We start from the raw sequence: 144,179 nt of genomic DNA on the forward strand, positions 1-144,179 counted from the left end.
TTATGGAGCAATCTAGATTCTGGAGCAACTGAGAACTGACTCATCTGAGTACTGGAGATCTGGACCAACGGTGTCATGGAGAATTGAGATTGCATTGTGTTTAGATTGTGTTTACATGCTCACTTGAGAATTGAGATAGGGGGGGGGGGGTTATAGGAAATATCTTAAATGAGTCCTATGAAATTTAATCCCTAAATCTTAGGAAAATGAAGTAGGAAGCGATGTCAGTACTCTACCGAGAAATTCTCAGACTATAATAATTTGAGTCATGAATGACTCTAATAACACGCTTTGGTATTAAATTATACTTTAGATGTATTATCTTGATACCAAAACACTTAATCGGTGGTACCAATGAATGCAAAAATATTTGGTTGGTATGGATATGATTTCTTGTTGGTATTTAGATGATACCATCTAAACACAATGTAATACCAATGGTGTGTTGTTAAAGTCATTCATAACTTTAATTATTAGAGGCGGAGAATTTCTCGTACTCTACTACCTCAATATCATTTTAGTTTGACTATAGTGTTGAGTGTTGACAGAGTAATTGTTTTGTATTTAGTTTCTTAATGGGCTAAGTTTAGGCCATTGGCTTAGGTTGTATATATACCTTGTTTACACAGTTTTACAGACCAAGGATTCACATTATTGACAATAATAAACAGAGCTTTTGAAAGGAGTAATAAACAAAGCTTATAGAATACGAGTATATGAAAATATATTATCTCTTTGTATTTTTTTCAAGTACGTATAAGTTTAGGGGGAAATACAAGTTACTCATCATGAGTAACGTTTATCGTAACTCAAGAGACACGGTCGTAATTTCGAGCGCTTTAGTTGGGGGTATATTTGTCAAGTATGATTTTAAGTGAGATTGGGGGAGTTAACGCCAAGAATGGTCATTAACGTTTAGAGATGGTGAAAATTAAAGTTAGGGTTTGGTTTATCGAAATCAAATTCGCACAGAGGTGGGGAGTCGCCAGGAGTCGGGTTCGTTCACCATAATTCTCTCATAAAATCGTCGAATTCACACAGAAGAGTGGGCTAATCGTTGGAAGTGCAGAGGCAGTGGTTCGTAGAGCGTAGAGGGGACTCGCAAGAATTCATCGAAAGCAGACCATAATTCTGCCACAAATCGCGGTTTGCAAAGTCAAAATTGTGGTGTTGAAGGTAAGTAATTCGGTTAGAATTTACCTGTGATGGAGTGAATTGATTTAATAAAGTGTTCATTGGTTTCCATTGATGGTTGCTTCTTTGATTGTTTTGGATGGTTTACTGCTGATATTGCTAACACAAAAATGCATCCCTGTGTAAATTTCTAGCACATAGTGTTCATTTCCTGCCATTATTGAATGTTTTATTGAATTTGTGGATAATTGTGTAGCGATGATATTTAAAGTGTGAAAAAGTAGAAGGTTGAATGTTTTATTCAGTTTGTGGATAATATTGTATTGATGTAGTGATGATATGAGTGAGAAGTAGTGTAGTTGTGATGATACGAAGAATTTGATCACTTATGTGATTGTTATTCAGTGAATAAGTGTGAATGTGATTGTTAGTGTGAATGCTGTGATGTGTAATTATGTTAGTTACCGACATAGTGCATCAATACATGTGGTACAGGTTGTTGAATACCCTGTGATGAAGGATCGACATCCAGTGTTCCCTGAAATGTTTAAGGTATGTAAGTTATTCATTTTGAATCGTTTCTGATACAAGCATGCATTAACAGGATGATAGTATGACAATTGGTGGAGGTGTCAAAGGTAAACGTAAAGTTCTAATGGAACTAACTAAGCCTGGGAGGAGGGTAAGAACCTTGTTTGTTCCCTTGTTTAGTTATAATGAGTATGGTGATGGAATGCAACCTGAGTTTCATTATTTAAAAATAGGCACCCAATATCAATTGTCGGATTGAGAGTTTTGGAAGGATATGTCAAACATTTGATGAGCAACGACAGCGTTGGGTTAGGGAAATGGGGTTTGGGAGCTTGTTAAATCTTGTTAAGATGTAACTTCCTAGGCAGTTGGTGTACTGGCTAATGACGCGAATTGATCCGTTTTGTAAGGTACTAATTGCTCCTAACGGGATGCGTATGAAGTTGTCTCCTAATCAAGTTCATTAGGTTTTGGGGATTTCTAACGGTGGGAAGGAAATAACAACTTGGAAAACATTAAACAAAGAAATGAAGGACAAGTTGAGTGTAGACACCTGATTGTGTCTCCCCAAAACCAAACCCAGTGATGAGTACCTTTCACGTCTTTGATTATCGAGTTAGGTGAAGAGTTGAAGAGTCTCGTGAAGTTTCCTTTAGTCTTGACCATTTCTAACCTTTCTTTAAATGTTTTAAACCCAAAATAATTCATTTCGTGTCCTTAAAATCATTCTTTTCGTGTCCTTTTTATAAAAACGTCCAAACCAATTTATTTTGGTCCATAATCTAGGTCCAATAATTGCGTATTATAAGCCTAAATCCGAGTTATAACGAAGAAGTTATGGCCAAAATACTAAACTGGGTCCAAACCGTGCCTTATCTGCGGACCCAATGATCATGTGGAGGGTCCATTTATCTTAACTGTGTTTCTAAAACCATTAGGATTTATCATAAGCTTCTTGAATTATCTAGAAAGTTGTTTTGAGTCCTAAATCCATTAGGATTGATTATTAGCTTCTAGAATCCTCTAGAAGGTTCTAATTTATCCTTTTTTTGAAAAGATAAAGACTAAGAATTTTATATCGGATAAAACATGTGTTTTTAATAGATTTAATTTTGATAAAATAAGGATAAGTACGGATATTTGACTAACCCAATTTTATTGGAAGTCGGATTCCGTACGAATCTTATCTTCTGAAAAGCATCACGCAGCGATGGAAATATCGCACAACAATGCTAATATCGCGCAGGGATACAAGCATCGGCGCGATGAAACCATCGCTACGCGATGAAAGGCATTTTACCTCGAGTCGGATTCTGACTCTTTTTCTGATCTTTTCCCTCGTTTTTTCCTATAAATAGGGCTGTTTTCCTCCGCTTTCAATCATCAACAAGCTTGATCACCAAAAATCATCATCTAATCTCCCTTTCTATAAGCTTTAAGATTTTCTCTCTTTCTTAGCCTTAGCCTAAACACAGCACACCATACGTCCTTTGTGAGACTTGAATACTCCAAGCCCGTCTCGAAATTGCCTTCGACCTCGACGTGAAAGGTTGATAATTCTGAGGGTTTGGTCCCTAATCTATATTTCAATTCTTATTTGATTTATTTTATTTGTTTGATTTAATATTTTTTGAAGTTACTAACGTGTGTATTGTTTTGATATAAAGAGATACGAGGCATCAAAGTGAGTAGATCTACTATATTTATTTCTTGCTTTTGATATAGAAATGAATCTTAGAATATTATTTTAATTTCTAGTATCATGTTAGGATGCTTTTAATATTTCTAATATCATGCTTGCTGGTATCATGTTTAGGATAAAGCTTTGATCTTTATTGTTTAGTGACATGTTAGGATTGTTATTAATCCGTTTAGTATCATGCCTAGGATCTTGCTAATATTATCTTGGAGATATAGATTTATTATGATGATGATTTGTTGTATCAATAATAATTATATATTGCTTGATTATTCATTGTTATTGCTTGATCACGCCTTTTCTGCAGGTTTAAAGGACATTTGTACTTGAAATCACGCCTAATAAGATAATTAACAATTTGATTTTAGATTTAATATGATTTAATTCAAGTGATCGCCAATAATAGATTTATTTGTGCATTAATAATCAACCAACGTAGATTAAACATGTTTAGGATTAACTTATTGTATGTATGTTGATCAGAAAGCGCACATGAATATCATTAGAATTATAGAGGCCGATTTAGGGCGGGTTCAATCTCTTTTAGGTTGGATTCGTACAATCATCCCCGAATCCAGTCATGGTTCCGGACCACTATGGAGTTAGCGATCTCCGTGATAGTGAATGGGGTGTAACCTTCACACCCGTGAACGTTTTACAAGTTCCTAAAACTTGTTGGCGACTCTTTTATCTCTAGCTTCTTTCCCTTTGGACGCCACCATACTTAAATGCATGATCACAGTGGGGCTCAAAGTTGATGTTGGATTATTCCCTACAGTTTTTTGGCGACTTTACTGGGGAGGATTTCTAATTTTGAATCCTAAAATTTATTTTGGCAATTGACTTTAGAATGAGTGGATGAGACTTGAAAAATTCTAGATATTCATTGTGCGTAATTTTGATTAACATTGTGGCATAAGCATGAAAATGTCCGCATTGGAAAGTCCATCCAAAATGCGTCAAAAACATAGGAATTTTACACGTAGGAAAATTGGGAAATACCTTTCACAACTAGAATCGAAAAAATACTACAAAAATACACTGGATGCCCTTTCTTAATATACTTTGCCAATTTTAACACAGATACGATCCTTGGGCACTTGGTTTCACCATGCATCCAATATGTCACCAACTCATTATCAGCTGTACTCATTTTTACTTTCTGCGATCGACAAGTAATCTCTGTGCTGTACTTGCTCAACCAATCCATTCCCAAAATGACATCGAAGTCACTCAACCCAAACTTGATGAGATCTGACAAAAACACTTTTCCTTCGATTTCTAAAGGTATATCTTTAAAGGTCTTGTTACACTTTACTACCCCACCTGTAGGAATAACTATAGGCAAATCTACCTCATCTACGATTTTCAATCAGTTTGATAATTTTGAAACAATGACCTTTGAAATGAAAGAAAAAGTTGCACCATAATCAAACAAAAATTTAACAGGAATAGAGTTAATAGAAAAGGTACAAATGGTGACATCTTTCGTGGATTCAGCCTCATGCCTACTCATTATATTCAACTCTCCTGCAGCTCCACCTTTCCGTAGGTTGTTTCCATTATTATTGTTGGTTTTCGCCGCATTTTGTTGTGCCCCCTTGTTCCCAAAATAGTTGTTGCTTCCCTGAAAGTTGCTATGAGCCCCTCCTTGATTATTGCCCTGTTTGTTCGATTGGGATCCTTGGAGAAACCTGCATACTCCCCGTGTCCTAACTTGTTGCAAGCACGACAAGTAACCAAATTTCCATCACAATCCCTACCAGGGTGGTTATTCGTGCACCTTTTGCAAAAATAGCGCCTTCCATCCTTATTATTTCCCTGGTTAGAGTTCTTAGCTCCACCATTAAAGTTTCGTCCTCCGTGACGATTGTTACCTCTTTTCTCTTTTCTTTCCCTTCTATCTCAGCTAGCTCTTTCTTTTTCTTCAACTCCAACGCATAAAGGTGTGCAGCTCTCCCATACACTTCATCCAAGGTTTCAAATACTTGCCCACACAGCTTTAACTGCAAATCGGTAGTCAGACCATTCTCAAACTTCCCAGCCTTAGACTTTTCTGTAGAAACAGACTCCTTAGCAAATCGTGACAGCTCAATAAACTTGGTGTAGTATTCAGTGACCGGCATATTTCCCATTGCAAGGTTAGAAAATTTCTTAGATTTTTGTTTCTATAAGAAACTAGGGTAAAATTTGTCCCTAACCTTCCTGAAACATAGTCCAGTTGAATCCAGGTAGTGCCTTAATGGTAGCTTCATTTTGCTGCCACCAAAGATCAGCTTCACCCCTAAGGTAATAGGTAGCACAACCTACTTTTTAGTTCTCTGGACACCCTACTGCCTCGAATAGTTTCTCAAACTCCCTCAACCAATTTTCCAGTATAGTTGGATCAGGCTCTCCTTGATAGGTTGGTGGCGTACTCTACGACACCTTCTTAAACAGCTTTCCCTGAGCATCTACATTATTGGTTGAGTTCCTTGCCAACTGTTGGGATACAACTTCTAACAGCCTCACAACTTCACTTAGCTCTCCTCCATCATTGTTGTTACCATTCCCTCCTGCCATCTTTCTTCGCCTGAATTAAAACAAGGGGTCTTTATTAAATACGGTCTTGGCTAGCTCTCAAGTTAGACACTCATGTAACTAACTCACACCCTTGACATATACACATTAAATTTTAAGCTAACAAATTGGGATTTACATAAATTAAAATTCCCAAAATTTGCAGCTTTGTCAACCAAATATTGATTGCTAACCAACCACACATTTAATAAAGCATCACATTAATAAATAAAAATAATTCCCATGGATTCCCCAGAGTTTAGAAATAAATTATTGGAATATTTTTGAGTAAGTAATGGCTTATTGGAGTAGTGATACGAAATGAATGATTTGGGAACGAAATGAATGATTTGGGAACGAAATGAATGATTTGTCCATAATATGAATTAATTAACAAGAAATAAATGAAATTTTATTGCCGAGTAAGGAAAAGAATGGAATACTGAAATAAAATGAGTTTAAATAGCTTACGCAACTACATAAGTTTACTAACTCACTGTGGACATGCCACTTATTGCTTTACTGAAACTGAAATAATAAAAATACGGAAACGAATAAGAATCCTAAAGCAAGATGAAACTACAAAAATCTAGCCATTTCAAACCTTATCCTTCTTGTTGGTAGATTGTTTGTAGCTTCCAAGATCGAATTTACGTCATCTTCTCCCTCCATTGGTTCAGGTGACTCTGGTTTTTGCTCTACTTGGACAAACTCTTCATCTTCCTCATCATCAGATGAAATATCAATTATAATTGGAAGTGGAGGTGGATTTAGATTTGGAATTTCCATAATGGAACTATCAACAATATGGTTACTCTCATCCATCATCTTTCCTTCTTCCTGCCCTCCATCTGTCCTTGCTTGGTTACCCTGAGTGGGAGAAGAACTTCCTGACTGATGACTAGTGGAAGGGGAATTATTCCCTACCGGATTTTCATAGTAGTAATTGGGATATGGAATGTGTAAGTGCTGGCAATAATCTTTCTCAACTTTAACGAGGTAAGAAATCAAGTATCTATAGTTAGGGTACCACTGTCCATAGAAATTTTTGTATTAAGAGTAGTTTGGGATGTCCCCTGGTAAATAGATATCAGAAAATTTTTCTTTGACATCAAGATATGGGGGTTCATCTGGAAGACAGTGAATAATCATAGCGGAAACACGATCAGGAAGATCATAGTGCTTGTCTCCATAGACATCACTCATGTGGGAACAATAGAATTGGATTTTCTTGATATAGTCAAACGGATGTTCATAGTCTTTCTTAATTAGAGTACCAATTTGGGAAAGTTTTCTAGTAAGAATCGGCATCCTGTAAAGGAAAAGGTTTAGAAAAGAATTCCCTTCCCAAAGAAAATAAAAATAATACAGTTCTTGCATGAATTAGGTTCAATGTTCAATCAAACAATTTCACCTATTTCTAATCATATAATCACATGCTTTCAATTAATCAATCCACATGATCAAACATCACAACCTAAGATTTAATGCATACAAGAACATAATTATTTCTAACTTATATGCCCAAATTCTTTCCTACCCTAGCTCACCAACATGCTTTTAAAAAAAAAACTTTTAACACATAATACTTACCTCAATCCTTGTTTCCCTGCAAATGAACAAACTAAAAATATTTTTTGACTCTTCTTTTAAAATTAATTTTCGAAAATAAGCCCCGAAAAATGCCCAAAATATTCGGCCGACATAAAATTAAAAAAAAAATCGGATATCCTCATAAAAAAAAATTCGGATGTCCCAAATAAAAAAAAATAAAAAAAAATAATCGCACTTTCTCCAAAATAAAAAATTAAATTCGGACCTCTAAAATAAATAAATAACTTTTTCGGTCTCCAAAACTTAAAATAAGTGCAAATAACCCTCTTTTAAAATAACTTAATCAAATAAGCACTTGACCAAGTTTAAAAACAAAACACTTTAAAACACGTTTTTGGCTTTAGTGGTAATAAAAATCTCAACCAAAGCTCCCAGATATCACTTTGTAACACTCTAGAAATTCCTTTCCTTTAAAATACCCGTTTTGCCCTTTTTAAAAATACGAAGTAGGAAAATCTAAGACATTACCGCCACCGTGAAAACGACTAAGGCAAATATCAAAGACACACAGCGGAAGACTATCTTTAAAACCATTCAAAACAAGTCAACTCAAAAAGTCAAACCAAAAGAAAGTAAAGTCAAACGAAGTCAAACCTACAACTTGGAACCATTGTAGGCCCTTAAAACCAAACAATACTGAAAACCTTTACATTAGTCTCATGAGCACAATAAAATAAATAATATTCAAAGCAAATAAAACACATCATATTCCTATGAAAACTAAGCATGATTCGCTCTTCACTCATGCCTATCATGAAAATGCTTCATCACTTGAAAAAGCTTCTCTCTACTTGTCCCCACTACTCGCCATTAGAAATGGGTCGTCGTACGGCCAAGGTAAAGACAAGGCCAAACAAACATACAAACACACAATCAGCAATGCTTAGTACATAAGCGTAATAGAAACACACTAACATGCTTTCACCCTGTCAACACACAACTTACCTTGTTGCACCTGTTTACAAGCATACAAACATTCAACACTTAACTAGACAAATACCAATGTCCATTTAATTTGATTACGCATCGAACGGGTTTCCCCCTAACCTGCCTCAATAAAGGGGTATTAACACGGGAGCTAACTGTGCCTGTATAAAAGAAACCACTCGTAAGTGGCGGAATTCCTGAGCATAATGAAAAGGAATATACAGCGTCCTGTACTCCCAGTAGAAGTTATGGTCAAATATAAAGTCGCATAACAACCCTCGTATGTTCATACTCAAGGTATATAAGTTCCAAGAGTTTTGGTGCGTAACCTGTTTCACTTTACATGATTTACATATTATTAGACTTGGTGATGACTCTCAAACCATAACACAATCAAACATTATAATTTATTCAAGCAATCAAACATACCAATTTAATTCTCGAATAATTAGTGACCACATAAATTAAATGTAGAATCCTTTTTAAACTACCTCGGTGTTAAATAACACCTTAAGCGTATAAAGCACCACAACTCCTTACCCTTGGTGTTTAGAACACCTTAAGTGCACTTAGGCACCAAAATACAATTTAATCCTCGTGTACATAGACACTTAAATAGCTCCTACCTCATGCTTATAGCATCAATAAAGATCCTATGAACCATAATAAAATTTCTTTTTCATATTCCAAACCAAATTAAACATTCAGTTTAATTAAACATGCTCTCTATCGTGCCAATAATAAAAGTGTGGTTCATAAACAACATGCCAATATAATTAATTCCAATCACCAATTCATCATAAATAATTCATACATCACAAATCAATCACCAACATCAAACCAATCAATAAATTCCAACCAACACCTATCATGATACTACTTGGAATTAGCTAAACAAAGCCTAGCATGCTTCTACATATTCAAGTAATTACCAAGTACGCGAACGTACCTTTAATATGATATCAAAATCGCCACGACTTAATAAAATCATTCACTTGAGGGTCTCCTACAAACAAAAATTACAAAGAGGCATTAATACCTATTCCACACAAATTTCCAGCAATATATACACTCTTTAAATCACTCATAAACCCTCTAAAACAAGATGAAATTTAATTTAAATCCCTTACTTTTATTCTCAATTAATGGGTAATTAAAAATCCTTTCAAGAAACTTAATTATAGCTTATATATAAAAATTCCAGCTTTATTAAATCATTTAAAATTGCTGTAATTGTGTTTTAAAACACTTATTTCAATAATTAAATCACCCATAAACAATTTCCATCAATATACATAAACTTAGAAATCTAGGGTTTATAATTTGGGGATTTTTAATTCAAAACCAAATCTGAAAATTTATATACAAAATATTTATCATCAAACATCATAAAATCATCACAAAACCCAAAAACAATAATTAGATTAAGGGTAGATTTAATTAACAATCAAAAGAATAAATTTTTTTTTTGTTCGAAGGTGTGCGCATAGCACCACCGCGGCAAGGCTGCTGCCGCGCCTGCCGGTCGGTGCTGCTGCTGCCAGCGCACGCTGGTGGTGTGTGTGTGGGTGGTGATTGAAACAAAAATAAAAACAAAGGGGAAGGGGAAAAATTAAGGGGAAAAGAAAATAAGAGGAAAGAGAGAGTTTACCTTTGGGAAAAGTTTGATTTTTGCTCATATTATGGGTATTTATACTCTCTCTCAATCACCCTCCTACTTAAAATTCCTTTACTACCCTTAATGGTCCCTTTCCTATTCAAACTTGTATTTTGACTTTCTTTAAAAACTCGTTGACTTTAAAATTTCCTTTTATAAAATAATATGCCCCAATATTTCCAAATCATGAAATAAAATATTTTCAAGATTATTAAATAATTAAAAATAAACTTTTAATTAAAATAATTCTTTTTAAATTAATGAAACACCATAAATAATTCATATCGAATTATTTAAATACTTTAAAAAATACTTATTTATATTAAAATATGTATAAAAATACAGGGTATTACATCCATCGCCATGCGATGGCTATATCACGATTCGATATTGCTATCGCTGCGCGATGGCTTTTGTTTTCTCGCGCCAAGTTCTTCCGATATTGCGCCAGGAATCTACCTTCTTGTTTTGACCGATTCTAGTACTGTTTCGCCGATTCTAATTCATGATTGAGTTTTTCCTTCTTTTCTGAACCCCATATGTGTTCTATATATGACTTTAGCCCTTGTGAATTCACGCTCCATCTACCCAATCGAACACTCTGTGCAACGACGGGTACATCCGAGTTTATGAATTCACCAAACCATGGAAGCAAGTCTAACTTGCGGAGTCCCATCCATACGCGCCAACCCTTCCAAAAGTAAGGCTTCCGCGCGATGCATCGGACTCATAACCATGGATCCTCTTTGACTACCATAATCCTTGAACTTTAGAGAACTAGAGCCATGGTTAGGTTGCAAACTCATTGCATCATGTTGTGACTATTTGACTACTTATGCATTTTTTACTTGTGCATACTTTGCTTTTGATAAACTAACCTCTTGTGTTGACTGTTTTTATAAAATCTTAACAAATAACTAATGACTAAAGACGAACTTTGCTTAATTAATTAATTAATTAATTTGGATTAATAAAGTCTAAACATACTTGACTTAGTGAGACTATAGGTTTCCCTTTTGAAAGAATTACCGAAAAAAAATTAAATTAACGTTCCAGTTCTGGCACAGAGGTTTGATTTGTGACGCGAAACGTCAGCTTTCATCGCGACGCGATAGTTATATCGCTCTGCGATGGAGCCAACGCTACGCAATATTTCCATCCTCTCGCGATGGTTCGGTTTTTCTTCCCGAGTCTTCGCGTCGAGTCTTAAACTTTTTGATTAATTAATAATCGAAGTCATAACTTAGTCTTTGTTTGAGTCTAATCACATATCTAGTTACATGGTCATTACATGAGTCTTGAAAATATCACTTTCACTCACGAGTTAATGCACACACTTTGTACATACTTTTTTCACACCATGACCATGTCTTAGGTCCATGCATGAGTCGTCTTTTCCGTCATTTGAGTTGAGGGTCCATCCTATTTCCCAATTTTTTCCATATCTTTCCACATTCACACACTTCCCATATACACATATACCTTTCTACATATCTTCCTACATGATCTTCCCATACATATCATTCACCCCATACATTATGATCTTTCCCCATCTATACATGTTGAATTGACTCCAAGTCAAGTAATTGACAATGAGTGTCCATGGTTTCCCTTTCCACAGCGTTTGGTCAAGGAGAGAAGGGTGTTTAATCAAGGACAACACTTTCATTCAAGTACTACTCTTTGATAGACCGATTCGATAAAGAAGAAAGTTCAGAATAATGGCCAGTCAAGAAGAAGTTGACCAACTTAAGCTGACTGTCAATGGACTTGCCGAGATGCTTAGTATCATGTTAGGATGCTTTTAATATTTCTAATATCATGCTTGCTAGTATCATGTTAGGATAAAGCTTTGATCTTTATTGTTTAGTGACATGCTAAGATTTGATATTAATCCGTGTTTGGTATCATGTCTAGGATCTTGCTAATATTATTTTGGAGATATTGCTTTACTATGATGATGATTTGTTGTACCAATAATAATTATATATTGCTTGATTATTTATGATATTATTGTTATTGCTTGATCATGTCTTTTCTGCAGGTTTAACGGGAATTTGTACTTGAAATCAAGCCTAATAAGATAATCAACAATTTGATTTTAGGTTTAATATGATTTTAATTCAAGTGATTGCCATTAATAGATTTATTTGTGCATTAATAATCAACGAACGTATATTAAACAGGTTTAGGATTAACTTATTGTATGTATGTTGATCGAAAAGCGCACATGAATACCATAAGAATTAAGTAGAGGCCGATTTAAGGCGTGTTCAATCTCTTTTAGGTTGGATTCGTTCAATCTCTTTTAGGTTGGATTCGTACCATCCTCCCCGAATATCAAGTCATGGTTCCGGACCACTATGGAGTTAGCGATCTCCGTGATCGTGAATGGGGTGTAACTTTCACACCCGTGAACGGTTTACAAGTTCCTAAAACTTGTTGGCGACTCTTTTATCTCTAGCTTCTTTCCCTTTGGACGCCACCATGCTTAAATGCATGATCACAGTGGGGCTCAAAGTTGATATTGGAATATTCCCTACAGTTTTTTGGCGACTCCACTGGGGAGGATTTCTAATTTTGAATCCTAAAATTTATTTTGGCAATTGACTTTAGAATGAGTGGATGAGACTTGAAAAATTCTAGATATTCATTGTGCGTAATTTTGATTAACATTGTGGCATAAGCATGAAAAGGTCCGCATCGGAAAGACCATCTGAAATGCGTAAAAAACATAGGAATTTTACATGTAGGAAAATTGGGAAATACCTTTCATAACTAGAATCGGAAAAATACTACAAAAATTGGAAAATCTAAAAAACACAGAAAACTGCCTCGAAGCATAGGAACTGTCGCGAGACGACAGGATCCATCGCCATGAGATGGCTTTTGTTTTCTCGTGCCAAGTTCTTCCGACATCGCGTCAGGGTTCTGCCTTCTTGTTTTGACCGATTCTAGTACTATTTCGTCGATTCTACTTCCTGATTGAGTTTTTCCTTCTTTTCTCAACCCCATATGTGTTCCACATATGGCTTTAGCCCCTGGGAATTCACGCTCCATCTACCCAATCGAACGCTCCATGCAACGACGGGTACATCCGAGTTTGTGAATTCACCAAACCATGGAAGCAAGTCTAACTTGTGGGGTCCCATCCATACGCGCCAACCCTTCCAAAGGTAAGGCTTCCGCGCGATGCATTCAGACTCATAACCATGGACCCTTTCAAAGGTAATGCTTCCTAAGCTAACTCAAACTCCAAAGCAAAACGAAACTAATTCAAAGCAAAATTCAAAGCAAACCAAAGCATAACTCCAACCAAATTCAAACCATATACAATGGATTACAAAAAATAAAAGCAAACCAAACCAATAGCAAAAGCCAGAGCAATCCAAACCTAATTCACCCCAAATTCAAAGCAAACCTAAGCTAACTCAAAGTTAAAATAACTCAAGCTCACAGCAATTTCAAACTTCATTCGGAAAATTACCATAAATAGGAAAACAATACAAACAAATATTGCAGCTCCAAGTCCAAAAATCAGTTACAATTTACAAATGTACAATCTCATACTTCGATTAACTAATTGCCGATTAATTACGCACCTGAAATTATGCCGTAAATCGTCTTTCGTGCGCAAGCCGACGGTCGCAGCACATTCGCTGGCCCCCTAACCGCTCGCTCGAAACCACCCGCCGTCGTCGGGCTACTTTGTTTTCTCTATCTCCATCCCAAAAGTCTTTATGTATTTGTTTTCTCTCTCTTCATCCCAAATGCAAAATAAGGAATTAATAGCGTTAAGAAACGTTACTATACTCCTGAATAGCCAACTCACCACAGCTTAATTAAAAAACATATTTGCGCAGATACCAATGCCAATATATACAAATAATGCCATTTGAGTTGCATCTCAAGTTACTCAAAATGAGTAACTAGGGCTTACTCTAATTGAAAATTACATTAGTATATCTTCGTCAGCATGAGTCATGATAAATTGATAATTCCTTACATGCGGAGTATCAAATGAGATATTATTCATGAAAAAAAATTAAATTAACTTTACTTGAGATATGTACATAAAATAATACTCCGTATTTTACATAAAGTATGAAAGAAAAACGTCCTCTTACACGTCACATGATTATTATTCTAAATAAAAATTACTATTAACGTATGCTTTAAGCTTTAATTACAATTTGACTCGATCACTAAAAAAAAAAAATACCTATTATTCTTGAATTGGGTGTGTCAATTACGCGTATGTTATTGCCAAAGGTTACTAAAAGTTTCGTTGCAAGATAATAACGATAATAATAATTGACACTATCAATAAGCTTTACTTGCCTCAAAAATAAAAAAAAAATAAAAAAAAATCAATAAGCTATACTTTTATCAACATTTGTGAATTACAGACGTAAGTAAATTAATATAGTTTTGTGAGATTTTGTTAGATCCGTTTCAATGTGTATTTAATTAAAATTGCAAAAAAAATTTAGTTTTTTTTTTTTTTTTCACAATGGAATAGTTTAAGGTAGATTCATTTAAATAATTAATATATTGACAAATGTGATAAAAGAAACACATCAATTAATTTGGTATGGAGGAATTATTACATACAAAGCACACAAAGTATTACTGTATCTATACTATATATTAAAAGGCGTTCTTTTCAAAAGAACGGTGACACGTGACACTCTTCAAAGTATATGCATCCAAAGTATATGCATCATTGCATCATATAAGCTTGCCATTTCAGTTAACAAAATAAATTGTGCTTTGAGCTGAATTCGAACCCGCAACCTCTATCATATAAAGGTCATACATTTACTATTTCAACCAAACATTTTATTAATGTGTTAAATTTCACATAACATTGTATATTCCTTTTGTTTATTAAGTAAATTAGAGGTTACATATTTTAATAACTTTTACAAGATTAGAAAATACATACATGTGAGGTTTTAAAAAAAATAAAGCAACACCCGAGGCAACGCCTGGACCACACACTAGCTATACAAACAGTCGAACAAATTATCAAATCAAAGAAATACCAATTAGGAACCCGAAACATCGCCCGAACCACACACAATTTTTTTTATTTAAAACAAAAGTTTATTTTAAATTACAATAATTAAACTTTAATTTGAGCATTGTGCTTTATATAAATATTTAAAGTTTATTTTAATGCACATAAAAACAGGTGTAACGACTAACGAGAACACAATTTGACGTTTATGTCGACGGTGGACCAATTAATAATTTTGGACTATATTTATTTGATGGGCCCCATCAGATTTTATATTGCTAAATTGCTAATTAATAATTTTTTATTATTGATGACGATGTGCAAAGTAGTATATTTTACATATTTTCCTAGAAAAAAAAAGTACTGTATAATTTACATATTTAAATATCATGAAATTTTTTTATGAGAAACTCCAAATTTCTTCTTTATTTTGTCAAGATGATATTGCTATTTGTCAATATCTCTCAATAAAACAAACACTCAAGTGGCCAAGTATCATTCATAAACTATCCATGTTTGTCGATAGACATTTTTAGCTTGCTCATGTTTGTGGAAAAACTTGAATTTATTGTTGTTGAAGTTATCCTATCCAAGTTATTTTGAATTTTTAAGTTGTATCATGCAACCAAATATTTTGCTAGGTTATATACATTATGCATACTTGTTTGCAATAACTAGCATGATAAGATTACGAGAAATTTAGGAAGTTGTTATTTGTTATTGATAGACATTAAATATGCTTACATTATAATGTGTATATAACATAAACTGAATGTAATAATGCGAAGTAGGACATTAGCGATAATATTTTCTAAACTAATAACACAAACACGTGTTTTTGTAGAACGCTACTCAATTCTTAATTCATAAGGTTAAATCTAAATTTCGAACCTATGTTGTTACTTGTTAGTGAAAAGTTACATTTCCTAGAAGGTTTATTGAATTACTTAATTTAAAGGTAAATCTTAATTATAATAAGTACTCCATATATATTAAAGGTTAATGTTAATTATATGATAAGTATCTTAGAACGTATATTGATAGGTTTAATTTGCTCCCATAACTCTGTTTAAGTCATGCTTTCTCTCTTCGCTTAGTTTAGCCTATGAAATAGCTCTACCGTCTAGATTGAGTTTAAATTCCAGAATAGGTGATTTATAGGAATTGAATGACTTATATTAAACTAACACAAATACTTATGTGATGGTGATGTATATTTAAAAGGAAATATGCATGAATAATTCAAAATTTCTGTCATCTTCTTACATAATGAATTATATAAACTAATTTTGGTCTTTAATTATCCGTTTAAACTTTTACTTGAATTAGTTAAATAATATCGTACGGAGTATCAAAAGTTAACGTGACAAGAAGGTCACATGTTCAAATCTCATCAATATCTTGTTTCAAGTGGAATGTTACGCGTTGAGTAGGGGAGACCCAAGCTGCATACACTAGCCCAAAGAACTCTCATGTAAAGGTGCGTGATAGAGTATATAAATCAATCCTAGTCTTCAACAAAGCTTAAACTTTTGGTCGAATTAGTTCCCTAATCATACGAAGTACTTTATTAGTGGTGTTCCAAAAATATTGTGAACTATCCAGCCCAAAAAAATAAATAATGAAGAAATAGACCTAATCTGGCCCGATCTTATCGAACCCGACCTAAGTAATCGAATTGACACCTCTACTCACTAGTACGGAGTTTGTACTTTATGTACCCTCGTTGTTTACATACCAAAGTAAAAACACTAACCAGTATGGCATTATGTGCTTACATAGGTAAAAAATTTAAAAGAATATAGTTGTAAACTTGTAATGCGGAGAGCACATTTTGACGAAAACTGATTTTGACAGACTCTTAATTAATATTGGCATAACTTTATTTTTACGTGAACAAAATAAGCTCGGCCTTGAAAATGTTAGATTGTTAGGCCAGGTTTGGGTATAAAAGATGTATAGAATATTTTCCTTGAATTAATCTAACCAACTGTACAGCCATATTCCATATATACAAGAGCCTAACATAAATCTAGGCTACAAAATATATTTTCCTTGAATTAATCTAACCAACTGTACAGCCATATTCCATATATACAAGAGCCTAACATAAATCTAGGCTACAAAATAGGCAACGATTAATGCCCTTTGACTACACAAGATATACACAATATATTCTACAAATATATTTAACAGGGTAGAGTTTTTGGGTCCAAATCTTGGGCCCAACCCGACCTTTTTCCCCCTCCTTGTAGCTCAAAATCACTTTTTTTTTTTTTTTTTTTTTTAATTTTTTGGCTCGAAAGTCCGTTATTTTATTGACCCGAAATAGCAGGTTAGTGAGTTAGTCCACACTCCACATATTGTATGTCCCAAAGTTGGACCTAGGCCAGCCCAAAATGGACAAAACTGTTTGGGCAAAACCCGATTTGTGATCACCTCTACGTCTATATAAGAAGAGCATAAAAAACATGTGTCAAAATTATTTCTCATGTCGATGGACCAATTGATTATTTTGGATTATCTTTATTTTGATGTATGGCTCCATTGACCCACATTGGATTTTATACTGCCAGTTTAATTTCCACCAAAGGCCTAAATGTTGAAGCTTGAAGGCGAAATTTTTTGGACATGAAAAAATTTATGAAAAACTCCTAACATCTTCTTTATTTTGATACTCAAGAAACTTCTAATCGACAAGAAAAGGGCACTCACTTATTGAATTTAGAGACATTTAGAGCTTATATAATACGATACTGAAATAGTAAAATCATGCACCCAAATTCACATCCAATCAACTGATCCCTTTTATTTAAATGGCTTGGTATCAAAAACTAAAGAGCCAAGTCCATGAAATTACATAGTGAGTATTGACAACTGTACAAGTGGCGATATACATTATAGCTAAGACTATCTAATTATATGTAACTGCAACACAAAAGTATAGAACCTGAGAGTGAGGGATAACTCAAGTGATTAGAGTTTCCCTGTCGGTTCTAAGAGATCCTGATATCCATTCTCATCACCCGCCCTTGTAGCTCTATAGAACCTATATTGACTGTGAGCGTGAAACCAAGGTAATGCTGATTTGAAGAGACAAAAATATACCGTAAATGATTATGAGGCCAACACCTAAAATCTTATTAGGGCGCATATCATTTTGGGGCAAAACAATTAAAGCCCATATAAGACCTGCTGCCAGGAATCCCACTGTGATGAACAAGCCTCTATCTTGTTGAATTACATAAGGTTCTGGACCCTTGTACCATGTTGCAAGCACCAATGAAACTCCTAAACCAATTAGTGTATTAAACATAGGACCTGCATAGCTTCCTGACATTGCGATCTGCACACCATTTCTGTCATTCATTGCGAATGCAGTGTTTGACATTAGATCACCCGTTGAATTCCCCCAAGCCAATATGGTCAAGGCGAGTATTGATGGGTTGACACCAAATATAGCACCCAACGAAACAAGCAGAGCAACAAGCTCGTTTGCTATAATGTAAAACCATGTGATACTCATGACGAATCCACCCAAAACCCAAGGGAACAAGAAGCTACGAGGTGGGTGCTCAGGACTTGTGTATAGAAAGGCGAGTACACCGAAGATGAAACCAGCAGAAAAACCGATTATATAAGCAATTTTCCCACTCAAAGGAGCCTGCTCTTCCTGTGTATTCCACAGAACAGCCAGAAGAATGGGGGCTAAAAACGCGCTGGCAATAGCATACACCTTAGACCATCTTTCCTCCTCAACTATAGGAATTGTTAAACGTCTAGGAATACTTAAGGGTATCTCCAAAATTGAACATAATGTAGATGACGAACATGTTGATTCCACATTCGTCTCCCCATCATCATTCCAACCCCACAAAGGCCTAGAGCTTTCTTCTACAGAAGACTTTTTACAATCTGAATAGATTGCAAGATTAATATTCCATATCCAATGAGGCAATTTCGAGGGCATTTCAGACGGGTTATTATGGCTACCGGGACTAAGCAATGTAGCACACGACGACTGATCACTCTCCCCTTCGCCATTACACGACGAAAAGAATCTCCCCACAACAGGAAGCAATGGAGTCAATCCACCCAATTTCGAACCCCTACCCTTCTTTTTAATAATCTCAGTTACAGCAACATATAAGCCATAAACTACATATATTGACACATAAGCCAAAGCACCCCAAATACGAAGTTCACCAATAATCAAAATCAATGTAAGGCAAACTACACTAAAAAGAAAAAAAACACAAGTCTCTTATAAAACATGTCTTATCAATTTGCACCCTCTTATCTGCAACACAAAATGAAACAACCCCTGCAACAACACAAGAAATAAACATAGCACCACCCAACACACTATTAATTCTGACATCGTCACCGGAACCCTGGCCCATGAAGGCAGCAATGCTAGCAAAAACATCATTTGCCCCATTACCAAAAGGAAGTAAAGTAACACCAGCAACAGTAGGAGACATTTTAAGACGCTCTGAAAGTTTTTCTACTGAACAGCAAAAATAATTTGCAGCAGTATTTCCCAACATATAGAATAGTACAGCAAGCCAAGAAGCAAGAATTAAGTACCCAAAAATGGTGTAATTATTGCAATCACAGTAAATAAATTTGATGTAATTGAAATAACCATCTGAATTACATTCTGGGTGAGCATAAACATAATCGCAGCTGCTTTTATAACCCTTATGATTAAAAATCTTGGAACAAGTTTCGTAATCAGATAAAGTAATTTTACTAACATTTGATGAAACCCCATGAATTTCTGCAATAATTCCACCATCATAAACCCAACTTCCCAAATTCCATTTTTTAGCAATGTTGGAATTATACATAAAAATGAGAAACACAACGGTTGAAATTCCATTAAAAAGAGCTCGAAATCGAGTGTTGTTCATTCTCAAAATCAAAACCCAATTACAAAATTCTTAAAAACCCAAAACAAAAAAACCCCAGAAATAAAAAATACGAAGTACTTTGTAGTAGAAAAATTGACAAAATTTAAGTAAAGGGTGAGTGAAACACTGAAACATGATGATTGGAATAAGTACAGAAAAGTGAGCTTCTGGGTAGTTTCTTACCGTCAGTGATACTACTCAAATTTTTCTGGGTAATCTTCACTCTACATTTGCGAATTTCATTTACGTGCATGATAACAATAATGTAGGGTTATAAGAGTACGTGAAATGATTATGGCACAACCATTGTGAAAACACAATTTTCAATACTTTTCTCTCATAGAGGTGTGTCAAAATCAAATTAAGTTTGTGCGATGTGCGAGTTTTTTAAATTGATACTTCCTCCGTTCTTAGATGATTTATAGGTTTGGAAAAATATAGTCATGTGAGATGTTGTTATACTCGTCTCGATTTATATATTCATAATATCAAATTTTTATAATTTTTACACATTGGTATTTAAAGATATTAACGATTGAAATAGTGCATTGGCAAGCGTGAAAAGAAAAGTATTACAAGTATTAAGAAACAGAGGAAGTATTACGTTATTGCAATCTTAATAGAACGGTATTTTTTTTTTAAAAAAAAATTAATAAAAAAAATGCAGCAAAGTAATTTTAAAATAATTAAATATTGAGTAATGTGCTTTAAATCTGACCTAATAATTATGGTAATGATTAATGAAAGTGTCTAGGCTTCTAGCTAATACGACATGAAAGTATTGAACAATAGATTTAAGATAATAATTTCAGGTATAATAAGTCCATTTAAATTCAGATAAGCTCAGGGAAAAAAAATTCTAATAAAGGTTATTCAAGTATAAATTACTAATTTTTAATAAGGTCGAATTTAAATAAAATAAGATAGGTTTAAATAAGTGAAAATCGGGTGAATAAAACACACCCTAAGCACAAAATAGGATTATTCAATCACTAAACAATATAATTTAAGTCACTAATTATTACAGAGTATTAGTTACATTCATCAATAATTAAACAAATATTCCGTCATTACGTAAAACTTTACCCTAGGATTAAATGGTTAGAAACTAAACTTTGATTCTAATAGGACTTTTTGTCAGAAACTACTTTTTAAAAGTAATTTTTTGTGAGAAACTACCTAATAAAAAAAATGTTGTAAAAAACTACTTATTAAAATAAAAATGTTGTAAGAAACTACCTATTAAAACAAATAATGTTGTAAGAAACTATTATTCGTCGGATTTTCTTCTTTGACTAATTTCTCCGACGTTGACCACCCTCGGCCGGTCACGTGATTGGTGGCATTGTTGGTGGGGCTTGGAAAAAAAAAAGTTTTAAAAATTCACGTGATTGGCAAGTGGGCGGTCAGCGCTGGAAAAATTAGTCAACGGCGAAAATCTGGTGAAAGGGTAGTCTTTTACAACATTTTCATTTTAATAGCTAGGTAGTTTCTTAAAACATTTTTTTTATTAGATATTTGCGCACAAAAAATGGCTTTTAATAGGTAGTTTCTGACAAAAAGCCCATCATAATATTATGCTTTATATTATCACAAGGAAAGAAAAAAAAACTTTCATATTACATGGTAAATTAAGTCGTCATTAAATAGAATTGGAAAATTGGCTTAGAATAATCTCAACTATTAGCGGTGGGTGCAAAATAATACGACCTCAGTTATTTGCTTTCAACGGTACCACCTTTTGTAATATATGTGCAAAATGGTACGGCGGTTATCGGAGAAGGTATCTCGAGGAATATTTCGTCTATATTTATTATTATATTATTTTTTTTACTATTAATTATTATTATTTTTTCCTCAATACATCATTCCTACATTTTTATTTACAATAACACACTATTTTGACATGACACACAATTTAAGAGAGATATTAGGCTAGATAAGTGGACAAATTAATCAACATAAATTTTACCACCAATAAGAAGAAAGTGTTGTGTTTAAAAAATGAAGAAGGAAGTGTTAAGTTGCTACGATTAAAACTTGTAGCATAATTTGTCCGCTTACATAGTCTAATCATTTTTTCAAATAGCTTAGCATGTCAAAAGGTGTGTTGTTCGTATAAAAAAACAAAGGATAATATTATGTTAATTTTGGATTTTAATACATTTTTTGAAACTAAATATATCAATATAATATGCATTTAAATACCCTATATACTTTTGTTTGATAGTAAAAAAAAAAATTCTTTAGAGAAATTAATTTACTAGCCTAACAAAGGGGCGGAGCATTATTAATTTGGATAGGATGAAATTATTAACATAAAATGTATTTTGAAAACAAATACTTTAATATTAAAAAATAATAACAATTATTATATAATAATGAATACGAAAAGAATATTCCTTAAAATGTCTTCTTTGGTGGGTGACGTATTATTTTGCACATATAGTATAAAAGGTTGTACTGTTGATAGCAAATAGTTGAAGTTGTATTATTTTGCACACACCGTTAATAGTTGGTATTATTTTAAGCCAATTTTCCAACGAAATTTTCTAATTTGCTAAAGTCCGTTTTTAAAGATGGAACATTGGTTGTGCATGCATGGATGCAACATACTCCGTAATATTGTACTACCAAGCTTTGGAGCAATATCCTGGAAATTCCCTCTTTACTATTTACCGCTCGTCTTCTCCTGAGATCAGAGATGAGGGCGACATATTTTGTAACAATAAACGTCTATCTGATTAATTAGTTGGTTATGTAGCTAAATTCTAAGGAATAATGTCACCAAAAATGAGACACATATAATTTGAACTATACATAAGTAACAATAATACTACTAGTACGTTAGTTTTTCATCATTGTCCGTGAACTCTTGAAGCTTCGTCACTTGAATTTAAGGAAGATCATCACAAACATGTGTGATCCCATTCTTATCTTTACTATTATATATCATTGACATTAGGTATAATTCGTACAATATAATAAATGTGATTTAATTATGTCTCAACTATTTATAATAATTGACCGTTGATTAATAAACGACTATAATTACTCACTAACTTGTACAAAATGTGACTGTTAAAATTAAACTTGCATTGTCCTACAAAAATATAATGAAGTTCTTATTGTCATGCTCGTCTTGCATTCTTATCAAAGTGGATCGAGCTGAAGTTCGGAAAGAACGTGAAGTAACTGAAATTAGTTGTTGTGTTGCTATCTATTGATCTTCAATTACATTTTCTTTTGTAACTAACTTCAATTCTTTGGTTCCCTTAACTTAAAAAATGGTGTTCGACCCCTGTGGGCCAAACTTTGTAAAATCAAAATCGTCAAAATGTCCTTAGAATAAACCCTAAACAAGAATATTGTGTACAGTATGCATCTCAAGAAACCCTAATACGGTCCAATAATGCCTAACACGGCCATAAACTAACCCTAACACAAACTCTAATCAGTAAGCTAATTCTCCTCTTTAAATACTTCACTGCATATAGATCAGTTGGGTAATATATTTTCTCCACTCTTTCTACAAACTTTTCTCTCTAATCAAATGACTGACTTGACCATTGGAGGAGCTTTTTCAATTTTTTGAGGGGTTGGTGATTTCTTGTTAATTCAAGGAGATGAATGGTATTTGTTGGGATAGATAAAGGCAGTTTTGCAGAGTAAGTATAGCAAGAGTATAATTAAGGAAGGGGAGACAAATCAAGGAAGAAGGTTTTGTTTTGTTTTACTTGTATTATTTTAAAAACAAATCAATCATAAAGTGACACATCAATTTTTAATCTACAGTATAATAGATTTACTATAATATGGAGACTAATGTGAAAAGGATGAGTTAATAGTTAGGATAATCTTGAGTTAAAGTGTTGTTGGGATTATAATGATAAGGTGGTCATTCGTTGGGATAATTTATGTTAATTTTTTGTTATTATCTTGATATGCAAAGCTTTATTTAAAGAAAGATACACAAAGCCACAAAGGTTAGAGAGTCTTTAAATAAGATGATTTTGGGTCGTGTTGGTGCCATATTGATGTGCCTATTGTCAAGCCTACATGATTTGCGATTAGCTAGGCCCAAACATTGACTAGGCCCATAAGCTACGTGTCGTGCCAAAAACTTCAAAAGGTTAGCTCGTAAATGGGGCAAATTCTTAACTGGATCAGGGGCCAGCTAAGATGGTTGGGTCAACCATATATTAAATGCACGAATGAGCTTAAATAAATTTGTTTTTCTTCTCCTTAAAATTTTTGCAAACCTCATTCATCCTCAAACCTCTAAAATATATCAGCACGCAAATTTAAACGTTTATTAACACGCAAAACGAGGTATTTAAGTTTTTTTTCGCAATTTCGATTTGATCAATTAACCACCAAAACCATACGAAGTAACTAAATTATTTTTGGCATGAATCGAGAAAAAAAAAAAAAAAAAAAGTTAAAAGTGGCCACTAATGAAGCCCTAACGAAAAACAATAAATGTTAGAAAAATCAAAAGATTGTGCAATTAAATGATAGTAAAATAAAATAAAAATTACACAAGGTTGTTCAAATCAAGAGTGTGCTTTCTAAAGGTAGTAAAAGTCAATTTTTTTTTTTTTTTGTAATATAAAATGAACATATAAAATTGAATGTTCGTGTTCATTTTATGATTGTATAACCGTATGATAATCATGTTCATTTTTTATACTCCTTCCGATTTTTTTTTAATTGCAACTTTTGCCATTTTAGTCCGCTCAAAATTATGTGCAACTTTCTATTTTATTTCTATTTTGGGTAAATAAAATCCCTGAAAATTACTATTTTACCCTTACTTTCCCACTACTTTCCCAAGTGGTGGGCCAAACTTTCTCTCTCCACACACTTTAATCACCTTTAATTAACCCCACTACTACATGCCCCTTAACTTTTGCCTCGTGAACCGCAAATCACACCAAAGTTGCAATTAAAAAAAACCGGAGGGAGTATATTAAATGTTTATTTTTTACGTGTTTATTTTTATTACTCCTATTTTTTTTAAGTGTCCATAGTGACATGACACACATGCCCATGTAAAACTTTGACCTATTATATCTTTAATGCAAAATTGGCCTCAACACCTTGAACTATAATTTTGGTGCAGCTAACACCCTAAAGTTTGACTAGGCTAGAACACCACCAACTATTGATTGAGATGCAATCGTGCCATCAATTATCCTTTAATTACCAAAAATGTCTCAGTTTGAGTGCCCAAAAATACCCATTTATGACACGCGTTGCATCGAATGCAATAGTTGGTGGTGTTTTAACTACTTGTCAAAGTCCATGGTGTTGGATGTACTTAAGCTATAATTCAGAGTGTCAAGATCAATTTTATCTATCTTTAATTATCAATAATTATAAATTATAACAATTAAATATTAATAATCTACTCATTGAGGCGATTCTAACAAGTAGCCACAAAACTATATATTTTTTTTCTACAGAGTAAGGTCTAATGAATAGTGTTAAAACTCCCAATGGGGCACTTTAAAAAAAATGTTGGCAGTACTAAATATTTCTTTTTTTACGTGTTTATTTTTTTTATTACTAAATGTTTTTTTTTTTTTTTTTTTTTTTTTTTTTTTTGACTTGTTCATTTTTTTTCTTTTAAATGTTCATTTGTAGGGCATGACCCAGCTATTCATTAATGTTATGATAATCATGTTCATTTTAAAAAACTCAATGTTTTTTTTTTTTTTTTTTGAAGTGTTCATTTTTAAATTAAATGTTCATTTTTTTATTACTAATTGTTAGGACGTAGAGAACTAGATCCATAGACTGGGCAAATTCAGGGTCTAGCTAAGATGGCTAGGCCAGCCATTAAACGCATTGATGAGTATACAAAACGCAACTGTTACATCTTCTCCTTCCTTAACATTCTTCCAAAACTCATTTATCCTCAAACCTCTATGTCTCAACTTTGCGAACTCTAAAAAAAACGTGGTTTAATCCACATTAAGATATAATGACATGAAGTGGCTGAAATGATACTTATTTAGATGGGTCCCATAAAGATTTATACCTTTCAAACTAGCTCGTGCCTAGAATCTTTATCTCATTTGACACCACACATTTTAGATCAAGTTCATTCGATGAGTACAATGTATTGATTTCAATCTCTTATCATATTTTTCTCTTTATCAATGGATTCAAAAAACACTTTCACATTTCTAGCCTTTTTCTTCTTAGGAATTGTAGTAGCATTGGCTCTTCAAATCTACTTTTTTTCACCCATATCACCTCAAATACTTGATGTGCCTTCACCATCTTTAGTTAATTCCATCTTTCCTCCCAACAACCATTTACAGGTTAGTTTATAATTAACTTGATTCAATGAAGGATATATTTTTGCTTATCCAGTTTTGAGAATAGACAAAAATTAGCTATCTAGGATAATATATATAGTATGTAAAACATGAATTTTTATATTTTATTGAGATCTTGCTAAAAGTTTTGATAATACTCTATCCGTTTTTCTTTGTTCTTTTTACAGTCGTAGCTGTTGTTTATTTCAAGTTCCGAATAAAAAAAATGTACAAAGGGAGTGATAGTTAAGATAAAATTATCTAGTATGTATAAGCTAGGTCTTGTACTATGCACACTTCAATTCATTTGACTTCTACTAAACTAAGATTACTTATTAACTTTACCATATTAAATTAGATTTAATTTATAATTAACATTGATTCTAATGATTAAGTCACATTTTAATAAATTTTTTTTTGACAGGACATTTTAATAATTAAACTAAATGTACTAAATCAATGAGTGAAGTAGTGTTTTGTTATATGACTGTATGAGTTTATCTTTCCTATCGACTAAAACTAACGAAAAGAATTTCAAAAAAAAAAAAAAAAAAAAAAAAGAAAACCTAACGAAAATTTCTTTTTTATGGAGTATTGACCAAACTAAATTTTATTTCTTAATTGTATGGCCTTAGCTTGCTTAATAAAGATAAGTTTTGGAAGGTAATTTCTGATTTTAAAACATTGAACCAGCAATCACATCTACATTGTTGTTTTTTAATATGACATATAATCATAATTTGTACATCTCAGAAGCAAAATTATTTAATGCACCCGGGTGAATAATGCTCATGGTGCACCCGTAACAACCTATGTTCTTTGGTTTTGAACTATATATTCTTTTAATTTATACTTTTCCAATATGACTCATACATGTTTTTTTATTTTTAAATAAAACATAACATGTTTTTTGGGTTTGAATTACAAATTTATACTTTTCCAATATGACTCATACATGTTTTTTTTAATTTTAAATAAAAAATGAACATGTTCTTCGGGTTTAAATTACAAATTCTTTGGATTTCGTCGTGGAGATGAGACATATATATTCCTTTGCATTTCGGGTTCATATTATCATTCGTTTTAACTCTTATTGCTGAGGTATAGTCTTCTCAAACAACAAATGTAAATGTCTCATATTGATAAAAGATGAGAGATTTAAACACTTTATAATTATAAGGTTAATGGACTACTCCTCCTATCACTATATGGTTTTGGGATGGAACGTTCTTGGACTTGCGAAGTGAACTCTCTCTCTTTAACTCATCGTGACGAGTGCAGGCAAAATTGTATCTAACAAAGTATTAGAAGCATGCCCACGATTTAAGATCTTAGATGACTCGAGTAATGAGTATATTGGGCCAACTTATTGATGTGAGGGGAAGTGAAAATGTTGTGCTTTGGCCCCCATGAAACCATCAAATGTGACCAGATTAAAAAGGAAACTTACATGTGAGGGAAAGTGTTGAGATATAACCTTCTCAAAGAATACATGTAACTATGTAAGTGTCCAATATTAACAAAGATGAGAAAGTTAAACACTTTATAAAGCTAATGAGTTACTCATTCTATCGCCATATGATTTTGGGATGAAACATTTTTAGACTTGTGAAGTGGTCTCTCTTTTTGTGATGGCCTAATGGGTGCGGCCCATAACCTATATTTAACACTTATGTATTTTAAAAGTTCATGTTCATTTGCTTAAGTATTTATGTTCATTGGGTACGCGGTGAATATTGTGCACCCGAATGTTCAAAACAAAAATTGGAAGCTTGAAAATTATATTCAATACTTTTATTTGTTTACAAGAATGCATACTTGAACTTTTACTTTTTATAATCCTAAATATTTTATTCTTCTAGTAATATCTATATGGATAATGTATCACACCTATTTTTTGAATATTGATTATATCTCATATCACTAACAATCAACTATATATATATATATATATATGGACCAATAATCTAGGAAGTGACAAAGATAGGAGAAGGGCTGTTGAAGGATCCAGAAGATGTGTGCGTGGATAAGGATGGGACACTATACACAGCTGGTAGAGATGGTTGGATCAAAAGAATGCTAAAAAATAATGGTTCATTATTGCAAAATTGGAAGTGGGTTAATAGTACCACTTTACTCGGAGTGGCTACCATTGCTAAGGGTGGTATTGTTATTTGTGACACACAAGAGGTTAACTTTCTAAATATAGGGTCTTCTAGCTTAGTGTGAATTTAATTGTCAAAAGACTCAATATTAAATTAAATTAATTTACTTTATACAAGTACTAATTATGTGTTATTTGTAGGGTTTGCTTAGGGTTGATGACGATGGAGTAACAACTATAGTTTCACACTTCAACGGCTCCAAGTTACGGTATGTATGATAATGGAGTATACATATATTAGATTTGGTAAATGGAAATCGCATAAAAAATCACTTGTTTACAAATTAAAGTTGAATGGACTTTAATCTTATTTGAGGTGATTAATCCTAAATTCCTAATATGCGTATTGTTTACAGGTTATACACAAGAACTACCGTCCACTATCCCCGCTTACAAAAGAAATAAAGTAAATTGTTAGCTAAACATACGAAGTAAAACGACAAATAAATGTTGATGATGTATAATTATGTTTGTAAGTTTAAATCTAAATGATTGGCAAGACTTAAGTTAGATAATTAAGTTGGGATAGGAAAAGTAAAATCAAAACAAAACTTTCTCATAAATTGCATACAACAACAAAACAACTTCACAACAGCCATAATGTTGTAATATACAAGTAGATTTACACTTAATTAGGCCCTGTTCTTTTGAGCTTCTAGACAGAGTAGAGTAGAGCAGATTTTAGCAGAGCAGCGCAGGGCAGGGCAGGACAGATTATTATTATTATTATTATTATTATTATTATTATTATTATTATTATTATTATTATCATCATCGCATTATTATTATTATTATTATTATCGCATTATTATTATTATTTAATATCATCATCATCATCATCACTACTACTACTGCTGCTGCTGCTACAGCTACTGCTACTGCTGCTGCTGCTACTACTACTACTAGTAGTATTGCTATTATTTTTAGTATTATTATTATTATTATTATTATTATTATTATTATTATTATTATCGTTATTATTATTATTATTATTTGATTTTTTTTTAGATTTTTTTTACTCTTTTTATAACATTAAAAAAATGTGTTAAATAATATAAAATATTAATTATTATCATTAAATATAAGTTATTATTATCAATTAATATTATATATTAATTATTATTGTTTCGGTATGAAAACAATAGGACCTTCAGCAGACCCTTTTCGGTGGGAGAAGACTAGTCTCGGTCCTAGCTGCGGTTGGCCGGGGATTTCCTGCACAAAGAGCACACGTAAATTGGCCTCGGGGGGTTGTGCCGAGGAAGGCCCCTCCGATGCCGAAGTCAATAATGTGTTTAAGGTAGAGCAGTACCAAAGAGCTCTAAGAGCGTAAGGCTTTTAGTGTGTAAGAGTGAATGAAAGAGGAACTGAATCAGAATCTCTTGCTTTGGCTTACTTGGAGGCTTTTATACCTTGACTTGATGGATAAGTGGGCCGTAGGTTAGATGGGCTTGCCATTGACTGGGCTTGGCTGGCTTGGCACGAGTTGGAGAGTTGAACCTTGCTTTGGGCTTCAAATTGTATCATTTGTGGACCGGCCCAATTGAGGTGAAATTGGACCCAAACAACTTGCCCCCCTGACCCTATTCGGAAGAATGACGAGTCAGGTTTTGACTTGTAAAATTAGAGGGAAGCAAATGATGGTAATTTGAATTTGAGAAGTTGGGGGGTTATTGAGGCTAATAACCGTTATTTTTGGAGTAATGGGGAAGTTGAATGGATTAGCGGGTAGTTAATTAGACAGGAATATGAACAACTGATAATTGAAGTAGGATTAGTGGGGTTTTCAGTGGCGCTGACTCCCAAAAATCTTGTTTCTGGAAGATATTTAAGCCACTCTCACCATGCTCCTTTGTCACTCCAATTTCATTCGCGCGTTCACACCCTGATTTCTCTAATTTTCGCCCTTAACCCGAATTCTTTCCCAGCTTATGCCCAGCAATCCGAAGCTTTAAAGTAGAATCCGTTGCCTTGAACTTAAAGATCGGCAAATTCCGCACTTGATAAAGTTTATTTTCTTTGAAATTTCTTCGGTTTTCTTTGCTTTTTCGAATACCCCTATTTTTTTTCGATTTCTCGCACTTCCTTTGCTCAAAAATGGCCGGTGACTGAAGAAAAAGGCCAATGGAATCCGAACCAATTGTTGGGGAAGAGGAGGAGAAAATATCGCAGTTGATTCCAAGGCAGAATCGCCCTTTGGCAATGATGCCCTTTCTCAGCGGCCAGAACCCTAATGCCAGGGTTGGGCCTGCTGCCATCCCAAGGGAAGCTGTGCTAAGGGCTGTGCCCCTCACTAGAGTACCCCCGAGAGATTCTAAAGGAGTCAGTACCTTCGGCCGAAGAGCGACTTCGACATCTAGGTCGTTGACTCCCGAGGAAAATGAGTGGACTGATGTCCAGGAGAATGAGGGCATAATGACTGCTGCGCCTTATTCATGGTGGGTCGAGAATGACGGCAAGTATTGCTTTGCCGAATAACTTGAAGTGTTCTATGGCATAATGGAGGAGGACGGATATTGGTGCCGAATGCCCTCTGCCGAGGAAAGAATTCATTGTCCTCCACCCGGATATATTGGGGTTTACACTCGGCAGCTGCAATATGGGCTTCGGTTCCCTGCCCATGCCTTTGTTTTGAAGTTGTTGAATGGGTACAACATTTCTCTTGCTCAGTTGACTCCCGTGAGCATCCGAAGGATAATGACTTATCTCTGGGTTTGCTTGTTTTACGGGCTAGAGCCGAGCATGCATTGCTTTTGCTGCACACATAAGCTGATGCCGAACACCCAGTCCAATAAGTGGCATGGCCCTGGCTGGTGGAAAATTGAAGACGAAAAGAGGTTCCTTTCGACTTATCCGAATGATACTTCGAACAAGGATTGGAGAGGGCAGTGGATCTGGATTCGGGCGCCATCAGATGAAGATCATCCGAATTATTTCGACGGTCCCCGATACTTAAGGAAGCTAGATCCCAAAATGTCCAGCATCGCCCCTGATGAGTTCACCGATGCTGATCACATACAGATGGAGCTCTTTGGCCGAAGTCACATGCCCGGGGCCACTGGCCAAATGGCGAATATGCCAACCATCTGGCTGCCTTGCTGCCACTATATCTTCTAAGAGAAGATTCTTGCCGTTGTCGGCCTCAGCCGAAGATACCAAGGCGGTAAGATATTCGGTTGGGGCCGAGGCTTTGTTATTTTTTCATATTTTCTTGCTCTCTTATGCTTAATCTTTTCGGCCAAGCTGATTGTTGTCCCTTTGATTTTTCAGAGTTGTGCGAAGAAAACTCGGGCATTGATTACGAAGTGCTTGGGATCAGCCAGGAAAGGAATCCGATCACAAACACCCTGAAGATCAATGATTCAAAGGACCGAGCCCTTTTCCTTGCAACCGAGGAGGCTTTAAATAGTCAGCGCTCTCGAGTACCAGACGGAGAGGCCTTGGTTCGAGTTAGTCGACCTTTTTTTCCTTCACTCCGCCGAAGAAGACGTAGCTGCAACTATCGCCGCTGCAATCTCTCGAAGCGGAGCTGTTTCTTCTACGACCACACCTGGGCCGAGGGTAGAAGGAGTTGAAGAAAAGGAAGATTTTGAAGACGAGCGCCAGCTGAAGATTTCGGTAAGGCTTCAAGACTTGTCTAGATTTCTTCTCTTTTTCGCTTTTTCCTTTTACCTTTCTCCTTCTACTCAGCTTTCTCTTTCGAAATTTTTTCAAAATTTTGCTAAGTACTAAGCTTCGGCTTGGATTTTTTTTTTTTTTTGGTGCTTATACTACTCTTTGCCCCCCTATTCCTTCTGCTGCAGTCTGAGGAAGGAGAAGAGAATAGAGGAGAGCCAGCTGAAGCAAATCTCTCTTTAAACGAAGATAGGCCTTAGGAGGAAGAGGCAAGTTGTTCTGCCTGGGCAGTTCCAGGCTTCCCCTCCTCTAATAAAGAAGCCTTGGCTTGAGGAGGACAAGCCGGAGGAATGGAAAGAGATGAATCCTCCCCTTCCTGAGATCCGTGCTGAGGAGGAAACTTTTACAAAGACCCCTCCTTCTGCCCCTCGGCACGTAGCCGAACCTTTTTCTGATGAGGTTCGGAGGGAGGTTGATGCACTGCATGTCAATCTTGAGGACGAAGTACAAGTTCTGAGCGAGGATGGTCCGAAGGAAACCGTGGTAGAAGAGAAGGTTGAAGAGGCCAAAAATGTTGATGTACCTTCTACCTCGGTTGTTGAGTCCTTCAAGACTTTTCAATCCTCCAATATAGGGTTCGGCTCTGCCCCTTTGGTGCCTGTTCCTGAGCATGCTCGAAACTTTTTCGAATCTAAGCGAAGCTCGGCTACACTGAGTACTTCGGCAATCTTTCAAATATGCAGGAGCTAGAAAGGGCCAGAGTTTGGACTGCGGGAGCAGCATCTGGGGCATCTGAGCCACTTGCTAGAGTTTCAGACCCCTTTTTAGAGAACCAAAGGTTGCTGATGCAGGTAATCTTGCCATACTTAAGCTTTTTTGCTTAAGTTTCTTTAAGTTTCTTTTTCTCTTCCCATTTGCCTTGCTCTTTTTACTTAGGATTTTCTTCAAATTTTTGCGAAATTTTTCTAAGTACTAAGATTCGGCTCGGGAATTTTTTACTTCGCCTGATCCATTCTCCTTATCTTTTTAGGTCGTTCATAACCACTTTCTGGCCATGGAGATGAATGATGAATTGAAAGCAAAGGCTGATAAGGCTGAAGAGGCGGAGGGCCAGGCCAGAATCTCTGAGCTGAAGAGGTTGGATGCCGAAGAAGCTGCCTCGGCCCTTTAGGCTGAGATCGATTCTATGAGTACCAACTTCCGCACCTTCTGCTAGGATTTAGAGTAGACCATTTTTCCATGGTTGGACGAAGGTCATGCTTTAATTCAAGAATACGGAGCCGAAAATATTTTTGACTTCAAAGCCCGGATTGAGCAGAGGGTGCAGAGAGTGGTTGAGACTCGGCGTCTCAAGGTCGAGGACTTTATGGGTCAGACTGCTCAAGCTAAAGCCGAGGCCAAAGTGAAGCAATCTGAGCTGGAGGCCGAGAACCAGTGGCTAAGGGATGAGCTGAAAGGCAAGGATGCCCAAAGCCAGCTAAAGGCCCAGAGAGAAGGAGCTGCCAAAATCCGAGCTGAACTAGAAGCTGCTCAACAATTGCTAGAAGTTTGGGTTTACACCCAAGAGTAGTATGAAGAGGGCTTTGAGAATGGCTTTATAGTTGCTCAGCGATTGGCTTTTCATGCTGATCCCGAGATTAAGTGGGATTTAGATGAGGCTTTGTCTATGGATCCAAATGATGCTCACATGAATGAGGCCAGCCCAGCTGAAGTTGCTTTCTTGGCTCGTCAAGCCGAAGTAGAGGCTCAAGAAGAAGAAGAGGTTGCAAGGAAAGAACAAGCTATTGCTCAACTTGCCTCATCTTCTGTTGGTGCTGAGACCTCCAAGGCTCCGAGCGCTGATCCTGTCGATGATGAAGCATAGGAACTCGTGCAGTCGTCAACAGAATCTTGCGGATCAATTTGTGCTTAATTGATTATTGTCGCATCTGCTTTTGCCTCTGTTTTTGCTTTCAGCTTGCCTTGAATTTGTACAAAACCTTTATTTTTGCTTGCTTTGTACTTAGTTCGGTAGCTGTGCTTTCCGCTTGTGGGCGGCTGCCGATTTAAGGTTTCATTTTACTTGACTAGAAATCCTCGGTTTGAATGTATTTGAAGTTTTTCTCAGCTTTTCTCTTCTATTGCCCTGTTTTCTTTACTTAGCTGCTTCTTTTGAATTTCTTCAAACATTTTCTAAGTGTTGAACTTCGGCTTGGAAATATTTTCGGCTGAGATCTTCAAAATTTGCTGCGAGTGCACTAATTTGCTTTCATTCTGCTTGCCTTGCTCCTTCTACTCAGATTTTTCAACTTTTAAAATTTTTCTAAGTACTAAGCTTCGGCTCGGAACTGGCTAGCTGAGTGCCTCTTGCCCCCCTTAGAAATCTAAAAATGAGATCTTCAGGTTTTTGGGGTGTTTGATTTAGCTCTTCTTTTGATGCAGCCGAGACTTTTGCCTTGGTGCGAATTTTCGTGACAATTCAGATTTTGAAGTTTCTGCTCATTTTCGTTTTTCTTCTACTTTCGTTTTTGAAAGGTCTGATTTCTTGCTCAGAAGTCGTAGACTCCGAGAGCAATACTCTTGTGATCCTTATAATTCATCTGAGGGAATGCTTATCCTCAACATTAATGCCAGGGCATTGATTCGTCCGAAGTACAATGCTTCATTAGGAAATACTTCGAGATTTTATCAACACCCGGAACTGACTCGTCCGAAGTACAATGCTTCATTAGGCACTACTTCGGGGGTTTATCAGCTCCTATTTTTTAGGCTATGTTTTTATTGGAAATGACTCCTCTGAAGCACAAGTACCAGGGCATTGATTCGTTCGAAGTACAATGCTTCATTAGGCAATACTTCGGGATTTTATCAACACCCGGAACTGACTCGTCCAAAGTACAATGCTTCATTAGGCAATACTTCGAGGGTTAATCAGCTCCTATTTTTTAGGCAATGTTTCAGATTCGTCCTTGCTTTTTGCCCGGAGGAACTGATTCATCCAAAGTACAATGCTTCACTAAGCAGTACTCTAGGGGTTTATCATTTCTCCTTGTCTTGGAAGGCTCTCACGAATTGCCGAAATACGATGCCTTACTAGGTGGTACTTCAAGCAGCGCCGAAGAAAACCTTGAATTTCAAAAACGTAGAAGACGGAAAAATAGAAACTTGCTGAATTGAAAGAAGTAATGGCTCGCAGGCCTTTCATTGATTGAAAGAGATGCACTTACATGGGTTATTCTTCCCTGAAGGGCATACACATAATTTTTTCAATATGTCAGCATTCCAAAGAACCAGATCCCCAATTTTGAGAGGTCTTGCATTGATTCTTTGGTTATAGAATTTGCAGATTCTGCTCTTCTTGAGAACTGAATCCTTTGGAGTTGACAAAAATGGCTGGATTGCCTTACGGCTTGTCCTTTTTCCGAGGGAAGTTCAGCTCTTGCTGAGGATCTTTCTCGGCTCTTTTCTCCTCATGACGATCCGCGAGATATTTTTTTAAGTAACCTTTTCGGACCATATCCTCAATCTGATCTCTCAACTGGATACAATCCTCGGTGCAATGTCTAGAAGACTCGTGGAATTCACACCATCGGTCCTTGTTTCTTTGTTGATGCCACGATGAAAGTGGCTTCGGCTTCTTGAACATCCTCTCGTCCTTAATTATGCTATAAATTTTAGCACGTGGAAGGGCGAGTGGAGTGTAAGAATCGTATTTCTCAGTGAACGAGGAGCTTTCTTTCTTCGGCTCCAGGACTGAGGACGGTTCTGAGGCTTTCGCCTTCCCTTTCCTCTGGTCCCAGTCTTCGGACTAATGTCCTTTTGCCTTCCTAGCCCCGGTCTGGGACTGAGATTTGGTTTTGTTCCACTCTTCAGCTCGGATGTATTTATCCGAAGCTTCCAGAGCTTCCTCCAAGGTTTGCGGTGGGTGCATGACCATGAAGTCGAGGAACTTGCCAGCTTGTAAGCCATTCCGTAGTGCAAACACGGCTAGGCCCTGATCCAGACTTGTGATTCTCGATGACTCGTTGCTGAAGCGAGTCAAATAGTCTCGGAGGCTCTCGTCCTCTTTTTGCTAGCTGTAGACTCATAAGTTCCGCAGTTGTTTTCTCCCGGCAGTTCGTCATAGAAAACTTGCTTTTAAACTTGTTGGAAAGGTCTTTCTAACCCGTTATTGAACCTTCCTTCACCCCCTTGGTGATCCATGCTTGCGCAACACCTTTAAGAGTGGTCGGAAAGTATTTGCGCCAAGTCGCTTCGGACTTGGGGTTCAGATACATGTGCCCCTCGTAGGAGGCGATGTGGTCCTTTGGATCCGAGGTACCATCATAGGTGATGTGCGCTGGGATTTTCACCGTTGGCACATGCTCTTCCAATATCCAGCTTTGGAAAGGTGAACTTGTAGGAACCATAACGACCTTCCTTTTCTGTCTAGCCGAAGGGACCTCACTTCCCCCTCTTAGAGAGGTGAAAGTGGTTTTTGTCCCTAGACGTTCATGAGCGCTTCGACGAGCAGGTTCTTGCCACGCTGAGGTGGAATTGCTGCTTCCGTAACTCCTGGAGTCCCGAGTTTTGGAATCTCTTAAAAAATCGGGGATTCTTTTTCCTTTCCCGCTCGGTCCTCTAGGTGTCCTCCTCCCATTTTTCCCCAACCTCCTTAAAGGATGGGACTTAATCACTCTCCTCTCGGCCAGTTCTCCTTCTCAGGTTTCTTGGCGGAAGAGGTGAGTGACCATGAGGTGGTGGAAAGTTGCCTGCTTGGGCCTTCATGAAATCCATGAAGACCGCGACAGCTCTCTCCATTTACTCCGTAGAGGGCCCCGTTTGGGGGGTTGTTCTCAGTTGAGAATGAGAATGTAAGCTTTGTGGAGGAGGACTTTTCGCAGTTGATTGATTCGGCCGAGACGAGCTTGTCGACTGGCGAATGTGCTGCAATGGAGACTTCTCCGATGCTGCCCTTTCCAGGGAAGAGGGAGCTTTTGAAGAAGAAAAAGGTTCTGATGATGGTGGAGTGGGTGGATTCCCCCCTACCATTATGGGACCTTTCCTCGAAGAGGAAGGACCGGTTTTCTTAGTACTCTTGGTACTTTTTCCACTCTTAGTCATGTTTGTTTGCTAAGATTGGTTGGATTTTGGCTTAATTTTGTGTATCCTCTCCACAAACGGCGCCAAATTGTTTCGGTATGAAAACAATTGGACCTTCAGCAGGCCCTTTTCGGTGGAAGAAGACTGGTCTCAGTCCTATTTGCGGCTGGCCGAGGATTTCCTGCACAATGAGCACACGTAAACTAGCCTGGGGGGTTGTGCCGAGGAAGGCCCCTCCGATGCCGAAGTTGGCAATGTGTTTAAGGTAGAGCAGTACCAAAGAGCCCTTAGAGTGAAACGCTTTTAGTGTGTAAGAGTGAATGAGAGAGGAACTTAGTCAGAATCCCTTGCTTTGGCTTACTTGGAGGCTTTTATACCTTGAGTTGATGGATAAGTGGGCCGTAGGTCAGATGGGCTTGCCATTGACATGTTTTGGCTAACTTGGCACGAGTTGGAGAGTTGAACCTTGCTTTGGGCTTCAAATTGTATCATTTGTGGACCGGCCCAATTGAGGTGAATTGGACCCAAACAATTATTATTATTATTATAAAATATTAATTATTATTATTATAAAATATTAATTATTATTATTATTAAATATTAATTATTATTATCTATACAATTATTAGTTATTATTATTAAATATTAAAAATAATTATTATTATTTTTAAGCAAAGCAGGGCAGGGCAGAGTAGAGCAGGACAAAGCAAATTTCAGCAGAGTAGAGTAGATTTCAGCAGGGTAGGGCAGAACAGCTCAAAAGAACAGAGCCTTAGTCATTTATTTGAGTAGATTTATTAAGTTTATTTATTATGAAAAGGATGCACAACCAATACAAATAATATTGATGCGCAATTAAGCATAGCCCATGGGCCACAAGGGTGGGAAAAAAAAGACTCCAGTAAGGCCCATGGCCCATGCATATCTAAAAAGCTTCGAATTCGAGTCAAATAAATATCCAATTAAAACGTTTTTTTTAGGCTATTGCAAAACCGATTAGATATCAACCAATTATAACCTAAATGTTTTAATTTATTATTTTTTTTTTTTGACGGGAAATTATTATTATTATCATTATTATTATTATTATTATTATTATTATTATTTAAGAATCTATACCTCACCTCTCTATACTTAAAGAATTATGAAAAAAAGTGACAGTGTCATGGTTGACTCTTTAAGATAATACCAAAACAAGAGATGCACCAAATATTGTGTTTACTTGGTATAATTTCATTAAAACTAAACTTTAAGAATATTTATATGTTAAATAATTTCAATCATTGAACTTGTTCTTTAAGAAGATCCTGAATAATTGAATTTGTTCTTATGTAACCAATTAATTAGCATATGAATAACCAATTAATTAGCATATGAAAACAGGTTTGCAGATGATGTGATAGAAGGGGAAGATGGAAGCTTGTATTTTAGCATAGCAAGCACTAAATTTGGTCTCCACAATTGGTTCTTTGATTTATTAGAAGCCAAACCTAATGGCCAGCTTCTCAAGTTTAATCCTCAAACCAAAGAGACTTCATTATTGTTAGATAATCTTTATTTTGCAAATGGAGTAGCCCTCTCAAGTGACCAACGCTACCTTTTGGTGTGCGAAACGTGGAAGTGAGTATGATCTATCAATGTCTATCGATATTATATATTACTCTCTCTCTTCGGAATTAGTTGTTACTTGTCTTATTTTCCTAACCCTTACAGTTTGAGCAATTTCTTAATTCGTTACAATGTATTATCTCCTTCATTGGATTAAAGTAGTAATATACCAATATTACGAAACCATTACTATATCATAAAATTTGACTTTTTTTTTTCAGGCATCTTAAAACACTATTTTGCAGTGACATGAAATGTACTTCATATGTAATAGAAGTAGATTTATCATGTGAGTTTGGACTAATGATAATTGTGGTGACCTGTGATACTAAATTTTTCAGGTCAAGGTGCTTAAAACATTGGTTAAAAGGCGATCTTCAGGGGACTACTGAGATATTTATAGATAATCTTCCAGGAGCACCCGATAATATTAATCTTGCTCCTGATGGGTCGTTTTGGATTGCAGTGATAGAGGTACGTACTCGTATATGAATAATATGATGCTTCCAAACATGAACTTTCTTCTGTGAGTTAATATTAGGATTTTATTTTTTTTTTGGTCAGAAACTACTTAATAGGCTAATAAAACACAGATTTTGTGAGAAACTACCTAAAAAAATATTGTAAGAAATTATCTTATTAGAAGGTAAAATGTTTTAACATACTACCTCTAGCCAGATTTCCACCATTGACCTAATTTTTTGACGTTGACTCACCTCAAAACACCTTCGAAACCACCGCTTTCATCTCCAAAATCAACACAATCAGTTTGAAACTGCCTCTACCACACCGAAACCACCACCTCTTACCCCAAAACCAAGATTTTGTAGCCTAAAACTACCCTCACCAACTCAGAATATCCCTTAACCACCCCAAAAATAGCCTTATCACCTTGAAACCAACCTTCGCGGTGGTTTTGGGGTCGTTTTGAGATATAGGTCAACGCCGAAAAATTATATCAATTGTGAAAATCCGGTCATATGTAATTTTTTACACCATTTTATCTTTTATCAGGTAGTTTCTTACAACAATTTTTTTATTAGGTAGTTTCTCACAAAATCTATATTTTATTAGGTAGTTTCTTAACAAAAAAATCCTTAACATTAATAAAGCTAAGACAAGTTTAAAGCATGAGCTTAAATTGATGTTCTATGCCATGCACAAGTTCGATCTTAGTCATGTTAAAATGATAGGAAAATAATCAAGCAATGACATTGTACGTGTTGGTTTTTTGAAATGCGACATCTTTTAATAAATTAATTAGTATAGATATTTGATATCACAATATATACCAAAATATGTTAACTAGCAACTAATGCTTAATCATTGTTGGTACTCCGAACAGTTGTCGAACAAAGCAATGAAGTTTGTGCACACCTCCAAGATTGCGAAACATTTGCTAGCAACATTTCCGAGATTGATAAAGTTTGTCCAAGCCTCTCACAAGAAAGCAACTGTGATGAAGGTTTCAGAAGACGGTAAGATACTGAAGAGGTTCGACGATCCTGATGGCACGGTCGTGTCTTTTGTGACTTCGGCTGTGGAGTATGAGGACAACCTCTACCTAGGGAGCTTAAATTCCAATTTTGTTGCTAAATTATCATTAAACACCGATTCAGCTTGATAAAATTGTACGAAGTATGACTTATACAAGAGCTTAGGCATGCTTTTTAGCTCTTAAAGAAACAATAATGTATGCCAGTGAAGGATTCTTTATCAGATGAAGCACATCACTTGGGTGATCACATGAGGACATGAATGTCGATACTCACTTGGGTAGGGCGGCTGGCCTTTCACAACTCCCGAGTGATCTGATCAATGAAGTTCGTCTCTTTTAACTGCAGGGATACTAATGACTTAGAAGCTCCAAAGTTGCCTTGTGTATTTTGGTTAATTAGGTCTTTTTTGCCTATGTTTTTGTTTCTCTCGAAAACTAAAACAGATGTTAACTCTCTATAGCAAGATCAGCTTTAAGTATTAAGAATTGGTATGCCATCATCATAAATTGGTTTCCACTAATCTTAAGATAAGGTTTCATATTTTTTTTTATTGACAAAACTAAATTTTATTCGTTTGACATTGTTGTGGTTCTTATTTTTTTGGTTTTTTGTTTTTGGAAATTATATGATATACTTTCTTTGTTTTTTTTACTTGATCTGCTTTAACTTTTACACTGTTCACAATTCCTCTGTTAATTTGATAGCCTTTTGTGAATAATATGTAAGAAAAAACATATTCATGAGGGATTTTTTTAAATTCGTCTCAATAAGTACTATCATAATATATAACTTTTATTACTTTTACTTATGGAAAATTAAAGTTATTGATCATTTAAGTTTTGCAAGGCAAGTGTGATAAAAGAAACAAGTCAAGTAAAAAAGAATGGAGGAAGTATGTCATATAATAAATCAAAAATTAGTCAAACTTATTAAAATTATGATAATTTTGAAAACTGACAACAGAAAAGTGGAAACATCCTTTTCTTCTTTCTTGATTTTGGTTTTTTGTTTTCAATAAAACAAAAAACTGAAAACAAAAAACAATGCCAAACAAACCTAATAAATTTTTTGTTTTTTTTAAATTTTGAATTGTATGGTCTTGTCTTGCTTAATAAAGATAAGTTTTGGAAGGTATTATATAAAATATTAAAGTGAAATATAATCAAAATGCGGACTGGCTCGCTAACTATGGAGTTACCTTCGAGCAAAAAATGGTACTTTTTGAGGCAATTTCGAATGGCTATTCTCCTAGACCTGACAAATGGGTCATTCGGGTCGGGTCACTTTCGGGTCGGGTCATTTCGGGTCAGCTAACATTCGGGTCAGCTAACATTCGGATCGGGTCGGGTCGATTCGGGTCTCGGGTCAACTTCGGGTCAGGTATCGAGTCAAGTTCGGGTCGGGTCAATTTCAGGTCAAGTATGTTTGAGTCATATTCGGGCTAGGTTAAAATCTGGTCGGGTCATGTTCGGATTGTTTCATTTGTGAATCAAGCTCAAATGAATAATTTTATACGGAGTATATATTTTGTTATTATTATAATAAAAACTATAAATTCAGTTTATGAGCTTAGCTACGGTTGAAGATGAACAATTTGAGTTACTTTTGGTACAAGACATTTTTAGTTCAGTTATAAGGTAATTTTAGTTCGGGACATTTCAGGTATCGGGTTTGTTCGGGTCAATTTTGGGTATCGGGTTTGTTCGAGTCAAACACTTCAGGTCAATTTTAAGTCGGGTCAACTTCGGGTCGGGTCAGTTCGGGTGTTGGGTCAGGATCGGGTCAACTCCATTTTCGGGTCGAGTATGGGTCAGATCGGGTCAATTTCGGGTTTCGGGTCAATGTTTTTGGGTCAATTTCGGGTCATGGGTCGGGTCATTCGAGTCGGGTCATCAAATCTGGGTCAGGATTGCCAGGTCTAGCTATTCCTAGGATGAGTCGGAAGAGTAGCTAAGTTGGGTCTTGAGTCAGGGAGTAGTAGTTTGTTAGTTTATTTGCTTTATTTTTGCTTTTTGTTGCGTTTTCTTTTGCTTTCTGGTTTGTAGTCTTCTTATTTCTTCCTTTGGGGCTTGCCCCTTGGCTTCACCCAAAAAAAAAAAAAAGATTAAAGTGAAATATAATCAAAATGCGTACATCTCAGAAGCAAAATTATTTGGCGCACAATACTCATGGTGCATCCGGAGAACATAGCAACCTATTTTTTTTAAAAAAAAAAATAAAATATTTTGAATTTTATGAAATTAAAGAGAAAGAAGAAAAGTGGGAGAGAGAACAAATCGATATTCTTATTAATGAATAATGTGGGAGTATATATATATATATATATATATATATATATATATATATATATATATATATATATATATATATATATATATATACATGTGATACAATTAGGGTTTCCTTGTAGAATAATAGGTCTAGTATATCTAGAATATCCTAGAATAATTATAAGGGTGTAATGGACATCCACTAAATACATATATTATATAACGCTCCCCCTTGGATGACCATTATCGAATAGTGTGCCTCATTAAAACCTTACTGGGAAATACCCGATGGGATAAAAACCTAGTAAAGAAAAAGAGTACAACACTTTCATAATACGCCTTGACATACTGGCTCGTTAAAAACCTTACCAGGAAAACTCAATGTGGGACAAAACCATGGTTAACGGAAAAAGAGTGGAACGCATATTTTCTCCCCCTGATGAATGCATAACTTGAGATCTTCCAATGAAATGAATTCAATGCCTTAGGAACTTCACACTTGTAGCTGAATAACATTCCTTGATAGTTGATCCTACCTGATCAAACCCGAATCTTCACTGTAAAACATCTTCATTTATCCATACTTGTGAGAATAATACCTATGTTGCGTTTACCACTATCTTATATGACATTTTTTGTTTCAAGTTGCCTTACCATCAAAATTATGCCTACTTCTAGAGGTCGTAAAAGTAGCTATTGATAATCAAATATTGATAATAATTTATGGTAATCCGTGATATCTTGATATCATTATCTAAGCTTATATGAATTAGTAATAATATAACATAAGTATTATTATATACTTTACTCATGGTTCTTCTGGACCGTAAGAAGACGATTCTTACTATAATATATCTCATTACTATTCTTCTTTAGACATTTTGCATTTTATACGAGAGTTTTCCAATGAATATAAAAATCGATTAACTCTCACTTGGTTAAACTTCAGGTTGATATTTCAATAACTTAGTCACCAATACTCTCCATGAGTTTGATAACAATATCAACATTATCATTTTTCAGAATATAGAATTTGAAGGGCTAGATATTTGAATACGTTGTATATAAGTTTTGCGGGAACTTTTCATGCATGATTCATAACATGATATTGGATCATCATCGTATAAACTTTCATCACAATTATAAACCCATCGGAGTATAAATTTCTTCTTGTAAGCCTTCATCATAATTATAAACTCGTCATACCATAAACATTCACATATAACACAATTGTTGTATAGAACTAATGCATGCAATATGAGATGTAGAATTCATGATAAAACATTAAACAAAATATATATATGTAATGAGTAATGCATCAAACTACATCCTATATATACAATGAGTAATTCATAAATTTAAAACTCAAACATGCACATAAATAAACTCAAAAATGCGAACACTGTACAGTGTGGATTTCATAAATCCATTTTCTAATTGGACTACTAGTCCATGATAAATTTTTGATGTATTATCTTAGTTTCATGTCGACATAAAAATGGACATATATTTTCTAATCCCTTATGCACAAGTCCATTCTTTCTGCATATGCATATTATATATCGGTTCCATCATATACCGGTATCATCATATAATTCCTCAAGGTACAATTTTAATTTGCATGCTATTTTGACAATGATATTTGAATACATTTTTCATTGGTACCATCATAACTTTTCTTACATCATAGGCCATCTATTGTAATAATTCAGATATCTATACCACTTTTTGGGTATTTCATACACTATGGTATTTATATACTATTACAATATTAAAAGTGTTAACTGCACTATCTGGCCACATATATCATATCTTTATTTTGGAACCGATCATACAACCCACACTTCAGGTGTAGTGATTCAAGTATAATTGGCAAGATTTTATCTCAATGTATACACATAACATGACCAAAAAGTATCTTCAATGCTATGCAACATGAGTCATAACTGAATATAAATCAAATCATAAATGTGCAACATATCTTGATAATATATAGACAAAAGTTGGCATATAAATTTTCAAACTACCATTATAGGGATCATCAAATTCTTTTCAATTTTCCAATTTTTCCTGACTCTTCTTCCCCTAAGTTGGTAAAATATCTCATTTATAGGGGCGTCTAATTCTATACCAACTTTGTATATAAATTTGCATTAAAATTCATTTCATGCGAGGATTACAATCAAAATTTATCTCTCAGAAGATTTTTATTAAACAACATTTATCTCTTCTGGAGAAGAATTTCAATGAAGAATCATTTCTTCATTAACTTTACATTGCATGTGTATTTATTATTACAATTTCCATAATATGTTCTCTTCTGGAGATCAATGTCAATTGGGAGACATGTGCTGTGCAGTTGTACGTTTTTCTTTCTTCTTCTATTTCTTATATGCTGACATATAATAGCCCCAATCAAAAGAAATGGTATACAAGCGTAAATCACTTGCTTGTAATTCTACTAGGTGGTGATCTTCTAGATATTTGAAGACTTAAATAGTGTATTTGGTGAGCTTCTGGTCACCTAATACTTTGACAATAATATATAAGTTATTCTGGTGAACTTCTGGTCACCTATTGCTCTTTCGTATATATGAAAATCAAAACCTATTAACTCTTGAAATTTTCATCAACACAAATTATGATAGCTCAATCTCAATGTTATGTCTTGCCATTCAATTCATTTCATATATCTAACATTGAGAGAGTGTCAGCACATTATCAAATGAAACTTCAGGTTTCCATAACAGGTATTTATTGAACCTGGATGGCCTAATTTAATCATCACATCCAATCACATCTCTGAAATTGATCTCTAGTCAGTTTTCCAACACTAGTGATCACTTTATTAAACTTACTTTATGCATGGCCATGAGTATGATGTGATATTAGAACATCAACATGTATTTCTTTATACAATTGACAAGACAACCATCTAATATTTTATCCAATAATTACTCATACTCTGCTAGAGTTTTGACTATAATTTTGATACATGTTAATCTTGTTAGACATTTTATACTCTCCTGGAGTCTTTTATATAATCATGGAACATATAAATTTTACTAAAAGTGATTTCTTCAAGAAATGTAATGGAATTTATCACTTCCTCAAATTTGTCATTGTCAATAATGACTCCTTTCCTTTTCAAAGATACTTAATTATCTTTGGAACATATTGATCTATCATGCTTTAGGCATGCTATAGGTTCATCAGCAATTGATGTTGTCCTTCTGGACATCAATTTAATTGGAGCATTTACAACTAGTATATAATCAATGGCATTTATTTATATCCATCTTCAGGATGGTATCATTTCAAAATAGATAATTAACATGTGACCACTTCTATTAGATAAATCGTTGATATTTGAGTTAATGTATGTATCAAACTGACCATCAATATATTTTATTATTTTATGTGCAAGGATTACTTACAATCTCCCCCTAATCCTTGCATATGGGGTATGAAATCAATCCAACAACCTTTAAAATCTCAACACCTTTTAAGCTATAAATTCTATTGGCAATATCATGTATCAAGTAACGTGTTCCTTTTAGCAAAAACATGCTTAGATAAAATTATACTTATAGAACACTTAATCATGTTCCTCTTGCCCAATTACATTCATCTTAAAAAAAAAACGAAACCTCTTATATTTATGGGCATAATAAAACTTTGATCATGTAAAGTTTCTCACAATGTTATTTTGCATTTTATAAACTCATAAACATTATTTCTTGGTCCAATAGTTGATATGTAATCATGTTTGCTATTCTAATTGAGCTTTTCAATGAATTGTAATCACGAAAACATCATGCAAACATGCTTTCTTTCAATCACATGAACTCTCATTTACTTATGGAGTGAGTAAATCTAGTAATTTATGTATCTTCAATACTCACTTAGAGATTTGACATCATGCAAATATTAGCAATCTCATTTATAAGGGTAATTAGAAACAATATAATGCTACATATCATAAAAAAAACCAAATCATACTCATAAATATTAGTTCTTGATTATAAGGTAAATATTTTTTAAACCTATTATTCATAAGGTCAATTAACTCAAGTGTAAGTAATATCACTCATAAAGGTACTCATAAATTTTGATTCTTGATAATGACGTCAAATATATGTAAATAGATATTCTTGTGATCAATGAAATTATGTATCACCCAAATTCAAATAATCTCACTCATAAAGTACCGACATATTATGATCATTGTCAAAGACTTCATTGCATTCCCATAAAAATTTACTCCACAAAATTAAATTCATATTCATCAAAATCACTAATTTAATCAATGTTAGGCTCCTTGAGCAACTACCTTAGATAGATTTATCAACCAATATGTACTTTCCTTAGGAGTGAACTTAATTAATATATCAATATACCAAACGCACGCCATCTATAATATGGAGTATAAGATATAAAAATAGCATGACAAATAAAAATTATAAATGCGGCTTTAGGAAATAGCTTAGATAGATATATTCAAAATAAATCCTATCACGAGTAATTGAAATCTTCTTAGATTATCATTAGTGAACATATGACATACACATAACATAAAAAAAACATACGATAAGGCTAATTAATGATAACCCTAAAATCAGCAGGCGAAACATGAAATAGATAAATTATAGTGGCATAATTATCAGTTTACTTAATGAATGATTATTTGATTGAAATATCTACTAGTATAATATATAGCATTTCATAATTGTTATAAAGTCACTAGCATTTTTCAAGATCCACAGCCTCTTCAAAACAGATTAAAATCTTTGCTATCATTTATCACATATGAAATTATAACGTTTTTATAGTATGCAATATAGTCCAAAAATAGAACAACAATCAAGAAAAACCATTATCTAAAGAAAAACGTTCTCTCATGAAAATTGTTGAATTGGGCAAAAGATACAATTATAGGGAACTATATATGGCAGAAGACAATTGTTTTGGATATAGCTAGGAGACCCACCAACATAAAGGAATCATCAGGTGATTGTTAAGCAAAATCAAGAGTGGTCAGGGTTTGATCTATCATATTATTGTACCAGATAGTTTTATTTCTTGTACACTAGACCGTAATTTAATAGCATAATTGGTCTGTATTGCTGATTTATTTCCTCTAATTGGAGATTTGTCCAGTATCAATTCACTCCATTTAAACATTGGTATTATTGTTAAATCAACCATATATTTCCTTACCCTCCTAATATATAATAAAGCACATATATTTTAGTTAGTGTTTCTTCATATACTTTTAATAAGAGATTCATCCTCTGTCTAATACTTATGTTAATTAGTTTCAAAAACTAAATCAACTCATCCCACAATGCCAAGCAGAGCATCATAATAATAAACATATGTAAAATAAAAAATGTCAACATAATAAACATATTATGTAAATTTAGAGATTTCCGATGATAAATTGAGAAGGAAATTTCCTGATTGTGTGCATTCATTTAATAAGATGTAGTACGTTGTACGCCTACAATTGTCTTCCGTCTTCTTATTTATACATGATGTTGTATGGCCTTCGAGTCAACTCTCCCACATAATCTCATCGGATGTCAAAGTTGTAGCCCGAATTATGCTTGTGGGTTTATTAGCAAAATCTTGAAAATAATAAAACTTAATTCAACTGCTTTTTGCTATTACCCCGTTTATAGTCATCACGATATCAGATAATGCGTGTGATGTCTTTCCATCGATATATAATGGCACATCAACATTATTATCCCACTAATTTGGTTGCGGACTTCGAAATCAAATAAAACCTTAAATCAATGAGTATAATTATACGCAATATGCGATTATATTTATCAATTGGAAATAGATTCCCTTTAATTTAACTCACTTAAGGGTGGCCGACATTGCTCACTCATATTAATATTTGGCAGAGAATTGAAGAAGTTATTGGGAACGAAACTTGATCCAGATGGTTAGAGCATGGTGCTAATAACGTGTTATGAAATTAAAGAGAAAGAAGAAAAGTGGGGGAGAGAATAGATCGATATTCTTATTAATGAATGATGTGGGAGTGTATATATATATATCCTAGAATAATAGGTCTAGTATATCAAGAATATCCTAGAATAATCATAAGGGTGTAATGGACATCCACTAAATACATATATTATATAACATCAGGGGCGGAGCCATGTAGGAACAAGGGGGGACGGTTGTCCCCCCATTTTTCCAAAAAAAAAATTAATTTATGTTAGCTTAAATAAATGCTGTAAATAAGAATAAATACCTTACATGTATACCTTATACAACAAAGACAACATTTGGTCTGGTGGTTGATGGGCTTGAGTAAAGCTTGTATTTCTCTTTGATCTTAGGTTCGATTCTTTACCCGATCATTTTTTTTGTTTCTTTTTGCTATTTTTGGACTTTATTTTTATTTCATTTTATAGTTTATACAAAGTGCTCCTATTTAACTTCTTTTTCTTGTTTTTGGATTTTGCCATTTTTTTTACTGATTTTTAAATTTCATTATATAGTATGTAATTTATATATACAAAGTATTATAAGTCTTCAAACCTCTAATTACTCTCATTTAACTGTTTAATCAAGTATCGCCTTGTTGATAGTGATTACTAATGTGTTATTAAACTATTTGTAATGAACACATGTCTCCGTATTTTTTTATCTCTCTAATTATGTGTGCCTAAATTCTATTTTTTTTATAGCTTGTTTGGAACTAAGTTTCCAATTTTATTTTTAGTCAAAGAAAGTTTATTTATTTATTATTATTTTTTTTTTTTAAAATGTAACCCAAATCCCTTTACATCTACTATCAATTTGTGTAAATGCTTATCATTTGATAAATCATATTTATCGATTATTAAGGATTACATACCTTAAAATTGGGGTTTACCAGCATAAAAAAAAAATTTGGTTAATAAATTTCTTAATATGCAATTAATTTTTTAACAACTCCTCTTTCACCATATAAGAATAATTGTCATATCTCATAAGCGATTTCAAATATATATTAAACAATTTATGTGATCAATTTCTTTTTTCTTATAATTATTGTCGATTATTAAACATCTAAAAATTGTCCCCCCGGATTACAAATCCTGGCTCCGCCACTGTATAACATTGAATTATTTGTTCTCTATAATTTTTACTTTTCACACATTGCATGATCTTTTAATTTTTAAATAAAAAGTTGGGTTTGAACCACAGTAGTTCTTTGAATTTCGACGTGAAGATTAGACACATTCCTTTGCATTTAAACTACATATTCTTTAATTATTGCTTATGGGGTTTATATGTTCTTCGTTTTAACTCTAATTGTTGAGGTATAGTCTTCCCAGACTACACATGTAAATGTCTCACATTAATAAAATAAAGATGATGAGAGAGTTAAGCACTTTATAAGTTTAATAAGTTACTCTTCTTATCACCAAGGCTGTTTATTAGGGGGAGCACCTTGAGCGACGGCTCAGGGCCCCCTTATTCGTGGGCCCCATCATTCTATAAATACTTTCTTTTACAAAATTAAATGAAATTTTAAATACTAGATAAATATGAGAAGTATTTGGTTTTTCCTATATATTATCATTAGTTATACCAATACCATGCTAATAATCTTTTACTACGTCCGTTTAGTGATAAATGTAGTAGTTTACTTTTACGCTATTTATATGCGTAATTTGACAATAATTTTTACCAATATATATAAAAAACATATGTTTTCATGTAAAAAATTATGGATTAATCTTTATATATATTTCCATTATATTAGTCATTTATACTTTTTAATAATATATAATTACAAATATTAATAGTCAAATTTGTACATTGACATATGTGTTAGTGTTGCAATTATTATGAAATAGAAGGAGTGTAATATTTCCCTCTTCTCTCTCTAGTTTCAAATTTTGTGATGCCCGTCAAAATTTTAGTGAACTGCTATTCGTCGTTCGCAAATTACAGGGTGACGCTCGCATTTTTATGTGTATTGACTATTTTGCCCTTGAGTGTTTTATTTCCATATAAGGCTCCACCATGACTCACTTTAGCTTGTAAGAAGTTAAATATTATTCCCGACCCCCCACTTGTCTTTAAAAAATCCCGACCCACAAAAAAACCCGAGACCACCATTGTACGGTAATTCCGACCAATTTTTAAAATCCCGAGTGTGGAAGTTGGGGCCCACTATTGACGATGAGCGACGACAACTTTAGTACGCTGGAGCAGTCGTCGGAAGAATATGTAAGTCGTAGTTTTTAAATTTTTATTTTTTTTTCAGGACTTCCGCCCATTATTTCCGGATCCTAGGGGAAGATCCGCCTATAAAATCCGGAAGATCCTCCTAGGATCCGGAAATTCTAGGCGGATCCCAACATACGCCTGGAATTTCCGGATCCTAGGAGGATCTTCCGGATTTTGTAGGCGGATCTTCCTCTAGGATCCGGAAATAATGGGCGGAAGTCCCTAAATTCGGTTTTTTTTTTTTTTTATTCTTTCACAATTCATAATATTATTTTTGCTGATTTTTTTTTGTGAGTATTATTATATTGTGTTAGTTATTGTTATTATTAATTATGTTTATATTTCTAATGTTATTGTTATTATTATTATTATTGTTATTATTATTGTTATTATTATTATTATTGTTATTGTTATTGTTGTTGGTAGTATGATTATTATTATTATTATTATTATTATTATTATTATTATTATTGTTATTATTATTATTATTGTTATTGTTATTGTTGTTGGTAGTATGATTATTATTATTATTATTATTATCGATTTTTATATTTTTATTTTTAATATTATTATTTTTGTTACTATTATTATTGTTATTATTCTTATTATTCTTATTATTAATAATATTGTTACTGTTGTTGTTAGCATGATTATTGTTATTGTAATTATTATCACTATTGTTGTTACTGTTATTTATATTATTATTATTATTATTATTATTATTATTATTTTTATTATTGTTATTATAGTTTTTATTATTATTATTATTATTATTATTATTATTATTATTAAATTTATAATACTAATATTTGCCTCATTTGTTTGGTTTATTGTTAAAGGATTCGGAGGTTGATGACGACGGTGACGGTGTGAATTATAGTGCAAGTTTCGTGACAGACAAGGTTTTTCGAATGTTTGATGAAGCAGTTAGTTGGGCGGATGCTGTTGCAAAAAATCTGGGATTTATTTTGGTGAAATCGTCTTTCAACAGACAGAGGGATGGTCGGCCATATCGATATTTAAGATGTGATCGAGGACGCAGGAGTAAGCCGAGAGATCTTGAGAACGCAATAAGGAAGGACACGAAAACCAAAGCCAATGGTTGTCCTTTCTACATCAAGATATCTTACAATTTTGTCAACGACTGTTGGTTTATCACAGTGAAAAATGATGTAACTGGGACCCACAACCATCCAATGATTGCGTATCCAGAGGGCCATCGTAAAATAAGCGGGTTAAGCACGGAAGCGAAGCAGGTTGTGCGTAACATGACCAAGTCTAAGGTAGCACCGCGTAACATCATGGCGACTATTGCCGAGCAATTTCCTCAGGATCATCCAAACATCAGACACATCTACAACTGCCGAAATGACTTCAGAACCGAGATGTCAAATGGGAGAGGAGTTGTTCAGCAATTTCTACATTTGGCTAGACAGAGTCAGTATGTCTACTGGGTATTGTCTGATGATCAAGGCGTTTTACAGCACGCCTTCATGGCACATCCAGTCATGGTAGACATCCTACGGACGTACCCGTATGTGATCGGTATGGATTCCACATACAAGACCAACCGATACGGAATGCCGTTCTTTGAGATAGTTGGTGTGACACCGACAAATCAAAATTTCCTCGTCGGTTACGTCTTCATGTGCAACGAGTGCACGGCCAGCTATCTATGGGTTTTGCAGAGATTGAGAGACTTGATCGGGTTTGATAAGGAGCCGTCGGTTTTCTTGACTGATCGTGAGCTGGGGCTAGTTGCAGCATTGAGGGAAGTGTTTCCAAGGACCTTGCACTTACTTTGTCGATGGCATATTAACAAAGATGTTGAGGCTCGTGTCACTGATATGTTCAAAAGCAAAAAGGTCGGTGCGACATTCAAAAACGGGAGATGGAAACGTGTGATGGACGCTGCAACCGAGGAGGATTATGAGGCTGCTGTAGAGATGATGAAACTGAAATGGGCAAGTTATCCAAAGGTGATAGAGTATGTTGAGAGGACTTGGCTTTGTCATAAAACGAAGTTTGTGACATTTTGGACAAACCAAGTTCTTCATTTTGGCAACACAAGCACATGTAGAGTTGAGAGCCAGCATTCGGCCATCAAGATGTGGTTTGATTCTTCGACAGGTTCGTTTTTTGGTTGTAGTATTTGTTTCGGGGTTTTCTGATGTCCTGCGGGAGAGTTACAATTCCGAGACTGGAACCGGACGCCTGTACCTGCAAAATAACGGAGACTCCTGAGAGCTCCGCCTCCAACGGTCAAGTTAGTACCTGATTAAGGAGTAATTAATACAGAAATTAAAGTAATAAGGTCTCTCTAGGTGAGAGTATTTAATGAAGGTAATCTGCTTTGCTAGCGAGATCAGCCGGTTATTAGTGTGTTCCGTTAATTATTCGGTCCTTCGATTAATGAGAATTAATCGAGTATTTATAGCCTTGGGAAGCGTGCAACTCTCTAGGTTTAAGGTAAACCTAGGGCCGATCGGGCTTCTAGACTGAAATGGGCCTTGATGGCCGGTTGTCCCATTTGGCATGGGTGGACACGTGGCGTGTCTTAAGTGGTCCGTGGAGGACGCGTGGCGGAACCTGGTTGGTCCACTTGTCAAACGGCGCTTGGTGGATAAAAATCCCCTAATCATTTGCCCCTCACAGGTGGCACGCGACTGGTCACGTGTCGCCTGTGACAGGTGTCGCACGGTGACAGGCGACGGCCCGTTACAGGTGTCACCTTGCAGACGGCCGGGAGACTCTCCCGCCCAAATTTGAATTCGGAAGCGACCCTTCGCCTTCTCATTTTGCCTATAAAAGGAAGTGCTGACTTCGGTCATTTTCACATTTGAGAATTTTTGCGAGAACACTCGGACCCCTGAACTTGCTCTGACATTTTCGGACTTTTTCTGCCTACCGCCTGTTCTGACAAGCCGACTGACCCGAACTTCCAGGACTTCATCAACTGTCATCCGTTCAGGTAACTCAGTTCTCTTACTCTTAATTTTCTTTTTATTTTTTGAAATGGCACCATGGAAGCACACGACACGCCCTAAGTTAGTGATCAGCCGGTCACCGGGGACGGCTGAATCTAGGACTAGGAGTGCCGCCTGCCCTTTTCTGGACCCATCTTTGCCCTTTATACAAAGTCCGACTGAATCTGTGTCTATGCAGAACGTGATGGCCAGAACAAAAAAGACTGCTAGAATATCAAACTCAGACGGCTCCTCCCAAAGGGTACTCCTTAGCGAAACATCTGACCAGGCGCCAGATGTGGAACGAGGCGACTGTCAAGCTGACAGTTCTGAGAGAGGGACCAAGGTGTTCCCTTCTCATCTAACCGTGGACATGTCCAATTTACCTTCTGCTCCTTCTAAGGGAGAGGAGGCGGGCCCCTCTAGGAGAGGGGAGGAGTCGTCCTCTTCGGACTCGTCAGGGGACGAGTCCGATTCCAGCTCTTCTGACCATAGTTCTTCTGACTCAGAAGAAAAACATAACCGCCTACAAGAGGCGAGAAGTTCCCATGCAGTGGAGAAGGAGGATAATTGGGCAGAGCCGTCCGCCTCTTACAGAGAGGAAAACACCCCCTACTACTGCAGGGTGCCCCGGGGCCGGATCGCAACCATGCGAGACAACGTGGCGAGCTTTATTGCTAACCACAAAATGGGCCCGGAGTATTTACTGTTTGTGCCGGATCCAGAAGATACTGTCGTCTGGCCGGCTGGTACCAGCTATGGTGACGGCTGTTTTGGCTGCTATGTGGCGGCCATCAAAGCTGGTCTGCGCTTCCCATTACATCCGGCTGTTCAGCGGATTTTAGATGGGTATGATCTGGGGTTATGGCAGTTAGCCCCCAACTCTTGGGTAAACGTACTCGGCTATGTGGCCGGGTGCGAACTGAACGGGGTGGAGCCAAGTTTTGAGGCTTTCGCCCACATGAACTATCTCAGCCGGACCCCTAAGTCGGGAGGTACCGGCTGGTATCAACTAACAAGCCACAGGGGTTACCTCATGACGAGAGGTAAGGCAAACAAATGGAAGGATTGGCGGAACACCTTCCTTATTATCGAGAGTTCAGACACGGAGCTGAACAAACGATTTAACAAGTGGAACAGGGATCCGCCTCTTCTTGCAGGCGGCCGCAGCATGCCGCCTGTTCCCCCAAAGGCTAAAAGAGAGATCCTAGACAAAGGACTCTTCAAAGTAGAGACTAGGGTGAACTCTACTTCAGGGGTACGAGAGCAAGTACCCCTACACTGCGTCCCGAGCTTCAAGTGGCTCTATGATGAGTACTTCTTGGCCGCCTGTGGCCTCGGCAGTCGGTGCTCTAGAGGTAGCCGGCCTGACGAATACTCTGTTTTTTCACGCCTTGTTTACTTGGGATTTTTACTAACTTTGCTGTTTATTTCTTTCAGCCGACGCCATGAGTAAAATAACAGCATCTAAGACTGCGGCGGCCATGCTGCGGGTCTCGCTAATGAAGCAGTCGTATGCCGACTCCCCCAGCAAGGAGGCACCCTTGGTAAGCTTTGAAAACTCTTCTCCTTTTAGTTGTATTATGCATATACTAACTCTTTTTGTTTTCAGTCTGGCACTCCAAGGGCTTCTTCCTCGCAACAGCCGGACCCCAAGGCCCGGAGAACGACTGTTGCAAGCTCTCCTGGGTCTTCCAGGAAAACAGTGGCGGCTGAGAAGCAGCCGGCCACTTCTTCAAAAACCCAGGCGGGGCCGCCTAGATGTATGGACACTTGCTTGTAAAAACTCACTCTTGCTTCCTTCTTGATTAGGTCTAACTTGTTTTTCCTTTTGCTTAATGCAGCCGGCCCCCAGGGACTTGACTTGGTTGAGGTAGCCAAGTCAATGGTTAAAGTAGTTCCTCCCTCTGACAGGGAGGCGGTCAAGGGTGCCGGCACCCTTGACCTCGATGGAATTTCGGGGATCCTAGCTGAGGTATACCCTTTTGAAGTTCCAGGACGCCTGTTAACCCTTTTGATTGGAAACTGACGCCTGTTTTTCTTTGTACTTAGGCCCTGCTCCGAGTCAACAGCCTTCGCAAGCCGATTGATCGGAAAAACAAAGAGGTAAAGGCCGCAAAGGCTATGGCCGCCTCCAGCTGTGATAAAGCAATGTTTCAAATTGCCCAAAATGAAGTACTGACCATTGATCTTCTTTATTATCAGGCGCAGGCGACCGCCGCTGTTCGGGCTCAGCTAGAGGCGGCCCAAAAGAAGGTTGACGAGCTGGAGGGGACCGTCACCAAACTTAAAGCCGAGCTGAAGCCCCTTCGTCAGAAAATGCACTCTTACGAAGCCATGGAGAAATCTTTGGCTAACGTAAAAGAACGCCTGGTGAACCAGGAGAAGAGTCTTACCCAAGAGCTCTCGGACAAGGCCGAGCAAGAAAAACAAGAGCTCGTCCGGGAGATGGTGGAAGACTCCGCCCAAATCCAACGCATGACCTGGGAACGACTGTTCCCCAGTGCCGACTTTGCCTCATGGGAAAGAACGTACCGCCAGTGTTCGGAAATATATAATCAACAGATCCTGGCGGCTGCTGAAGAAGAGGCGATGGACGTTGCGTTGGAGGAGGAAGAGCCGGTTGTGGCGCTTGTGCCACTTGGGGGAAAGGCATCAAAAGATGATGCAGCGAAGGCCGAGTCCAGCAAGAAGAGTGCTGACCAGGCGGCTGCTGCTGATACTGAACTGCCCCCTTCTTAAGCTTTAAGTATATTTTTTCTTTTCACGGCCTGCGTGCCGTTTGCTTTGTAATTACCCGGCCAGGGGGCCGGGGTTTTGAATATTCCGCTGGTCTTTTATGGCCGGCTCATTTTAATCAAACTTTTTGTTTTTGTTCAAATTTGTCTAAGTATTTGAAATTTGCTCACTAGACAGACTGTTGTGTATGGCCGAACGTTAAGACAGGTACAAATAGTAAGTATGCCGCCTATGCCCCTGGACGACTGGTTGTCTGTTTCCAGGATAGATGATCAGTCGGCCATTTAATCAATCGGTATTCGAACTCTTTATTCAATTTGACCAAGTAAATAGAATTACCAAGTAGCCAAGGAATTTAAGTAGGAAAACAAGCGGCGGGTACCGGTTGTTTCCCTTTATTGCCAATGTTGGCCTCTAATTTGTTATTTGTTAACCTAGCAAGAGTATTGGTTGAGAGCCTTTGTTTATTAAAAACAAGTGGACGACTCGTACCTTTTAGGCTCAGTACTAAGTTTGAGTGACTATTAAGTTAACATAGGAGTTACTTAGTCTTCGTCACAATCTTGATTGAGTAGTAAAGGTATCAGGCGGCGTAGGCCGGCTAGACCCCTTGATTTACCAATGTTTGTTGGCTATTTACTCAATAGGTTATCCAGTAGGAATAGGGGTTCGAGTGCCCTTGTTTGTATAAAACAGGCGGACGACTCAAACTTTTTAGGTTCCATACCAAATTTGAAGGAGTGACTATGAGTTAACTTTGGAGTTACTCAGTCGCCGTCACTTTTGTTTGAGAAGTAGAGGTACCAGGCGGCGTAGGCCGGCTAGACCCCTTTATTCGCCAATGTTTGTTGGCTATTAACTCAATAGGTACCCCCTGCATTTATCCCAAGTAATACAGGCGGTCATCTGACTCAGATGTCAACTGCTACCACTGGTTTGGTTAGTGATAGAGTTATCCTTGTCTCAAAAACGGCTACGTGGTTGCCCTTTGGGACAGTCGTATAGGTGCCGTGTAATTAGTTTATAGAACAATGTTCCACCCAAAAGGGAGCTGCTCTCTGCGACGAATTTCATCCGAATGGATGCCGCCGGACGCCTGCTATAATGTTGGGACAGGTCGGATTAGTTTTTAAAAGTTAGATCAGTTGACTAGGCGCCTGGTCTGATCATTCGGCCGGTGGCCTAGGTAAGTTCTTGGTGAACGTAGGTGCTAAGTCAAAGAAGGGTAGCCGCCTGTTAGGCACAGGGTCGGCCAGGCCCTAATCTTTTTAGCTAAGTATTGTGAGTAAAATACTCAATGGAGAGTAGCCGACTGTAAAGGTACAGACGGCATGCCCCTCTGATGATAGAGTGAAAAAACTCAATGGAGAGTAGCCGACTGTAAAGGAACAGACGGCATGCCCCTCTGAAGATAGAGTGAAAAAACTCAATGGAGAGTAGCCGACTGTAAAGGTACAGACGGCATGCCCCTCTGAAGATAGAGTGAAAAAACTCAACGGAGAGTAGCCGACTGTAAAGGTACAGACGGCATGCCCCTCTGAAGATAGAGTGAAAAAACTCAATGGAGAGTAGCCGACTGTAAAGGTACAGACGGCATGCCCCTCGTAATACAAAATTGAATAGTAAGTGCCAACTTTATTACGTAGCTCTTTACTTTACATCATTCAAAAGAAATATTTCTTAAGGTTATCTACATTCCAAGTTCGAGGCAACGGTTGTCCGTCTGGTGTTTCCAGACGGTAGGTACCGTCCCTGACTTCCGCATAGATTCGGTAGGGTCCTTCCCAGTTGGGAGTTAGTTTGCCAGACTCGTTAGCCCTACCAACTGCTTCCATTTTTCTAAGTACAAAGTCCCCTACTTTGAGTGGACGCCTGTGCACTTTCTTGTTGTATGATCTAGTCATTCTCAGGCGGTAGATTTCATGGCGCAAAACAGCATTGCCCCTCTTTTCAGGAAGTGAATCTAATGCCAGGCGCATAGCTTCCCAGTTTGCCTCTTCGTCATATAGCATTACTCGAAGAGTCGGCTCGTAGTGTTCTATTGGAAGAACAGCTTCTGCACCATAAGTTAGGAGGAATGGAGTTTCTCCAGTCGCCCCTTTTTCAGTCGTCCTAATGGCCCAAAGAACATGTGGTAGTTCATCTGCCCATAGGCCGCCTGCTCGTTCAATTTTTTTCTTGAGACCGTCTGAGATGATTTTATTAAAGGCTTCTACCTGGCCGTTTGCTTGTGGACGGCCGACAGATGCAAAGTAATGTCCAATTCCTTGGTCTCCCAACCAGCTTTTGAGAACAGGCGTCTCAAATTGGGGACCATTATCAAAAACCATAGACATGGGAACCCCGAACCGAGTGATGACGTTTTTCCAAATGAATGAAATTACATCTTTCGTCTTGATTCCCTTTACAGCCTCCGCCTCTACCCATTTAGTGAAGTAGTCAACGGCAACAAGTATATACCTTCTGCCGCCTGTAGCAGGCGTATATGGACCCAGAATGTCCATGCCCCACTTAGCAAACGGTAGTGGGCTGTGAATGGTAGTGAGGTCAGTAGCCGGACGGTGAATTAATTTGCCAAACCTTTGGCACTTGTCACATTTTTTCACCATCTCCATTGCATCTGCTTCCAAAGTAGGCCAAAAGTAGCCCTTCCGCCTAGCCCTTTGAGCAAGCATCCTACCACCTATATGGGAAGCACAGAAACCAGAGTGAAGATCATCTAGTATCTCTCGTCCCTTTTCAGGAGTAACACACTTTAAGAAGGGTTGAAGGTGCCCCCTCTTGTGCAGTTCCCCCTGTATCATTTCAAAACAGGAGGCTCGTTTTTTCAGTGATGCCGCCTGTTGAGGATCATCCGGCAGTGTACCGTTTGTCAGATATGCCCTGATTGAATCCATCCAGGTTGAGCTTCTGTCTAGAATTCCAATAGGATTTTCCTCGATGCTTCTCTTCTCCATTACTTCCCAAAACACAGTTCGAGGAGTATCGGAGGAGGCGGATGATGCTAATTTCGAGAGTGCATCTGCCTGGTTGTTTTCTGATCTCGGTACTTGGATCAGATGGAAATCCTCAAGGGAGCCGACTGCTTGTCGGACCGCCTGTAAATATTTGATCATGGCCGGATGTGTTGCTTCGTATTCGCCATTGTACTGACTAACTATCAGTTGTGAATCAGAACAGGCGTCTATTTTCCTTGCCCCGGCCGCCTTACACATGCGGATCCCGGCTAGTAAAGCTTCATATTCTGCCTCATTGTTTGAAGCCTGGAAACTGAAGCGTAGAGCATACTCGAACCTGTCGCCCTCTGGAGATTGACATACGACGCCTGCTCCACAACCGTTTGAAGTAGAGCTTCCGTCCACATATACCTTCCAGACTTGGTCTGGAACTTGAGAGTCAGGAGGACGAGTCATCTCTACAATAAAGTCAGCAAAGGCTTGCCCCTTCACTGCTTTTCTAGGCTCGAAAGTAACTTCGAGACTCTGCATTTCTATGGCCCATTTGATCATTCGTCCGGAGGACTCCATGGTGGTAAGGGGCCGCTTGATCGGTTGGTCGGTATACACGACGACTGCATGTGCCAGAAAGTAGGGCTTCAATTTTTTAACAGCCATGAAGAGTGCAAGACCAAATTTCTCCACTAGGGGATACCTCAACTCGGCATTTTTCAGTACGTGACTGACAAAGTAGACCGGAAGTTGACAGCCGTCCCTTTCAGCAAGGAGCACCGCGCTTAACGCATGATCAGAGACGGCCAGGTACATGTAGAGATTTTCTTTGGGCAAAGGGCTGACCAGCCTTGGCAAGGAATGCAAGTGAACCTTTAATTTCTGGAAGGCGGCCTCAGCATCCGGCCCCCATTCAAACCTTGCCTTTTTCTTAATTGCCTGGAAAAAGTATAGGCATTTGTCGCCTGATCGGCTTAGAAATCTTCCCAAGGCCGCCAGACAACCTGTTAACTTCTGAACCTCTCGGACGGTACGAGGCGACTGCATGTCAATGACCGCCTGTACCTTCTCAGGGTTCGCCTCTATTCCTCTCTGGTTGATAAGGAATCCGAGAAATTTCCCAGACTCAACTCCAAATACACATTTCTTGGGATTGAGCATGACATGGTGCCGCCTGAGTGTGGCGAAAGTTTCTCGGAGGTCCGTCAGATGATCTTTCTGAAGTTTAGTCTTAACAATCATATCATCAATGTATGCCTCGACGTTTCTCCCAATCTGATCAAAGAACACTGTGTTTATCATTCGTTGGAATGTAGCCGGGGCATTCTTAAGACCAAACGGCATGACCGTATAGCAGTATAATCCCTGATCAGTGACGAAGGCCGTCTTCTCCTGATCTTTCTTCCACAAAGGAATTTGATGAAAACCAGAATAGGCGTCCATAAAACTCATCAAGGCATGGCCGGCTGTTGAGTCGACCAGGTTATCAATTTTTGGCAGAGGGTAACTGTCTTTGGGGCACGCCTTGTTCAAGTCTGTGTAGTCTACACACATTCGCCAGGTGCCATTCGGCTTTTTAACAAGTACCACATTTGCAACCCAATCTGGGAAGTAACATTGCCGAATGAACCCTGCATCAAGTAATTTTTTGACTTCGGCGGCGGCCGCCTGACCTCTTTCTTCACCATGGTTCCGCTTCTTTTGCCGTACCGGCTTCTTTTTCGGATCCACAGCGAGTTTGTGTACTGCCAGATCAGGACTAATGCCTGGCATTTCATGGACTTCAAATGCAAAGATGTCCTTGTATTCTTTCAACAGGTTGTGAAAGTCATCACCAAGGTTTCTCAGAGCAGTCGTCCCAACTTTGACTGTTCGGTCAGGGCGGGAGTCGTCTAATATCAGGTCCGTATGCTCACCAGCCGGCTGAGGGCGGAACTCATCCGGCCGGTCCTCTGCCAGTGATTGCTATTTTCTTGCCTTTCTGGCGGACTCTGTCTGGGACGCCTTTCTTTTTCTGTCGCCTGTTTCTTGAACAGGCGCACTTTCCTTGACATTGTCAAGGTCTGTTTTTTCTCCACTTGACCCAGTGGCCTTAGCAGTGGGTTTGACATCCGAGAGATAGCACTCTCGGGCCATCCTCTGATCTCCCCTTAGGGAGCCGACTGTTCCATTGTCCCTTTCAAACTTAAGCAGCATAAGTGACGGGATTATAACAGCCTTGGCACTATTCAGGGTTGGGCGACCCAGAATCATGTTGTAGGCAGAGAGTTCCTCTACAACTAGGAATCGGACTACCATGTGTCGTCCTTCCCCTTTTTCGCCCAGGCGGACGGGTAGATCAACTCGTCCCAGTGGGTGGACGACTCCTCCTCCAAACCCTATTAAAGGGTGGGAGGCCGGATGTATGCAGTCCGTCTGATATTTCAGTTTTGACAGACATTTGCTGCTGATGAGATCTGAAGAGCTCCCAGTATCTATGAGGATTCGACCAACTCTCTGGTTGGCCACTTTACATTCAATAACGAGAGGGTCGTCATGCGGCCCCCTTATTCCTCCTAGATCCTCTTCAGTGATGACAATCTCAGGAAATGTATATTTGGACGGTCGTTCTTGGTGAACGGAATTTACATCTAACCGCCTTATATTATCTTTGTTGCCCCTAATAGTGGGGCCGCCTCCTGAGAAGCCGCCTGCAATGGTGTAGACGACTGCATCATCTGTATCGGAACTGTCGGCCTGTTGATTCTTTTTGGCCGACTGCTTTTTTGAGGAAGTATTCCCCGTAGATTTCTTGACATAAGTGTCAAGATCACCTTGATCAGCCAAGCGGTCTAGGTACCGCATGAGACTAATGCAGTCGTTGGTGTGATGACCAATGTCATCATGATAAGCACAGATTTTGTCTTGGCTCCGGTTGCTCGCAGAACCCTTCATGGGGAGCGGTTTCTCAATTGAGAGCCGTCCCTTTATTTCTTTTAGGATAAACTGGTTATCCTTGTTAAACACATACTTTGGGGAGTATGGTTTGAATTCCTTTTTCTTCTTGGCCGGCTGTTTAGAGGAATCAGCCGCCCAGACCCCTTTTCTTTTTTCATCTTTGTTGGACGACTGTTTCTGTCGTCCTTCTCTATTGTCGAACCTCTTCCCGTCCGACTGTTTCATTGTACACAGATCAGTCGCCTGTATATAGGCTTCTGCTTCAATCAAGGCCTCTTGAAGAGTCGCCACCCTTTTTCGAACTAAATCAAATTTGAAGGTAGACCCGTCTTTGAGACCTCTAAAAAAGTCAGTATAAGCTACCTCATCCGGTAACCCTTGAATCTGTATTCTCATCAGGTTGAACCGCCTGATGTAGGAACGAAGCCCCTCCTTTTCACCCTGCTGAATTGTTCCCAAATCAAGGGTCGTTTTCTTCGCAGGGATGTTCATTGCAAAGTTGGAGGCAAATAAGTAAGCAAGCGTCCTGAAACTGTTTACACAACCAGTCGGCAGGTTGCCGAACCATTGCTGTGCAATTCCCTTGAGAGTTGCTGGGAAACACTTGCACCAAGTGGGATCATCCAACCCTTGAAGGTACATCAGGTTGGTGAATGCCATCAGATGGTCTTCCGGGTTAGTAGTGCCATCATAGGCGCCTACTAAAACATTTTTTACTTTGGCCGGCTGAGCGGCTTCAGTAATTTCCTTGGAGAAGGCCGACGGCTGTTCACCAAGTCTAAGCAGCCGTAGCTGCCAGTCCATAGGTTGGACGTTTTTTGCTGCAGGTCCACCAAATGGAGGTGGCTGCATAAAATATTGTTGTTGCGGCACAAATGGCAAATTTGGTACCGCCTGCGCACTATGAAAGCCAGACTGTCGGGAGGTGCCGCCTGACTGACTCTCATGGTACGACTGAGTTGGCCTCATCGAGGCATTTCGCAAACTGTCCTGAAAATTTGAAGTAGAAGCCGACTCTGATAATCGGTCACTCCTCTTCTGCTCTAGCAGGTGCCGAGCATCTGTGAACGTTTGCTTTGACCCGTCCGCCTGAATATGACGAACCGGTTTCCTATTTCCCGTAGGATAACGGAGTTTTGTGAAATCAAGAGCAGACGGCTCCCGCTTCTTAGATTTAGGATGGGGAGTCGCCTCTCGCCCTTGAACTGGCTTCCTCTTCAGTGAAGTGGAAGGTTTTTTGGCCGCCTGCTCTTTGACTGAAGCAGGCGGTTTTTTGTTGATCAACTCTTGGATCTCTCCCTTGAATCCCCTCATGAAGGTCATGAGTTCGTTCCTTGTGATGGGAGCAGACCCATCAGTCGGCTGTTGCCGAGCAAGCGGTGCGCCTGCTGGCTCGCTTCCTGTTTGAAGATACTCCCGTTCCCTTATTTCAGTATGACGGGTACGGCGGGCCCTTAGGGTCCCGTCTGGAGCTGTATGAGTTTCAACTTCAAATTCACTTTCGGTATCATGGTCCGACTGAACTTGAGGGTCGTCTAGGGGACGCCTCTCTTCTGGGGTCGGTACAGACTTGGATGCCATCTCTGAAGTACTCTCCCCACAGACGGCGCCAAATGTTTCGGGGTTTTCTGATGTCCTGCGGGAGAGTTACAATTCCGAGACTGGAACCGGACGCCTGTACCTGCAAAATAACGGAGACTCCTGAGAGCTCCGCCTCCAACGGTCAAGTTAGTACCTGATTAAGGAGTAATTAATACAGAAATTAAAGTAATAAGGTCTCTCTAGGTGAGAGTATTTAATGAAGGTAATCTGCTTTGCTAGCGAGATCAGCCGGTTATTAGTGTGTTCCGTTAATTATTCGGTCCTTCGATTAATGAGAATTAATCGAGTATTTATAGCCTTGGGAAGCGTGCAACTCTCTAGGTTTAAGGTAAACCTAGGGCCGATCGGGCTTCTAGACTGAAATGGGCCTTGATGGCCGGTTGTCCCATTTGGCATGGGTGGACACGTGGCGTGTCTTAAGTGGTCCGTGGAGGACGCGTGGCGGAACCTGGTTGGTCCACTTGTCAAACGGCGCTTGGTGGATAAAAATCCCCTAATCAGTATTTATGTTTGTTGTGAATAATAACGTTTTTTTGGTAATGTGCAGGTTCTTTGGATACCGTATGGGCCCGAGTTCATTGTCACATTGGTAATCAGATCATCCCTATTCGCAATGATTTGGAGGCATCTAGGTCGAAGATTGGTCAGAAGTACCGACAATTGCCATTGTCACGTATTAACGGCAAGGTGTCTCAGAATTGTTTGAAGATTCTCGACAAGGAGACGAAAAGGATGAGGGATCTGAGTTATCAGGTGTATGAGCGTTGCAGATGTGTATTGCGGGTGACCCATGGTTTGCCATGTGCTTGTCAGATACATGAGTCTTTAGCTCGAGAGACGGGCTTGTATAGTAGGCAAATTCACCAGTTCTGGAAGACTTTGGTTATCGACAATGGTAATGACGGAACAACGTTCGGTAATGACGGCGACCGAGGACGCCACACATTTTCGAAATCTAATGGACGAGGTACTTGATAGTGATAATGCTGTTCTACGAAATGTGACACACATCATTTCAAGATTTATTTCCCATTGCTACTTGGTTTAACGCAATGGTTATTATTCTCGGTGTAGGCACCGTACCAACGTGCTTGTACCCATCTTGAAATTTTAGGTTGTATCCGCCCCATCCTCACCCTGTCCCACCCGCTGCACTTCGTACCCGCCCCATCCCCACATCCATATATTTTTAAAAACAAAATTATATACTTTTATACTATTTTATAAAAAAAAAAATTATGTAAAATAAAATAGTAAATATAATACTTTGTAATACACTTATATTATAAACAGAAAAATGTGTAATATTAACAATAATTTTTCTCATTTTGCAATCTTTATTAATTATGAAAGATTGTGTATTTGGGAGATGGGGATCAGGCGGGTCTTAGGTGGGGATTAGGTGGGGGTGGATATCCAAGTGGGGGTTGGGGCAGGGATGGTTTTAGAATTGTACCCGCCGGGGCGAGAATGGAGATGAATTTTAAACCCGCTGCGGGGATGGGGATGAGTATGAAAATTTTAGATGGGGATGGGGATGGGAAGCCAACATCCGCTCCGCCCCGCCCCATTGACATCCCTACTCTCAGGACACTACTGTAATTGACACATTGACAAGCCGACATAAATTATTGTGTAATAGTAATAAATATAAACAATTGATATTATGAAAATAAACATCGTGACTTACCTAATAACATATTACATGATAGCATATATTAATTATATACTCTTTTCGTTTTTATTAAATACATCACTTGGATTTAATTATATACTCTTTTCGTTTTTATTAAATACATTACTTGGATTGTTGCATTTAACAAAAAAAAAAAAAAAGTATATCACAAACTCACAATGTATACTTTCATAATATACATATCAAATTTCTATAGTCTTATTTATATATTATTAGATATATTAATGATCAAAATTATGTGTCGGCATACAAGATTGGTAAAATCATAAAACTTGAAAAATAGGAGTAGTATTATATTATTGAAGTCAAGTAATAAACTACCTAATTAACTATGTCGCAGTCAAAATGTAACATTTAAAATAAAGAAAGGAGTATGGTATCGTCGTTATAAATGGGACAAGGGTTTTGTTTGATTTGTCTCAATAAATCTTAAAATAACTGTAAAACAATATTTTTGTAAATTTATAAATAAAGATTGTAATAGTCATCAATATGTGTTATGCAACTGTTTTATTGAAACAAAGGTGGTACTTATATTAACTAGGAACAAAGCGTTTTGTGTGCGGTTGGCACATCATGTGGCCGCTTCTAAAAGAATAAAGTAACCCCTACAATACTAAACGAGTAACCCTTATAATACTGACGAAGTAACCTCTATAACACTGACTGAGTAACCTTTATAACACTGACGAAGTAACCCCTGTAACACTAACCGAGTAACCCTTATAACAGTAACGAAGTAAACGCATGATAGTTGACCACACGGTGTGGACGACCACATATGAAAGTTTGTGAACTACAAATATGTAGTTAAATGTTGGTATATTGCTGTGACATTACACGTAAAATTAACTCATTACTCTAAACCAGGTGATAAGGTAACTACTATCGAGGGTCACTTCAGTCTCACAAAATCTCTAATCGAAGCCTTAAAACTCGAAGCGACAATGCCGGTAGCAAAAGCAAATGGCTACATGCTAAGTACGTTCGAGGTGGTAGCTGCGCATGTGTGGCGAATTGCATGCAAGGTACGCGGATTAGCCGATGACCAATCGGTGAAGCTGTACATACCAATTGATGCAAGGCCGAGATTAAAGGACGATCCAACCATGCCAAAATGGTATTTTGGGAACTTAGTGTTTTTTACGGCTTGTATTGCAAAAGCAGGAGATATCATATACAAGCCGCTATGGTATGTTGCGAGTAAGATTCACGAGGCATTAGGAAAAGCAAAAGACATCGAATACTTGAAATCAGCTGTTGATTACCTGGAATCGCAACCAGAACCTGTGGTAGTACTTCGTGGGCCAGAGAGTGTTACAAGTCCAAATCTTTTATTAAACTCTTGGGTTCATATTCCTTTTTCTAAAGCGGATTTTGGTTGGGGTCAGCCCAAATTTTTGGGAAATGGTGGGATCAAATATGAGGGTCTATGCTTCTTAGGTCCAAACCCAAATAGGGATGGTAGCTTTTTATTGAGCATTAATCTTTTTAAAGTTCACAAGCCTCACTTTGAGAAATGTTTGAATGAACTCAAAATTATTCCCAAAATATGAACATGATATATGGGGAGTATGGCCGGGTTATGATTGTGTTAGATTATTTTTAACGTTGTTGGGATGTTGTTAAATTGGGTGTGTGGAGGTGGATCGAATTGGGTGTAATCAATTATGGTCATCTCGAATTTGATTCATCTTAATTATTACGAGTATGATCGTGTGGATATTATTGATTTATTGGTACGTGTCACTTTGGATTAGTTGGGCCGGTTCAAGTTTTGACAACTCTAAAGGTTAAGTTTGGCATCTGAATTGAAGTCTTTCTTTTAAGTATACATGATGTTCATCTTTCTAAGTGTATTAAGCTTTTGTATCTTTAAACTTTTAGCTCTTAAAATGAAAAAGGAATTTTATTTAAGAATTTACATATTCTTGTTAACCAACTTAATCAGCCGATTCTATCAACCGGTTAAGTGTATGGACTTTAGATTTGAAATATGTTTGTGGTTACATCTTACATGTATCCTGTTATACACAGTATATTTTATAATATTTAAAATATTATCGAAAATGTCATGATTATTCAAATTCTACATGCATTGTGTATGGTAGATCAGGCTAATTTTCTAAATCCGAGTTACATTATATACTCCATTTATTCCATAAAATTCTTCATATTCACTATTTATGTATTCAAAACTACAAAATGTTGATATGACAATCTTTAGTAAATCAAATACAACATTAGAGAAATTTATACTCGGTAACTTATATGATCTCGTATTCTCGTTGAATTGATAATATGTGTAAAATATTAACTTTTCATCTATTTTTATTTTTTTATGTATTTACTACAGTAGTATATAAAAAATAAATTTGATTATATATATGTGTCCATTGAAAACCGGACAAAAGACAAATGAAAAAAATCATAGAATGAAGGGAGTATAATATGGCAGTTACAAGATAGATTATTGTTCTAATTTTGTTCTAAGTTAAGGTGCTTTATGCTAGTGGTTGAGGTGGTGGAATCCATAGTATGCAGTGTTCATGGTGGAGTTCGGTGGTCTAGTCAAGGAAGACGAGTTAAAGGGTATTCGAAATCGTAACCCTTTTAGTGAAACTATGGTTAAATGATCTATGTAGTTAATATAAATGTAACACTTTTAAAAAAAAAAATGGACCATGATGAAGGCAAGCGTAACACTAAAAAAAATGGATAGAATAATTTTGCTTTGTTACAAAATCATATTCCTTCTTCCGATAAGATTTTGAAGGCATTTAAACGGGATTAAATAACAATATCACATGAATATGTTCCGTGGGTTTAATAAGTTTAGTGAGTGAGTCCAAAATAAGAGGATATACACATGATTAATTTAATAATGCATCAAACATTTATAATACTAGATAGATCAAATTGTGTTAAGACTTTAAAAAGTACAGTAACCCAAGTTTTGATGTTGTACGAAGTATATATAGATAATAAGATAATACTGTAATAACATATTTACCAAACTAGATCTGAATCATCATTACTCCCTTAAGTTGTTCCTAAGCCACAATAAAATGAAGAGAGGAGATAAAATATGAGCTTGAAAGTGCAAGAATGCAGCTTGGTTTGCCCGGTAGGGGAGACCCCAAATCAAATTGTTAGGCTCTCACGCCTAGATATGCTGGTATGTATGCCTTTTTCACATACCTCATTTATATACATTATTTATCGAGCACAAGACAACATAAACAATAATTCCTCAAATTTTTTCAACATAGTTGTGTTGAAATAGGCTCTAAGTAGAGCCTTAGTTTCATTCTATCCGTTAGCGGGTAGGTTAAGGAAAAATGAGAGTAATGATGAAATTGAAGTAGATTGCAACGCGGAAGGGGCGCTATTCATAGAGGTCGAAACACCCTATGCCCTTAATGATTTCGTAGATGGAGATGGAGATAAAGACGGAGTCTTTAAGCCTAATGCTAAGTTTCGTAAAATGGTGAATACTACATGGGATTACACCAAGGGGCTCTCTTCAATACCCTTAATAATGGTGCAATTTACCCGCTTCAAATGCGGTAGTGTATGCATGGGTGTACCATCATATTGGTGATGGAATTGATTATGCGTATTTCATTTGCTCTTGGGCAAGGCTTTCCCGTGGACTTGACCTCGTCGTCTTTCCTGTTCATGAGAGGTCGTTGATCCACCAGCTTGCTCCTCACAACCCACCACAGGTCAAGTTTTGGCACTTGGAGTTTGAGCCACGCTTACCACCCTTACCACCAAACGGCTTTTCATAAGGTAAGTAGATGATAATAGTTATCTGTTTATCTTCTTGTAAAATTACACCATCTCACATTTTCCTATTCAATATGCGTGCTCATATATAATACGGAGTACGGAGTATTATAAAGCTATAGCCAAAGGTAGTATGATTGCTAGTTACTAAGTTATGTATTCCAAATTAATTCATGTGAAAGAACTAGCAACGAGTTCATATTTGGAGATATCTTTTTTTTTTATCAATACATATTATAACCTTTTGTCTATTCGATCATACTCCCTCTGGTTTTATTTAAGTGCTCCACTTTAACCTGCGCACTTGCCAATGCACAATTTTGATTAACGGTATTTTAAATTATCAATAAAGAAATTAATAAAAAGTTGATAGCTGGAAACTATGCTTTAAGAGCTGAGACATTCTAACAAGTACTCATTGATTATGTTTTATCTTATGTATAATGAACAAACGTTGATCAAAGCAATGCATGTGAATAGTATCAATGTCAAAATGAGGCACTTAAATAATAACAGAGGGAGTACTTTATATGAGACTTAAGTTTCTCCAATGCTTTATGCTTTGAAATATGGCTCACCTCCTATATAGTACAGTTAAATTTAAAGTTGAAATCAAATGTTATTTACGTCAGTTATCTGTTGTAGCTATTTCTACACTATAAAAAGTGTACATAAAATACTACACGTACTCATAATTTTGATGAAAAATAACCAACATTACTACATGTATCAGGTGATGCGGCATTGACTATGGAGGGTCTCTTCAGTCTTCTAAACCTCAAATTAATGCATTGAAACTAGAAGCAGCATCACACAAAGTAGTAGATCAAGGTTACACACTAAGTACATTCAAGGTGGTAGCAGGGCATGTGTGGCGAAGTACATGTATGGTGCGCGGATTAGCAAATGAGCAGTATGTAAAGCTCTACATACCGATTGATGCAAGAACGAGATTGAAGGATCCAACCCTACTAAAAGGGTATTACGGCAACTTAGTCTTCTTTGCAGCCTGTATTGCTGAAGTAGTTGACATTGTGAGCAAGCCGCTATGGTTTACTGCAAGTAAGATACATGAGACACTAGAAAGAATGCAGGATGTCGAATACTTGAAATCGGCCGTTGATTGCTTAGAATCGAATCCAATCCCATGGTTGTTCTTCGTGGGGCAGACAGTGTTACTTGTCCAAATCTTTTGATAAATTCTTAGGGTAGGATACCTTTCTATGAAGCAGATTTGGTTGGGGTTGTCCAACGTTTTTGGGAAATGGTGGTGTTCGATACGAGGGGCTAGCATTCTTGATTCCAATCACACATGGAGATGGTAGTTTTACATTGAGCATTAATCTTTACAAGATTCACATGCCTCTCTTCGAGAAATACTTGTATGACTACCAAAGTACACCTAACATATAAGGTTTTGTATACGTACAAGTACAAATACCTTGTTCTTTTAGGCTTATTTTTCATAATCAGTTCAATTCAACTCCATTTAATTTAACATAAACCAATTTTTATCAAGTTCAGTTCTATTCAGTCCGAAAGAACAAGACCTAACAACGGATAATGATAAACGATATCAGGAGAATTTTCTAACTTGGGAGCAAGCTGCCCCTTATTGTGTTCTTAATAATTTATTGATTAGGGAAGGTATTTAATTTTTTTTACCATTGAAAGGTTTTAGACTTTTAGTGCTTGTTTGGTTCAACGTAGGAAACAAATTGAAATCATATACCATGGGAAATGATTTCCCTTGCTAATTGTATAAAATTTTTAAAAAAACGTTTGGTTGAGATCATGGGAATTAATATTTCCTAGGAAATAACTTCCTATGCATTGTAGAAATTCACTCATCTAGGGAGGGCTAGGTGAGATATTTCCCATGCTATGTACGAATTTACATTTTCCTTGGAAATTTCTAACCAAACACAACGTATTTTAGCTATTGCCTAGGAATTTTTTATTCTTTGACTACTAATTCCTTAAAATAACATGGGTTTAACTTGGGTATTGCCCATTGACATTACTAGGAAAAACTGTAAGAAAAATAATACAGTACTAGAAATATAGGCGCTTTGGACAGTAAGGCAAATGATTTTCACACATGGAAAAATCCACCTCTAAGATAAAACTTCAAGTTTCATACAAAAGATTGCACAATAAGATTGTCGAAGAAAACCCAAGGGAACGACCTACTGCATGACCGAGACGGTAGCAATCTAGTGCAAAGCTACCAAGCATCTAAACCATATTCATCAACTTGCACAGAAGCTCTTTGCAATAATAACCCCCTTTAAGTTTGAAACATCAACAATTATCTGATGCTACAGTAAAAATAAAAGGCAAAGAGTTCTACCAAGGGCTACTGCAATTTCAGGTCAGGAGGTTGAGGACATCTTTCGCATCAGCAGTACTAGCACACTTGGCAAACTATGCCAGCCCGCCTAGTTAAACACATCCAAATCAATCACGCTCACTAATGGCCGTCAAGTGCTCATCGATCTCCTCGGTTGCAAGCGACCTGAAAACTGGATTCCCCACTTGAACAACTCCCACCTGGAAACAATTGGCAACTCATGCTGTTATGATTATAACCCTAGTAAAATCATAACTTTTTTAAATACACAGATTAGCATATTTCATTAGCTGATTTTGCATCAGAAGTTTCCAATGCAATAAGTTTCTGCAACGAAATTTCGAATTTTTGTTTCCCGAAGGACACCCATGAAGACAGTTTACAAGTCTATTAGTTAACCAAGTCCAATATTGTTTCCAAGATACGTATTCCATTAGAAACAAAAGTAAATCAGACATAACAAACTCAATAAATACAAAGCAACTTCATGAGATGTACCTCAATCTCAGTGGCCTTAAAATCCTCTTGCAGAACAGACTGAAGAGCAGAGATCGCAGTCTGCAAGCAAGAAAAACACAATTTTCAGTCACGTTAAGATCTATTGTTTTCGTCAAAAAAAAATAAAAAAAAAAGATCTATTATTAGCACAAGATGTATCCAACTATCCACTAATATCTATAAATAAAAAATTAGCAATGAGAAATGGCAGATCACAGATGTAAATGTCAATAGATGTTACATCAACAGCACCAAATGGTGACAAATACTTTTTGTAGGTAAATTTTCAGAAACATAAATTACCACTTTTACAAGTATCATAACAAATGTTTACAGCACAGATTAAAGCTTTTCACTAACTTCGCAATTTAACTCAGGAATTTCCCAGCGCATGGCATGAAGCAGTAAGAATGCAATGGCACAACACCCTCTTATAAATAAGAATTTACAAAACAAAGCAATAACATAAAAGCTAGCAGTCTAGCACGTATCAGAAATCAAAGAAATCTTAACACACCAGTATCACTCTCTGCGTCAAATAATATCCACTAACAAGATATTAACTAACAACCATTAGTTGAACTAAATATTCTCTTAGCCCCAATGCAAAGACATATTTTAGACAAAATCTGCAAGTAAAGTAGCAGATCCTCCAAATGAATAATTAATCAGTATAGCACTGCTGATTTCAAATTTGATAATCACATCCCCGCTTCCATATTTCCCTTCACACTAGAATGTAAGAAAGAGAAGACGCATATCGTTGCAGCAATTGAGGTTACAAAAGAAAAGCAGGCTAGATTGCATACCTGCACAGTTTCCTCATAGGAGAAAGCAGGATCATTTTTCATTTTTTTCTCCAGAAAATTAATGGCTTCTTGATCTTTAGCTCCAGCACTTGTGGCCTATAATAAACAAGCATATAATCAAAATTGTTTCCAAACTTCTGCCACAATTAAAACTGACATAAATAATACCTGGCTAATTTCTACAAAAAAAAAAGGGTGCAAGTTTAGACACAATTCACAAAATCATCCCCAACTTGGAATAAAAAGCCAAGCAACCTAGATTCACTACCCTTAAGTCTTTAATTGTATTCTAATACCCACCAATTACCACTAAATAACCACTAATTGTTTACAAACCCTATACCTTGATAAAATTCCTATATATCTATCAAATAAGCATGTTAATTAAACTAGTAACATTACTCTTTAATATAGGCTACAATCACCAACATCTTCAACTACCAAAACAAACACAATGACCACCCAAGTGAACACACAATCTGAAGAACAATTCAAAATACAACCCGATCTCAGTCTCTCTCTATCATATGGCAGATAGAAATGATGGTGTGCACCTATGACCACCAAAAGGGATAGCTATTGATCACTCAAACCTGTCACTACTTTCCTTTCGATGAGAACGATTAGTATTTACTCCTTCCGTTTCATATTAATCATAATAGTAGGCATTGCACAAAGTTTTAGGAAAATTAAAGGGTTTGGACCAAAGTGTGAATTTTATAACATAAAGTATAGGTTTTTTTTAGGGAAATATAAAGTATAATTAGCGCCATAGTGGGGGTATAATTAATTAATACTGAGAGAGTAATTTTTTAAAAAAAAATTGTGTAAGTGGGATTGGTGAAAGAGAAAAATAATAAAATAGTAGTGAATCATTATCGAATAAGGTAATGTTGCAATTTCAAAAGCAAATGAAAAAGAAATTGTCAGAATTAATTTGAAACAGAGGAAGTAGGCTTAAAGAGAAGTGAATTGTAAATCGAGAACAATTGTTTAAGAGTAATTCACAAAATGCTGATGAATTGAATGAAAGAAATTAAGAGAAAGGGGAGGATAGAAGAACTTAGATTGTTACTAAATGATGTTTATATTTCTCTCTTTTAAAAATCATGGGCTTTGTATCTATTCTAAATTAAGCCAAAACTGCAAAATCATACAAGTACCAGACTTCAATAAAGGGATTTAGGGCTGAAGAAGGGATGTAAACAACAGACTGGGTGATTGATGGTGAAAGGTGGCTTTGAGAATTCAAATGAGGACTCAAGGGTGGTTATGAGAATAATCCCCTCAATAAAAGGTAGTTATTGGTTTAGAATCCTGCGTCAAGTAGAAAGTAGACGTTTTAATGGATGAAAATCACAACAGGTTTAAAGGGGCCTTCAATTCAATGTAACATATAGATTCTAGCCTTTTTACAACCTTACCTAATAGTTTATTATAACTTAAACAAAGCAGCTCGAGTTAACACCAAGCAATGACCACACCATCTGAACTCTATTCTAAGTTATCATGACTCACCTAGTCACCTGTAGATATTATAAATCTCTAAATGATAGGAGCATATCGTGGATTAGTTTATCCAAAAAGAATACCTTGTGACCATAAAAGTGGCCAGCGGGATCACATTTAAATAGTTGAGGTCCATTCTCTTCATCAATTCCAATAACAATAGCCACTACATGTATAGGAAAAAAAAAAAAGGCATTTAGGAAAGGCCAAATGCAAAATCACAAAATAAATGTCAGAGGAAAAGATTTATTATGAGAAGCAGAAGCAGACTTGGCACACACCTACTCCAAGAGGTCTCATGTAGGCATGCTGGGTATATACTTGAGACTTATCTGCAATCCTATACACGAACAACAAATGAGTTATAACATCAAAATCACATGCCAAAAGTTGAATAGTCCAAAAAATTCTCTTGTGTCACCTGAAAATAACAATTAAACAAAACAGGAGGGGTGAGGGGATTTAACATCAACAGAAACCGTGCCCACCCCCCCACCCCCCCCCCCCCAACAAAAAAAAGAAAGGCCATACACTATAAATCACAGAAGAGCAGAAAATTGATATTATATACTTCGTACAATTAAGAAGCTATGACTGTCATTATTTACTATCCAAAGAGTAAACCTAGTAGGTACACATTAATTCATTACTTTAATTAGTTGCATAGCTCAGTAAGTCAAGGAAAGTAGAGCTCAGCTGGCCTTCTTTCATTAGGCCATTAGCTGAAGACTTTCTTGCTTTAGAAAATGTTAAATATTGCTTAAACGCAGGCACGCAAGCACAAGGGGGTAAATAAATTTTTTCCTATTTCTTTGAAAAATAGATAAATAATTTATTTTTATTTTAAAAAAAAAAAAAAAAAAAATCACATCTCTAGCAAAGTTAAAGATCAAAAAAAGGGAAAAAAAAAATCAACAATAAAAATCCTAAAAGATCAAATATGTAAAGTTTATCAAAAATCAAGCCCTCAGCTCTTATTGAACTAGTTCAAACTGGTCTTATGTATACACATTTCACTAAAGCCAGTCCCTTCCAGAGCAGCAGTAATACTGACAAGATGACAATGCCAGTAATAATAATAATAATAACAACAACAATAACAATAAAAATACTCCGTAATAATAATAGTAATGAGAAGAAGACGAAGACGACAATGAAGAAGGTGGTAATTGTGGTGGAGGTGGTGGTAGTTTATATTGCCAAATTGCCAAGAACCAAAGCTGCAGCTCATGAAAAGGAGGCTTATATGAAATCAATCAAAGCATATAAATTTTCCATCATTGGGCTATTTCAAAAAAATTTAACAAAGTCAGAAAGTCATTAACCAAAAGCAGCGAACCCCCCCCCCCCAAAAAAAAAAAAAAAAAAGAAAAAAAGAAAAAAGAAAAGAAAACCTCTTTCATTGAAAGATAGAAAGAGAGCATGATGTATATTGAAGATTGAAAACAAAGAATTTCAATAATAATAAAAATAATAATAATAAAGACTATTTAATCATTGTTGAGGATGTAGCAACAATATTTTGATTATGATACACAAATTTTTTTAAAAAAAGATGCTAATAGACAAGGAAAACATATGCAGTACACAACATTAGTCATTGGACATGAAGCAGAACAAATGCATCATGTAACCACAATTTTAATTATGTTCAATATGAGGTTGAATAATTTCTCATTTCAGTGACTCTGTGAACATGTGGCACAACTGGGGCACAAGTGAACAGCACCAGGGTCTAAAAAAAGATGTATACACTTTTTTTTACCAATATGTGGCACCTCTGCTAACAAAGTACAGTGCTATAATCTTGAAAATATAGTTTACCCAAGTAATCAATGAAACCAGAAACCTCCAACATTCGATTCAAGGCCTCTTTTATAAGTATGTTCACTTTTCAGAATTTGTAGACCACTTTTATATCAATTACAAGCCAGTTTGTATACACTTAACAGCAAACACAACACAAAGGCAGCCTATAAATTTAAACAAGAATTTCTCGCCTACTAAAAAATTGATCATCCATATTCAAATTCTAGCTTCTCTTATCAGTCAACAAGATAGGTTCATTATCTGTCGAAATTAGGAAATAATACCATCTAGCCAATGAGTCCACTGGCATTTCGTATCCATATTTATGACGAAACTCAGCTGCTTCATTCCTTGCTTGTTGAACCAAATTCCTAGAATCAGCTGATCAAAGAAGCCACCTCATTAATAGTATGAATGTTTTCAAACAATTGACTAATGAAATCTAAAATTGTCAAATCAATAATTCATCTCAACCAATTACATTGAGCAATCAACTTTAATTATAAATACTCCGCAGTACAAAATATATTATACACAATACACATGATCAACAATAGCTTCTCAATTCACTCATCGAAAACAAAGCTCATACATCAATGACCATGACTAACCCATCACAACAACATCATCCAAGAGCTCAAATTGAGCACAATTCCAAACTTTTAAGAGATTTTAATTAAAACCCATCACATTGAAACTATCTTCAATCCATTACCACTACGAGTTCAAGTTAACATGACTCAAGCCCTCAAATTCTACTTAAATATTGTCATCATGATTTCATCGACTTACTTTCATGATTAATACTAACTTACAACTTCCTTTGGAGAAAATTCTCATATTCATAATAACACACCTCAAAATCCCAACATTCTTCAATCATTCTTCTCCATTTTAATCATTGGAAGACCAAAATCATGAAAAAAATCAAATCACCCACCTGTCATTCCAGTGGCAAGCAACCCTATAAACTTGGTAATTTTGAAAAGGTGTGAAACACTAGTTTGATCCAAAAGTTTGTCCTGTAATCCAAACATCAACCAAAAACAATCAAAAAAACACCCCCAAATCATCAAAAATTAATGGGGAAAAAAAATTACTAACAGGAACTTTCTTCTGGGTGACGACACAAACTGAATCTTTCCCACGAACAGCAATCGATGTAATTCCACCAGATTTCACTGCCTTAAACGCATATTCTGATACCCAAAAAAAAAAATTAAAATCAGCGATAAACCCTAGAAAATCATTGAAATATATAAAAGTGAGATTGAAATGATAGATCTTGAGGATGAAATTGAGCGTACCAACTTGGAAGAGACGACCTTCAGGAGAGAAGATCGTAATGTGTCGATCGTAGCCTGCTCCGCTGCCTCTACTCATGTTTGTTTGTTGTTGTTCTGCTGAATCAAGTGTGAATTTAGGAGAGAGAGAAAAGGGAGAGAGTGAATTTGGGAAATGAGGAAAAGAATTTCGTTGGGGTTTAAACTTTAAAGTGGGGAAGTAGTAGCGCTTTTGGTGCCTTTTTGCGCAAGCCAGCCTCGTCTTTGCTTTATGCCGTTGCTAATTACCGATACTGCCCTCGTGATTTTAGCGTCTTCGGTGAGAATAGAGGTGGCAAATGAGTTGTTCGGATGAATGTTTTTAGTGAGTAATGACTATTGTGTAGTCATTTAAGTTGGATTTGATTGAGGTCGTGTTTAATTAGGTCCGATCAATATTTGGTTTTTGCATACTTTAGTCACCTTAATACATGTATTAAGGTTGGAATGAATTGGATAGACTTTGATTTAGGGCAATTTCTAACTTTAAGTCACCTTGTTCGAGTTGGGATAATTTTGTTAGGTCTAGGCAAAATTAGTGCTCATAGTAACTGTTTGAGTAATTCTGGATGTTAACTAGTACTTCGTATGTGTTAACTGCTTAGCTGGTTGTTAGAGGCTTGCATTCTACAACGTTAAGAGAAGAAAGGATAAAATGCTTTTTTTCCATTTTCCAATTGAAAAATCAATCCTAAAAATTAACAGAACGGAGGAGGATGCATATTTAGCCCTCAAAACCAAAATTACAATCAAGTGGGGGAAAAAAAAAAGTGTTTTACTTTCACAACAAATAGATTACTAAGTGTGATTATTCTTCAAATTTGACAAACATTAATGTTATGGGTTCAGACCGGCCTACATGCTGTAGCCACTGCTCTCTAGAAGGGCAGCTTGGAGATGAGATACATGCTAAATGTCAATAACCAGAGGTATTGAAGAAATTAAGTACAGGATGTAAGAAGGCAAATGAAGAGAAAAATGGTGTAAGACTACTGCGACCTCATCCTCTTGTCAGCAGTACCAGAAAAATCTGCTGAATTCCTTTTTGAGTTAGAATGTTGAGTGGCTTGACCATCTTTCGCTTTATTGCTTCTTAAAAAGTTGGAGAAGGAAGGAACAGGTGGTAGCACTATTTTTTGTGCTATGCTTTCTGATGATTCAGCAGTTGCAGATGGATCAATTCTACTTTTTTCATAGATAATTTCTTTCATAGGTTTAATGGAATTATTTGAGGAGGAAGTTGGCTCCAGAAGGGAAACCTCCTTTTTCTTCAAGTTGTTATTTGGGGTGTTGGACTGCAGCTTGTTAGTTAGATCATTTACAGTTGCAGTTGATAGCCACCTTGCTGTACTAGCCATCTGTGATAGATAAAACGTTTTCCCGCCTTTTTCACATTTCTTGTAGCATTCATTTTCAAGGATTGTGACGGCTGATTCAATGTCAACACTGTAAAGTGGTAATCAAGGAAAAGAGTTAGCCAAGATTCCACGAGAAAATAAACTTCATAGTATAAAGAAAAAGAAGGAACTGGCCTCATCAGTAAGATATAATACCCGAGTATTAAAAAAACCATACAGAAGTAGCTAATATTATCCCCTCCTGTTCAATCTTTCAAAGGTATGGAAATAAACAAGCTATAGGTAGCTTCTCTCGAGGGAGGAAAACAAATACAGTAATGTGGCCACTGCCCTTAAGTGAAAGAGCAGAGGATTTGGGGCAGAGATATTGGAAAACATTTGTATCAGATGAAAGACAAATCTTTTTTTGAAGGGACATGAAAGAACTATCTTAGTATAAAGGCTTCAGTTGCCTAGACTCACACAATATGCCACACGAGTATCACACATTCCTGACTCAATCCTTCAATTAAAAAGACAAAGAACCAAACAAAACCCTGCCGCCTCATAAGTATAATGTGAATAGCAGGAATGTTCACATGACAATTATTTTGAGACAGAAATAGGAAGTTAAAAATAATTATAGGAGAAAGAAACCGGCAAAAAAAGATTAAATGAAAGAGACTGAGAAAAAAGCATATGATTTGAATTTGAGGTTAAGCAACAAATTAAACCTGCCAAGTCGTTGATTTTCCTTCAAAGCATTTGCCAGCCGTTGCTTGCATGATTCTCTTAATGTGTCGGATATCAAATTTTTGTCTTTTCTACTAGTCTGCAATTAGCGTGATTAGATTACACAGGATATAAGAATGTACAATAAAGAAAAGGAAGGAAGACAGAAGGCCAACTAAATGCATATGACTACATGCATTGGCAAAGGCATAAGAATAGAATATATAAAAGAGAAACAGACCTCTTTCTGAGAGCCTTGGTTCTGATAATACTTTTCTTCTGCTCGCTGCAATATATCAAGTTTTTCACTTAACCGAGATCTTGATGAAAAGCCTGAGTAGCTCAGGCTTTTTAATGCTTCCCCTTCCTCTGAATTAAGAAAGTATTCAGTGATGGTAATGAGATGGTGATATAACGAAAAAAAAGCTATTGTACATTGTACCAAGCTCAATCAAAATTCAATCACAAATAACTGCCAGCTCATAAGGCTCAATAGTGAACTTCAACCAATAAGCCAGATAGGTTATTACCATCAGAATCTGATATTTCTTCTTCAGAATCACAAGATTTATCATCACTACGATTCCAAAATTCACTATACCATTCTCCATCAACATTGTTTGAGGAACTTCACAGAAAAATAGAAACATATTAATATTGGCCCAAAAAGAAGCAAATAAGAACACTGCAAAAAGAAGACAACACATAGTGAACATTTTGAAGCGTATCAGCAAAAGAAAGACAAATAAAAATATTCGAACATGACTGATTCCTACTGACACAGTTAGCACTTTGTCATAACTCATAAGCCTCACAAAACACCAGCAAAGAGATGAGAGCAAGATGTTTAAGAGTTTAAGGAATTGTTAATGGATAAAATAATGGTGATCTTCGAAGCAATTTACAAATAATTTCCAATATAAACTCAGTAACCCTCTGACTCCACAATAAATAGTCAATGACAATATCATGATAAATTAATCAAATGATACAAACCAGACTACCTGTTTATATCAACTCTAGCCAGCACGTTTTTCTGTCGAGCTGCTGAGGAACTTAACTGCTCCAGGTGCTTAGCCACTAAATTTGGCTGTTTGCAGGTATCACATGTTTTTCTGCAGAGAGATGCAGGGGCCTACAGTTTGAGTAGAAAAGAAGAACAAAAGGAAATAGAAGTTCAGTCTAAATGGAGCAAAAAAAACCTATGAAGTACTATATAGAATTTATCAATTTTTTTCTTTGTTGTGAAAAGGATGATCTACATAAAAAAATATTTAAAAATAATAAAAGCACACCACCTTTTCCCCAAAGCTCTGAAGAATTTTCTTCCTACGGCAATCAGCACCTTCACAGTACTCAACCATCTGTAATCACAACCAGGCAAAGTCAGTTCACTATTCCATTATTTCCCTCACCTCGTCTTGCCTTTGTGAAAAGACCACCTGTCTAAAATCATCGAGTGACTTCTTTGACGATGCATCTTCCAAACTTGAGGACTTTGATTTCTTGTTTTGAGGATTCTTCAGAATAAATTCCTGCAATATTGAAATTATTGCAGTTAAGATTTCGGCAATTATGTAGCCTTATTGTAACCTGAAAAAAAAATCAGGACATAAAAATCCAACCATTCTCTTGCGATCGTCAATGCTATAATATAAAACACTTCGACATGGCAACTGATCACGTCCAGCTCTACCAGACTCTTGATAAAATGCTTCCATTGACTTTGGGATATTGAAGTGACATACAATTCGAACATCCTTTCTATCTATTCCCTAAAGTTCAGCCAAAAGAGTCACAGATTACTTACTACTTTATTTCATTTAAACAATATAGTAAATTGTCAATAGTTGGGATTCCCCAGCTTAATATTTACAGAAACACGTACCATTCTGCGTGAAACATGTCATCTTCTATCACTTTATAGTCCCTTACAGAGCTCCATCCCAAATTGCAGCAAGTAATACAGTGAATGCATAAAAAACTATCTATAAGTTTCAGTGTTAATGTATTATAATATTAACAACTACGCTTTGCCAAAATGAGAAAAGAAAACACAGCACAACTTCTATTTGTTGTCATGCAAGGACATTTACATAAATTAATCAGAATAGTCCAATAATGCAAGAGTAAAATGATTTTGACTTAAGTCAGCACTTCTTAGTTATATGAAGTTCACCAACATAGATCTAATCAGTTTGCCAAAATACGTACGTTTAGAGATGATAAGAACAAAAGTGCCAAGATAGCTAGATTGTGCTAAATCCTCGCAGCAGTTCATACAATGCCTAATAAGCAGTTCATAAGGCCCAAAGATAAATATACATCTAAAGATAAAAAAATAAAAAATTATAAATATAGAAGTAGTCAGACACCATTTGAAATACTACTATAAAGAAGAAAGTGGCGTAGATTCTTTCTTTTTTTTATTGTCCAATTTTATTGTTCAAATTAACAAATGCATATTCAGCCAATCGTCTTTCTCTATTGCTGCTATAGTTACACTATATTGGGTTCAATCCCACTCGATATCAGATTTGATTTTTTTATAAGCACCAATCCAGAAATCACTGAAGTGCAATGCTATATTGGTATCATAAAAAAATCATACCCAAAGGCAACTGTGGCCACAACAACTTGTATCTTCGAAGAAATCCAATCATCTAAGACAGAGCTTCGTAATTTATTGTTCAAACCAGCATGGTAAGCTAAGGGAAAGGCAAAAGAAACATCACAATTTAAGTGAATAGAAAACATCATAAGAAGATATTGAAAAACATTACAAGAAAGACCATATTAGTTACCAGCGCATGATATGCCATTGCTCGACAAGTGAACAGCCAGAGCATCACAAGCTGATCTCTCAAGGCAGTAAATAATTCCACAGACATCTCCACAGGATTTCATTACCCCACATAAATCAGCATAGCTATCATCTAGAAGATCTTTATATCGAACTGCATCAATAAAAGCTTACTCAAGAATATGACCAAATCAATGACATACCAAATACAAGGGTAACAATAACCTAATCCCTCTATCTCTGTTTGTTTGCCCCATTGGGGTTTAACACGCTTTTTAATGAAAGTATAAGGTAGAGCGAAAAGGATAGTGGTTGTGTGCGGGCTCCAACATTAGAGAAAAAAGTAACCATATAGGAAATAAAGCCAACATTAGGACATCCCAAACAAGGAATATGGGACAAGCAAAAAGGGATGGAGGGAGTATCTCATAAAAAATGACATGCTGCAATCAGAATATCTGGATAAACTTAAAAGAAAGAAAATAAGGGAGAAACAAAGAATGTAGGGAGGGAAGAAAAAAATAAGAAACGGAAGAAATTTTCTGTCACAAGCATAGATACACTACCACGTAAACTTTGAACTTGTAAAGCATCTCATAAACACTTTTTATTTCAATAAGCATAGCCATCAACTCAAGAGAACATCAATATATTACTATCTTCTCAGATCGTTACATGAGTACTCACAACCTTTTCTCTGATATAAAATCCACCAGAAGGTTAACAAGCACTTAAATAGAATTATAATGGTGACTTGGTGTTTATATTCAAATTTTCAAAATGTACGGAAAACTTCCAACACTCAAAGAAGTTTTATATTGACAAACAAAGAAACATAATAATGAGCCTAAAGCAAGAAGTAGTACCACAACAAGTGACAAGTTTTGGAAAAAATATTGACAACCATCAGCAACAATCCAATAAGTATATGAATATATGATCATGTGCATCACTTCAGAGTTAAGACTGAATTCAACTACATGCTTTACAAATAACACACAAAAACTATGACTAATAAAAACTTTGAAAATATTTCATCTATGGACCAAGAGTCTATGGTCTCTCTTGGAATCCAAATACATAAAACCATAATACCCCTCACCCATATGCTTTTTAAATTTTCTAAAAAGGCCGATAGCACACATGGAACATATTCATATATTCTCCTCTCAAGGCAAGGTCTTGTCACAAAAGTTATTTCCCCTTTTCTATCTTCTTTTCACAATCTTATTCTCTTAATGAAATAATATTAATTCATATTACTTCCTTTTGCTGATAGACAGATGATAAAACCAGCAAATGAATGAGAAACTAAATAACAAAATTTTAAGGAATTCACCTTCATAATGTATATTAGGGCGATTGAAGGATGATTTTAGGACTAAAGGATTTTGCAAGCACAATGATTGAATGACATCAGTCTGAACCCTGCACTCGAGGGAAGAAAGAGAAACAATATAAATAAAGGATAAAATAAAGGTATTAGTAAGGAATAAATAGAAGTTCAACACAATTCTTAACACGAGGAAAATTCAATCCCATTAATTCTACAAGCAGTCTAATTTTGCAGCTATGTTTGATTTACAGGTACAAATGTCTTACTTTATCATTAATCAGTAATTATTCTAATCTGAATGCATCTATCCACCATGATTTCGTTACTAGAATGCTTCTCTGAAACCCATAATAACATGATCTGATGGCCATATATATAGTAATTGATGAATATCATAGATTACAATTTAGCAAACAGTTGTAGTACTCAAGTATCTATATACCTATACTAAAGGGAGTTTTTTAAGAGGGATTTTTTTTTTTTTTTTGGGCCGAATCATTAGTTGGCCTTTTATTATTTATTTATTTATTTATTTATGTATTATTATAATTGACTATTGAGTTACATTTCTCTAGAGACTTCTATATTTCAATTGCTATTGATTTTAAAAACCGAGCCATGTTTGGGAATTATTAGTGTGATAATAATTGATTGTCTACATTTTTATTAGGATAAAAAGATAAGCATAGAGAAGGCTATAGGTTAATCAAGCATTCATTTCAAGCAGAAAATCAGAATTATTCGGAATAGCAGCAGAAGGAATGAGAGGTGTGAGACAGTATGAAAACAAGGAGAGGAAAATTAGAAGACATTAAAATGCAGGACCAAAAAAAAAAAAAAAAGGTGGTTAACAGTATAGAGAGTTCAATGGGCTAAAATGGAGTATACCCCCTCCATCATAAGAAGCTGAAATTTCTTTAGTTTATTGTCAAAGACTCAAAAGTTCTTTTCCATAATTTGCATATTGAAATTATTTGACATTATGCATAAACAAGATATATGTAAGTGGTAAATGATAGGACTAAATAAAAGAGCACAATGGATGACGTTTTGTACAAAACTTTAAAGTGTGTTTGGATTGAAGGAAATGGAGGGAAAGGAAGGGAAGGGAAATGGAGGGGGGGAGTATCTTTCATTTGGATAACAAATGAGGAAGGACGGGAATTGGAGGGGAGAGAAATGGAGGGATTAAATTGTAAGAAATTTGAGAGATTTTGGAAGGAAAACTCATCATTTTTCCCTCCCCTCCCTCCTCTTCTTTCCCTTCCCCCTTCTTTATCCAAACATACTTTTAAAGTTTATCCAATTTTTGAGGGTGGAGGGGGTACAACTACTGCAGTGCTGGAAGCTCCTATAACATAAAATAGCCAATTTAGCAGCAAGGGTAACTTAAGATAGCAATTCCTTTAGGGAAACAAAACCATAGGAAGAATTAATAACATTTTAACGTCAAATTGCAGAGACTGAAAAAAATGGCATCATGTGTGAGCATTATTATATAGAAATACTATTAAGTTATTAATTGTAGCAAGTCTAGCCACCACTGGAGGACTTTGAAAGAAGTGACGAATAAGAGTAATATGTGCAGCTTACTTTGGTGCAGCCGTTGCTGTCAATGCCAAAATTGGGACATCTGGAAGGATGTCTCTCAAAGAAGACAGTTTCCGGTAGCTTGGCCTATGATATAAATTAACTGTTAATGAAAAAACAATTAAACCAACCCATTTGTAAAGTGCAGTAGCAGAAAATCCACATAAATGTAGTTGTAGCTGATTTAGCTTAAAAGTCTCAAAAACTGAGCTTGAGCCTAATGAAAGCAAAAGAACGCATAATGGGTGGAACATCAATTATTAATTAACATATTGAGAGTGAATGTGCATGTAACACACAGTATGTGCCATCAATTTACCTAACAATGCCAAGAACATGTCTGCTAGATGTAGTCAATACAAAACCATAGGAGTAATTTGTATTACATAATAGAACCTTATCTAAAATATATCACTGTTTATAGATAGGGCTGGCAAAACGGGTTAGGGTTGAGATTTTCGACCCAAAAACTTAAATGGGTCGACACAAACCCGACCTAAAAATTAAATGGGTTAGGTTAAGGTTGAAAATTCCAACCCGAAAATGACCCACTAAACCCGAAATCATTTTCGGGTCAAAATCAGGTCAGGTCAACCCGAACCCGACCTGCCTGATAACCCGAACATGTATTAGTTAGATTAAAAAATAAATAAAGAAACCTATTTATTTATGTAATAAAATTCGGCCCCACCCAATATAGGTTCTAATAATATCTAAAACCCTAAAATCCCAAATGGCTTTCCACACACATTCTCAGGCCGCTGGAGGCTCTTTCTCTCTTATGTTTCAATTTTCTCTCTCTTCAACTTTCAAGTTCTCAAGATTTCAAACCTTAAAATCCTTTGTGAGTCGCTCTCCATCTTCAAATTTCCTGATCTCCTTCACGTTTTAAACGTTTAACCAAGGTAATTTGCTGATTTCAAATTTTCTTTTATACGTTTTTGTTTTTTTTTTCTTTTTAAAATACGGTTTTGTTTTAGAATTTTGTTGTTGATGTTGTTAATATGCTTAAATTTCTGTTGTTAATTTTTATTGTTGTTGATTTGTTGATATAAATTATACATGTTCATATAATTTTTTATATAATTTCTTTTATACAGTTCTGTCAAATTATTCTTTGATAGTTATGTTTAATTTGTGATTTGAAGGTACTTTGTGGAAGAAGCCAGTTAGATCCGACGGTAATAGGTTGATGCATGTGCGAAATTTGGGTCAGATCTTAAGCTACTTCAAGTAGAAGCTCACAAATTCAGAAGTTTTGTACATGAGAAAAATTTATGTAAATTATTTGCATTATAAAATGTAAATTATTTATTTATTTTTTGCTTTGAATAAATCTATGTAAATTATACGTATGTAATTTGTGAGTTTATACAGCTGTGAATTTACCATATTAAATCGATTCTAATACGAATTAACAATGCCAAATCTGCCAAAAAAAATATAAAAAATAAATAAATAAAATCAGGTCAATTCAGGTTGACCCGAACCCAAAAAAATCAGGTTCAGGTTGAGCTTTCTGACCCAAAATATTAAACAGGTCAGGGGTTTTCAACCCGAAACCGAAATGACCCAAACACGAACCCGACCCGATGTGTTTGCCAGCCCTATTTATAGGAAGGATGGTTTGTTGGAGAATTACCTACGTAGGATGTGAGATGAGAGAAATAATAAAGAATGTTGGAGTGGGGACCATAAGGAGAGAGAAATAATTTAAAAGGTGGTAGTGGGGACCAAAACAGAGATAGATATAATTCAAAACAGTAGTTTGTTTCAAAAAGGGAAAGTGGGTCATATAAAAGAAAAAACACACTGAGGTTTTTTTTTTCTTCTAGTGCTGACTTGCTTAAATTAATTAATCTAGCAAAGTACTCTATCAAATTACTTGATGCTCACAATTATGAAGAAATTATATAGGGAAGCTATTGCTCCTGATAAAAAGCATGCAATAATGGGGATAGATTGTCATAAAAGCTATTTAACAATGGTTTTCTCCATCTAATGACTAAGCAGAATAATGCTTTTCCACCCCAAAAAAAAACAGAAGCATCTTTGATTTTAATCTCAAAGAAACAGACCTGTGAAGCTTTTGTCCTGATTTCATTTAATATATGTGAAAATTTAAGGATAAAATGCACCATAAGAGCAATGCAGATGACTCAGTGCAAGGAACTCATGGAAAAGATCCAGATAACAAACCCAAAAATAAAACTAGATAGCAGATAGTCACTTGCTTGAGGTGAACCCATATTATAGCACAAACCTGAAGTCATGACCCCACGATGATATACAATGCGCCTGAAACATTTGAACAGAAAACAAAAAAAGAAAACACACACAGTTAATACTTCAAGGTAACCAATTCTTGAATTCCAATCACTGGCACAGAGATAACAGCACACCTCATCTATGGCAATCAAATGCAACAGCCCCCTGCCATGATTTTGACAACTTAATGCTGAAACCTGATGTAGCTATCAACTCTGGAGTCACATACAGCAGCTTCAGGGAAGGTTTTCCAGAGTTCAGGTCCTCGTAAATCTAGAGGAAAGACAACAAGGTCAATGCAAATGAGAAGCTATAGGGAAAAGGAGAAAGATCAATATAGTCGATATAGATCTAAAGAACAGAATAAAAGAGACAAAACTGGTAAAATTGATCATAAATTGGCACAGCAAAGCCAAGGAAAACATAGTAAGGCAAAAACATAAGAAGAGTAGTTCAGTTTGGAATCCACAAAGTGCATAATGGTGATTGAATGATCCCACACGGCCACATGTGAGCTTCTGATTGTATCCTGACGGAAAAGGTTGCTTTGATCTAATCATCAAATTGACAGTATAATAATTATATCCAACAAGTGACACCATTTCAGAGCATATACAAGTCACTACCATCAGTCCATCACCATCTAAAATTTATTCTGTCTTCACTATACATTTGATTTGGTGATCCACATGAAGAAAGCCTCTGAAGTGGCAAGGCTTTTTGTAATCTGGGTAATCCATGGTATACAGCTGGCTTTCAACCCTGGTCAACTGGTGTGTTTTGCAGTCAAAACTTTTACCAATATCCATGTTTCCCCAAAAAAACCTTTGCACTCCTAAGTTACCATTTGGAAGGCCACCACCCCAAAAACTGTCAAACTGACACTATGCGGCAATAAGAGCCTTCACACATGGAAAACACTACTTTTGTAACCTATTCATCCAATATTACTTTTCCTAATGATTTTTTTGGGAACTTAATACATGTTTCATATTATGTGTAACATTCACTAAAAACGGTTGCTACACATTATGTGCAACAAATGACTTCTTTCCTATTTAAGTTGTCATTTCTATCAATCTCTCTTCTTCTCACTCTGAGTACGTGTCAAGGCCTTTGTGCACATAATATGAAACAGAGGTAGTATTAGTATATAAGGAAAATATATACTTCCTCCATTTTTTATTTATTGCACCACTTGCCTTTTAAGGAAATTTCACAAATATTGCACCATTTCCATTTTAGGAAACAAAATATCTTTGTTCACACTACAAATACCCAATATACCCTTACTTTTGCCACTTGATTTTTTAGTTTATGTTTACATTACATGGATAAATTTGTAATTTTACCCCTCTCTCTCTTCCTTATTCCCATTACCAAAAAAAAGTTTGCCAACCTCTATGGTGCAATAATAAAAGAACGGAGGAAGCATATAATATGAAATATTATAAAATTTGCTTCATTGTGTATTTTCAAGCATTATTTATATACGACTAAAAATTTTAATAATGTGAAAGTCAATACAACAACGACGACGACGACAACAAAGCCTTAGTCCCAAAATGATAATAATGTGAAAGTCAATGTGTGAAATATAATGTAGGACGAAGGGAATGCGTCATATTTATCAAAAAATGACATTTGAGATCAAAATCAATTTGTATCAATTAAATGCATCCTTAGAATTCTTGCAGTAATACATGAAAGAGACGAATACTCTTCATGTTAATCGACAAATAGCATGGTAGATAACCCTGTCATATATTAGATCCACCCTACGCCTTGCACTATAAGAGTTGGATAAGTTTAATATATGGTCATTTCTCTCTAATGTATCTCTAAAAAATTTACTAAGTTGTTCCGAGTCCGAAGACAAAATTGAAAAATTATTAATGAAATTCCTTTTCAAGCACGACTCAATGCTAAACGCTTAAGGCAAGGCATTCGCATTCCAAGCACATCATAAGATAAAACAATGCCTACGAACAACCAACCCACAAGGACCACAATGAAGATGTAAAATTTTAATGGTTGAAATTAAAGATAAACTGGATATAAAAGATAAATAATTCAAGTATTTATAATCAAACATAACATCTCACTAATGAAGAAGGTTACATCCAACAAGTTGTTTCAAATAACAATTTTTAAACAAAATCTTACTAGAATTTTCATAACGGAAAGGGGAGGTGAGCATAATAAATGGTCATGACATAACATATGATAAAAATTACAAGGGTACCATGTAAATTTCTAAAAATACAAATGGTCTACCAAATACAACTTTCACAAGTAGAAGGGAGCTGCATAGAAATCTACAAATATTTACTTCTTAAAACAACACTAGGAACTAAATGCATTGAGATCAGAAACTAGATCAACTGCAATGTCTAAAAGTAATATCTTGCCATAAGTTTTTTTTTTTTTTTTTAAATTCATATCAGTATTTAAATAAATCGCCAATGGATGCCTAGAATTACCTCTATCTATTTATACCAAATAATACATTAAGCTTAGTCCAACAGAATCTGTATGGGAGTGAACAGCACCATCACAGTTTAAGCAAATTAAGATTAGAACTTATATTAGAAACAACAAAGTCCCTTATGAGGTTGACCCTCAAGCATCCATAAAATTTGTGTCAGATATACAATCAAATGTCTAGTAAAAAAATAGAGACAATGCCAAAATTCAAGTGTGCCTACACTGATGAAATGTTTAGTTTCTGTTGTAATCAACCTTTCGCAAATGGCAACATGGAATGACAACTCAAAAACATACCCTCTCTCTGACAGCAGATGTCTGAGTTGAGGAGAGAAACTCAGCTCCAATGCCCTTCTCCTTCAAGGCCTTCACTTGGTTTTCCTAAACAAGATAATTTTCATGTGTATATTACACCAGAGCCTGGTAAATGGGAACAAAAACAATCAAAACAAAAGAGAAATAGATAATTCTATAATGAATACAATGCCCTTACCATCAAAGCTGACCACGAAAATGGAAGTGATCAATTTCAGTCATAGAATTGCAATTTAGCCATAAATCAAAGACGGTATACAAATCTCCTCAAGATAAAACAATTAGACAAGACAAATGACAATCACCTATTAAAGGGCAAACAACAAGGACAATGCCATTATTTGCAAGGGCAGGAATCTGATAACACATTGACTTCCCCCCTCCAGTGGGCATAAGACCAAAACAATCCCTTCCTGTATAAAAGGATCAAAAGTCGTAACCAGTACATCCAACTGATGCTTAGAGCATCATATATCATCAAATTGCATACAGTACTTCATTAGCATAACACAATTAGCAAAACTAAACTGGAAGATTAAAACCTGATAAAACAGCTTCGATGGCCTCTAGCTGCTTGCCTCGAAATTCAGAATGCCCAAAATGCCATCTCAATATTTTGACCAAAGCTTCCTTCCCACATTTATTCTTTGGTGTCCCACATATATTTTGCACAGGTAATGGTGATTTCTTCATTTTACTACTGGATTTCGAACCCTTCAATACAAAACATCATGGAAAATTATTTTTAAATAGGAAAACTTAATACTACTATAATTTTACCAGAAATAACCTACTCCGGGAGTTTACTTGGGTAGCCAGTTATTTGTTAGTATTCAGAGGTTCAAAGATTTCAAAGCATTGAGCGCTATTAGCTATTAACCAAAACTACCTACAAGACCCAGTAGGCCAGTAAGTGTAAAAAAAAAGTTACACATGTTGAACAGATCAGAAAAAGGTTTTCAAAAGAAGCATAGAAAACAATAAAGACCAAATTGAATTGAAAGGAATGAATCACCAGCAAAAACAAACTCCCCCAAACAGAAACTACAAACCAACTCATCCAATTCTACCACATATTTACTTATCAAACTTCTTATTCCCAAGCTTTTAAACTAGATTGATTGATACCAATTCCAAAAATTATTATGCACTATGGATGACAATTCGACTCTTGAAGACATACGAATGTCATAACTCCAGTAATCAACTCCCAACTTCAATTTAATTTACAAACCAAAAGAACATTAAGGGGCGTTTGGTTCCAAAAATGGAAAAGGAGTGGAAAGGAAACAAATTAGGGGGGGGGGGAAAGAATCATTTAGTTATTACCTTTTCATTTGTTTGGCTTAACCATGAAAAGGGTATTTGTTAAGAGGAGGATAAGGGCTCATTTGTTACCCAAGTTTTTGAAAGGTAACAAATGAGGGGTAACCATTACCCTTGGGTAATGGTAATTGTTACCAATGCCTTCAAACCAAACACACGGTAATGGTATCAGTTTAATCGAATCCGTTTCCAATCCAAAAAATACACTTACCAAACGCCCCCTAAGAGGGACAACATCTAAATAAAAATAGCATTTGTGTCACAAATTAGACATAATAACAACGAGAAATCGTAACAAGAAAGGCTGAAAGAGTGAAAGGGACGACGCCAAAATAAGTACATAACAACAGCATTTTTGCCACAGATTACGTAAATAAACATTAAAAGATAAATATACAACAGAATAAACAAGGCCATTACACCATACAATGGCATTGAAACTGCAAAAAGTTCCGAAATTTCGATACAAACTGCTAAAAGGCATGTAGAGTAAAAGTGACCTAGACGCATTTAGAGTATCAATAACCAAAATTCAAAATGCATTGAAATAATAAAGATAGATTTTAGATTATAATTAACAATTTTAGATTTAATTGAACGATAATTTGGGATATAAAATGAGTTCGTCGTCGTTACGAAAGGAGACAATTACAACAAATTTCGATCATGGAGGAGAGAGAAAAAGGGAAAGAGTTGCAAACCTAAAATTACAGAAGAGATTCCAACAATGTGAAAGAGAGAAACGACGGTACTAGCGAAATCAACAATGGCAGAGTTTTGCCGGGAAGAATACGTGAACTTGAACGGTTGAACCTCAACTTAAACTTCAACTTGAATGGTCCATACAATTATTTGGGCAACAACCCTCACCCCTTCACCAGTCACCAGCCTTGTTATTCACAGACGTCGGACGAGTATTTGGTTCAACTCATGCCCAAATCAGGATTTTTTACCAAATTAAGCCAACTTGGCAAATTATTTTGTAAAGTGGACTCGTGGCAAAAGTATTTCCCAAACTAAGCTTCTAAGGTAAAACGCTGTCTCAGACAGTGTTTTATGTTAGTTGACTTTTATACAAAAAGTTCGAATTTCCTAGTTAAGAAAAAAAAAACTCAAATACAGAAAACGCTGCCTCGGGCTGCGTTTATACAATTTAATGAAACGCTGCCTGAGGCTGCGTTTATTGTTCAAAGGAAAACGCTGCCTCAGGCAGCGTTTCTTGCGAGGAATATACTCAGTGTTCTGCATTCTTACTCTCATTCTCACTCTCACTCTCGTTCTCACTCTAACTCTCCTTCGCAACTCCTGCCACCGCCGCTGTCGGTACTACCTCCGCCGCTGTCACTTCCTCTGCCGTCGCGGAAGTGAGAAGGAGCTGCTGCCGCCATTGCCCCACTGTCACACTTATGATCTCTCGCTCACTCAATTCAGGTAAACCCTAAATTCATAGTATAATGTTGAAATTTGCTTTGAATTGTTGTATATTGTAGCAATTTGTCATGTAAATTGTATTAATGTGTTGGTAATTAGTAATGAAAATGTGGTAAAATGTTGATAATTATTGATGGTAATGTGGTAGATTGTTGATGAAAATGTAGATGAAATTGTTGATGGTAATGTGGTTTATTTTTGTGAAAATAATGATGAAATTGTTGATGTTAATGCGGTACTTATATGTGAAATTTTATGATGAAATTGGTTATAGTAATCATTTTGCATTGCAACCTAAACTAAGAGTTAATGAAATTGGTGATGAAATTTTTGATAGTGAGAATGGCCTTGTTTCATTGCTATGTATGTTATGTATGGTTCAATTAGGCTTTTTTTTACGTTGTTTTAGAGTTCGATTATCCTAAAATGTGATTTGGTTGTTATGTAGAATATGGCTACACAAAATGTAGTGTTGTTATGCCGGTGGGGAGGTGAAATTTTGTTCGATAGACCAAGTGTCGAGTACATTGGAGGAAATATGGAACCTATAACACTTGAACCTAACATGACAGTCATTGATTTGATGAATGAGGTTCATAGCAGTATTGGTTCAAACCCAATGAATGTTGAACTAAACATTAAAATGAGGTTTGAGACTGGTCATGGGGTTCAAGTGGTACCTGTCTCTACAAACAAACATTTGAAAGCTTTGAGGAGTATTGTCGCAATGAAGGGTGTTCCCAATGAGATATATGTAGAAACGGTGCCTATATGTACCCAACAAAGTACTCGGGCAAAACAACATGCTACATATGTCTCTGATTTCAACACCGCGTCCTTTCAAGTGCCCTCAAACCACATTCCATCGAATGAATATGGGATGGGAACTTTTAGTCGAATGCTGCATGACGATCAATTTCACATGCCGTTTAGTTCTCATATAGCATCACCTGTACATGCGGGTGGATGTGTGACAATGCTCGGCCAATCCGGTCCTTCGACATCAAACACCGTGGCTCTTTCACCGATGCAAGATGAGGTGCAACCATCACCGTCTCGAGAAGAGCCAACTCATTTTGATAATATTGTGAACAACGAATTGTCAGTCTACGATGTGTATGCGGATACAACTGATGAGGACGACAACGGGGAGGAGGATGATGGATTTGAGCTCATGGATGTTGAACCTGGCCAGATGGGAATTGATGAGCCCATGGTTAGAACTCCAAGACCTTGGTTTAGTCAAATAAACGAGAATTATGAAGTTGATGAGTATTGGGCCGATTCGGGTAGCCAGACATCATATGTTCCAGGGGAAGAATTTGAGAAGGGCATGTAATTTGAAAGTAAGAAAGTGCTTCAAGAAAATGGTGAAGATGTATTCTATACAGAGAAATCAATTCTACACCACAGTCACCTCAAATGAGAGTGTCCTTCATCTGCGTTGCAAGAAGAAATGTGGTTGGTCTTTATGGGGTACTAGGACAAGTAAGCACTCGTGTGGCTTCACCCTAGTCACTAAAGCTGGGCACGGGTCGGGCTCGCACGCGGGCCGCCCGGCATAGCACGGCATGGCCCGGGGTGGTGGCCCGGCACGACACGGTGGCCCGCCGGCGTGCCGTGGGCCGTGCCATGGACAAGGGCTGAACTTTTCAGCACGGCACGAGCCCGCCCCTTGGCCCGCCGTGCCAGCCCGCCGGCACGCTAATTATATATATATTTATAATATATAAATATATATATATTTATATATAAATATATAAATTATATATTAATATTTATATATATTTAATAAATATAATATAAGTTATAAGTTATAAATATAATAATTTTATAAATTATAACTTATAAGTTATAATTATAATTTTATAAATTATATACATTATAATATAAGTTATAATTTTATAACTTATTAACCATTAACAAAAAATAAATAAAATAAAAAATAAAATAAAAATTGGAAATTGCCAAGCCCGCCAGGCCAGCACGAAGGCCGGCACGGCACGAGCCCGCCAGGCATGAGGGTCATGCCATGCCGTGGGCTGGCCTGTGAAATTGGCCGGCACGGCACGACACGACAATCTGGGCATGCCGGCACGACCGGCACGGCACGTTGGTGACCGTGGCCCGTAAGGCACGGCCCGCGGCGGCCCGGCACAGCACGATGTCCAGCTTTACAAGTCACATACAAAGGGCCGCACCGGGAGAACTATGTTACTGAAGTACTATCTACTGATCACCCACACTTGGATTCGATTATAATATCTGAGTATGTGAAGTCCTTTGTGGAGAAAGATCCGACCCTAAAAGTTGAATTCATACAGGAACTCATCTCCAAGCAATTCCATTTTGATGTTCCGTATCGAAGAGCATGGTATGCCAAGGACAAAGCCATCACTCAAATTTTTGGGGATTGAGAGAGTTCTTACATCAGACTTCCTCAGTTCATGCAAGCACTGCAACAGTCAAACCCGGGAACCACAGTCTTACGGAAACACAAAGCTCTAGTTTCTTACTTGCGAGTTTCTTTAATTTTCTTGTTTCCAAAAATATTTGCGGCCTTGTGAGTTTCTTTAATTTTCTTGTCTCCAACAATATTTGAATTTTTATATCATATTAATAAGTGGTGGATGATTAATGCAGGCGGGGGATGTGAGTGCGATGGTTGATGCACTATCAGACGCCTAAGCAGGCATACCCACCAGAGCCCAGGTAGAGCGGGTGCGAGATATGGGCATGGATACCTTGCAGAGATTTGGCCATGGCCATCTCATCCAGCCGCGGGACGATCATGGACACCACCCGTTCCATTCACAATTCGAGTTTGGACAGAGTAGTGGTGGAGATGATACTACCGCCTCCACACAGGTAGAGGATTACATCTTCCATGATACCGCTCCCGGCCATACCCAAGATGACTCATCGTCTAGTCAGCTCGCCTCGAGACCCATTCACCCGCATTCAGCATTACACGAGGCATCCTCGTAGACGGAGGGAGGACACACAAGATGTAGATTAGTTACATCCAATACATGAGTCGGGATAGTAGTAGTTGATTTATTTGTGGTACTCTTATTTTCTACAATGTTTTATATAACACTTACATTATTAATACAAGAAATGTTTTTTATATTAATCTCTGTACAGTTTGATTTTTAATTTCCTTATTTGTCCGAATCGGACTTATGTCAGTAAAACTAGATCTTTTATGGCCGATATATATCAAACAACATAAATTTGGGCTCCATAATAAGAAACAGGGTTTAACTGATGGTCTGCTCTAGGGGTGTTCAGATCCGGGTACCCAAAACTTCGGGTAGTTGATAGGTCGGCCTGTGTCCCGTCCCGAATAATTCGGGTACGGGACACGGGTACCCGAATTAAACACCACCACGAAAAAAAACCCACTAACCCAGATCTACCACCAACTCAAACTCGCGCACTCCCTCACTTTTCACCACCCCCACCAGTCCACCACCCACTTGGCCACCATAACGACAAACTACAACAACAACAAACGCTCAAACCACCGCGTCACCCCGCAAAAATAAAAACCAACAAACCAACCCAACCAAACCCCACCCACACCAAGCCGAAACCACCACCACCAAAATTTAAACAAAAATACTGAAATTTACCAAAACAAGCACGAAAATTACCAAAAATCATATCATATAAATGGATTTATTAAAAATTCAAAAAAAAAAAAACAAAACAAGAAAGCATACCTTTTAAACCGAAAATGACCTTGAATTTCGCCTAGAAATTGGTTTAAAATGGTCAAATTCGACCATGAAAACTCTAGATCTAGAGTTTTCATGGTCGAATTTAACCATTAAAACCTTCGTTTTAGCCAAATTTTACAAATTTTGTGACGAAAACCTTTGATTTGACCATGAAATCGAAAGTAAGAGAAAAAAAAAAGAGGAGAAAGAGTGACTGAGTAAGGCTTGACTGCGTGAGAAAGAACAAAGGGGAAAAAAGGAGGAAAGAGAAAGAAGGGAGGAGAGGAGAAAAAGAGGAAAGAGAAAGAGAGTAACAGGGGAGCTGAAAAAGAAAGAAAAGAAGATGTGGGTGGGTTAGTAATAGTGGGTTATACGTAACCTTTTATTAATGATTTTTTTGTGTTTTTTCTTTTTTTTTTTTTTTTTATTTACACGGGTACCCGATAATTGCAAAGTTTGCCCCATGTCCCAGCCCACGAAACTGGTATTTTAGCGGTACCCGTCCTGCTAAAAACAGAAAATTTTATAAATTTCCCGTCGGGTTTTTTGCGGGTCATCGGGTAATCGGGACGGGACAATCGGGTCGGGTTTTTTTGAACACCCCTAGTATGCTCTAGTTTATGTGCTGTTTCACGGTGGTTGTAGTGTTGTTGGGGTTGTTTTGAGTGTTTGATGGTTGTTGGTGGTGGTCAATGGTGGTGGAAAGGTTTGGGCTGGTGGTGGGAATGCTCGTGTATTGTTCGGGGTGTTTTGAAGTGCATAAGGGTGGTCGACAGTGGCGGCCGATAGTGAGCGGTGGGGGGTGGTGGGGGTGTTGGTTGAGGGTGCTTGTTGAGGCTGGTGGTTGAGGCTGGTGGGTGAGGGTGGTGTGTAGGGGGCAGATTTTGGACAGGAAGAGGTGCTGGCTGCTGGGGATGCAGTCCAGCAGAAAGACGCTGCCTGAGGCAGCGTTTTATTCTGTAACATAAAACGCTACCTAAGGCAGCGTTTTATGGTATACATACATTTGTTAGAATTTTTTTACAAAATACATACAAAAAGTCAAGTACCATAAAACGCTGTCTGAGACAGCGTTTTATGTCTTGGATTTTTTTTAAAAAAAACTCTGGGTATAAAACGTTTTACCTCATAAGCTTAGTTTGGGAAATACTTTTGCCACGAGTCTACTTTGCAAAATAATTGCCCAATTTGGCTTAATTTGGTAAAAAAATCCCCCAAATCATGATAAAGTATTGTGTAGAACGGATTCGTGTGAGTCCGGTCATACAAACAGAAAAAAAATTATTATAATGGTCAGATTATAAATATATGAAATTATATTATATATATATATATATATATCAGATATTAGGTTATATATATAGATATTAGGTTACTTTTGCCAAAGCACAGACCCTCCATTAAGATCTCTTCAAATTTCTCTATCTCTTCCATCAAAGGTTGGCTCTTTTTATTTTTTTCCTAATTTTACTGTATAACAATAGCAAGTCCAATACCATTCAACGCCCTTAGTGGTGAGGTTATATACATCAACGCAGCCATACGCTTCAGTACCAACCCATCCACCTTGTTGTGCAGCCAACTCCAACAAGTAGAGAACGAGTCAGTTGGTGCATCTGTTAGCTGGTCCACCAACCCACTATGAGCCCATATCTCAAGGGAAGCAGTGCAGTAAAATAGGGAGTGAATAATCGTCTCCCTTCGCTCACCACAGATTTGGCACGAGGCGTCACTTGTCACATGGCGTTGTACCAATCTATCCTTGACTGCTAGATTACCCTTTACAGCACCCCACACGAAATACCATTTTTTGTATAGCTCCAATACATACAGTCGGCTCTCATGTGAAGAGGCCAAGGGATAGACAGAATAGCAGCTGCAGTCTCTGAATCCACTAATCCCCGAACCTTAGTTGCATCCCAGGCTACCACTCTATCCAACATGAGATCACGCACAGGCATATCATCCTCAACCCCTGTAGGCTGAAGCAATACAGTTGGCTTGCCATCCTTAATCACCCACGCGTCTTTCCAAGCCTTGATGTCTCTATCATCACCCACCCTCCAAGCTAAACCATCACGAAGAAGACCCTTTCCACCCCACATACTCCTCCACGAGTAACTTGGGTCATATCCTCTCAAAGCCTTTATCACCGAGGAATTCTTAAAGTATCGAGCCTTAAGAATTTTAAAAATAAGGGAATTTTGATTCGATTGTAGCCTCCATATTTGCTTGGCCACTAAGGCTTGATTAAAGTACTTGAGATCCCTAAACCCCATCCTCCTTTTTCCTTCGGCAAACACAATCTCTCCCACCTTTGCCAATGCATCTTCTTATGATCCACCGTCGATCCCCACCGAAATTGGCTTAACAAATTTTGAATTTCATCAATAAGACCCTCTGGAATTTTAAATATGCTCATCATGTAGGTAGGAATGGTTTGGGCAACCACTTTTATTAATACCTCCTTCCCCGGTTTCGACAACAACTTCTCTTTCCACCATTCAACTTTTTCCAAATTCTCTCCTTCAAGCACGCAAAGATAGCCCTCTTTGACTTCCAAATGATCGTCGGAAACCCCAAATACTTCTCATGCCTATCCACTTCTCGAACCCCTAGTGTATCAACAATCTCGTGTCTTCTTTCGATAGTCACACATTTACTAAAAGCAACCTCTGTCTTATCAAGATTAACTTTCTGACCAGATGCTCTTTCATACATCCTGATTATATCAGCAATTTTCGAGCATTCCTACAGGGTATCTTTTGAAAATAGAATACTATCATCGGCTAAAACAAATGAGTCACTCTAGGAGCAACCTTACAAATCCTTGCCCCACTTTCATGAGCAGCTTTTGATAGAAGGCATGAAAAAGCATCCGCACATAAAAGAAATAAGTAAGGTGAAATAGGGTCACCATGCCGGAGTCCACGAGTCGGAATGATCGAACCAAAAATCTCATCATTCACTTTGAAGGAGAAAGATACACTAGAAATACACTCCATAACACGACGAACCCACAACTCCGAAAAATCCATCTTGTATATAACTATCTTAAAAAAAACTCCTCTCTACTCTGTCATAAGTCTTGCTCATATCAAGTTTCAGGGCCACAGTATCAGGTCTCCCATCTTCCCCTCATTTCATAAAGTGAAAGATCTCAAAAGCAACCATGGCATTATTAGTAATTAGCCGCCCTGGGATAAAAGCACTTTGATTTACATAAATAATATCATTAAGAAATGGCTTAAGCTTATTCGCCATTGTCTTCGATATTATTTTATAAATCACATTAAAACAACTAATTGGTCTAAATTCAGTCATATATTTCGGTTCATTACATTTAGGAATCAAAACAATGCAAGTGCTATTAATCTCTGAAATATTAACTAAACCCTTCCACCAATTTTTCACCAAAGTAACAATATCAGTCCCAATAATGTGCCTGAATTTTTGAAAAAATATGGCATGCATTCCATCCGTACCTGGGACTTTGTTAGGGTACATCTGGAAAAGAGCATTTTTAATTTCCTCCGAGCTCAGAACCTCCTCCATCACATTATTCATTTCATCCGAGACAACCCACTCCACGCCCTCCAAAGCAGCGTCAAAGTCAGTTGGATTGTCTGTGGAAAATAACGAGCCAAAGTACTCCGAAACAATGCTTCTAATCCGCCTCTCATCAGTTCTCCAATCACCATTCGCATCAAACAAACCATCGATACGATCTAATAATGCCATATTTTTATCACTATCCCGTATCACATTTGCCCTCGACCTTGCATACCAATATGACTCCTCCATTCGCCGGAGCTCATTAATTTCACCCGCCAAATTTTCTACTTTTTCGAGCATAGAAGCGTCAATATGGGCACCCTGTGCTTCCTGCAACTCCGCCTCACATTTTCTAATTTTTCTTTTTATTTCACCGAAGGACTTTGCTGCCCATTTGGTAAGGTGCTCGGCACACAAAACTATTCGTTGATGCGGTGCATTCCCAACTCCTTCCTTCCAAGCTTTCGAGACAACCTCCGAACATTCCTCCTTTGATAGCCACATTGCCTCAAAACGAAACAATTTCCCCTTCTTTCCTCTCTCATAATAATTGGTAGTGTCAAGCAAAATTGGAGTATGATCCGATGCCACTCTGGCCAAATGTTGAACTGAGAAATTCAGGAACATGTTGCACCAACCATCATCCCCCAAAAACCTGTCTACTCTTTCTCTCATTACCGTGTCAACATAATTCCCTCGTTGCCAAGTAAAGATACAACCTTTATACCCAAGATCGCGCAACTCACAGTCATCAATGGCACTAAGGAATCCCTATTAAATTCTCCCTCCGAATTGCTCCACCATCCTTCTTAGACATGCTCACAATCTCATTAAAATCACCGAACATGACATAAGAGATGTTACAAGAATTTTTTAGGCTTCTCATTAAATCCCATGTCTTATGTTTATTTTTCGACTTCGGCCAACCATAAATGCCCGTAGCTCTCCAACTAGGAATACCATCACTATTGCACACATTTGCTGCAAAATTGTTAGCAGAATAAGAGATCATATCAACATTCAATTCTCGCCACCAAAACACATGCCACCCGAACGACCATTACTAATCATGCAAATCCCATTCTCATAACCACACCTTCTCTTTATTCTCTCCATGACACTACTATCTACCTTAGTCTCCATCAGAAACACTACATTTGGCCTCTCTCTCCAACATAAATCCCGGAGAGTCCTCCCCGTCCATAGGTTGTCAATCCCATAGACGTTTCAACTTAATATTTTCATTTATCTGTTCGAGGGGTTGGGTGTGTCCAACTCCCTCTACTTGTATATAACTGTCCCCAGATTGAGTAAAAGCATTCACCTTCCTCTTCTTTTCTTTCTCGTTTTCAAGCACTCTATCCCCATCACACTCCATCAATGACAAGCCCCTCTTTTTGGATCCAATATAGTAGTACTCACGCCACTCCCCACACCCTGGTAACCCTCCTCCATCCTCTCATATCTTTTCCACCCCTTGAAACCTTCACTTTTTCCTTCACTCCCTCCTCTCTACCTCTACTTTCCTGCTGGTGCCCCACATTCACCAGTAAAACCTCCCTACCCCTCTACGTCCCCATCTCACCCAATAAAGTAATCCCCCCCCAATAGCCTCACCTTCCTGTATCTCCCAAGCCAACCTATTATCCACTCCCTCACTAACCCCCCTCCTCTTATCCATGCATACCCACTCCATGTTGCACTGACAAGTCCACTGCATAGCTCCTCACATTACTTCCCACCACAGCATCCCTAAGTACACGTTGCGGACGCAACACATGTTTGTTTATCTGGGAGTCAAACAACATAGCTACACTAGCTTCTGGTACTTTCGGGCGAGCAATAGAACTACTCTCTGCCTGGTTAGAAAAATGTAAGCTTACGCGCCACACCCACAGGCCCCAGCCTAATTGTTTGCTTCTCAGTCTCAATGTAGTTACCACGCCAAATAGCTTCCATCTTCTCACCCCACAATCTTTCTTTCTCCCTAGTAGCAAAGGTCTTTTCCGATTGTTTAACCAAGTTCTGTATTGATACACAATCACATCTGATGATTCCCTCTCAGTCTCCTTGGCAACACATTCTTTGTATGTATGGTCTAACATACCGCAGTAAAAACAGAAATCCGCAAGGCGTTTATGTTTAACGTCCACCCATTTTGATTTCGAGCCACCAACAACAATAAATACGCCTCTTCTCAGGGGTTTCCTAACATCAACCATTATCTTTAGACTCATGAATTCGCCCCACCCAAGCGGATTGAAGTCGTCGAATTCAACAAAACCCCCAAGTGCTTCCCCTATATCATACATCGTCGCTTGGTTTCGTTTGTTGAAAGGCACATCAGATCAAACAATCGAACCCACATAGGCGATTTGTCAAAAAACTACCTCAGACGGCTGCTCTTCTCCCTGCACCGCCTTCAGCACCAATAATTTCCCATCGAAAAACCATGGGCTACCCTCCATAATTCGATCTTTATCAGCTTCTTTAAAGAATTGAAAGACAAAAATGTTTGTCTCAACCATTTGTATAGCAATGTTGTCATTCAAACGCCAAACATTCGTCAAGGTCCGTTTCATAGCTTTGACATTAAAGGTCCTAATAGTCCAAAGTTTACCAACCAAAGCCAACCTGAGTTGATCTCTCGAAGAGTTTTCATCTTCGATCTCACCATTACCACCAATTACTGCATTTTCTTCATTCGTCAATTTGAATTTCTCCAAGTCTTTGAATAAATCTGCTTCCATAGTGTCTATTAGATGAAAATTGGTAATTAGAGGATTCAAATCAATGATTATCCCACAAACAAAGCAAAAACAATAATAAACCCTAAGCAAAGGACTACCAAACCCTATACGAGGGACAACCTTTCCATTCTTAATCAAACCAGTTTCTATTTATTTCGCAAAAAAACTTTTTGATTTGCTTAAATTTCTCATAATTATCTTAATTAAAATTATTTTATTTCAACAAATTCCTCAATATGTGTGAAATGTTCGATCTGATCCATTGTTGTATTTTTTAAATTTATTTTTTCCATTTTAAAAATCTATTCATTTTGGAATAAAAGTAACTACTTCCTCCGTATTTTTTTAAGTGAAACGTTAATCTAATGCACGCATACCGATGTAATTCCTTAACCAATAAAATATTTAATTACTAATAAGTAAGAATTATAACAATTGAGTATTGATACTCTAATAATTTGGACAATTCCAACAAGAACCTATTATATTTTTTTTGGACTCTGAAGAATAATGTGCGAACATATATTCCCCTAAAAATATTTTTTTACATATTATCCAAATAAATTTTTTAGGGGTATAAATGTTCGCACTATTTTTAAAAGTTTAACAAAAGAGAAAATTAATATTAACGAAGGCAAATGAGTAAATAAACATTTTAGAGGGTGTAATCATCCAAACAATATTCATAAGAGTTATCTCAAACTTTTTTAAAGGTAAAGGAAATTTAGCATAGCATTAGTGCTTAAATGCTCCACATGGGCCCCCCTAGTAGAAAAAAAACCTTAGTTATACGTACTCTCTCTGTCCCAAAATAACTGAAATAGTCAACCTTTGCACACATGCATGCCGATGCACTAGTTTGACCTTATTTTTATATAATTAAATATTAATGAAAATTATAATAAAAGTTATTGTATATTATAAAACTTTATATTGTTATTAATACCTATCTAACAACATATTTTATGAAATATGTTTTTATCATATTAGTAAAAAACTATAAATAAAGTTAATATATGAATAGTGAAAAAAAAGTCTAACGTCTTAGTAATCTTGGATTGAGGGAGTAATAGTTAGTGAGGTTTTTCTCCTTTTTTTTATAGGCTAGAGATGAGATTGCGCGGAGTTTTAGAAGATTTAATAAAATAAGATATTAGTGGGGTAAATAAGTTATTATTTTATTGAAAATCAAAGTGGTGTGAGAGGGAGTGAGGACCATTGGAGGAGTGAGAAATGATAAAGTAAGAAAGAGTGGGGACATTAGTGGATAAAGATATATTATTAAATTGTAAGAGATTTCCAAAAATGGAACTCTTGCTTATAAAAAAAACGGACGAAAATAGTGACTCTAGCTATAAAAACGGAGGAAGTAGTACGTTAAACCAAGACATTGAAGCTCGCAAAGAAATATAGCTCTGAGAAGGTGGTGCTAGAATCAAATTGTGAAGTCCTACTAGTCGGCCTTTTTGGTATTTAAAGAGCCACAAGGGCGGGGGTGAGAATCGATCTCAAGATTTCCTGAAATGGGGAGATAGTTCTTTTATTTCTTTAACTTAGATGGTGTAATTCAAGATATATTGTCTTTGAGATGTAATTTTAATTCCTTGTCATTTGATTATTGCTCTTTATGTACTCTTAGACACGTCGTCCCTAGATTAATATATTTTGCTTGATGCATTTTTCTAAAAAAAAAAAAAAAAGCCAAGTAAAGCTGGAAAGAAATAAAATAAAGCATGATGAGGTCAAAAAGAGCATATAACACTTACGGGTCATGACTCATGAGGCCCATAAGAAAGACTTTTTCCAATACAACGTACGAAGTAGTATTACCATGTACGTAAGTCGTAATCAACCCTTTATCCTTTATTTAAAATGATTACAACGACTTTTTGCAATACTTACGTAGGCATTAGTCAGCCCTTAAATTTCAACTTGACTCAGTAAAAGTCACTATCACACAATGTACACATATTTACCAATAAGTCTTAGGGTTTCACTAACACTCCTTAGTGAACAAGGGAATAATATTCAATACTACTTTTACCAGTAAGTCCAAGGTTCCATCAATTCATCGATGGACGATGGGTGCGATCGAAGATTCTCTTTCATACTTAATACATATTTTATACAATCCAAGGCCGAAATTTGTTTAGCTTATTATTGCTAGCTATTTTATGCTCTCTCTATTTTTTAAAGTGTTTCATCTTGACTAACACAAATGATAACGTGTAACTTTGATTGATAATATTTAGTTTTAATTGATTTTAGAAGACTATAAATTGAAACAATTCTAGCAAAGACTCATATAATAACAATGTTTGATATTATGTACAATATTAAGCAAAAATATTAGTTAAAGTAATGTACGTGAATAGTAAAAAAGTCGAATTAGTTAGGACACCTAAAAAAAGATAGAGGAGGGAGAAAATAAGTTCAAAAAGATACAGAGTAAGTAATATCACATTGATTGAAATAAATTATGATACCGTCACAAATAAGGTCTTATAAGTTAAAACAAGTTTACTACAATAAAAATTAGTTCAGATAGTATATGTTTGAGAAGTTCTAATAAGTTTATACAAACTAAGTGAAAATGTAATAAAGTCATACAAACTAAGTTAAACTGTAACAAAGCCTAATCGTTGTTAATCTTGAAAAGTGGAGTAGAGTTTAAATATTCAAGGATTATTGTTAGCTACTTACTCCCACTATTGTTTTCTATTTGTCTCATTTGTTTTTTTAACACAATTTTCAATACTTCCCTACCTTATAAAAATTACTCTTATGAATAGTATGCTGTTAATTATACCCTTCAAAATGTGCAATTACATATTTATCCTCATTAATATGTAAAAGTTTTAATTTTGCCTTCATTAATTTTAATTGAATTTTTTTTGCTTTCATTAATATTGATTTTCTTTTTTTGAAATATTTAGAACAGTGTGCAGACATTTATACCCTTAAAATATTTGTTTATATATTTTTCCTTATTAATGTAACTAAAAACTGAAAAAACTCTCCGATCATGACTAGCTATGGTAATGGCGCACACATCGCACGCGTTAGCCACCCTAAGCTAATGTATTCAAACATTAATTTCTTTTTAAAAAAATGTTATACTCCTTCCATCCCAGAATAACTTGGACGTTGGCCTTTTTTTCACTATTCATATATTAGCTTTGACTACTCCCGCCGTGGAAAATAAGTGTTACAGCTTGACCGGCACATAGTTTTAGTTTGACCGGCACATAATTTTAATTGACTTAATTAAAATAAGAGGTAAGTGAGGTACTTGTAGTGTTAAAAAATTATAAAAGAAAGATGGTGGGGTTAATAATTTATTGAAAAGTAATAAATGTGAGAATAAAGATATAATTAAAAAAAGTTGTAGTGGGTTTAGGTAGGGACCATGAGAGGAGAGAGATACAATATTTAAATGTAGTTTTTTGCCAAAAAAAGGAAGTGTAACACTTATTAAAACACGGAGGGAGTATAATGTTCTACTAACATAATAAAAATGTATTTTTATCATAAGTTATGTTGTTAGATGGGTATTAATTTAAAGTTTTATAATATAATTTTTAAAATAATTTTCATTAATATTTAATTATAGAAAAATAAGGTCAAACTAGTGCGTCGACAGGCTTGTAAAGTTTGACCGTGTTAGTTATTTTGGGACAAAAGGAATACATACTTAGGGCTACATATAAGAAGTTTTAAATGAAAAAAATGTAAACATAACATAATTACACTAATATGCACGTGATTTTGTCATTTATCCTAAGAAAAGATATTAAATGCTTATTTGTAATCCTAAGGCCAACATATAACATCACTTTTTTTTTTAAATACATGATAAACAAAAAAATTAGGCAAAATTGGCCGCAACACTTTGAAGTATGGCTTAGGTGCACTAAGCACCCTGAACTTTGTGTAGTAGCCAAAACACCACCAACTATGGTGTTAGGTGTGACGCGTGCATTGACTTAGCAAGATGTTGCGGCCAATTTTGCCAAAAAAATTAATACATATATTTGTATTGAATACCAAGAAATATGATCAATAAATTTTTGAAAAGGGAAAATTAGTAAAATTCCTTGGAAAATTGGACGTTGCTCTCTGCTAGAATTAAGGATAGAGAGCTGACTTCACTAGGAACGAAACAACGACAGGCCGGCCGAGGTGAACGAGTATTCTTTAATCAGCATCATTCATCCAATTTGTAGTCAACAAAACAGCTCCAAGTTGGTATACTATATTTGAAAGAAGCATGTAAAAAGTGGCCATATAGGATCCATATTGGACTTTTTCAAGATGCATTAACACTGTTTTACAGAGTAACTTTTAATAAGGATGACATCCAGCAAATTCAATCGTAAAAATATTATTTTGAACCCTTCCGCACTAAACACTTGGAAGTAGAGGTGTCAATTTGGTTGATCGAATTGATGAGGTCGGGTCGAGTCGGGTTAATTTATTAAAGTTGAGTTATGCTAAATTATTGTGCCCACGCGAGTTCAAATCTGAATCGGATATTTTTCGGGTTGGTTTCAAATCGTGTCGGGTCGGGTGTGGTTTTGACACCTCTACTTCCGAGAAAAAGAAAAGAGATCCGCACCCCAAAACAACACTAATTTAGAAGATTTGAAATTTATTTTGATACCTCATCCGTTTCATATTAAGTGACACATTTCTTTCGACCATCACCAACATATAATTTCAAATAAAATATCATTGATTATCTATAAGCAAAAGTTATTTAAACAAATCAATCACAGAGCTACCTTTTTTTTTACAAGAATAAATTATTTTTTTTAAGTCAAGGTAATTTATGTGAAATGCCTAAAAGGGTCTATAGTCAAAATGTGTTAACTGAAAAAAAAAATATGAAAATATGAGATACTATGTACTCCCTCCGTCCCCAATTTTTTGCCCCAAACTAAAAAAATCACTTTATTAAGGTTTGGGCAAAAAATGGTGCACATGGGTTGACACAAATATCAATGAGGAGAGAGATAGAGATAGTGCAAGTGGAAAAATATGCCAAAAGTAGTATGGGGCAATATTTTAGGGACACCTAAAAAAGGCTAGTGGAGCAAATAATTGGGGACAGAGGGAGTAAGAGACAAGAACCGCCTTGCTTGGTTATTATTATCATTTTTTTAAAGTCATCCACCATACAATCTTTAGGTTTGATGATTTTTTTTCGTAAGAAAAAGGGTCTTATTTTAATTTATACTTCCTAAGTATCAAATTTTCATGCTTGTTGATAAATGATAATTAAAAATATTTACAATATATTGAAAAACATGAAAAAAAAACATTTTAATAAAATGGGAACAAGTATATTCAAAAGAGTTGCACTTAAAAAGATGGATCCAAGAAAGAGGAAATAAAACTTTCTCGTCTCTCCTTTCTCCTTTTCCTTTCTCCTAAACTCTAGCCTCTATTATTGATTTTTGAGAGGGCTTTCATCGGTTTTACCTGGCTTGAAACTTATTTGTGAGTGTTGAATCGAAAGAGAAAGATAATGATGCATGTAATGAGAAGAGAAATAAAGAGAGAAATGACAACAAAAATAGAAAGAAAACATTTGTCGCACATAATATGTAGCAACTACCTTTTGGTAAATGTTGCACATAATATGAAACAAAGGTAGTTATAGATCTAATGGATTGTCGGGAAAATATGTTTTTGGTGAAAAATTATGCGCGAACGCACCAATTATCAAATTTTCGAATACAATTAGATGATTCCAAAGGAAAACATCCTCATGGCTACAAAGAATCGTTAGATTGTCTTTCCAACAAAACTATATTTTTCACCCATATAAGTATAGGAGATGTTTCACAGTACAATATTTACTCGACGATCATAGTTTTTGTAACGAAATTTTTTATTTGCTTCAATATCTTATATATTTGTTAAAATTTCTTTTGTAGAAGATATTTTATTAGTGAATTAATTTTACTATTAAAAAAAAAACAAAAAATGGATCCAAGAGGTGTAGGTACCCATGAGTCATGAACTCATGATGCCACTTTTCTAGATGATGAATAATACTATAAGTATACGATCATAATAAATTGTAAAAGTTCCTTTATATTGGATGTTGCTTTCATGCAAGGATGAAAATTACGTGGATGGAACATAGAAAATTTTGTGGATGGATGTTGCTTACTTGCTTTCATGCCACTTTTTATATTGGATGTTGCTTTCATACCGAATTAAGGACCCCACATTTGACTTTCTTCATGTAATAATACTGTTTTAACTTTTAAATATGATGACACTCTTATACGTAGTATAAAAAAAGCAGATAAGGAACAAGAAACTCATTTCAAACAATTTTGGAAACCTTATGTAAAACCAATTCCAACATTTTTATTCTCCTTTAAGATTAAAAAAAAAAAAAAAAAAACAAAACAAAACCCTACGGAGTACTAAAATATGCCTGATAGTCATAATCAAGAAGTTTATTACTATTACTTTCAACTAAAATGGATACTCTTAGTCATCATCAATATGTTGAGGCCAGAAGTTTTCCTCTTCTTTACTTATCAACCAACATTACAAAGCATCTTCAAACTTACCTTGCTTGTCGCGGTGTTGATCCTTTTCCTAGTAGTATCCTTCGAAGCGTACTTATATAAGCTTGATAGTTCCTACCTTGTTATCCTATGGATTGAATTGGTACACCATGAGCAAAGGAGGTGGTGCTTCCCCCTCCTTATAGCCGCCATCTTCGCTTTCATCTGTCCAGCTCCTATTTTTTACTACTTCAGTCCTTCCATCCTGCTACTCTGTATATGGCCCTCGTTCAAAACCTTGATCTCTCGTGTTTTTTGCTGCCAGGGAACCGACTGGCAAAACCAAGCTCCGCTACTTGAACTTACTTTGGAATACTTTTACTACTATGATTTAAGATGGGTTCTTTTACTTCTTGTCAACCAGTTTTTGAGACCTTATTTAGCTTACCTTTTCTTTGATCACATCAATCTTTGCCCACGAATTCTACTCAAAGCTTTCTTTCTGATTTTTGGAATGTCGCTTGCATATCTCTTCACTTCCTTGAAGATTTGTTTTACTGAAGATGACAATGGGCACTTCCTCACCCTCTTACGAGTTGGTTTTCGAGGTGGATGGTCTTCACTTGTTACTATTGCATTTGTTTTCTCTGTCTTATGTCCAACCCCTGTTTTCCTGTATCTCCACCCATGGATCCTATTACTCTCTCTTTGGCCCTCCTTTTCACTCAGCTTTGTCAGTCATCTTTTCTTCCGCCTTTACGCCGCTCTCTCCGCCTTTCTCTCCTTTGGTTTGCCTATCATCCCATCCCCACCGGAGCCACATCAAGATGAAGAAGAAGATCCTGCTTTATTAGTCTAGGATAGGAAAAAAAAAAAAAAAAAAAAAAAGTTATTTTCATTATTTTTAATTTTCATTTCCGCTTGTATATTGCTTGTATTGTACTCCGTATAAGACTATCTAGTATATACCTTTCTCAGCCTATTAAAAGTGCAGGGTAGTTCACTAGTCCTGATTAAGACAGTATCCTTTATCTCAGTGTAGTTCTGATTTAGACGGTTTCCTATATCTTTGGACGCCAAATTTAGTACTAAAGTATTGGAGCACCAAAGAAAAGTATTTAGAGGTAGTTTGGTTTTCAAAAGGGCTAAAAAAAAAGGGATACAAGGAGAAAAGAATGAAAAAGTCTCAAATTTTTTTTATAGACATAGGAAGAGGAATGGGAACCAAACTATCACCACTAATCCACAAGTAAATATGATAAACGGGTCTGGGCTATAACCACCACGCATGTCCACTTTATAAGTCAAGGAAGTTCCACCTCAAAATCATATGGCAATGAATGGAGTAGCACCTTAGCCTTATAAATTGGACACAATTTTCTCTTTTCTTTAATGTGGGATATTCATCTCAATACTCACTCTTACTTTTACACTTGATTACTGTGAGACAACACTTACATTGATTAAATGTGGGACAACACTTCCACTGATTAATGTGGGACAATACTTTCACTCACATGTGAGCTTGTTCATGGGCTCAACACTCCATTTCACATGTGAGTTATCCATAATATTGACCAGATTACAACTCAACGATACCATACCAAAAACCTTCTTAATTTATGATATGTTTCGAAGCATGTTGGTTCTTTCAAGGCAATAAACAATTCCACATACATCTCCACGGGAATTCATTAACCCACATAAATTAGCATAAGGCACTGCTCTCTTCACCTTAAAGTAAAATTATACGATAAAAAAAATTTCAATTAAGCAAAAAAAAAAAAAAAAAAATTCAATTCAATAAAAATAATTTCAATTTAGTTAAAATAGGCTTTAATTAGTAAAATCAGTAACTTTAAAGAACAAATATAATACTTCCTTCGTTCTTTTTTACTTGACTCGTTTTAACCGTCTTAGGTAAGCAAAAACATATTCATGTAGGATCTTTACTAATTCATCTCAATAAGTACTATCATAATATATAACTTTTATAAGTTTTACTTATGGAGAATTAAAGTTATTGGTCGTTAAAGTTTTACTTACAAGCGTGATAAAAGAAATAGGTCAAGTAATAAAGAATGGAGGAAATATTCAGTAAGAAATCAATAAAAATAAGTTTTAATCAGTAAAAAAAATTAATAGCAGTAAAATTAATTTATATACAACAAAAATAATTTATATTCATAAAAACATAATCACTTTAGCAAAAATAAGGTGAAAAGAATGAAATATAGGGTCGAGAAAAGGATAGTGATTGTGTGTGGACTCGAACATTTGAAAAAAAAAATATATAAAGAGAAAAAAGCAATATACGCAGATTATACAAACAATTAATCCAGCAATAACTAAGATACAAAGAATTAACCATCAAAATTCAAAATGCATTGAAACAAAAAACTTGAATTAGGGAATCAAAGATAGATTTTAGATAATAATCAACAATTTTAGAATTAATTGAACGATGATTTGCGCTATAAAATGAGCTCGTCGTCGTTCGAAAACAACAAATTTCAATCATGAAGGAGAGAGAAAAAAGGGAAAGAGTTGCAAACCTAAAATTGCAGGAGAAATTCCAACAATGTGAGAGAGAAATGACGGTACTAGCAAAATCAACAATGGTGGAGTTTTGCCGGGAAGAATACGTGAACTTGAATCTCAACTTAAACTTAAACCGAGACAAATATTTGGGCTAGACCCTCACCAGCCTTGTTATTCACAAAGAGTTATTGGTTCAAGCGACGTCCAAATCATAGCCTCGTATGTGGTTATATTGTCACTTCATAATTTTAAGAGGGGTAAATTTTTTTGTGATAACTTCGTAATATGAATTCAAATAATCAAAAGTCAATTGTAGCCCCACATAACTCGAGACTATTTTAAAAGCATAAAAACTCACACATCGGTCATTTGAACAACTAAATAACAACACCCACAAAAGGATTTACCATTACATATATGATATACTTATCTTCATTCCGTTAGGCAAATGATTTCTTCCTTTTAAAATATCTTTCCAAATTTGAGATTGAGAGCTATTAGGGATATGGTCAAGAAAAGCCGAGTGTTTAAGATATTCTTCATTAAAAAATCTGATCCAAAGCTTATTAGAATTGTTTAACATAGTCCGCCCAAGTTTAGCCATGAACGCAATATTACAATCACGAAACCTACGAATGCCTAGACCTTCTATTTCTATGGGTTTGATGACATGATCCCACCCAATTCTAGGAGAATAGTGAACGTTTTCAACCTTATTCCAAAGGAATTTCTTATAGAACTTCTTTCTAGCTTAGGTTATCAAGGACAGCTAAATGGATGAGGTTATTAGTTTGCATTAGATAAACCGGATAGGAATTTATGACTGATTTAAACATGGTCGAGCCGCCAGCAAGATTGAGCCGTTTGTCTTGCCACCCTTTAATTCGATCTAGGGTTTTATCAAGTAAAGTCAAGTAGTCGCAACTTTTTAACTTATTAAGGAGGATATCAATTCCTAAGTATTTTCCAAAGTTGGAATAACTACAATTTAAATTAAAGGGGCAGCCACACTATTCCTAACAACATGACACATTTTCTTAGGAAACATCATAGAAGATTTGGTATCATTAATGTTGAGGCTCGAAAAGATTTTCAAATTCAAACAACATCCATCATGACTTTAACATTGCAAGTAGAAGCCCTACCAAATAGAAACACATCATCGGCATAGAAAATATGAGATAGACTAACTGAGGTACTGATTTTAATTGATTTCCACATTCCAATGCTAGCTTTTTTGTCAATTATAAGAGAAAGTCTTTCAAAGCAAAGAACAAAAATGTAGGAGGACATAGGGTCTCCTTGTCTTATTTCTCTAGATGGAGTTAACTTTCACAAATCTCTCAATTCCTTAAAGCAGATATAGAAGGAGAATTAATACAATCCATGATAAAATTAATGAGAGAAGGGGAAAACCGAAACCATGGAGAGTATCCTTAATAAAGCACCATTCAAGACTATCACATGCTTTAGAAAAATCTAGCTTAAGAGCGACTATGTTTTTTCCTTTTTTAGCCTTAAGAAAAATAGCTCTCTCTTTTACAATAATAACATTGTCCTCAATACCTTTACCCTTAATAAAACTAGATAGATGGGATTAGCTTATTCAAAAAGGGTTTGAACTTATCCGAGATGAGCTTAATTATAAGTTTATAAATGGTGTTACATAATTCCTAGCTTGAGAGAGTGAGGGATGGCTCGGGTAATCCTTGTCCCAAGTGAAATTGTGGGGTCCGCAAGCAGAAAATGGTGTACATTTATACGGACAACATGTATTTGAGTGTTTTATACTGTATTTGCGGGGAAGAATATTTCTCCATCAGCAATCACTAATCAGATATGTGGCGACCTTCATGGAGTGTACTATTGCAAAGAATGGCATTCAACCAGGGGATAATTCTCAGAATCAATGTGTTAGATGCCCATTTTCAAAATGAACTTAAAAGTATGAATTTAAAGTTGGAACAAATAAGGGTCCTTTTTAGTAAACTAAAAATTCTGCAAAAAGCTTTTAGAATACCAAAAACTAGTTTGAATGACTTTTAACTTAGTATTGTTATTGGTATTTATATATTTCATTTTTGTAAGGTGTTTTTAAAGACATGGAGACTATTCTCTTTGATTTTTATTGTAATATTTTCTTTGCCTTTCATGCAAATTTGTGTAACCTGAATATGGAATGATGCTTTTCACATCTTGTACAATTTTATAACAGTTGCTGATGCATTTGATATCGATTTTCTAGTGTCTCAACTCTATGGGTAAGTGACTTGGTTTAGGTGTTAAGTTCAATGCTCTGTCGTTCCTTGATTAAATATCTTATTTTTTAATTTGCGTAATGTAATTATTTCGTGACTTGGCAAGATGATCAAGAAGCGCAATCTTAATTCACCTGTGCTCCCATTGCCTTCGCCTTCTTCAGCAGAGTCTTGGAATATTGTCTCTTGGCTTTAGTTATTTCTTGGAATATTTCGTACTCTTGATCATACTTGATTGATCCTTGCATTGGTATGGCCGAAGAATTCATGGTTTCGCACAAATACTTTTTGAAGGACAAATAGAGGTGGGTAGACTCGGTGTCATGTTTTTATGGAATTATGATCCTTTTGTTTTCGAAGTAGCATTTCTTCCGTCTTAAGTAGTTCTATATAGTATAAGGTCCGTATATGTATTGATTATCTTCTATGGTTATAGTGAGAAAATAATAATCTTTTATAAGAATGTGGTTGTCTAAGTATATCCTTATGTAAGGCACTTGGAATAAGTGAGTGCAGTTGTTCCTATATTATGAGGCAATTAAAATTAATAATATTCAGCTTTTGTCTACTTTGCTTTTCATTAGTTACTAAATCTGTTATTTGTGGTGCAGTAATAATGCTCTTGCTTTCTTTTACTGATGAATTGAAGACTAAAAATTACATCAGTGAACTCAGCAGAGTTAACCTATATTTCACGTGATTATGATGTTAGTAGAATTTAAATAGTTTTCAGATTATATTGTTGGAAAATATTTCATGTGAATTATATTGTCAGGACTTGGGTTTCAAATTGAGAACAGGAGTTTTGTTTGCTATATCTTTGATTGAAGCTTAGTTTGTTTTAATGCTTCTTAATATTATATCTTCATATGTATGTATTTATTTCATATTAGTTGATAGTTGAATGGTCTAACAACTGTTGTTTCTAGTTTGGCAAGTAGTTTTAGGCACTTCTTTAAAATGGACTATTATTGGAACTGTAATGTTACCAGAAGTTTGATTGTTAACGTTGTATCTAATTAAAACTTTGAATGAACTGTCAACGATCATATACTTTGATCCTTGGATGTGTTCTCTGTTGGTTTTGCAAGGCCGTAACAAATAAGACCAATGAAAGTATAACTCTTTATTATTTATTTCCTTTAAATCTTTGCTAACTTCATTAGTTTTTATACTCAAGTTCCTATCCTAGTGGTTTCAATAGGTTGAAAGTAAAATGATTTGTTGAGAAACAAACAAACATTAACGGTTGTTAATCGATAGAGAAGGATAAAAAGAAATTAGTTTACTTAGAATATGTAGTAAAGACAAATGAGTTAAGACCATAATCAAATAGATATCATATAATATGGTCGTTATTCATTTACATTGAAAGGTAGTCTTATAAAAGCTACTCTTTAGTTACTGTTTGGGTCAAAAATAACTTTCAATTGGGCCTAGTCCACAAATGATTCAAAGCAAAGCCTAAAGGCAAGGTTCAACTCTCTATTTAAATGCTAAGTCAGTCAACGGTCCAATTCAAGTGGCAAGCCCATTTGACTTCAAGGGCCCAAGCCCATCATCCAAAGCAAAGGTATAAAAGCCAAATTCATTCCATTATACATTCATTCATATATAGCCTCAAGCAACCAAATCTCTTGCATAGCTATTCTCTCTACTTTTCTACATCATACTGACTTCGGCATCGGAGGGGCCTTCCTCGGCACAACCCCCGAGGCCAGTTTTTACGTGTCTTTGCTGTGCAGGAAATCCTCGGCCCAGCTGTTAATTGGACCGAGACCCGTACCGTCTTCCCACTTTGAAAAGGGCCCATTGAAGGTCCCATTGTTTTCATCCGAAACAATTTGGCGTCGTCTGTGGGGAGCTTACACAAAAACAAGCCAAAATCTCAAACCTACCTTAGCCAACACAAGAATGACTAAGAATGGTAAAAACTCCAAAAAAGCTAGAAAGATGGGCATAATCACGACGAGGACCAATTAGACACCCTCGCCATCGCCTGAACCATCTGCCTCTTCCTCAAAGAATCCTAACTCTCCGAGAAGAGAGAGTATGACCAAGGGATCTCCCTCCCGACAGATTCACCAAGCTGCGAACTCGCCGAAAGGGAGTCAAGCTCGTGAGGAGAGCCCTCCACTGAGCAGGCACTCTCACTCGCATCCGAAATCAACCCCTCTTGCAGTACCTTCTACGGAAGAAGTAGTGAAGGCAGTGGCTGTTTGCATGGAGTTCACGAAAGCCTTGGACGGGCACCTCCCGTCCGTGCATCGCCCAGGCACAAAACTAGTCACTAATAAATTAAGCCGGTCTCCCAGTCAGGCCACGAGACAGCGACACTTGGCACTCCATTTTTTTGCCAAGTGTCGCGCCACATAGGTGACAAATAGGTATTATTGTGACACATATAATGCTAAGTAAGCGAAGATTGGATAGATTTTAAAGATAAAAATGTTTTATAGTGTTTTATTATCGCCATATTTCTAATATTTCGTATATACAAAATTAATCATAACTTTTAATAAATATCTTATAACTCGATACTAATTCCATCACTGAATTCGTTTTAAAAAGTTCTTTAAAATAAGATCCATTTATAATATAGTTAATTTATTAAATAATAGAGAATTAATGAAAATAAGTTTTAATCTAGAAAAATTATTTTATTTTTGGTGAAAATAATTTATGTTCAGTAAAAATAATCTCAATTCAATAAAATATAATTTCAGTTCAGTATGTCTAAATATCCTGCATTATTAAAAGGGATTATATGACCGTATTTAACATTCAATCCAAAAAGTGTATCCTGAACTTTTATTAACCATCTGGGCATCGCCCGGGCACAACACATATGATGCTAAATAAGGGAAGTTTGGATAAATTTTTGAAGATAAAAATGTTGTATAGACTTTTATTATCGATACACTACTAATATTTCATATATAGAAAATTAATCATAACTTTTAATAAAAATCTAATAACTCGGTTCTATTTCCATCATAAAATTCATTTTTCAAAGTTCTTTAAAATTAGGTCCATTTATAATATATTTAAAATGATAGAGAATTAGTAAAAATAGGTTTTAATCGGTAGAAATACTTTCAGTTTAGTAAAAATTATTTAAGTATTATATTGCATGTCTAAATATATATCCTACATTATCAAAAGTGATTATATGACCGTATTTAACATTCAAGCCAAAAGGTTTATCCTAAAATTTAACAAACAATCTGGGCATCAGTTAGGGCACAAAACAAGTCCACTAATAAATAAAATTGGTCTCGCAGCCAGGCCACGAGGCAGCAACACTTGGCATTCCAGTTTTTCGCCAAGAGTCGCGCCACGTAGGCAATGAATAGGTATTATTGTGACACATATGATGCTAAGTAAGCAATTTTTGGATAGATTTTTTAAGATAAAATTGTCGTATAGTGTTTTATTATCGATAGATTTATAATATTTCATATATTTCATATTATATATATATATATATATATATATATATATATATATATATATATATATATATATATATATATATATATATATATATATATATATATCCTATAACTCAATTCTATTTCCATCATCAAATTCGTTTTAAAAGTTCTTTAAAATAAGAGTCATTTATAACATATTTAATCACAAACTTTTATATGTAGCTGGTCAAACCGTGTCACCAACTATTATAAGAGCTACTTCGTGAGTGCTATAGGGGTTACTTGGTCAGTGTTATAGTGGTTACTCAATTAGTGTTATAGATAGGGGTTACTTAGTTAGTGTTAGAGGTTAGTTATTATTACAAGGGTTACTCAGCCAGTTTTATAGGGGTTACTTTGTCAGGCAAGATGGTTTGGCTAGCCGCATACAAAATGCATTGTTATTTAATTTATTTACAAAAAAAAAATAGAGGATCAGTAAAAATAAGTTTTAATTTGTAAAAATAATTTTAGTTTGGTGAAAATACTTTAAGTTCAGTAAAAATAATTTCAGCTCAATATAAGTATTTTCAAGTCAATAATAACATATAGATATCTATTTACAAACAAAACTACAAAAGTAGACTATTATATAAATATAAGCCATATGGTATCGTCGTATGTCTGAATATCCTACATTATCATATATAACGAATTATATGACGGTATATATTAACATTCAAATAAAAATGTTATCTTAAAATTTTATCAATCATCTGGGCATCGCCCGGGCACAAAACAAAGGGGAGGTTTATTTTATTTTATTTTATTTTATTTTCTGAGTTTTTAGAGAGGCACGTATGATAAAATTTTCTTAACGCACCATGTAGAATTATAAATTTTAGTTATAGCCAATCAAATAAGATATTTGTAAATTCTTTTAGAATTAAATAATTTAAATGCCATATAAGCAAAATTGGTGAATGAGATTTTAAAGTTTAAATTAATTAAATATATTATATTATCTTTTGAGATTAGTAATTATATCAAAAAATATAAAACGAATGTGAGAAAATTCACGATTTATTTTAAAATAAAAATCTAATCTAATATATATAAATAAAGTAGGCATTTTTAAAGAGCATTCGGCGCGCCACATAAGCAAAGGTATGTTTTCGACCAATTAAAAATTAGATTTCTATTTTATTTTGGAATTAAAAAATTCGTTTGCCACCTAAACAAAAGTGACGAATGTGGTTTAAGAATTTTGCCACGTAATTTCGATTTTATTTTGGAATTAAAAAATTCGTTTGCCACCTAAACAAAAGTGACAAATGAGATTTAAGAATTTTTCTACGTAAGTAAAAACAACGAATATTAATTTTTTAGAATTTAATTTATTTAAAATACTAAAAATTATCTTTTAAAATAATTATCTTTAGATATAGGATTAATCTTTAAAATTTTGATAGTGTTTATGATAAGAAATAAAAATTATTCCTTAATTGATAATGTGACATTAATTGTCGATTTAATTTGATTTGATATTTTTGTGATTAATGTCGTATTAATATTATTTACAAAGTAAATACAAATATTAATAATAAAATATTCAAATGGAGAAACTTCTACCTTAAATTCCACGTGCACCGGCCTTCTCTTACGTGTTGAAAAATGAGTATGCAAATGCTACATTAAACAGTAATCCTATCAAGTTAGCAACTGGCAAATATATTTTCATATCAAGTTAAACACTTCAACTACGCAATTCAATGTACGAAAATAATACAATATAGTTCTAGCAGCAGATTACATCCCTATTATATTAATATTGGCTACGTATATTATTATTATTTCTAAAAAAAAAACTTATTAAATTTATCCTTTTAAGAAAATTTATGCTTATCATATTTTTTGGACTGTTAGGAATTTTTAATGATTACAATTCGAATAATGATAAAATTTAAGTTAGGAAAAAGATATAAATTGTTTTTTTTTTTTTTTGAGACAATATGAATTGATTTAATTAGCTTATGATTTGTTATTATTATAAATAGGAAATAATTTAATTCACGCACCACCAAATAATCACACAATACTTCATAAAAAAAAAATTAGGATTTTATATTGTGGTTTATTTACGATTTTATATTGTGGTTTAAGAAAATGTTGGTCTAATTCCTTAAACTCAATTTTTTGTTCTTTCAAATCGTAGTTATTGGTGATATTATTTTTAACTATTTTTTTTCATTCCATTGTTTTCTTAGGTCTATTTCGTCGATTCAGGAACTTAATTCTTCCAAAAACGATTGAAAAATAAAAGTACGCGTATCAACGCTTTTTGACATTTTGAATTTTCGGAAACATAATAGTTTGATTAGTTTGGACATGGTTTTAATTGATGAAGAGGTATGCCTTTAATTAATTTTTTTTAATTGATAATACTTATCGTTCTAAATTCATTGAATAATATACAATATTATTTTAATATACAATATTATTTTGCATATGTAGGGTGATTATGTCCATGCTTCAATCAAAGGAAAATTTGTTCAACAATTTCGTTCGAAACTAATTGAAGGCAAAGTTTACACAATTCTATATTTTTCTGTTGTACGTAACAAGAATGAATATCGTGTTGTGAGCGATAACAAAATAATGATACATTTTCAAAATACAATTGTCAAGGGCATTGCAGATAATAATAAAATTTCGTTGCATAGATTTGATTTTGTTCAATTGCAACATTTAGATCAGTTCCGTAGTAATGCAACACTACCTGGTATATAATTTACATATTTTCAATTTTTATTTAAAAAAAAATTCTACAGTGTTATCATTTTTGCAAATATCATTGGAAGAGAGTTAGTGTTCAAAGTTAAAATCACCTCTTATAATCGTACAACAATTCGACAAACTTTTACGGTGATGAGAATTTTTGACTAAAGTGTCATTGAGGTACTAAATAATTGTTACAAGTATTTAATGTTTATTTAGAAGTCATGAATTTAAAATTTAATTTCTTAAAAAATTACATAAATGATTTTGATGTAGAATAAAGATGTCATAAAAAATAATGAAGATACTTCAAAAGATGAAGTTACAGTCATCGAAGAAACCGCAAAACGCCTTTTTAATAATATCGATTCAACGGAAAAGGGTCATGATTCATCCGACCAAATCACATCAAAGAAGATAAATGTATATATTTTTTGGAATATATATAATTCATTTAGATATTTCTTACTATTTCTAATTTCATCTTATATGTTATTTAATATTATACTAATATTAACACTTTAATTTGTTTATTTTGTGTATGATGCAGGTTTAGTTTTATGAATCAAGGATTCTCTCGAAACCTAATAAAACACCATATTCAAGAAATAGAAATTTAGATGATAGTAACGTAACAAATAATACTTATGTTAGCTTTTTAGTTTTTCTTTTATATATATTTTATTATTAACAGCAAATCATATACTTAATACTTTTGTTTACCTTTGTTTTTGAATTGTTATATCAATTTTAATAGTTTACCAATGATAATAATAAATTATTATTACATAATAAGATACAAATCTTAAATAATAATAAAAACAAAGCCGTGCTTAGATTAAAAACCAAGAATAAAATTATTTTATAAATTAATGGTAAAAAAATGTAGGTAAAGAGAATATTTATTAAATCATTACTACGAATATAACAAATCCAAAAAAAATATATATATAAAAACATAAAGCTAAAACAAGATATCAATAGTATTTCGTATTAATTAAACCATAATACTAATTCATTCTCCCTAAACGCTAATTTAGGACAATTAGTAATCATTATCGGTTGATTAATGAAGAAGATAGGATTAATTATAAAAAATTAAAATTAAAAAAAATGTGATTAAGTAGCTTAATGGTGCTAAGTGGTGGGCGAAGACAACATCATCACCAACTCAAGACTATAGAGTATGTTATATAGTTGTCAATAACGTGCATATTAATGTTTATCATAATTAAAAAACACTTAAAAAATTTGCACTAAAAAAAATATGTATAATTTTTATATCATAATCTTATTGAATATAAGATAAACTTGAGAAATTTACAATAGTAGGTCTTCATCCTTTTAATTTTGTTATGATTAATTCTACAAAATGATACTTATGTATAATTTTAATAATGATCTTATTAATAAAAGATAAACTTGAGAAAACTCTATATTCTAATAACCCAAGTTTAATAAATTTATCATACCTATTTGAATCATAATTTTAATAATAATAATAAAAAAAATTATCAAAGTCGTGCATCGCACGGGCTTCACACCTAGTATTAAATAATATACTAGACACAACAAATAAAATAACAAATTTTATCATATAAATACGAAAGATACTAGTACTCGTATGTCTTTGTACGTACAAAGTTTCTAAGATCAAACACCTCTAACATTTTTCGCCGCCGGCAACTCGAATCGACAAAGTGGACAGAAGTGATTGATTTTGAACCACTTATCAACACAACCAGGATGAAAACAATGTTTACAAGGCGAGTACTTAACATCGTCTCCTATTTTCCACCCTTCAAGACAAACCGAACAAACTTCACCGCTATTAGCCAACTCTTCACTAGCTTTCTTGATCTCCAAACTTGCCACGAATGACTCGTCTGCAGGCACCACACCCGTCGGTATTATTACTCCATCTGCAAGCATGTCTCGGGCGAGGCCATCTATGATAAATGTGTGTAACTCTAAGAAGCGACTTATGGTGGCAATTCTTCTCGTCTCGCTCAAGGGCATAAGGTACACTCTGTTGTACCTGATTTCCATTAAATCTTCCATGTACACGAGAAAATCTTCCAAGGCAGGAGTATTATCAAAATATGGTTCACCGAGTTGTTGATAATCATGGCTTAATGATGACATTGTTTAACTAATTATGCTAATGATCGAAAGTGGTTTGTGTTGTACAATGTCCGTACCAGAATACTATAGTCTCGCAAATAATTTTTTTGGTGATATTGAAAGAGCTAGAATTGATGGAATAATAAAGGTAAGCTTTTGGTGGTTTGTATAATAAGAGTGCAATATATATGCCGATGTTATGAATTAGTAGGATATAATATATAAAATTTGGGATATTAAAGGATAAGATTATAATGCTAAGTAGTTTTGATTAGTTTCCAAAATTTTTGTAGGGTTAGCTTGTTATGCAAGGCTTGTAAGACCCTGTACTTTCAAGCTTCTGGCAGAGGAGAGTAAATTATTAGTATTATTATTCTTATTATTATTATAAAAAATTTGAATATACCAAAGAAATTAATAATAATAATAATAATAATAACTTTCTCTATTCTAAAAAAAAGAAATAAAAAAAAAAATAAAAAAAAATAATAATAATAATAATAATAATAATAATAATAATAATAAATCTTTATAATGAAATTTCATTATCATATGTCTTAATTATAGAGTTATATGTATACACTACTACAATAATTTTTACAATAATAATATAGATATTCTACCAGAAACTATAATACACAAAAAATCAAATTTATCAGAGACATCTCTTACAATCTTTAATTTTTTTCCCCTACTATTGTAACATTATAGTTGACTTAGGGCCTATATACTGAACTGAGCTGAACTGATTGAAACTGAACTGAACTGAATATTTTATGAGAGAAGAAAATTAGGAATTGAACTGAATTGAAAATAAGCTGAAGAGAACAAACCCTTACTTTTCCAATAATTTCTTTCAATTGGAACATGGACATAATCCTTTCAAATACAAAATAATTAATATTAAGTTACAATTAAGTTGTTTAACAAAATTTATACAATAAGTAACATAATTAGATTAGGTAAAATAAAACTAAACATACATCTTATAAAATAATGAATATCAATCAATTTATTTTGTTTACCATCAGAAAGCCTTGATATACTTACATTATGATAAATAATATTCACATGTTTGTGTTTTTTGTATAGTATATATATATATATATATATTGTCTATCTACAATTGAAAAAAAAAATCAAAATTATATTTTTAAAAAGATGTGTACAAATCTTTATAATATCATCCTATCTTATATATTTGTGGAGTAGCAAATAAATCTCTTATAAAAAATTTTATCTAATCATGAAATGGGTTGCTAGATAAGATAAAAATTCAACTTTATTGTTTTTTTTTTTTTTTTTTTTTTGAAGAATATTGATAAAGAGTGAACGTTATTGTTATTTATTTATCTTATAGAATATTGATTTTTTTTAAAAAAATTGAAGAATATTAGTTAATGATTAATAATTTATATTTCTTTTAAAATAATTTAAAAAAAATTGATTGAACGTTTTCTTAAAAACAAAATGAACATATATTTTCCTATTTCAAATATTTAATTTTAAAGAGTTTGTGTATAGTAATTGTATAATTTACAGTTTTTTTTAATTCAAATCCTAATATCAAAAGATCATCTTTTAAAAAAGATAATTTTTAGTTTAAAAATAATTTAAATCTTAATAAATCATTATTCGTCGTTTTTACCTACGTGGCAAAAAATTTAAATTTCATTCGCCACTTTTGCTTATGTGGCGAGTGAATTTTTTAATTCTAAAATAAAATACAAATCTAACTTTTAATTGGTCGAAATAATGTTGTGCAATGCACGAATTGTCATACATATATCTCAAGAAAATATATTTTCCTATATAATCTAAGTGTTTTTTTTTTATAATTATTTGATTTATTTTACAATTTAATAATTTCAGACAAAAAAAAAACAAATAATAATTTAATTAAAATGATATTGCCAATTACAACAGTATAATTTTGTAATGTAATTTACAATGCGACTTAATTTATTGTTGTTTTGTATTTTATTTGTTGTTAGTTAAATGACAATAATATGATTTCTTACAAAAAAAAAATTGTAAATATGATATTTCATTGATTAGATATTAGGATAAAATCTTTGATGTGAAAAGATAATAATTTTTTATTTTTAAAATAATTTAAATCCTAAATCATTATTCGTAGAACAAAATCAAAAATAAAAATAAAATAATAATAATCAATTTTGAACAAAATTATAGAACAAAGTTGACTTTAATTGATGTATGAACGTAATCACACTGTAATTAAAAATTAAAAATGAAGTTAATTTTATGACTTAATTAAGCTACCTAAATCATAAAAAAAAAATTAATCATAAAATTAATTGTTAAAAACAAAAAGGTTCATTAAAAGATTTAGTAAATGTAAACGATTTATAAAGATATAATACCTCTTCATCTAATAGGATCATCAGGCGAGAAACTCGTACTTTAATATTCCAAAGATTTTTGCTCGAATATAATTCTCTGATTAAATTAGATCTGCATGTAAAAACAAAATTCAGTAAACAAAACATAAACATATAATCATTAAGTATCCCAAATAAACACAATTTAAGCAATAATCACAAATATACATTTAAACATGGTTTTTAAAAATTAGGCTAAGAATTACTTAGCCATTGATGACCTAATAAAACTGACACAAAATTAATGACACAAAATTTGCTTGGTTTGGTTTTGTATTGATATGAAATTTCTTGGTGTCATATGATAAATCGATTTATAATGGTAAATATCACAAATTTTAATTTAATTATAATCAAGGAATAATTTTTATTTCTTATCATAAAAACTATTAAAATTTATCTTATAATAGTATGTATATAAATTCTATATCTAAAGATGATTATTTTAAAAGATATTTTTTAGTTTTTTAAATAAATTAAATCCTAATAAATCAATATTCGTTGTTTTTACTTACGTGACAAATTTCTTAAATCTCATTCGTCACTTTTGTTTAGGTGGCAAACGAATCCAAAATAAAATACACTACTAGAAAATAGGCAATCAACGACGGAAAAAATCCGTCGGAAAACCCTCAAATTCCGTCGGAAACGCCTATTTCCGACGGAATTCCGTCGGAAGGCACCGTCGCATACATGTTGTAAGAATTTCACAATATTCCGTCGGAATGGACCTTTCCGACGGATTTTGTTCTGTCGGAGTCAAGTTTGACTTATTTGGAAAGTCCGTCACAATGTTCCAACGGAATTTTTCGTCGGTATAAGTTATATTCCGACGGAATTTCCCGTTGGAAGAAGTATATTCCGTCGGAAATAGTATATTCGACGGAATTTTTCGTCGGAAACGTCATTAGAAAAAAAAAAAAACCCAGCCCTGCTCACCACCACTCCACCACCCTCTAACTCTAACCCTAAGCCCAGACCACCCAGCGCTACCTACCACCACTGAACCCAGACCCACGTATCACCTAGCCCAGATCCTCCTAACCCAGACCCACCCGCGCTTCCCCACACCACCAGCTACCACTGAACCCACCCACGCCTCCCCAACCACCAACTACCACCACCTTAGCCGCCAGATCTACAAACCACCACCGAAACCCACCACCCACACCCAACAACGAAACCTACCTTAAACCACCACCCATACCCAGCACCGAAACCCACCTTAAACCACCACCCACACCCAGCACCGAAACCCACCTTAAACCACCACCCACACCGAAACCCACCTTAAACCACCACCCACACCCAGCACCTAAATTCACCACCCATACCCAACATCGAAACCCACCCAATAAAACATCAAAAAATTCGAAAAAAACAACCGAAAAAACTCAAAAATCTAACAACAAATTAATGAAAAAAAAGGTTACGTACCTTAATTCGATCACACAAAACCTTGAAATTGGGTTTACGAGGCCAAATTCGACCATGAAAACTCTAGATCTAGAGTTTTCATGGTCGAATTTGACTTGAAAACCTTCGTTTTAACCATCAATAACCTTTTCATTGTCGGAGTTGTTGTCGATTATAGCGGTTTGTAGTTGTTGTTGACGGTGCGAGAGTGAGAAAAAGATGAATAGCAGGGAAGAAAGAGAAGAAGATAGAATGAAGGAGGAGAGGAAATCAGAGAGGAAGAAAAGAGGAAAGAGGCGGAAAGAGGAGAGAGAAAAGAGAAATGAAAAGGGAAGGGGGAATTTAGGGTTTTTGGGTTTTTGTATCGTTTTTTATCTTTTTTTTTAAAATTATAAAATCCGTCGGAAAAGCTTAAATTCCGTCGGAACTTTCCGACGAAATTAAAATCCCTCGGAATTTTCCTATGGATTCAAAATCTGTAGGAAATTAATATGTTCTGACGGATGTTTTTCCCTCGGAATTGACCACTTCCGACGGAAATTTCCGTCAGAGAAGCAATTTTCCGAGGGAAATTTCCGTTGGAAGCAGTAAATTCCGAGGGAAAAAAATCCGTCGGAATATTTTCGAGGGATTTTCCGTCGGAACTAACATTTTCCGATAGATCTAATTTCCGTTGGAAAATTCGAATTTTCCGAGGGAATTTTAGTCCGTCGGAATCCAGCCTATTTCTAGTAGTGATAGAAATCTAATTTTTAATTGGTCGAAAATATGTCTTTGCTTATGTGGCGTCAAATGCTCTTAAAAAATGCCTACTTTATTTATATACTCCCTCCGTTAATTTTTATTTGCAACTTTGGGGCAAATTGCGATTCACGAGGCAAAAGTTAAGGGGCAAATATTAGAGGAAGTATAATGGTGATTAATATATTATAGGAGTATGTAATTAAGGTGGAAAGAGAATGTTTAAAGAAATCAACCACCCACTGCCACCACCACCGCCGCCTCCACCAACAACACCGTCGCCTCCACCAACAACACCGTCGCCTCCACCAACACCACCGTCGGCTTCACCACCACCACTACCACCCCAACGAAACCACCACCGCAACCAACCCCACTAAACCAGTCCGCAACCAACCCCACGAAACCAGTTCGCAACCAACCCCCACGAAACCACCACCGCAACCACCTTCAACAAAACCCAAAACCCACGCCCTAGACCCACCTCTAACCCAGACCATCCAAAAATCCGGCAGCTCCAGCCACCCACTCACCCCACCGTAACCAAGTCACCACAATAACCCTAACCCAAAAAAATCGAACAAAATCCAAAAAAAACCCAGAAATTAAAAGATAAATCACCAAAAAAACCGAAAAAAATACAAAATTGTAGATCTACAATAATCAACAATAAAAATTACCAATAAAACGGAAAATTAACAATAGAAATACAATACAAAAACATACAATAAGCTTACAAAACGGAAAATTAACAATAAAAATTTTCCTCGCCGCGGTCGTCGGTGACAATATAAGCGTCGCGAAGTGGTTCTAGGTTTACCATGGTGGTGGGGGACTCGTTTTTTGGAAGTTGTGAGGATGAAATCTCAGATTTGAGGAGGAACAATGGAGAAAATTACAGAGGCGAAGGAGAGAGAAAGATGAAGAGGAATGTGGGTGGTTGAGAAAGACGAAGAGGTTAATTTAGATGTTTTGTAATATAATATGGGATTAAGGTTAATAAGAGGTAAAATTAAAAAAATCAGAAATTTTAAGTAAGGGTAAAATAGTAATTTTCAGGGTTTTTGTTCACCAAAAATGGAAATAAAATAGAAAGTTGCACATAATTGTTAGCAGACTAAAATGGCAAAAGTTGCAAATAAAAATTAACGGAGGGAGTATATTACATTAGATTAGATTTGTTTTAAAAAAAAAATGAACCGTGCATTTCACGGGCTTCATTTAGTGATATACTATGTAGAACTAATGAAATAACAAATTTTATCACATAAATACAAATGATATTTGTTTTAAAAAATACAAACAAACCGTAAGTCACACGTATTTCATCTAGAATATTATACTACGTAGAGGATATTGTACTCCCTCCACATGTCAATATGTCGTTGCCTGATAAATCAGTTTTTAAGAATGACATGATGCAAAGAAAGATGACATAACATTTTTTTTTCCCTCGAAAGATGACATAACATTGACAATAAAGCATCATGTCGAAAATATTTTACGAGTAAATATATCATGAGACCCCACTGTTTGGCCTTCTTGTTGCCAGCACACAACCAAAGGGAAAACTTTATGCCTGTTTACGCTGACATACACCCCAAATAAGTATTAGCGCATAGCACTTATGTGCTTAAAAAGTGTATAGGATGGCACTGATTTTCTAGTGGTACAATTCGAAATACAAAACATACGTATCAAAAAAGAAATTAAGCATTGTTTTTTACCACCTGCCGTCAAAAAAACCGATAAACCAAACGGAATTTTTTAAATTATTTGATTTTCGTGCCAAAAACATGGGCTTTAAGGGTTTTGGTGGGCATTTTGGCCCATGGATCCAATTTTGGGTCAAATTTGACAAAACAATAATCGTAAATGACTCGTTTTTTCTACTAAAAAATACCTTGATTTGCGTGAAACACGCAAAACGAGACATTTCCAATCAATCTAACCTAATATTGAACCCGTAGCACCAAAATGCCCCCTCTAAACCTATAAAGAACATATTTTGCGCACGAAAATCGAAGAATCTTTTTTTAAAACCGTTAGATTTAATGGTTTTCTTGACGGTAGGTGGTAAAAAACAATTTTTAAATTTTTTTTTGGTGGTAAAATAAAAGTTATAGAAGTTTTGGTGGTAAAAAACAATTTCGTGTTTCTTTTTTTTTTCTTTTTTTTTTGTCAAAAGTCAAAAAAATCCTTTTTTATTAGATGCATTATTTTTTAACACAATTTTTTGTATGCGGCCTGCTATACCGTGCGACAGGGGTGACTCGAGTTGCTGGGGTTACTCGAGTTTCTCGGTTAGGGGTTACTCGAGTTACTCGGTCAGGGGTTACTCGACTTGCCGGGGTTACTCAAGTTACTCGGTCAGGGGTTACTCCTGACCGAGTAACCTCTCAAGTAGCTCCGATCCTGACCAAGTAACTCCTCGAGTAATCCATGACCGAACTCCTCAAGTAACCCCTGACTGAGTAACCTCTGACCGAACTCCTTAAGTAACCCCTGACCGAATTACTCGAGTAACCCTGACCGAACTCCTTAAATAACTCCTAACCGAGTAACTTGAGTAACCCTTGACCGAGTAACTCGAGTAACCCCTGACCGACTAACCTCTCAAGTAACCCTTGAACGAGTGAACCCCTCGAGTAACCCCTGTCCGAACCCTTCAAGTAACCCCTGACCGAGTAACTCGAGTAACCCCTGACTGAATAACTCGGATAACCCCTACAAAATAACTCGGGTAACCCCTGCTACACGGTGTGGCCTGCTGCATCAACGTTTGTGAATTATACATAAGGAAAAATAAATTCTTGTGGGTAGTACAATCGTTGGAATCATCTCAATAAACCAATTATTAATGTTCACTTATCGTAATTTATACTTATTATTAAAGATATTATTGATCAAAGTTCTACATTAACATATGCGCATGCCAAGCTTCAATGGGGCACTCAACAAAGGGAGTATTCGGTACTTGCAGTGTGAACATATATGTTTTTTTTACTGAATTGAATATGGTGCAATATTTTGAAACATTTTCAAATGACAAGTGATACAATATTTAAAAAACTGAGAATTCGAGGAAGTATTAATTTATAGGGACAGCTTTAATTACTTTTAGCCTTTTCTTTTTTCTTCTTTTGATTTTTGATTTATTAAACTCCATATGATCCATATTTTATACAACAGTACTTCATTACTTCGTATATTTATTTCTACATGAGGTAGATTGACTCTTACAAAGTGTTAGCTCGGCTTATAAGTACGTATCTTACATTCTAGAGGTTTAAGGTTCAAATTTTATCAAGTGAGATTATTTGGATATAAGGATTCTCTCACCCTATCCCTTACTTCTGAGTATCTAGCTTGCAAAATTTGGATAAATCTAGTAAGCTCTCCATAATAAGAAAATAATTATTTTTTTTTAAAACCAACAAGAAAATAAATTTAAAAAACCAAACTCTATAACTTTAAGGATTACTCTTCTGCTACAATTAGTAGGTTTTGCCAGATTAGCAATGCAGCCGCCTATACGAAGGTAGACCACTAATGTTTTGTGAATGGGTCAAGGGGATTTTTAGCTCTTTTTATGGGGGTTCTGAATCTTCGTGTCGGTCTTTTCAAAATTATACGAAGTATTTCACTTGTTTTTATTTGGATGCAATGGTTTAATTGTTGCATTATTCACGTGCTCTACTTTGACACTCTTTATTTGAATGAAAATAGATTCTACGTTAGCCACTCACAATTGCTTCTTCAACAGCTAGAAGCGAAAGGTGGGTTTTATTTTTGATTTTTTATTACAAAAAATGAAAAACAAGAATTGTGAATTTGCTACTCCATCCATTCCTATACACCTGCATTACTTTAATTTATCAAAAGTATTAAAATACTCAAAGGAGTGGAATTAACAATTTATTGAAAAATAAAAAATGTGAGAGGAGTAAAATAGTAAAAATATAAAAACGAAGATTAAAATATACGTGCATTGCAATGTGGCTTTTCAAACCATAGCATGTATATACAGACATACAGTATACATATGTATATTGTATGTATGTGCATTGGCGCATTGCAAATAAAAAACGTACGCAAGCACCTTATGGTCAAAATGTTGTGGAAAAGAAGTAGCTTAAGTGCTTAACGATACCTTTGTAATTTTTGACTTTTTGAGGGAGTGCAGGGTGGCCTTTGGTTCAGTGTAAGGGAAAAACCTTTTCACAAAACCGCATCAGCAACATCACATGTTTAATAAATATTTTTCTTAAAAACTTTTACAAATATGACATACAGTTGTTAAATTCATTCCGACCAACATGCAAAAGCACAACAAATACCTTCGGTTCGTATTATATATGCAAATTTAGAATTTTTTATATTTTATAAATAATATATCAAAATTGCATATAATACGAACCGGAGGTAGTATATACAGTGGCGGATCCAGAAATTTATAAATGGGGGTTCAAAATAAACTTCCAATGATCATACCACCGCACAAAACATTAAATGTCAAAAGATACGTCACCGAAAATTACTAATTGTTTTCATCAATAAAAACCACATATAATTATAGGAGAAAACAAACTAAGATAAAAAACTTACAATTGTTCTCATTATCACCAAAATATTCCGAACACCTTTATCGGTGGCAAAGAGGCACCAGCCGACGACAGCAAAATCGGCTTACAGAATCCTAAATCACAATAGGCCGGTTTTGTTTCTTGAGTTGAAGAGAGAAAATTAAAATAAGGATTTTTGTGAAAATGGAAGAATTATTTTTTTCATTGACTACTTAATTGTTCCCCACCTCATGTGATAACCGAATTAAATTATTGTCTTCACGTGAACAGAAGAAGCTAGGTGCTATGGGTTTGTGGAAATATTTGGGCTTTTTATCTTATAATATCATATAATAATGGGTCTATGAACTTGATTACTTTTTTCAAATATACTATATATATGGATGATGGGGGAGATTCATAAGAATAACTCATCAATCAGTTCAAAGAACCTCATCTATATTAAGGAAACAAATACCTCTAAAATATGAGTACGGCTGAAGATGATCAGAATCAAGAAGTTTACTACTTTGAAGTAAAATGGATCCTCTTGTTTGTCATCAATATGTTAAGGCCAGAAGTTTTCCTCTTCTTTTCCTTGCATTATCCTTCAGGGCATACTTATATAAGTTTGATAATTGCTACGTCGTTATCCTATGGACTGAATTGGCAGTGCAGCATGGACAAAGGTGGCCTATTTCCCTCATCACAGCCCTCATTTTCTCCCTCATCTGTCCAGCTCCTGTTTTCTACTACTTCCGCCCTTTCATCCCTCTCCTCTGTATCTGGCCCTCATTGAAAACCTTGATATTTCGGGTTTTTTGCTGCCACTGAACCAACAACAGGCAACACCAAGCACCTCCTCACCCTCTTACAAATTCGATTCCTAGATGGATGGTCCTTGCTCATTACAATTGCATTCGCTTTCTCTCTCCTCTGCCCAACCCCTGTTTTCTTGTACCTCTACCCATGGATCCTCCTCCTTTCTCTTTGGCCCTCCTTCTTTCTCAGCCATCTTTACCTCCGCCTTTACACTGCTCTCTCTGTGTTTCTAGCTATTTGTTTGCCTATCATCCCATCCCCACCAGAGCCACAACATGAAGAAGTTCCTGATCCTGCTTTCTTGGTCTAGGATTTTCATTTTCTTTGTAAATATTGATATCCGCTTGTATGTTAATTTAGATTGTAATGTCTTTCTAATCCTATTGAAGTGCAGGGTTATTCTAATATAGTATTGTTATTTCTGGGATGCTGGATTTTGTACGTTTTAATAAAATAAAACAACGTAAAAAGTACAATTAGAGGCTGTTTGGTTTTCAAGAGAGAAAGAGAAAGGGATACAAGAAGAAAGGAAAGAAACATCTCAACGGAAAAGAAAGAATAATAGAAATTAAACATCTATTACTTCTCTCACCCATGCTACATCACATTTACAATTCATCTCATGGTGTCGTCGCCACCACTACCCTTGCCGCCGTGCTACCGCCACCATCCCCTCCTGCTGCCGCACCGCCACCTCTGCTTTAACCTTAAGTATTTTACCACCACTGTGGTTATATTTGAGGTTCTAAAGTTTAAATTCAATCTAGAAAACTCCTACCGTTTTTATGCTTGAATTTGACCATCTAAAGTCATAATTGAAGATATAAAAAAGTACATCTTCATTTTTACTCGTTATATTAAATTTTCAATCATGGTCGTGAATTTTTGGGTGGATGTTGGTGGTTATGAGTGTGTAGGGGTGCGTTTTCAAGGTGGTACGGGTTTTTTTCCGGGTAGGTGGGGATTGTTTTGGGTGGGTTATTAGGGTAGTTTTTGAGTGGGTACTGGATAGGGTGTGGTCTTACTGTCTTAGGGGGTTGGGAGTGGTTTCAAGATGGTTTAGGGTGGCTGGAGGGGTGGGTTAAGGTGGTTTTTGGGTGCTATTGAAGGTGGCAATGGTGGGGTAGTGCCAATGGTGTTGGTGGTGGTGGGGGTGGGGCAGTGCATTGTTGGCAGAAAGGAAATGTATATACCAGTGGGGTAGGAATTTAGGAAATCAAAGTACAAGAATTTGGGGTAAGGAGATAGTAAAAGGAAGGATAAAAATGACATTATAAACAACAATTGAGCTTGTTTATTCCATTGTCCTTTTTTAATTATCCCATACCAAATTAATTTTAATTTTGATTGTATAGGAACAAGCCCCTAATTTCTTCACCTTATTTTTATTGAAATGAAATTATTTTTATTGAATTGCAATTAATTTTACCGAACTGAAATTGATTTTCTTAATTAAAACTTATTTTTACCGATTCTCTATTACATTTGTTCTAAGATTACTAATTTTTAATACTTCCTCCGTTATTTTTTTATTGCACCATGAAAGATTTCACGCTTGTCAATGCATTACTTTAGTTATTAATACCTTCAATTATTCTTTTGTAAAAATTATAAAAAAATTGATATTTGAAAAGTAGATTTCGAGAAGAATCTAACTCGTCTCACATGACTATATTTTTCCTAATGGATAAATTACAAATGATGGTCAACGAAGATTAAGTGAATAGTGTAAAAGTCCTTATGGTGCAATAAAAGAAAACGAAGGAAGTAATTAAAAATAATTTTACTGAACTGAAATTATTTGAATTGAAGTTATTTTTAGTGAATTGAAATCTATTAACTAATACTAAAATAAAACATGCTGACATCATCTTTTACCAAATTTGTACACATGTCGCTTTCTCAAATAAAAATTTCCCACCTTAATGCTTTAATGACATCATCTTTATTTATTTATTTTTTTAAAGCAAAACTACTCTATTTTTATTGCTTTGAAAATTATTTTATAAATTATGACTAAAAAATCAAATAAATGCCTCTAGAGACTAACTATACAACGGCTAATATATTGTATACGGAGTATTTTTTTTCATATTTCTTTAATATGCATCCTTAAATAGTTTTCTTTCAACTATTTCAACTATTAATTGTAAATAATGTGGTTCATATATCCTTAATTGTAAATTATTATATATCTAATTTTAATCCTTATATACAATGTAATGCAACATATCATAAATTACTAGAAAGACTAATGCTAGCCGTGCATCGCCAGGGATAACCTAGTGATTTTTAAGAAATATTATTTTTTAAGGTGAAAAATAACAGGCCAAGGGCAGAGGAACAAAACTACCACCAATCCTCATCTCTCATTCTACAACCTCCATCACCCACAAAGAGAACTTTAACCGCCATCAGCCCCCCAGTTTTCATTTTTACCCTTTGTAGAGATGGGGGGAGGTTTTTGGTTGTGGAGGAGAAGGGGGGTTTCCAATGGGTGAGAGCTAGGGAGGGATTTTGTAGGAGGGTGGTTTTTGGTGGTTGGGGATGATATTTGTAGGTGAGGAGGATTTTTAGGTGAGTGGGCAGAGTTTGATAGGCGGGGGAGGTATTATCGAGAGGGTAGGGTGAGTTATCCAAGTGGTTTGTTAGGGCGGCAGGGTGGGATTGGTGGGTGTAGGGGTGGTTGGGATTAGGCAATGCAAGCGGTTAGCATGGGTGGTGAGGCAATATTAACGGTTGAATAGTGGTCAAAGTAGAAAAGACCTTCCCTTAGGTCAAACCCTATAAGGCAGGCTCTATTTTCTTCACACCTCAAAATAATAATATTCTAGTAAAAATACTTTCACTTTAGTTTAGCAAAATAAGTTTAGTTATGTAAAAATCAGTAACTTTAAAGAGTAAATATATTAGAAAATAAATGAAAATTAGTTTAATTAGTAAAAACAATTTCAATTCAGCAAAATAATTTCATTTCTGTAAAAATAAATTCCGTTCGGTAAAAATAAGGTAAAGAGAACAAGGTCTTACATTATAAAGGGGTAAACATGGTAGAGGAAAGAGGGGGAAACAAGAGGGTAAAGGGAATAAACAATGACCCAACAAATAAGTGAGGGAATTAAAAGACTTCATTCTCATAACCTTTCCTTAAGACCCCATACCAAAAACCCTTACTTCTAATGATCATCCACTTCAAGGTTATGAAGTTAGCATACATTATTTCTCTAGAAAGTAGAAATTCACGGTTTATAACAATTATGCATTTTTTTTTCTTCATTTTATGACAATTTTGTATTGAATAACGTAGTACTCTGTATTTATTCAACAACAAATGTTTGCCTGTACCCATTTCAGGGTGTTCAAGATTGTAAAAAAGATTAAATAACATAAAATTAGAATGCAACCCCGACTATAGGGAAAAGTCTGGTTTACATTGTGCGGGTTAATGTTCATCAAAATAAAGAGGAGCAGAGGTGAACCAACCTTGCCCTCTTACACAAAGTGTGAAAAGCCAAATAAGAGCATCAATAACAAGTTAGCAACTGACAAAATCTATTAAGTGGCTTGAGTTACTTACCACCACATATAGTGAAGCATAAATTTATAATTCGGCTTGCCAGAATGCTAGATAATCAAAATATATTGCAGCACATTTACAAAGACACAAAATTTCAGACATCATTGAAATATCTTTTAATATTGTATATCATCAAAACGTATATAAATTATGAACTCTAAGTTGCTATACAATCACGAATAAACTCCCTCAGAGCTCATACATTGCTGCAATTATAATGCAATTATTTCCATTTAGGAAACTGGATCTTAATCCGTATGAAGTCCATTGAAAAAAAGAGTAAATAGGCCAGGACATCCCCCCTCCCCCTCCCTTTCGCAACCATTCATTCTTGATAAGCAAGTAAAGTATCAGGTTAAAAACCTATTTATTATATTGGCTTCTCGCGGCTCCTTCTAAGTAGCTGGTTCCGGCCTCCATAAAGTCATTGGGCTACCACTTTTAGCACAAAACCTTTGATGTCAAAATCCTCATCCTTGCTTTTAGTAATTACACCCTAATAAAATGATACAAATCCACATTAGTATAAGTAAAATCACCAAATGTCCAAAATACCATGCCATAGTGTAGGGGTGAAGCATCAACCTTTTCTGTAATGATACCAGATATTAAGTTTGCTGGAGTAACATCAAAGGCCGGATTCCAAACAGAGATCCCAGATGCAGCAACTTGCTCTCCAAGTCCTCCACGAGAATTCAACAATTCCTTTGGGGACCTTTCCTCAATGACAATGGATTCTCCAGAAGGCAAGGACAAATCAACTGAGGTAAGAGGTGCAGCAACATAGAATGGAATACCATGATGCTTTGCACACACAGCAAGGCTGTAAGTTCCAATTTTATTAGCAGTATCACCTACAAATAGCATATTAAATCAATGAATGCCACTTTATCCCCTGCCCTCCATGAAAAAAGTAAAATTCAACAACTCTGAGTACCATTCGCAGCCACACGATCTGCACCTACAATGACTCCTTGAACACATCCAGCCTTCATCAAGGCTGCTGCAGCAGAATCTGCTATCAGCGTAGCTGGGATATTGTCATGCACCAACTCAAAAGCAGTTAACCTAGATCCCTGTAAGAGAGAGTATGAAGCATGAGTACAGAAAGCCTTAGAGAAATAGGGCAGAACCATACAACGAAAAAGAAAAGCAATAATCACAATAACATACTTCCTCCGTTCATTTTTACCTGACCCGCTTTGACTTTTACACTATTCACCACCCCTTCTTTGACCATCTTTTGTGAATAAAATACAAGAAAAAACTTATTCATGTGGGATCTTTTTGAATTCTTCTCACAAAGTACTATCATAATATGTAACTTTTACAATTTTACTTATGGAGAATTAAAGTTATTGATTATTAAAGTTTTGCATTGGCAAACGTGATAAAAGAAATAGATCAAGTAAAAAAGAACAGAGGAAGTAATAATTATGAAATGATAGTAAATCAAACTAATCGTTTTCGCTCTTCTCTGACTTTGCCATATAATCCTGTAAGACACTAAGACTTAAAATGTTACATTAGATATGTCACATAATATGCTTAATAACTAAAAATTTGTCCATATTTTAAAGACACAAACACACAATTAATCAGAAATATAAGCTGGCCGTTTAATGGCCTGTTCAGTGATTTTACTTACCCACATGGACCCATGGCCCATTCACTCATCAACACTCCCTCTAGTCCTCTACAGCACATATTTCAATATGAAGTTTGAACTGTGAATCACTAGCATGTTCCTTTGCCATATGCTCAAATTGCTCATGATAGAATTTCCCAGTCTGGTCTAAAAATTTGTGATTGCATGCCTAGACACCAATACTGAAGACACCACATTTATTGATTTATGCTGCCAATGAAGCTCTGCGCATAGGACTATTTAAGACAGAGCATAAATTTTTTACCAAGGCCATAACCTTCATAGCTCCCCCCAGCATAGCTTGCAGAAGATGGGTGGATGTCCATGCTCCATATACCCAACATATAAAGATTAAGAAAAAAAATTTAAGGACACGGATGGTAGGATACATGTGTCTTTTTTTAATATTTCACCCATGCCCAGGGGAATGCATAGGAGCAACCTCCACAGACACACTGTTTTCGTACTGTGAAATTAGGCTTGACATGATTTGCTGGATGCTCACATCTTTCAAGACCAAATGGATTTTATCTGGAAATTAGATGATGATGCAAACAAGCTCAAAACACGAGCAGACTGTTACAATGTTACCACACATTTATGATTACCAAAAGCCAAAAGGTGTTTGGAAGCATGAAATATCTCCTGCCCAAAACTATCAGGGTGATCTAGGTTATCAAAAGCATCAATTGTTCCAGGGTCAACTTCTTTAACTTATAGTATATCTGATTATCATGATTCTTTGACAATTTCAAGTGACAGTAAATACTTAAATAGGATACTATCCCATTTAAAATGCATTACTGAAGCCCAAGTGCCTCAAAAAGGATGTCTGGTTGCAATATCCCATGGCTTTCTCATTTTTGAGTTCCAAAACCCAATTTGGGAAATCACCATCACCATGAGGTCCATCACTAAATGTCTCTAGATATAGAGTATCTTAGAATAATAGGTGAAGGGAAGGCAAGAGAGGAAGAAAAACCATGGATTGGAGCATACAAAAGGAGAGAAACAATGCATTGATATCACTCTTCAAATAGTTTACTTAGAAAGGACCAGTTATCCCTCAATACTTTTCCCTTACCACCAAACCCAAAAATAGAAAGAGTAAATCAAAAATATTTATGAGCATACGGGGTGAACGGGTTACAGGCTTACAGCACTTTATTTCCAATAACAACAAAGCCATCTTTTGTTACCTTTTTGCTAGATCTCAGACATCATGCATGAATGCTAATGCATTGGCATCATTTTTTTTATATAAATATAGCATATAGACAATGGAGTAAACTGATCTACACATCAATAGACAACGCCTGCCAGTAAAGCCATGCATCACCCTTTTTTTTTTTCCTCTTTTAGCTGGTGTTTGTGTAAAATAGTTGATACTTGATAGCCACCAACATTTTGAGTGTGGTGCATCACATGTACTTACTTGGTTGAATGGCCGAGTCTCCGTGCAATAGGCCTTCTCTAGGATTCCTTGGGCATGGACAGCACGAATTACCCCTAATGCAGTACCATATCCAGCGGTCGCAAGACTGTTAAGAAAAAGCCATAGCAGTCTCAACAAAATTGTAAAAAAATGACATCCAATAGAAATTCTACGAAAGAATATCTATCTTGCAATGAAATTGCAAGAACGTGTGTGGATATATAACTAACGGAACATGCTCAGATAGCTCGATACAGATATTATCAGAAATCATGATGTCTGAGAAACAACATACCTCCCAGTGTTGCAATGAGTCAAGATGGATATTTTCTTAGCATCGTTCAACTGACTTTCAAAGCAACTAGCTCCATAAGAACCAATTGCTTTGTTTGAGGCAACATCATCCTCAAGCATTATTTCAGCAGCTTCTATGTAAGCCTAGGACACCATTATGGAGCATTTAATGAATTTAAGATACATAATAAGCAATTTAAAGTACAAGAGGAAAAAGCTATCCTACCTGAAACACAGCATTTGCTTCTGAACGCGTGGAAGCAGCTTTGACAGTGATTTCTTTAAGTTTTGTGGCAGCATCCGAAAGGTTCACAGCAGTTGGACGGCTATACATACATAAAAGACGAATGCAAAATCAGCATACACACCAATTTGAGAAGTCAGACACAGAAAATTTTTATTCAAACAATGACTTGGTTTAATACGATCAACTTGTTAATGATACTTGCAACAAACCTAGAGACTAGATATTCCAATTTCTGCGCAAGAAATGAAGCAGCAGCATCAGCAGTCCCTTGGAATGTTTCTAAATTAACAGCTTCCACGGCCAGAGAGAGGGCAGCTGCGATTGCAATTGCTGGTGCTCCACGAACCACCATTTCTTTAATTGCAAACCTGAATTAGAAGAAGACATTGCTTAAGAAGGGCAAGTATATCCTCTAAAGATTGAAGAAAGAATGACAATCAGTTTTTCCTAAAGCTTAGTGACATCTAAACAACAAGCAGTAATGGTGATTGGCAATAGTACTGAATCATCCAATAAACTGAAGTATTTTAGGCACCAAAAACACCCCATAAATCCCAGGAATTATCTAGTTTCATGAAAAGACGCTATCTATAGCACAATGCTACATGAGATAGGTTTTCCTCTATAATTGGCGATTTCGTCACTCGAGTTATATCACTGAATAGTCAAGCTATGTATATAACTGGTTCACATCTTTTGCTCTCAAGTGAAATATACACTATAGAGTGCAATCAAAACCTTTTCTAGACAATATATTTTCTCACATTCAACCAAATGACCAACCAGATACTCTGATAGACATATATTTAGTACACTGCGATGAAACCCGAACTCAATAAGTCTACGATTCAGGGTTAGGGTGATGCCTCTACAACCAGGCCATAACGTGTTGCTCATCCTCAAATACAGTACAGTTAATCTCATATAGATAGTTAAACAAAAATTTATGCAACTCCATAATATACCTAATTTCTACCATTTGTGCATCTTACAAACATGGTAACAAAGTTCCGAAATCAAAATAAACCAAAATCAATCAATAATTATAATAATAAAAAAAATAAAAAAAAAAAAAAAAACTAATAGAAATACCATCCATCAGAAGCATTTTTAATATCCAAGTAAACAGTTTCCAAAGGAAGCTTCCTCTGTTAAAAATCAACAACAATTTACAGCATAATTAGCGTACAATTTCATGATTTTTTACAAATTAAATGATATAATAATTTGAAGAAATTGATAAAGTAGGCGAATTTGCAGGAGAGAGAAAGTGAACCTGATCGAGAAGCTGAAGTGAACCACGCTTGTAGCAGATTGATTGAAGAGCATGAATTTCGTTGTGAATGGAATTATTCGCCATTTTTGAATGGAACTATTGTTCCGTAGAATGAAAAAAAAACCCAGAAAATTGAAGTGTTTTCCTATTGGAAGGGGTTTTGAGTTGCTTTATACGGAGTACTGTATTAAACTTTGCCCACCGTGCTTAGAAAGTGTATAGGATGACACTGTTTTCTAATGGTACAATTCAATATACAAAACATACGTATCACTTTAATTATTCAGAGTATTAAATGTATCACTAGCACAGTTAAGTGGAATATTCAAGTTTTCTAATGTCTGGTAAACTACGCTTCTGCCCTCCTATATAATTCGTTTGTCAATAGGTGCTATGCGCTGATATGCACTCCTATGCGCTAATACTTATTCCCCCAAAAGCAGACAATAATTCAATATATTCGTCGTCTCAACTCTTAAGTGTTTGAGCATCTTTATTCATGGGAAAAAAAAAATGCTTTCTCTCTCATATACACAAATCAAATAAATAATTTCTAACATGCTCTGCTTAACCATGAAACAAAAAAAAATTATTCATATTACTATTCACCTACCCCACCTCAATTTATCTTTTACTAAAAATTAAAATACATATATATAATTAACAATATAATAATATCAATTAAATATATATATATATATATATATATATATATATATATATATATATATATATATATATATATATATATATATTCACGTGACTTTTGGATTTAAAAATCAACAAAAGTCATTGTTGCGTCAAACAAACAATTTTAATGTTTCCAAACCATTCATAGTTGTTCACCCCACTATTCACCATCACCTAATTTTTTTATATTAAATTATTTAAATAGTAACCCAAACAATTTTGTTTATTCATGGTTAAGGTTGCTCTTAGTGATGGGCTAATTTTGTCCAGCTCCTAGGTTAAGGCGCTAAGCACTTAAGAGTATAGCCAATGGTTAACCACAACAATTGTGGGTATTGTTTATTTTATTCATTTCTCTTACTTCCACCTCATTTGTAACCACTCCTATAACTATTTTATAACCTATGTATCCCAATGGTTGTCCAATGGTTATAAATTATAAATACATCTTGACCATTGATCATTCGTCATTAACTATTAAATGGGTGGAGAATCTTTCAAAAGTGGGAAGAATATTTTATTTAATAACCATGTTACAATAACCGGTTATAACTTTAACCAGATTATTGTTTTCTCACTCCTCATTTTTCTCTTTCTACAATTGTGTATACTACCTCTGTTTTTATTTAGTGACACCATTCTCTTATCAAGCTTGTCAATATATTTAAACGATTAATATCTCTAATTCTCTACATTGTAAAATTATAATAAGTGAATATTAATAAAATATACATTGAGACGATTCAAACAAAATCCCACTTGACTATGTTTTATCGTAACTATAAATCACAAAAGCTAGTCAAAGTGTAGTTTGTGAATAGTGTAAAAGTCAAATGGTGTCAACTAAAAAAAAGCGGAGGAAGTAATATTTTTACACTCTCTCCTAATAACCAACCTAAATGGTTAACGGCTGGGTATACTCTAATTGTTAAGTCTTTAGCATCGTGCACCCAGCCGTTCATACAAATATACAATCGACTTGCAATAACTAGAGGGAGATTTTGAGTTTATTTCTAATGGTAAGGAAGTTGTTTCACTTTAACCATGATCTCAAGTTCGAGATTTTAGAACGTGTTAACAAATATTATAAGTGTTTTCCCCCAATTGGAGCTTGACCCGGCCCAAATCCGAATAATGGAGTAGTTGAACAATTTTAAAGTGCGTCAGTTTGACCGACACGTAGTTTTGGGATAGAGATATAACATGAGGGAATTTAGAGGTTGTTTGGTTGAACTTCTTGGAATTGATTTAGAATCCATTCCGTGATTTTATTTATTTGGTTGGACTATTTAAGTATGAAATCTCATACCTGAGGGATTCTAACTCCACCTTATTCTATTGGAATCTTGATGAAATCAGATAATCCATTGAAATGTTAAGAGAAAGCTTGAGGAAGAAGCAAAGCTAAATAAAATTTCAGAGCAATTTTTATTGATTTTGTAAGAATTGAATGAAATAATACAAGGGAGAATTGTATCCTATATTTATAGAAATACAGACTTAAAAGAATGTAAGTTTGTTAGAGAAATAACAAACTTCTAACAACCTATGCCACAACAGCAAAAGAGGAAATAACAAACTCCTACTAGAATAATCTAGAATCTTCTAGCAACTTCTAATAGCTTGAGCTGCTGTAGACTTGTGAGATGGTGCAAGTTTACTATGCTCGAGTTGCTAGTTGCTGACGTGAGCACCATTATCATCAACACCCCCCCCCCTCAAGGTAGGAGTGGTATGAGAAAACACTCCCAACTTGGACTATAAGTCATGAAACTGAGCAGAAGGTAATATCTTTGTGAAATGTCAGCAAGCTGATGCTTAGTTGGCAAGTAAGTAAGCTGGATTAAACCCTCTAGGACCTTTTCCCTTGTGAAATGACAGTCAATTTCTATATGCTTTGTTCTTTCATGAAAACCGGGTTTCGAGCAATA

At 35.5% G+C, this 144,179-nt stretch overlaps 9 protein-coding genes, 2 long non-coding RNA genes and 1 pseudogene across 13 annotated transcripts; 6 read left to right on the forward strand and 6 right to left on the reverse strand.

Moving 5' to 3' along the window:
* The first annotated feature begins 773 nt into the window (after positions 1 to 773).
* Positions 774 to 12,089, forward strand: LOC110721790. The gene is made up of 4 exons (XR_002511471.1): positions 774 to 1,176; positions 1,630 to 1,686; positions 3,333 to 3,349; positions 11,743 to 12,089. It is a non-coding gene; the product is annotated as an uncharacterized LOC110721790 (long non-coding RNA).
* A 5,846-nt stretch (positions 12,090 to 17,935) lies between these two features.
* Positions 17,936 to 20,115, reverse strand: LOC110721730 (annotated as a pseudogene).
* Positions 20,116 to 26,141: 6,026 nt separating this feature from the next.
* Positions 26,142 to 40,876, forward strand: LOC110721791 (protein STRICTOSIDINE SYNTHASE-LIKE 4-like). Of its 2 annotated transcripts, XM_021900988.1 has the most exons (6): positions 26,143 to 26,392; positions 28,361 to 28,579; positions 28,695 to 28,762; positions 38,613 to 38,849; positions 39,179 to 39,311; positions 40,183 to 40,876. In XM_021900988.1, exons 1-6 carry the CDS (start codon positions 26,228 to 26,230, stop codon positions 40,459 to 40,461), a joined length of 1,101 nt encoding a protein of 366 aa, XP_021756680.1. In that variant the 5' UTR covers positions 26,143 to 26,227; the 3' UTR covers positions 40,462 to 40,876. The 2 variants fall into 2 exon arrangements, with proteins under 2 accessions (XP_021756681.1, XP_021756680.1); XM_021900989.1 differs by lacking the exon at positions 28,361 to 28,579 and having other exon boundaries at positions 26,142 to 26,392.
* Positions 40,877 to 50,802: 9,926 nt separating this feature from the next.
* On the forward strand, positions 50,803 to 65,017 carry LOC110721748 (protein FAR1-RELATED SEQUENCE 5-like). The gene is made up of 3 exons (XM_021900937.1): positions 50,803 to 50,850; positions 51,690 to 52,980; positions 64,590 to 65,017. The coding sequence occupies exons 1-3, from the start codon at positions 50,803 to 50,805 to the stop codon at positions 65,015 to 65,017; spliced, it is 1,767 nt and encodes a 588-aa protein (XP_021756629.1).
* Positions 65,018 to 66,685: 1,668 nt separating this feature from the next.
* On the forward strand, positions 66,686 to 67,294 carry LOC110721749 (shikimate O-hydroxycinnamoyltransferase-like). Its single transcript, XM_021900939.1, has one exon. The coding sequence runs from the start codon at positions 66,686 to 66,688 to the stop codon at positions 67,292 to 67,294; it is 609 nt and encodes a 202-aa protein (XP_021756631.1).
* A 1,532-nt stretch (positions 67,295 to 68,826) lies between these two features.
* On the forward strand, positions 68,827 to 70,726 carry LOC110721750 (anthranilate N-benzoyltransferase protein 2-like). The gene is made up of 3 exons (XM_021900940.1): positions 68,827 to 68,916; positions 69,025 to 69,228; positions 70,298 to 70,726. The coding sequence occupies exons 1-3, from the start codon at positions 68,827 to 68,829 to the stop codon at positions 70,724 to 70,726; spliced, it is 723 nt and encodes a 240-aa protein (XP_021756632.1).
* Positions 70,727 to 71,594: 868 nt separating this feature from the next.
* Positions 71,595 to 78,013, reverse strand: LOC110721792 (proteasome subunit alpha type-6). Its single transcript, XM_021900991.1, has 9 exons — positions 77,816 to 78,013; positions 77,613 to 77,707; positions 77,449 to 77,530; positions 76,793 to 76,889; positions 74,981 to 75,039; positions 74,783 to 74,865; positions 73,191 to 73,286; positions 72,382 to 72,441; positions 71,595 to 72,083 (listed from the first exon to the last, which is right to left on the reverse strand). The coding sequence occupies exons 1-9, from the start codon at positions 77,889 to 77,891 to the stop codon at positions 71,991 to 71,993; spliced, it is 741 nt and encodes a 246-aa protein (XP_021756683.1). The 5' UTR covers positions 77,892 to 78,013; the 3' UTR covers positions 71,595 to 71,990.
* A 612-nt stretch (positions 78,014 to 78,625) lies between these two features.
* Positions 78,626 to 92,935, reverse strand: LOC110721793 (ATP-dependent DNA helicase Q-like 3). Its single transcript, XM_021900992.1, is given in 21 exon segments — positions 78,626 to 79,276; positions 79,902 to 79,999; positions 80,141 to 80,268; positions 80,430 to 80,527; positions 80,904 to 81,034; positions 81,198 to 81,263; positions 81,342 to 81,434; positions 81,525 to 81,674; positions 81,788 to 81,791; positions 82,511 to 82,607; positions 82,704 to 82,856; positions 84,042 to 84,130; positions 85,632 to 85,715; positions 87,892 to 87,926; positions 88,031 to 88,070; positions 88,072 to 88,169; positions 90,681 to 90,764; positions 90,877 to 90,884; positions 91,004 to 91,111; positions 91,241 to 91,412; positions 92,726 to 92,935. Coding segments are annotated over 20 exon segments (2,172 nt in total). The 5' UTR covers positions 91,392 to 91,412; positions 92,726 to 92,935; the 3' UTR covers positions 78,626 to 78,819.
* On the forward strand, positions 86,263 to 86,955 carry LOC110721794. Its single transcript, XR_002511472.1, has 2 exons — positions 86,263 to 86,533; positions 86,777 to 86,955. It is a non-coding gene; the product is annotated as an uncharacterized LOC110721794 (long non-coding RNA).
* Positions 92,936 to 99,637: 6,702 nt separating the features above from the next.
* On the reverse strand, positions 99,638 to 100,218 carry LOC110721751. The gene is made up of 2 exons (XM_021900941.1): positions 99,988 to 100,218; positions 99,638 to 99,931 (listed from the first exon to the last, which is right to left on the reverse strand). The coding sequence occupies exons 1-2, from the start codon at positions 100,216 to 100,218 to the stop codon at positions 99,638 to 99,640; spliced, it is 525 nt and encodes a 174-aa protein (XP_021756633.1).
* Positions 100,219 to 122,661: 22,443 nt separating this feature from the next.
* On the reverse strand, positions 122,662 to 123,153 carry LOC110721752 (E3 ubiquitin-protein ligase RNF115-like). Its single transcript, XM_021900942.1, has one exon. The coding sequence runs from the start codon at positions 123,151 to 123,153 to the stop codon at positions 122,662 to 122,664; it is 492 nt and encodes a 163-aa protein (XP_021756634.1).
* Positions 123,154 to 136,750: 13,597 nt separating this feature from the next.
* LOC110721795 (methylthioribose-1-phosphate isomerase-like) lies at positions 136,751 to 141,738 on the reverse strand. 2 transcript variants are annotated; one of them, XM_021900993.1, is made up of 9 exons: positions 141,559 to 141,738; positions 141,375 to 141,430; positions 140,492 to 140,650; positions 140,262 to 140,361; positions 140,037 to 140,179; positions 139,742 to 139,847; positions 137,596 to 137,734; positions 137,244 to 137,512; positions 136,751 to 137,154 (listed from the first exon to the last, which is right to left on the reverse strand). In XM_021900993.1, exons 1-9 carry the CDS (start codon positions 141,640 to 141,642, stop codon positions 137,083 to 137,085), a joined length of 1,128 nt encoding a protein of 375 aa, XP_021756685.1. In that variant the 5' UTR covers positions 141,643 to 141,738; the 3' UTR covers positions 136,751 to 137,082. The 2 variants fall into 2 exon arrangements, with proteins under 2 accessions (XP_021756685.1, XP_021756686.1); XM_021900994.1 differs by lacking the exon at positions 141,375 to 141,430 and having other exon boundaries at positions 141,559 to 141,721.
* Between the last annotated feature and the right edge of the window lie 2,441 nt (positions 141,739 to 144,179).

The sequence above is a fragment of the Chenopodium quinoa genome, unplaced genomic scaffold (genome assembly GCF_001683475.1).
Source record: "Chenopodium quinoa cultivar QQ74 unplaced genomic scaffold, ASM168347v1, whole genome shotgun sequence".
In the NCBI taxonomy this organism is placed as follows: Eukaryota; Viridiplantae; Streptophyta; class Magnoliopsida; order Caryophyllales; family Amaranthaceae; genus Chenopodium; species Chenopodium quinoa.

Bases quoted from the DNA above. Each gene is read 5' to 3' on its own strand.
- LOC110721750 (XM_021900940.1), top strand. From the start codon at position 68,827: ATGAGCTTGAAAGTGCAAGAATGCAGCTTGGTTTGCCCGGTAGGGGAG. The intron at 68,917-69,024 runs GTATGTATGCCT...GTGTTGAAATAG, and splicing joins TCTCACGCCTAGATATGCTG to GCTCTAAGTAGAGCCTTAGT. The intron at 69,229-70,297 runs GTGAATACTACA...GGGTCTCTTCAG, and splicing joins ATGCTAAGTTTCGTAAAATG to TCTTCTAAACCTCAAATTAA.
- LOC110721751 (XM_021900941.1), bottom strand. From the start codon at position 100,218: ATGGATTTTTCGGAGTTGTGGGTTCGTCGTGTTATGGAGTGTATTTCT. The intron at 99,932-99,987 runs GTGACTCATTTG...GATACCCTGTAG, and splicing joins TTTGTAAGGTTGCTCCTAGA to GAATGCTCGAAAATTGCTGA.
- LOC110721752 (XM_021900942.1), bottom strand. From the start codon at position 123,153: ATGTCATCATTAAGCCATGATTATCAACAACTCGGTGAACCATATTTT.
- LOC110721791 (XM_021900988.1), top strand. From the start codon at position 26,228: ATGGATTCAAAAAACACTTTCACATTTCTAGCCTTTTTCTTCTTAGGA. The intron at 28,763-38,612 runs GTATGTATGATA...ATATGAAAACAG, and splicing joins TTCAACGGCTCCAAGTTACG to GTTTGCAGATGATGTGATAG. The intron at 38,850-39,178 runs GTGAGTATGATC...TAAATTTTTCAG, and splicing joins TTGGTGTGCGAAACGTGGAA to GTCAAGGTGCTTAAAACATT.
- LOC110721748 (XM_021900937.1), top strand. From the start codon at position 50,803: ATGAGCGACGACAACTTTAGTACGCTGGAGCAGTCGTCGGAAGAATAT. The intron at 50,851-51,689 runs GTAAGTCGTAGT...TTATTGTTAAAG, and splicing joins AGCAGTCGTCGGAAGAATAT to GATTCGGAGGTTGATGACGA. The intron at 52,981-64,589 runs GTTCGTTTTTTG...GGTAATGTGCAG, and splicing joins GTGGTTTGATTCTTCGACAG to GTTCTTTGGATACCGTATGG.
- LOC110721792 (XM_021900991.1), bottom strand. From the start codon at position 77,891: ATGAGTAGAGGCAGCGGAGCAGGCTACGATCGACACATTACGATCTTC. The intron at 77,708-77,815 runs GTACGCTCAATT...TTTGGGTATCAG, and splicing joins AGGTCGTCTCTTCCAAGTTG to AATATGCGTTTAAGGCAGTG. The intron at 72,442-73,190 runs GTATGCAATCTA...TCTTGCTTGCAG, and splicing joins CCTATGAGGAAACTGTGCAG to ACTGCGATCTCTGCTCTTCA.
- LOC110721795 (XM_021900993.1), bottom strand. From the start codon at position 141,642: ATGGCGAATAATTCCATTCACAACGAAATTCATGCTCTTCAATCAATC. The intron at 141,431-141,558 runs GTTCACTTTCTC...GATTTTTAACAG, and splicing joins CACTTCAGCTTCTCGATCAG to AGGAAGCTTCCTTTGGAAAC. The intron at 139,848-140,036 runs GTATGTTGTTTC...TTTTCTTAACAG, and splicing joins ACTCATTGCAACACTGGGAG to TCTTGCGACCGCTGGATATG.
- LOC110721749 (XM_021900939.1), top strand. From the start codon at position 66,686: ATGCCGGTAGCAAAAGCAAATGGCTACATGCTAAGTACGTTCGAGGTG.